This window comes from Euprymna scolopes, chromosome 46, assembly GCF_053919585.1.
Source record: "Euprymna scolopes isolate OS-2025 chromosome 46, ASM5391958v1, whole genome shotgun sequence".
Classification (NCBI taxonomy): Eukaryota; Metazoa; Mollusca; class Cephalopoda; order Sepiida; family Sepiolidae; genus Euprymna; species Euprymna scolopes.
In genome coordinates, this window is record NC_136527.1 from 159,677,278 (window position 1) to 159,821,456 (window position 144,179).

General features: G+C 31.4%; 1 protein-coding gene, 1 long non-coding RNA gene and 1 other non-coding gene across 3 annotated transcripts in view; 2 read left to right on the forward strand and 1 right to left on the reverse strand.

Moving 5' to 3' along the window:
- Nucleotides 1-74,373: 74,373 nt before the first annotated feature.
- LOC145271191 (uncharacterized) lies at nt 74,374-102,092 on the forward strand. The gene is made up of 2 exons (XR_013865743.1): nt 74,374-74,724; nt 101,233-102,092. It is a non-coding gene; the product is annotated as an uncharacterized LOC145271191 (long non-coding RNA).
- A 32,169-nt stretch (nt 102,093-134,261) lies between these two features.
- LOC145271526 (U1 spliceosomal RNA) lies at nt 134,262-134,424 on the forward strand. Its single transcript, XR_013865937.1, has one exon. It is a non-coding gene; the product is annotated as a U1 spliceosomal RNA (small nuclear RNA).
- Nucleotides 134,425-142,588: 8,164 nt separating this feature from the next.
- LOC145270964 (uncharacterized) overlaps nt 142,589-144,179 on the reverse strand; it is a 15,566-nt gene continuing 13,975 nt past the window's right edge. The window contains exon 2 of the mRNA XM_080126509.1: nt 142,589-144,179. This exon is cut by the window's right edge and continues 187 nt beyond it. Coding sequence (XP_079982635.1) covers nt 142,843-144,036 — 1,194 coding nt within the window. The 5' untranslated portion in view covers nt 144,037-144,179 and the 3' untranslated portion in view covers nt 142,589-142,842.

Here is a 144,179-nt window from a genome sequence, read left to right on the forward strand (position 1 = left end):
GAGAAAAATCCAGGTAGTCCTCGACGGTCGCACATCTAAACAATATGATATAAATGCGGGAGTGCCCCAGGGTTCTATCCTTGGACCTCTATTGTTCCTGATATTCATAAATGACCTCCCCGACAACATTGCCTCTGAGATGGGTATATATGCTGATGACACTACACTCTATGGCAGACACGACAGGAAGACGAATGAACACATTTCTAAAGAAATTGCAGAAACACTAGAGGAAGACCTCCAATCTGTAGTGGAATGGGGACAAAAGTGGTTGGTCGCGTTCAATGCTGCCAAGACTAAACTAGTTTCATTCAATAATTACAAGAAACCCTCTCTACCACCAATAGCAATGGCCAACGACTCTTTATCTGAGAGTCCATCTTTCAAACTCCTTGGCCTAACGTTCACAGGAAACATGAGTTGAAACAATTACATTGAAGGCATTGCCAGGGCAAGAAAGGTAGGCTCTCGCTACCGTGCTAGAAAACTACTAACACCCGAAAGTATCCTGTACCTCTATAAGGCCACCATTCGCCCATGTATGGAGTATTGCTGCCACATCTGGGATGGTGCATCTGCTACTAGTCTCTCGCTCCTTGACAAGGTTCAAAAGAGAGTCGCAAACCTGATAGGCCCTGAACTGGCATCTAAGCTTCAGCCTATGTCCCATCGACGAAATGTTGCATCCCTCTGCCTTTTCTACAAGTATTTTAGTGGTGAATGCTCTGATGAACTGCAATCACCTGTGCCCCCACGACGCGAGCACCCTCGACAAACCCGACAGGCTACTAGATCCCGCCCCCACACTGTAGAGGTCCCTAGATGTAAAAGATCTTTTTACTCCAATAGTTTCTTCCCCAGAACCGCAAGACTCTGGAATTCCATTCCAGGTCCCTGCTTCCCCAACAGTACTGACGTGCAGAAGTTCAAGTGTAACGTGAACCGACACCTTGCTGCCCAAATCCCTACATAGTACCCCAGTAGTTGTTGCCCCTGATAGTAGCCCCCTACACCAAAGTGGCAATTTGCCTTGTTTGGGGTGAAAATGTAATAAAAAAAAATCATATAACCCAGCCAAGAAACGAAAACTGTAACAAGAAATAGATAAAACCCGAAAGGAAACTGCCCAGATATCTGCATTCCTGTCGTGTGAAACCCCAGGTGAATAAGTTTAAAACTTACTATTCCTTCCAAAACCCAGCGCAGATGTCAGAAAATCAGGCTGACATAAAAGCCTTAGCTGCACAAAAAAAACCCAAAACTGTAAAGCAAAAAGTACAAATAGACTTTTGCCACAAACCCAAGAATTGTTTATAGGAACCTCGTTAGAGAAGAAATAAAGCTAAGCTTCCCATCAACTCCAGCAGATTTTGAAAACTTCTGGAGGCAACTCTATGGGGGACACTAAAGTACATAAAGAAAACAATTGGATAAATAATACTACTGCTAGTGCACTCATGTTGAAGTCCTCAACTGTCTTTTGGTGAATCTCTGCAAACCTGTGTTTTTGTACTGGTTACATTGTCAGATTATTCACTGATGTTATTTCATCCAACACTGGCTTACTTGTTGGTGCTGATGAAAGCATATCTGCTAATGAGATATCTTTATCTGGCTTATATTGGAGTATGTAATTGTATTTCTGTGTCCATAGTAGGAGGTTATGTAGCCGTTTTAGTGCTGTTGATCGTGGCTTTTTGCTGATTGAGACGAGGGGCTTGTGGTCAGTCAAAACTACCACTTCTATTTGTTGAGTATAGTGGCGGAATTTTTCTAGACCATATACAACTGCCAGCATATACTTCTCAATTTGTGCATATATGTGTGTTCGTCCACTGATATTGACCTACATTTAAACGCAACTGGTTTGTCAACTTGTGTTAGCGCTGCTCCTAACCATACTCACATGCATCATTCTCCAGCGTCACTTTCTTGTGGGGGTCGTAGTATGTAAGAATGGGTGAGTTCGTGATTGTTTGTCTTACAGTCTTGAAAGGTGCTTGTTGGGAATCTGACGATATCCATGAAACAGAGTGTAAACATGTAGAGTGGCTGAAATGAGCTCAAACTACAATCAAGGAATGCGACTAGATACAGCCCAGGTGATGAGGGTACGTAAAACCAGTTGAACGAAGGAACCAGTCCCCAAAAGAAAATGTCTTTTGTGGTTATACACACGCGCCAAAACACAGCAGAGGCCCAACCTATGGCAAACTGGGGCATGCATGCAGCAAGAAGGATGAGGAAAAAACAGGGACACAAAAACACACGAACAAATGAAAGCAAGAAGATCGTTGCACCTCAACCACGAGTACATCAATTAGACACATCATCATCAGAGAAGGATAAAGACTAAGTGAATACAATAAAACCGCCAAAGACAAAACAGTAAAATGAGGTCAAATGCCTTATGCTTTTGAATAAAAAAGTTGTTTTTTCAGATTGACACAAGGGCATTTATTAATACTTCCAATAAAAAGTTTTCAAAGAGGATGAAATCCTATAAAGAGGTTTCATCAATGTTGAACAAGTCGTTGATGAAACAACTCGTTGTAGATCATCAAGATATTGGCATGTTGAGCTCGATGATGCATCCACCTTTCAGAATGCTTTGACCAATACTGTTGGCGTCGGTTATATTTGACCTGAACTCCTCAGCAAACATATTCCACAGAAAGCTGAATGAACAATTACAACTCATGCAGGGAGTAGTTATTGTAGATGATCTAGTAATTTATTGGAAATTCGAAAAAAAACATGACAGGCAGCTCCCCAAATTACTCCAGAAATGGTAAACAACAGGAGTAAAACGTAACCCAGAAAAACTAGAGACCCGAATAAACGGGATCACTTTCATGGGCATCATATCACCAAAAATGGCATAGAATTCGACCTAGAAAAAGTGAGGCCTATCATGCACTTGTTTAACGTTGGCAAAAGTGTTGATTCTAATGGTTTTTATTTAAATCAATATTTGTTTTATTTAGCTCATCTGAGTTTAAACGTTTAAAACCGCAAAAACTTTCTTGTCGACCTAATAGTTTTCCCCACATTTAGAAGACTAGTGTGTAACTCGTACGAAGGCAAATAAAATTTATTTTATGCAATTTTCGCTTTTCTTTTTGTTTTTAATACTGCCTATAACACGATTCTTATTCTTTTCACAAAAAAGCAAAGAAAAGTTATTTGCTTGTTTTATTTTAACTCCAAACTCTCTTTTGCATTCATGGTTGGTATTTTTGGATTATTAAAAGTATCAATAAATTTAGTGTATTCGTATATAAAAACAACTATCAAGTTTAATCCGAAATTTTTATGGAAAAAAATTTTTCATTGTGTTCTTTTAAAACTATTGTGTTTCATTAAGCATACCCGTTTATGATACATCAAATTGCAATTAAACGAAATTATTACAATTTGTGTCATCCATAATTTTTGTTAAATTTATTCTATTTCAATAAGCATAACATTTTATGATACATCAAATTACAATTAAACGATTTTTTTTCATTCAACTTTCACCCCAAACAAGGCACAGTGCCACTTTGAAGCAGGGGCATACTATCAGGGACTTAATTAGCGGGGTCATTTTGAAGGGAGATGAGTAGAAAGATGTTTGTTAGCATTACACTTGCACTTCTGCATATCAGTGCAGTTGGGAAAGCAGAATCCCGGAAGGGAGTTCCAAAGACCCACAGTTCTGGGGAAGAAACTATTGGAGTAAAAGTCTTTCTTGCACCTAGGGATCTCTACTGTAAAGAGATGAGACTTAGTAGCTTGTCGGGTTTGTCGGGGTAGTTACGTCGGGGAGGTACAAGTGTTTGCAGTTTGTCAGAGACTTCACCATTAAAGTATTTGTAGAACACGCAGAGGGATGCAACATCTCGTCGATGGGACAGAGGCTGAATCCTAGATGACAGTTCAGGACCTATCAGGTTGGCGACTCTCTTTTGAACCCTTTCCAGGAGCGAGAAACAAGCAGCAGATGTACCTGCCCAGATGTGACAACAGTACTCTATACATGGGCGAATGGTTGCCTTATAGAGGTATAGGATACTGTTAGGCGTAAGTAGTTTTCTAGCACGGTAGAGGGAGCCAGCCTTCCTTGCAACAGCCTTGGCAATGTATCTATTCCAGTTCATATTCCCTGTAAACGTTAGGCCGAGGAGTTTAAAAGAAGTATTTTCAGGCAATGTGTTCTTTGCCATTGCTATTGGTGGTAGAGAAGGTTTCTTGTAGTTATTGAAGGAAACAAGCTTAGTCTTAGCAGCATTGAATGTGACCATCCATTTTTGTCCCGATTCCACTACAGATTGGAGGTCATCATCTAGTTTTTCTGCCATTTCCTTTTATATGTGTTCATTTGTTTTCCCCTCATATCTGTTATAGAGAGTGGTGTCATCGGCAAATATACCCATCTCCGAAACTATTTTATCAGGGAGGTTATTTATGAATATCAGGAATAATAGAGGTCCAAGGATAGACCCCTGAGGTACTCCCGCATTTATGTCATATTGTTTAGATGTACGACCGTCGAGGACAACTTTGATTTTTCTATTACTTAAGAAGAATTTAATTACATTATGAGTTCTTTCATTGATTCCATATGACCTAATTTTCCTTAGAAGACCATCGTGCCATACCTGTTAAAACCCTTAAATATATCAAGGGCTACTGCTCTACCCTCCCCTGTTTTGTCCAATGAACGGTATATACGTTCAGAAACTACAGTTAAGATATCTGCTGTTGAACGGGCTTACAATTCGTGTCATCCATCATTTTAGTGAAATTTATTCTATTTCAATAAGCATACCCTTTTATGATACATCAAATTGCAATTAAACAAAATTATGACAATTCGTGTCATCCATAAATTTTTTGAAAATTCTTCTATTTAAATAAGCATACCCTTTTATGATACATCAAATTGCAATTAAACGAAATAAAATTTTTCAATGCATTTTTGGTAATATGCCATATAAATGTCTTTTTTAATTTTTTTTTATTTTTATATAAACTTTTTTTTCGGTGATTGTACCTATACATGGGTTAGACAGAAGTATTTGGCTGTCTGAAATCTCAAACTAATATGTGACTGATGTTTGATATTTATTTTAATAAGAATAAAACATGCAATTTAGTATCAGTTCAAAGTCCAATCAGTTTTAAGATTATCATGAAAAACGTGTTCTAAGAGATTCGTAATATAATAAGATCACGGCAAACAAGTCACTACTGTAAATTATCATCTTCCTACGACAAACAGTACAATTATGTCTATTCATAGACTGCTACAATGTTAAACTGATATCAACATAAAAATGTATATTTACTGATTTTACAATGAAAATCTCATCAATTTTCTTATACAAACGAGAAATTTCTATTATTGATTTAGATAAACACTTAAAAATCGAACAGCATTAACAAAGTTATTATTCATCCGTAAAAGTCCAATCTCTTAAAAATATAGAAACAAAGTTATACAGTGATAAAATAATTTTATTTTCAAACTGTCCAAGTTATTCAACCGAGAAATAGTTATAAAAATGGAATTGAAAAATGCATACAAAAATTTACCAAACAATTGAAACATGACAATGAAATTAGAAAACCTGGGGATTTTACAATAATTGTAGAATAATATTGCGAGAATATCGATTGTATCAACCAGAACTATTAATATATGTGTGGTATTTGTTGGCATATAGTATGCTGTCGTTTTCTTCAATGTCAATGTATTTCTAGGGTTCGTGTTCTTCTAGATCTCTGATGTTATTGTTTTCATTTAGCTCCATATTCTCGGTATATATCTTTTTTCCAGATCTGAGCGTACACGTGGCACATTTATCTGGGCCAAACTTCATTTCGATGCCATTAGAGAAGGTATGTACTACCTAGCATACGCCTTAAGATCATCCATGAAATGCGGATGGTTAACTGTATTGCTTGGAAGTTAACGACGGTTCTGACTAAAGTTGTAATTTCTCAGACTGTTATTCAGTGCATCTATTGCTATGAATAAAAAATAAGAGACGTTTACATAAGAGATGATTGTCTTTCCTCTTTGTGACTTCGTAATATGGTTGTTTTCCACACCGGATGGATCTTGCATATTTCAAGGCACCAAAGTAATAATGACTGTCAAATGCCTCATTGTTATCGATCCATAAAATTCGAAGGTTTATTTGCCTCCTTGTAGGTGGTTGTATTTATCTGGGCGTTATGTCTCCTTCATCTCGGATATGAGGCTGGTGTCCCCCTCTGTCAGCAAGGGTTGTGATCATCTATCAACATTCTGCTGAAACAGTCGCTGTAGTTTCGGTTGAGAGCAGTAAAATGCATCAGCCACATACTTCACAAGTATGCAACGTTTAACCAGTGTGAGTTCACAAATATATCATCAACTTTTTTTTTGAGAACCACAAACTTTACAAAATGTGATGTTTCCCCTTTTGTTTATTCTCTTTCAGGGACACTTGAACTCTTAATATATTGACTCATGTTTACTATAGTGGCTCGAGATGCATGGTTGAATTCAGTGAGGCCTAAGCCCCCTTTTTTTCGTGGTAGGTATATCCTGTCTATGCATTGGTTTCGGTATGTTACCTTATGTAGGGATAGTTGTTTCCTGGTCTTGGTATCGAACCTGTTTATGTTATATTGAGGCCAGTCTATAATACCGAAACTGTACGTTGTATTTTGTTTTTCTCCCTTTTGTATTGTGCATTTAGCACATTTGTCAAATCCAAACTCCATGCAGATATTCTCTGGGAACGTTTTCACAATTTCCATCGGGGAGACAAGGTGTTTTTCTGTCTCTGCATAGAATTTCAGATCGCCCATGAAAAGTAAATGATCAACTCTTTTACTTTGATCTTTTTTTCTGCCTCTACCGAGATTGTACCCAGCATCACATTTTTTAGAAGCTTGCTGAGTGGATCGATTCCAAGGCAAAATAGTAGTGGTGAAAGGCTATCGCCTTGAAATATTCCTCGCTGGATGTTAATGTTTGAAGCCTGTATTGTCCCTTCAATGTGGTGTAGGGAAATAGATGTTTGCCACATTGTCATTTGTTTTTAATAAAGATCTTATATTCTCATGGACATTATACAGCTCATGACAGGGATGAGGCACACTATCAAATGCCTTTTCGTAATCAATCCAGGTCATTTGTCGCTTCCTACAGTCTTCCAGGATTGTTTTGTTCAAAAGAAGTTGATCTTTTGTCCCAAGCTTGTTTTTGTGTACCCTTTGTGCTCCTTCTCAAGGTATTCAGTCAAATGCTGATAAATTGCATCGGCAATTATTCCAGTAAGCCATTTGTATGTGGTTGAAAAGCAGCAGATAGACCGGTATTTATTTGGCAAATGTGTTTCCTGGCTCTTGGGTATAAGAGTTGTTTTGCCAATAGTGAGCCATTCTGGTGGTTTTTCTTTGCCACCAATAATTCGGTTGAATGCTAGGGCATAGTGTTGGTGTAGTGTCGTCAGCCTTTTTAGCCAGAAATTTGGAAGGTTATCAATTCCTGGGCTTTTGAAGTTGTTGTAGTGGATTATCTTTTTATTTACAGCTGCTTTGATAATTTCTAACGTTCGCATTTTTCCTTGCCCTTGACTGATCCTTTTATTGTGCCTATCCGCTCCATCTCCCGATGTTGTTTTGGGTCCTCATACAATGGCCTCCAGAATTTATCGATCTGTTCTTGTGTTGGTGGTGACGTTACTTTGATATTATCTCTCATGTGATTTCGGTACACTATCCTTGGGTTTCTGTCAAACAACCTGTTTATGGACCTGGACTCAATTTTTGTTGCTTATTTTTTATTTGTGCAGATAAGCCCTTCACTTTTGCCTGATTTTCTGCTATATGGACTCTTAGTTGGTTCGTGGTTTGAAGGGAGTATCGCGATTTTAAAGTTCTCACCTTTTTCTTTAAGTTTTGTCCAGGATTTTCGCTCCGCGAGAAATATCTGGGATATTTATTTTCTAAGACCATTTATCCTTTTTTGTAGTTTGGTTTTCCAGACTGCTTCATTTGGTTTAGACCTCCTGTGTGCTCCTTTTTCCTTTCTGGTGTTTGGGGAAGGAGTTTTGTTTGGATAAATCATGCGGCCCCATATGTTGCATAGTTAATTTCTGTTAACGAAGCATCTATTGTTATTAACTTAGAGAGGGCATCGTTCACTTTTACAGCGAGATTTTTGAAGGTCTCGGTCATCTTTATTTGGACCAGTCTGGGTCGGTCTTGTAGTTGTAGATGCCTAGTTCTTTCGATTTGATTGGTTCTCTAGCTCAATCTGTTTTGCATCTATCAATAGATGTTGAGTATTATTTTGGCTCTGTCGTCTCCTCAGAATCTGGTGGTCTTGTTTCTTTGACAGGTTATTCATTGATGAGGAGATTTCGGTGGGTGCTCCTTCTTTCGGTGGAGATTTCTCCATTGTGTCACGTGCCTGTGTCGCAGGGTTTGTTGCTGGGCTATATATATTGGCTGGCTGGTTAGGTTCCTGCATGGGGACGTGGTTGTCGATTGGGCACTCCCCGTTTGTCGCCATCTTTTCTTCCCGGCTCCACTGTGTTTCATGGTGTTCTCCCTGGTCTTTTTGGGAATTGAAGTCTGTTTCAGCCACTTTTATAGCTCTCTTCTTTATCTCATAAATCTCATGTGGATGTATATATTTATCAATTTGTGAGACTATAGAGAGTATTTTTTGGTTGTTGTTGCCTCCAGTTTTTCTCTTAGTAGATCCGTTTTTTATTTGGCCTTCGAATATTTTGTCCTTGCACCAACCCCATTTTTCAAATCTTGAGTATTTGAAGCAGTGAAGGATTTTTGTCTTTACCGCAATCGAATAATTCACTGTTTTATAATTACGTTTTCTTATGGTCTTTGCTTGGTTTTGCCGGAGTCCAGGACCAGAATTTGTCTGGTCAGGTGGATTCTCCAGCATAGTCTTGCTGCCTGTAGTAGTATTACTGGGAAAAGTTACACTGTTATTTTCCACGTATGGCCCAGTGCGTAGCCATGACGAGGGAACCTTTTTTATCCAGGGTGTCGTCATGATGATGATGGTGATGATGTCGTCATGATGATGGTGATGATGTCGTCATGATGATGGTGATGATGTCGTCATGATGATGGTGATGATGTCGTCATGATGATGGTGATGATGCCAGTGTTAACTTTTTATTATTTTCTTGTTCATATATATTTTTGGGAACATTTGGTTGGGGTTTACTTCCTGAAAGAACCATCCTCATATTTGTGTATCAATCCATGTACCTTTGCAGGGACACTCTAAGATACACTAATAAACCCCTTTACAGAGAGATCGAAGATACAGGAGGTTTGCATCTAGTAGGCTTTCCTATTCTCTCCTTCGCTTTTTATTTTGTTTTACTTATGTTAGTTTTAAGATATCACTTGATTCTATTATAATTTATATCCGAATAAGAATAGAATAGACACTGTTCCCTTTATGGCTGCTATCTTTATTTCCTTACAACTTGGTTTTCCAGGGATTGCTTCTAAGTATTTTTAAAGGTTCTTTTTTATTAGGCCAGTTGCTCCTGTCACAACTGTTTATTACTTGCAGAGACTATGTTGCTTTAGATCATTTTTAAGGTCCTGATATTTTGTTATCTTTTTCCCGTTCTGCTCTATTAAGACCAAAGTCGTTTGGAACTGTGACGTCGAACATGCGTGCAGTCCTTTCAGGCTTGTTCCATATTACTATATCTAGCTTGATGGCCTTGTCTTTTATGTATCTGCCTGCCTGTATGTCTCTGCCATTGTCGTAGAACGCTGTCACTTTTCCATTTGATGTTATCGGTGGTGGTTCATGTTCCCAGATGTTCCACGACCTATCTAGTTGCATCTCTCCACAGATCTTCCAATGTAAGTATCTACATACTTTGTTATGGCGAGCAATGTAAGGACCATCGGCTAGAAGGATCTTGCATCCAGACATTAGGTGGCTTGGGCTTTCAACAGTTGAGTGACAGAATCTGCATTGGTCGTTTTTTTGCAGACCGGCCATTTTCTTAAATTCATTTGTGAGCAAGCCTTGGTCTTGTGCAGCTATAATTAATCGTTCTTCATCAAATGGAAATTTTCACTTTTAAGCCATTGTAGTGAAGCCTCCTTGTCAATGTAGCTCTGGTTCAGTACTTCCATGAACCTGCCTGCTCTCTTATGTTGTTGCCATCCTTCTAGTCTTGTCTTCAGTTCCCTTTTAGTATACTCCATTCTCTTCTTTCGGGCGATTAGGGTTGATGGGTTATCATATTCTTCTACTGTGTTGTCCAGTGTGTTACCACTGAAATTTTCACCGAGCTTTGTAGTTGACGTCTGCTGGGGCAAACATTTGGTGTGATGTTCATTCACCATTTTTATTTTGGGGTCAGAAAAACATTTGATGTATTGGCCTATGCTTACCACTGAAGCTCGGTATGCGTAGTTTATTTCAGTGAGGCCTAAACCACCTTCTCTCCGTGGTAAGTACAGCCTGTCCATGCACTGATGTTTGTAAATGACTTTATGAAGGGCCAGCACTTTCCGAGTTTTTGCGCCAAGGCTATTGATACAGTTTTGTAGCCAATTAATTATGGCAAATCCATAAGAGACAACAGGTATTGCCAATTAATTGATGGCAGTAATTTTGTTTTTTGCTGATAGTTCTGATGAGAGAACTTTTTTAAGTCGCTTGAAGTATTCTCCCTGTACTTTTTCTCTCATCTTTCCGTGTTCAAGTGTCTCATTCTCCTCCACTCCTAGGTATTTATAGACAGCATCCTCTTCAAGGTCTTCAATAGAGCCATTGTCAAGATTAAGATGTTCTGGTGATGTCTTTCTTCCTTTCTTTATGGTGCACTTAGCGCATTTGTCGAATCCAAACTCCATGAAGATGTCCTCTGTATAAGTTTTAACAATGCCTATCAGAGAGACAAGTTGTTTCTCGAATTCTACATAGAGTGTCAAATCGTCCATAAAGAGTAGATGGTTTACTCTTTCATTTTCTTCCTTCTTTCTGCCCATGCTGCGATTGTATCCAGCATCGGATCGTTTAAGTATCTTACTTAATGGATGCATTGTGAGGCAGAATAGGAGCGGTGAGAGGCTGTCTCCCTGGAATATTCCTCGCTTGATCTTTGTTTGGGGTCTGTATCCTTCCTTCCGTGTGCTGTAATGTAATTGAGGTGCACCATCTGGCCATTTGTTTTTGAAGGAATTATGTAATATCAGTGTGCACATTGTACAACTCAAAACAGCGAAGTATCCAGGAATGAGGTATACTGTCAAAGGCCTTTTTGTAATCAATCCAGGCCATTGACAGATTTCTGTGTCGTCTCCTGCAGTCTTCTAATATGGTTCTGTTTACAAGGAGTTGGTCTTTTGTGCCTAGCTTTTTCCTCGTACACCCCTCTGCTCACTTTCAAGGTAATCACCAGCAATGAGATGGTCGTATGTTGCATCGGCGATTATCCCTGTTTGGAGCTTGTAGGTTGTTGTGAGGCAGCAGATTGGTCTACATATGCTAGCCATGTGGGTGTCCTAATTTTTGGGAATAAGTTATGTACTGCCTACAGTAAGCCACTCGGCGGCTCTTCATCTCAACTGATGATTCTATTGAATGCCTTGGCATAGTGATGATGAAGTGAGCTCAGTTTTTTCAACCAGAAATTTGGTATTTGGTCTATTCCTGGGGTCTTGAAGTTGCTGCATTGAGCTACCTTTCTGCAGACAGCCTCCTTGGTAATTTTTAGAGCTAGCATCTTTTCTTTCTCCTTGTTCTCCTCTTTGATAGTATTTATCCAGTTGTTTTCTGTATGTACTTTAGTGTCCTCATAGAGTGGCCGCCAGAAGTTTTCAACTTCTTCTTGTGTTGGTGGGGAGCTCACCTTTATTTCATCTTTAATGAGGCTCCTATAGACAATTCTTGGGTTTGTTGCAAAAAGTTTATTTATCCTTTTTGCTTCAAAGTTTTTGGTTTTGTTTTTTTATTTGTGCAGCTATGGCTTTTATCTGACGCTGATGTTCTGCCAACTTAGCTATTAGCTGTGCTTGGTCTTGGAGGGAATAATAAGTTTTCAACTTATTCACATTCTTACTAATTTTTTTGCCTGGGGTTTCACAGGATAGGAATGCATATATCTGTGCAGTCTATTTTCTGTTGGAGTTTACGTTTCCAGGCTGGGTTATATGATTTAGCCTTCATGTTTTCTCTTTTACTCTCCTGGTGTTTGGGTAAGAGTTTTAATTGAATAAACCATACTGCCCCGTATGTTGGATGATTTATTTCATTCAATGGTGCGTTAATCGGAGTGATTCTTTCCAGGGCATCGTTGACTTTTGAAACAAGCACCTTGAAGGCTTTATTCATACTAATTTTTACCAGTCTGGGCCGATTTTCAACAGCTAGACATCGTGCTATTTCTATCCTGTTTGCCAGCTCTTCTAGCTCCAACTGATAAGAGTCAGATCTCACATTTGAAGTGGGGCACACTGTTGGTATGTCTGCCTATGTTAAAATTGTGTTGGGTCTGTTGGGAGTGATTCCTGGGGAGATGCTGCATTGTTTGATGGAATAGCATGTCGGGTATATTTCCGGTTGGTTTTTGGTGGACATCTAAGACTTGGACTTGTTGGCATTGTCCCAGAGAGCTGAGAATTGTTGTAGTGTCTTCTATGTTTGGGTTGGCAGATCTTGGGTATAGGGAGGGGATTGCACATTGGGCAAATGTTTTTAGCAATTTCATGGACATTTTTTTAAATGGAATATTTGCTCACCAGAAAAGACATGGTTCCCCAGAAAATTAGATTTCTGGCGTGTTAAATTTTTCTTCTCAATCCCATTCTTGTTTGGGCAGTGGTGCTTAAAAATATTTTGATATTGCGTACAAATGTCTGTGAGTTTTTGGTATTTTATTTTTGCGTATTCCATTAACCAAATCAATGTCCATTTTTCCTCCCTATTCCACTGGGTTTGGGCGAATTCAGCAGTGTTAGATTTGGTAAAATCAATCGCTGCTTCACTAAAAGTTTTCTTCTTAATTGACTATATAACATCTTTTGGGAGGTATTTATGTACCTAAGATACAATTGAAAGCAAGTTCTTAGTTGTGGTCAGTGATGTTTTCTCTTTTTGTAAGGGTGAAGTTTTTATTTGAGTCTCGAATACTGTATTTTTCCTCCCCCATTTCTCATACCTGGAGTATGCAAAACAGTGAAGAATATTTTTTCTCCTCAAGAGACCACTTGACTTGGTTATAGTCTTTTCTTAGTGGTTCTTGTTTAGTCTGGCCAGATTCCAGGACTAGAATTTAACTGGTCTGGTTGAGTGTCCAGCTAAGTGTTTTCATTCGTGGAAACATCACAAGGAGACGGTGCACAATTATTTTCCTCATATGACCCAGTGCTTAGCCATGCTGAGTGGATCTTTTTATCCTGGGCGATATCCTGTCATTTTGATGATTTAAGTTTTATTTTTCATTTTCATTTAGATTCGAATATTTGGTCAGGGTTTACTTTAAATTAAACATACCAGTGTTCTCATATGTCTTTAATTTTATTTTACTTCAGTCCAAGTTCTCAGAAGTCAAGGGACCCACAATGCGGGGCTAACACTTGAACTCTGTATGGGATACATAGATATTCGAATGTTCCATTTAATTTTTCTATTTTTCAAACACTGAGTTAGAAATTGAGAACATAATTTTCCTCACCCGAATTAACCATTTTCATACGTTGTAGTATAGCTTTCATTTTGGTCTCTTTGTATTATTGGATTCCAGGGCAAGAGATTATTTAATCTGGTGGAGTATCCAGCTTCGTGCTATTACTTGAGGTAATATCACTTGGAGAAGGTGCACCATTCCTCGTAAAAGCTAATTTATGTAAGGCATCGTAAGGGGATGTCATTTGGGCAGTGAATACTATGTGATTTTGAATATTAAGTCAGGGTTTACTTCTATGGAAAAAGTATCTTCATGCCAGGTTTTTCTGACAAACCCCTGAATAGAGAGATCTTAGACACTCGCAGACAGTGTCTAGTAGACATTCAAGTCAGTGTGAGTTCTCATATGTGTTACTAATGCGGATTTTTGAGAAAAAGAATATCTACACACTTAACTAGAATGTGGATTCCCCCTAGTGTGAGTTTTCATATGTGTTACAAAACTTGATTTTTGAGAACAGGAATATCCACACACTTCACAAGAATGTGGCTTTTCCCCAGTGTGAGTTCGCATATGTATCACTAAGTTTGATTTTTTAGAACAAGAATATCCACACATTTCACAAGAATGTGGCTTTTCCCCAGTGTGAGATCGCACATGTCTCACTAATGTTGATTTTTGAGAACAGGAATATCCACACACTTCACAAGAATGTGGCTTTTCCCCAGTGTGAGTTCGCATATGTATCACTAAGTTTGATTTTTTAGAACAAGAATATCCACACACTTCACAAGACTGTGGCTTTTCCCCAGTGTGAGTTCTTATATGTCTCATTAATGTTGATTTTTGAGTACAGAAATATCCACACACTTCACAAGAATGTGGCTTTTCACCAGTGTGAGTTCGCATATGTATCACTAAGTTTGATTTTTTAGAACAAGAATATCCACACACTTCACAAGAATGTGGCTTTTCCCCAGTGTGAGTTCGTATATGTATCACTAATGTTGATTTTTGAGAACAAGAATATCCACATATTCTACAAGAATGTGGCTTTTCCCCAGTGTGACTTCTCATATGTTTCACTAAGGTTAATTTACTAGAAAAAGAATATCCGCAAACTTCACAAGAATGTGGCTTTTCACCAGTGTGAGTTCTTATATGTCTCAATAATGTTGATTTATAAGAACAGGAATACCCACACACTTCACAAGAATATGGTTTTTCCCCAGTGTGAGTTCTTATATGTCTCACTAATGTTGATTTTTGATAACAGGAATATCCACACACTTCACAAGAATGTGGCTTTTGCCCAGTGTGAGTTCGCATATGTATCACTAATGTTGATTTTTTAGAACAAAATATCCACACACTTCACAAGAATGTGGCTTTTCCCCAGTGTGAGTTCGCATATGTATCATTAAATTTAATTTCAGAGAACAAGAATATCCACATATTCTACAAGAATGTGGCTTTTCACCAGTGTGAGTTCTTATATGTCTCACCAATGTAGATTTATAAGAACAGGAATACCCACACACTTCACAAGAATGTGGCTTTTCTCCAGTGTGAGTTCTTATATGTCTCACTAATGTTGATTTTTTATAACAGGAATATCCACACACTTCACAAGAATGTGGCTTTTCCCCAGTCGAAGTTCGCATATGTATGACTAGTGTTGATTTTTTAAAACAAGAATATCCACACACTTCACAAGAATGTGGCTGTTCCCCAGTGTGAGTTCGCAAATGTATCACTAATGTTAATTTTTGAGAACAGGAATATGCACACACTTCACATTAGATTTTATGCTAAAGCAATTTCGTAGTGTAAAAGTTAAAATATTCTATTTTGTAAATTAGCAGATTTTTCGGAAATGTTAAATTCGATATCTCATGATTTATAAAAACATTAAACAAAAATTTCAAATTTAAGTATGATGTTCTTATTACTATTTGCTAAACAATCCGGATAAAATAACTCTTTATACATATATGTATAATAAAGTTTTGTGCGGTTGTTTTGTAGTATGCTACATAAGGAAATAATTGTGTATATAATACTGTTTAAGGAGAAGAATGATCCCTTAATATTCATTGAAAACATTCAAGCAGGAACATCTGCAAATAAAAAATAAATGAAATCTAGTATTTTTTGTATCATTGTTTATTTTAATCGTGTCAACAAAACAAGAAACATAAACACATTAATTCACATTCATATTTAATATCATTAATCGTGCCAACAAGAAACATAACTTTATAAAACATTTAAAAATCACAGAAATAAACACTTAATTCACATTCATATTGTTTAAATGTTTAATTTTATTCATAGTATTTTGTAATAGATAAAGGAATTATGCAATTAATAAAGTAAAATAAACAATAATATAGTAAGAATTTGTAGGAACATTAATACTATAATTAATAAAATATACTGCTACTAATATACATACAATTACCGTATTTGCAACTGAAATTAATAAAAAATATATTGCTAACAATAGAAATATAATAATTTTATAATACATGAAAATTTAATTTAAATACTCAGTAAATTAAATTTAATAATACAAATCAATATATAATCTAGTTACTTAGCAATGCATACTAATATGGTCTTTTAAAATAATTTTGTTTGTATTTCTGTGTTGAAATATAGCTGCTTATTTATGTGTTTGATATTTAACTGGATATTTTCCTTACATTACACATCTGTTAATACTAATAATAGCGAATTTAATGAAACAGAATAAGGTTTTTATTTTTTTTACTATTATTTTAATATAGTAAAAATTTGTAGGAACAATAAGCATACAACTACCATAGTTGCTAATGATAATAATAAAAATATATTGCTAACAATAGAAATATATTAAGTTTATTATACAGGAAAAATGAATTTAAATACTAAGTAAATAAAAGTTAATAATACAAATCAATATATAATCTAGCTTTCATTTTAAGTCATATGTGTGGACATATAACCGCTTATTTATAATGTGTTTGATATTAAACTTGATATTTTCCTAACATTACATATTTATTAATACTTATAATAATGCAACAGAATTAGATTTTTATATTTTTTACTTTTAGAAATTAACAGGTTTTTTTATTCAACCAATTATTTCATCGAACGTTTTTGAATGCATTATTATCATTCCCATATTTTATTATACAATTAATTTAAACAATTGTAATAATCGATTATCGCAATTTTATTTTTCGGAATTTACGTCTGGTAATGCCTACTTGTATACGAACATTTTTTATCAAAATATTGTTTTTTTTTTAAATTCAACAAATTATTTCATTCAACTTTTTTTTAGAGTCTTTTTCGTATATTTTTTAGTTTCTTTATGATTTTTATCCTAATTATTTTCACCTTATAATAGTATGAATTATTAAAATGTATTAATGCTTAAAACTTAGTATAAATTTAAATATGGTTTGTAAAATGAGCCTATTAAACTCATGGTCTATGAACTAAACTTCTTTTATTCGTCTGCATATTAATGTTGTGTCTATAACCGGTAGATATTTTATTGTCTGTTAAACACTTTTAATTCGCTTTTAAATTACGTTTCATTTATATTTTTACTGAATTCTGGATTTTTATGTCTTTTAAACTTTTTTTAATCACGTTTCCTTTTTAAATCAAGAAAAGTGAAGATTTAAATATGGTCTTTACAATCCAACTATTCAACTCATGGTCTACGAACTAAACTTCTGTCTTTTTTCTGCATATTAATGTTGTATCTATAACCAGTAGACATTTGACTGGTTTTTATGTCTTATAACCCATTTAAATTCGCTTTAACACGTTTCAAATCAACTTTAAAATTACGTTTCCTTTTTGAACCAAAAAAAAAGTGATATTCTTTGATGAACTGATGAAAAGTCTCATGATTTGATTGGTTTATGCAATGAAACGCGTGAAAATGCAAATCGTTTTTATTGATTTTAATAAACCGTTGCACTTTTAAAATATGGATATTGAATAAATACATTATAAACATATTCTGTTTTAAGGAAAACGCGTACATGCGTGCGTGTGTGTGTCTTTGAAAATAATAATGTAATATTTATCATTGTTATAATTTTCTATTTCTTATCGTGTATTTCTCAATGTGTCAATCATATTATTCCAAACTAATTACGAAAAACATCTGTTCATCTCTAATTCAGCTTAACATATTTTTTTAAACTTAATCACATGTAAGATCAGCACATTTAATAATAAATCCATAAAAATGGTTTTATATTTAAAAAGTTAATTCTTTTTTTCTATTTTTAAGGAATATAGTTTTTACAGATTATATAGTGAATTAAATATGGCTTCGTGCAACTATCAAGACCATATGTGTCTTCGACTTCAAAAAAAGTCTCAAGTATATACTCTGCACCAACATACTTACTCCCAACCAATCACACAAACATCAAAATCCAACCATTATCCTTTGTTTATGCTTGTAAGACTTTTACTGTTTAAGACGAAAATACTGAAAATTGGCGTTGGAATGTTTTATTTTAAAATATTTTTTCATTCTTAATTCATCTAAACGTTAAAATTATTTGTAATCATGGACGTGTAACTTATAAGCGAGTTTAATGTTTTATATTTAATATTAGTAAGACAAAATATTTAAATTATTATTAACATACAAAAAACATTAAACCTATATCATTTTGATTTTTAACTAAACATTTGATTACAATACAACTCCCACATATAGATTGATATTTTCTTTGCTTGGGACAATAACATTTTCTATTTCTTCTCGTGTATTTCTCAGTGTGTCAATCCTATTATTCCAAACCAATAAAGAAAAATATTTTTTCATCTCTAGTTCAGCTTAACATATTTTTTAAAACTTAATCACATGTAAGATCAGTACATTTAATAATAAATCTATAAAAATGGTTTTATATTTAGAAAGTTAATTCTCTTTTTCTATTTTTAAGGAATATAGTTTTTAGATATTTTATAGTGAATTGTTTTTACAGATTATATAGTGAATTAATAATATAGGTAATAAAAACAGACAGAATAGAGCTCTACGTTTACAACAAGTCAAACAAGTTAATCTTTGTTTCTGTATTTTGCCGATATTTAATGTGCATTATTTGTCGGCTGTTGTTTTGTGTAGACTGTCGTGAATTTGTCCTTACAACCAGCTTGTTAATGACTTTACAGTGTTTTCTCTTTTTACCGTCGACTGTTTTGAGGGTTTTTACACCTAATGTTTCCATACAATTATCATTATTATTGGGTTTGTTGTATGGAACAAAATATTTGTTGTTCGAACATGCTTTTTTTTCTCTCATACACATACCCACCCACACTTACGCACACACATACGCACACACACGCACGTATATACACATCCACGTACACACACACACACACACACACATGCACGCTCGCGTGCGCAAACATACACACATTGGTGACGTCACTTCCTTTTTAGTGAAATCCAGACATGCGCAGTCAGAACACTGATCCCGGTATAAAAGTCAACAACAACGTTCAACTTTCTCTTTCTTTCCTTTTGCCTTGGTTCGTCAACAAGACAAGTTCGGGTCCAAAGCTTGTGGCTTGAAGACACTTCCACGTGGTCGACTGCTACTGTAGACGCGCGGCTTTACATTAATATTATTGAGTTTTTATTGAATTAAATATTATTTAATATGATAGTCATTATTATTCCATATGATTATTATTATTATTGGCTTTTTATAGAATTTAATAGGATTTCATATGATTAGCATTATTATTGAGTTTTTATTGAATTTTATATTGTTTCATATGATTATAATTATTATTGAGTTTTTTAATTAAATATTATTTCATATGATTATAATTATTGAGTTTTTTTATTGAATTAATATTATTTAATATGATTATCATTGTGTTTTTTATTGAATTAAATATTATTTCATATGATTATCATCATTATTGTGTTTTTATTGAATTTAATATTATATCTTATGATTATCATTATTATTGAGTATTTTATTAATTAAATAATATTTCATATGGTTATCATTATTATTGACTTTGTTTTATTGAATTAAATATTATTTCATATGATTATCGTTATTACTGACTTTGTTTTTTTAATTAATTATTATTCCCTATGATTATCATTATTATTTAGTTTTTATTGAATTTAATATTATTTCATATGATTATTATTATTAAGTTTTTTGTTAAATATTATTTAATGTGATTATTATTAATGTTGAGTGTCTTATTGAATTAAATATTATTTCATCTGATTATCATTATTATTGAGTTTTTATTTGATTTAATATTATTTCATATGATTATCATTATTATTGAGTTTTTTAATAGATTTAAATATTCGACCACAATTTAAGGAATTTTTAACAGTTATTTTAAAAAAGTTTATGAAAAGTTTAAAACCAATATACTTTTGGAGTGAGTGAAAATATATGTTTGAAATTTTACAAACTTCTGCTTGACCTATGTTTTTTTTTAATTTCATATATACATGCGTATCTGCGTTTGTTTAAAATTTTTATCTTTTGTGACGTCGCTGAAACATTGATCTTTGAAACGAGAACAAAAAACATCATTTTTTAACTTTTCTAAGACTTGCGAACATGATTTTTCTATTCAATATAAAAATTATTCTAATTAAATCCTTCAATAAAATTAAATCTTTCAATAAAATTATCAGCTTTTCTGTTTGACCTAGCTTTATATTTTTCAGAAAATATTTGGAGCAAACTATTAAATCAAAGGTAACTTAACCCTCTGATGAGAAAAAGAACAGTCTTACTTAAATTTTGTAAATAGAAAACGGGGATCATAAGCTGCTTACCATGTAGCTAATATATATATATATATATATATATATATATATATATATATATATATATATATAAATTACCGCCCTTAGACTCGTAAATCAAATAATAAATAAAGCCAATAACACATGACAATTATCTCCCCTTAAAAACTTGCAAAATAAATATTCTCTCTCTATATATTAACTGTAGCGTCTTTAAATCAAAATATGCTTACGGAAACAATTTACTGCACGAGCGTCGCCCTTTTAAAATTCATCATTCAATAAAATAAAAAGCTATAGCAAACATCTAAATGACTACTTTAAACAAAGTTCCTGATTTCAAAAAAAGAAAAACTAAAAGGTAACTATCTCTATATATTTTTAAATCAAATTTATTATGTAAATATAAAAAAATATTTTTTTTCTACTCATTTCTATCTCTAATCTATACTAATTTTCTTATAAATTTTAAATCCAAACCTTTTATTTCAATTTTTCAGATTCATCTGTCTTACTTTTAATGCTAGGTTTATTTTTGGTGTCTTTTCAATTCAATAGAAATCCTCATAAATTTGCTGATGAGGAGACCGTGCTTACCAAAAAAAAACTATATATAATTGTTCTACGTGACTTCATGTATACCACAAATAAAAAGCACGGATTTCCGAAACGATCGTGTACAGATAATTGACTTTGTTGTTGTTCCTTCTTATGAAACTGATTTTTAATTTAATTAAAATTTGATTTTTAAATTTAGAAAATTTTTTTTAATTTTTAAATTATAAATCACATTACTTATATATATATATATATATATATATATATATATATATATATATATATATATATATATGGGAACTTAGCAGAGAAAACCACAAACAAATTGGGTCATAAATTAAAATATTAAACTAAATATTACCAAAGGCAAGATTAATTATTCTTTTATCTACCTGGATAAATGCTGTGTGGTTGAAAATATTTTAAAGCGTCTATTTAAGTCAAAACACGAGTTGGTTAGTTAGACCGACAAGATGGCTGATATTCAAACATTAAACTGGGAAGTCAAATCGCTGAAATCATGAAAACAAAGGAAAATACAGAGACGTTTATACTTGTCGGCCATTTTTTTAAACTGTCCATTACTTGTTAGTCGAACAAATTACAACTTTAAAATACGTTGAAATGCAAAGCTTAGTCCGTTGGGTTGAAGAGTATTTTGCTTTTTGTTAAATTTGTTATAATTTTTAGTTTTTATTATTTCTTTTCGTTTGTTGTCTTCTGTTAAATACCTTATATATTTTATAAACTTATAATTGTTTTTTATATAATAATTATTTTTTAATAATAATAACAATTACAAATACTTACTTCGAACCAAACTTTTTTTTTTACATATAACATTGTCTTGTACTTTAGATATTATGTTCAGGTTCAATTCACTTCTTATGGTCTATGTTGTTTATAAAATGCAAGATGTAACTACAGATTAGGGTTTTTTATGTTCCCGGTTACCATGTTAAGCATGGATTTCTAAATATTAACGTTAGTATTTCAGCACGGTCCGTGTTCTGCATAAGTATCAAAAAGTTAAATTGTAATTTGGGTATTTCGCAGAGAAGCCAACAACCAAGTGTACGAAAAGTATATATATACAAGAAATAAATGTCACCGTAGCCAATAAAAGTTAATTTTATAGCAATACCTGGCTCATTTGTTTTGATTGTAAGTAGTTTTTATTGCTCTTTATTTAATTTCAAAAATTCAGTTTTTTCGAGCGGATTTGAAAAAAAAAAAAAAAAAAATGGCCCCATCTTTTTTGGACCACGCAAGCCACGTTTTAAATCAACGTCTACAGGTGTTTGGAAATGTTTTTGGTATATATATATATATTTTTTTTTTTTACGAGAGTGCCCAGAAACACCTTAATCTCCCCATGTTAAGAACAGCTTTAGGAATAAACATACTCAACTTCGGAAGGAAACCTTAAGAGAAAAAAAAAAAATACCAGAAGAAAATTAAAAACGAGGCTTGGTCCAAAAAAAAAAAAAAAATGCGGCCACTTTTTTTCGAATCCGTTTGAAAAATAAAATGAATTTGAGATTAAATAAAGAGCAATACAAACTACTTGAAAACCAAAACAAATGAGCCAGGTAGCTATAACATTAACTTTTATTGGCTACGGTCACATTTATTTCTTGTATATATATATATATTTTTTTTTTCGTGTAGATTTTTTGTTGACTTCTCTGCTAAATCACCGTAATTCAATTTGAAAGATAAAAAGGTTTGTTAAATTATGTTTATTCGATTTCGGATCCATTTATTGCACAAACTGATTTTAATTTTCCCAATAAAATTGGAAACAAAAAGTAACATTTTATAGCAAATTGCATTCTATAAATTCATGTACATATTTGTAAAAGCGTCGATTCAAAATAGAGAACGTTGAATTGACTTCGCAGCCGTCAGCCATTTTAAATGGAAACTACACATTTTACCGTTTAAATTTCTTTAAGCAAAACTGTCATTCGGTAAAAGGAAAACCGAGATTTTCATAGGAATAAAATAAAAATACATTCATTTTAAATGCGTTCGAAATTAGGGAATAAAATAAAAATACATTCATTTCAAATGTGTTCAAAGTTAGGGAATAAAATAAAAATATATTCATTTAAAATGCGTTAAAATTTAGGGAATAAAATAAAATACATTCATTAAAAATGTGTTCAAAGTTAGGGAACAAAATAAAAATACATTTATTTTAAATGAATTGAATTGTTCAAAGTTAAGGAATAAAACCTTCTTATGCACTTACTGATGCGCGCTATTTTTTAAATCGTATTTCCAAGTTTACTTAAAGTTTTGTTTTTTATTCAATTGTAAGGTTAAAGTACAGCATAGACACAAAAAACGCTCCCCATGGTAAGAATGGCTTTTTAAATAATAACGTTATTATTTCAGCACGGATCAATAAGTGCATGATTACCGAATAAAATATCAAAAAATCTTACCTGTTATTGTATGCAATTCAATACGAAAAAAAAAGCAACAAAAAAATAGGATTTCTTTATTGATTGTTTTCAAAACTGGAAATTTGGTGAGTTTGTAAGAATTTATTCACTAAAGTGATACAATTTCGATGTCGTATGTCCAAGAAAAAACGAAGATTAAAAAGTTAAAGAATTAAAAAGTAAAAAAAAAAAAAACGATTAAAACGTGAATTTAAAAAAAAAATGATTGAACCAAAAATTAAAGGTTAAAATGAAAGTACCTATTTACTATGCCTCCCCACGGGACAGAGTTAGACACCAGGGTCGTTTTTTAACGTGGAGAAAAGGTACAAAAATAAAAATTGTCTCAGTCGTGAAGGATTTCTCCTCCACCAAAAATTGAAAATGATTAAAAGATTTAAAAAACGATAAAAGATTATAACGAAACGTTGTCAGTTCTTAGGTGTTCGTTAAAACGTTTTGTTTTCACGTTTAGAACGTATTGCCCATTCATAAGCCTAAAATAATTAAGGGCGAAAAAAACGAATAAAACTAAGATATCTTTGTTCTGCGTTAGTTATATGCTAACGGTCAACTTATTTATATATATATATATATATATATATATATATATATATATATATAGAGAGAGAGAGAGAGAGAGAGAGAGAGAGAGAGAGATGTGTGTGTATTATATATATATATATATATATATATATATATATGTGTGTGTGTGTGTGTGTATTATATATATATATGTGTGTGTGTGTATTATATATATATATATATGTGTGTGTGTGTGTGTCTGTCTGTATATATATATATATATGTGTGTGTGTGTGTCTGTCTGTATATATATATATATATGTGTGTGTGTGTGTGTCTGTCTGTATATATATATATATATATGTGTATATATATATATATATATATATATATATATACATATGTAAATATAGATATATGCATATATTTACATGTCTATATATCTGAAAAAGTGAGAATTTGTGTGTGTGTGTGTGTCTGTCTGTCTGTCTGTGTACATTTCCCTACACAATAACTCTGTCGATTTTTGTTCTACAGACTTGAGATTTTACATAAGGAGTATTGAGATTTGTAAAACCCTTTTTAATCGGGTTTCGGCCAGATATTTGGCTGTTAAGGGGTTAAAGTTCAACGATTTGACCTGTGAGAATGCTAACTCCTCCGCCAATTTTGAGTCTAAACACTTGAAAATTTAGATATACGTGACTTGGACATTACTCTTACTTTTTAATTTAATGTGAACATAAAAAATAAATGCTAAGGGGTCAAAATTAGGGTCAAATCTTCAGAAAATTGACCTCTGCGGTCTCTACCAAATTACTCAGCCAATTTTTTGTCTAAATATTTGAAATTTACATGAAGTGTATTCAGACATTGGACAAACTTTTAAACTTTTTAATCGGTTTTGGTGCAAATGGTTCGCTGCCAATAGATCAAGGTTAAAAGAGTTGACTTTTTTAGATTCTACTAAACTTCTTCTCGGTCAATTTTTTGTTAAATACTTGAACTTTCATATGAAGGTTACTGGAACAAACATTTTAATTTGATTTTAATCCAAAACAAAAAATGCTAAAACGTCAAAATTGGGGTCAAAGTTTAAAAAAAAAATTCGACCTCTGCGGTCCTTACCAACGTTTCTCTATGGTAATTAGTAAAGCCTATTATATAGAAAGGCATTACCGTGCATGTGCACACTTTTTAATATATACATATGCACATAAAGTTCTGAAGAGTATATAGGGTCCGAGCAATGCCGGGGTGATCTGCTAGTATTATATATATATATATATATATATATGTATATATATATATTTATATATATATATATATATATATACACACCAATCGGTACGGACCCGACTACAGAAGATCAGATAATAAATAAACGTGGATTTATAAGATCAAAGAATCCAACCTTGATCGCCGTTCGGGGCCGGTGGCGCAGTTGATAGAGACGTTTAATCTCTACAGTTCCAGATGAACATTGTCTGAAGATAACGGTTTCAATCCCACCCAAAGCGTGCCAAAATGTGGTGAGACGAGAACAACTACGGATGGCAGTGATGGCTGAGAATGCAGTTAGGAGATTCGAAGTTCCTATCCGTCGCGGTTACCACCTGACGAAGAATAGTTGGCCGAAACGTTGTGAATAAACAAAACCAATAAAAGATCAAAAACAATAACTTATAAAGATGAGATTAATAGTCCGAAATAAAAATAAATTGATTCGCCTTTATTTCTCTATTATTTTACCTGTTCATATTTGACATTTTATTGAAATATTCTAGTGTTATCAAGATCCGCAGCCTAAGAAACAGATCCAACAACAGTGTAATTGACGTGAACATTTATTTATTTCAATTAAAAGTCAAATATAAACAGGTAAAGTTATAGAGGAATAATAGGCGTATTAAATGAGGTATAGGCTGTTAAAACAGTTACATTAATATAGCGTAAATTTGCAGTTTTTTTAAATACAAGTGCGGACTTTCTTTTTGCTGACATATATATATATATATATATATATATATATATATATGTATATATATTGATCGTCTAGTTAAACAGAACATATAACAAAAAGGACAAAAAATCTCTGAAGTTTAAGATTATTTAATAATGAAGAAACAAAACTTATCTGTTTGAAAATCTGCAACTAAAGATTAGTACAACGTCGTTCCCTAATCTTTAGTTGCAGCTTTTCAAAGGATCCGTCAAGATCAAACAGATAAGTTGCAAAGTTTCACCATTGTTAAGCTGATTTTTACTTTCGACATTTTTCCACATATTCGCAGCCATTATGGTCAGTGGATCGTCCTTCCTCAACTGACTAACGACTGTCGAATCCTTTCTGACTACCAACTATTTACTAATTACTACATGTCTCTCAAACTATCTCGTTACATACTGTTTCGCTGTATCACAACTCATCAGTGCGGCTAGAGAAGCCCGGATTGAAACTCGACCGCCTAAACGACAGTCGGCGCTCTCCACGGTTACACTATTCTACTGCTGCTATGACGGCATGTGAATTAACAATGTTTAAACATTGTCCAAACGTCTAAGCTTTATTTATTTACACAAAAAGCATCGCTTAATACGTTAGTTGCAATTTGCTTACCACTTCTCAATATGCTCAACCTAAGACAGGGAGCGTTATAGTCATCCACATAAAGTATTGTTTCGCTGTATCACAGTTCATCAGTGCAGCTAGACAAGCAACTACCTCGGTGATTCTATGACGGGCAAGTGAATTAACAACGTTAAACATTGTCCAAACGCTTAAGCCCCATTCGTTTACACACAGATTGTATCTGTCTTCTGACTGTGTACTGAAGTTTGTTTTACAAAACTCTTCTGTCAATGTTTGGTAAACAGACTTTTATATTTTTATATACGTGATTTGAACCTGTGGAACAAATTCGATTTAGTATTTCACCGGTACAAATAATTGCTAAGGTGTTAAAATTAAAATAAAAAATTGACGATTCGCATGTCTTAGTCAAATTAAAGTGTCTTTTCATGCATGCGTAAATATACATTTAAACGTTAAAATCGTTTCATTTTTAAACATTTTTCTTTTTAATCCATTTCACGATATTTAGAATGATATCGACTGGAGTTGGACCGTTAAATGTTTGGTGTCTATTCAAGCTGATGGCACCCAAGTCATGTTTTTGTTAAATTTTGTAATCACTACTATATATCGGGTACAATATATTAATCAGCAGTATATTGGCTCTATAATATTAAATATGAAATCTGCGTGAACTAAAATATCATATGTAAGCGTAATTTATAGCCGGAACACGCCGGGTGGCATTACAATATATCATAATATAAAAATCACTATAGAATTGTCGTTATAAGAATAATGAATAATCTACATAAATTAATATATATTGAAACGTATATTACGACCGGGCAAGTTTGTATGATTAAGAAAAACAATTTGTAATTTAGAATTTTTATGAATTTTTTGTAAAACGTTTTCAACTTGCCTTTTTTTTTAATAATTTTTCTTGAAAAAGTTAGCTACAAACATTTATTAAAGTCCAGCAATCCTATTCACTGTTGCCATTTTTACATAAATTAAATAATCGTACCTGCCTATCTCATCTTTCGGTTTTGCCGACTTCCAGTGAAAAAGCAAATTTTGTGACAGTGTTATTGTTGTTGGTGGTGGTATAACTAAAGCAGAACAAAGATATGTTAGTTTTATTCGGGTTTTCACCTTTGATTATTGTAGTTTTATGAATGGACAATACGTTAAATTTAAAAGAAAACGTTTCCTCACACGTAATTAACGAACTTTTAAGAATTGACAAATTTTCATTGTAAATTTTCAGCATTTTTTTATCTTTTAATCTTTTTTAATCTCATATTTTTTTATTTTTTAATCTTTTTTAATCTCATATTTTTTATCTTTTAATCTTTTTTAATCTCATATTTTTTATTTTTTTATCTTTTTTAATCTCATATTTTTTATCTTTTAATCTTTTTTAATCTCATATTTTTTATCTTTTAATCTTTTTTAATCTCATATTTTTTATCTTTTAATCTTTTTTAATCTCATATTTTTTTTATCTTTTAATCTTTTTTAATCTCATATTTTTGATCTTTTAATCTTTTTTAATCTCATATTTTTTTATCTTTTAATCTTTTTTAATCTCATATTTTTTATCTTTTAATCTTTTTTAATCTCATATTTTTTATTTTTTTATCTTTTTTAATCTCATATTTTTTATCTTTTAATCTTTTTTAATCTCATATTTTTTATCTTTTAATCTTTTTTAATCTCATATTTTTTATCTTTTAATCTTTTTTAATCTCATATTTTTTATCTTTTAATCTTTTTTAATCTCATATTTTTTTATTTTCATTTTAATCTTTCTTTGTTCTTTTTGTCTTTTTATTCACGTTTCAATCGTGTTTTTGATTTAAAACATTTTAAAAAGATTTTTCTTAATGATTTGAACACACGGAATCGAACGTGTATGAATTTACTAAACAAATCCCAAGAAACCGACCAAATTTACAGTTTTGAACAGAAACAAAAAAGAAATTCAAGAATTTTCATGGCATTTTTTTCGTATTGAATCGCTTAGAAGTAAAGGTAAGTTTTTATTTTTTCGATATTTTATTTTCTAACTTTAACAATTTAATGCATATAAAATCATTGTATTTTTATTTTATTTCCTATCTATTAACAATTTAATGCATTTGAAATAAGATTTTTTTTTAATTATTCCAAATAAAAATCTCGATTTCCTCTTTCCCGGATGACAGTCTTGCCTAAAAAAATTTAAACAGTAAAGAAAATTAATTGGAGAATATGTGGTTTTCTACTCAAAATGGCTGCCACTTATACGTTTACTATTTTAAACCGGTGGCCCAAAATGATTCGCGCTATATTTAAATCGTATTTCCAAGTTTAATTAAAGTTTTATTATGTATTTTTTATTCAATTGTAAGGTTAAAGTATAGAATAGGTACAAAACAGCCTCCCCATGTTAAGAATGGCTTTTTATTTAATAATAACGTTATTATTTACGTCCGGATCACTCACTGCCCTAGTACCAGAAATTTAATTGGTAAATGTGTAATTTTCCACTCAAAATGGCTGCCGACTGTTAACGCCACGTTACACGTTTACTAATTTAAACCGGTCGCCCAACATTGTGTACATAAATTTATAGAAAGCAATTTACTATTAAGAATATTTTTTTTTATTTTCAATTTTAATGAAAAAATAAAAATCACTTCGTGTTATAAATTGATTCAAAATTGAACAAATATTAACAACCCTTTTACTCCTTACAAATTAAATTACAACTTTGGTACTGGTGAAGTGAGTGATCCGGACGTAAATAATAACGTTATTATTTAAAAAGCCATTCTTAACATGGGGAGGGGGGGTTTGTACCTATTCTATACGTTAACCTTACAATTGAATAAAAAAATACATAAAACTTTAATTAAACTTGGAAATACAATTTAAAAAATAGGGCGGATCACTCTCTGCACTAGTATCTTAAAGTTTTATGATGTATTTTTTTTTATTCAATTTTAAGGTTAAAAGTATAGAATAGGTAGAAAACACCCTCCCCTCCCCATGGTAAGAATGGCTTTTAAAAAAATAATGTTATTATTTACGTCCGGATCACTCTCTGCTTTAGACCCAACTTTCATTAAACTTGGAAATACGATTTAAAAAATAGCGCGGATCAGTTTCTGCACTAGTACCAAATTTCTTTCAACTTTTTCGAATCTATGTGTACAGTAATTCAAACCCAAATTTCTTTACCATTAAATTTTTTTAATGTTTGGTAAACGCAAGATCTGGAAAAAAGTAAATCAAACTTTTCATAGAAATAAAAAAAAAATCTTATTTTAAATGCATTAAATTTGTTAATTGTAAGGAAATAAAATAAAATAAAATTTTAAAAAATCTTATTTTAAATGCATTAAATTGTTAATTGTTAGGAAATAAAATAAAATAAAATTTTAAAAAATCTTATTTTAAATGCATTAAATTGTTAATTGTTAGGAAATAAAATAAAATAAAATTTTAAAAAATCTTATTTAAATGCATTAAATTTTTAATTGTTAGGAAATAAAATAAAATAAAATTTTAAAAAATCTTATTTAAATGCATTAAATTGTTAATATATCGAAAAATAAAAACTTACCTTTACTTCTAAGCAATTCAATACAAAAAAAAAAGGCCATGAAAATTGGATGATTTCTTTTTTGTTTAAGACTGTCAATTGTGTTCGGTACCTTAGGATTCTTTTGGTAAATTCATACAAATTCGATTCTGCGTGTCCAAATCATTAAGAAAAAGATTTTAGAAATGTGTAAATCAAAAACACGATTGAAACGTGGATTAAAAAAAAAATGACTGAACGAATATTGAAAAATGAAAATAAGATATAAAGATTAAAAAAGATTAAAAGAAAAAAAAACGAAAAACGATTATAATCAAACGTTGTAAATTCTTAAAAGTTCGTTAATTACGTGTGAATAAACGTTTTCCGATGATGTTTGCAACGTATTGTCCATTCAAAAGACGAAAATAATTAAAGGTAAAAAAACGAGTAAAATTAAGGTATTTTTGTTCTGCATTAGTTATATGCTAACGGTCAACACAACAACACTGTCACGAAATTTGCTTTTGCACTGGGACTCGCCACCATCGAAAGATAAGATGGGCAGGCACGATGGGCAATGTTATATTTATGTAAAAATGGCACCACTAAATATGGTTGCTGGAATTTAAGAAATGGCTGTAGCTAAATTTTTCATAAAGAAAAAAAAGCCAAGTTAAAAACGTTTAAAAATCAAGTAATAAAAATGCAAAATTGAAAAAATAAACGAATAAAATTAAGATATCTTTGTTCTGCGTTAGTTATATGTTAACGGTCGACAACAACAACAACACTGTCACGAAATTTGCCTTTGCACTGCAAGTCGGCACGACTAAAAGATGATATAGGCAGGTACGATTGGCAATGTTTAATTTATGTAAAAAAAAAAATGGCACCAGTGAATAGGATTGTTGGACTTTAATAAATGTTTGTAGCTAAATTTTTCAGGGGGTTGGGGAAGCTAAGTTAAAAACGTTTAAAAACACAAAGTCATAAAAATGCTACATTGAAAATTGTTTTTGTTAATCATGACTTGTCCGGTCATAAGATACGCTTAAATATATTTTAATTTATGCAGATTTCGTATTTGTGTTTGCCGATGTATTGGAAAGTTAAAAATGGCGGCTGACTCTCTATTTCACACGGTAAGTTTGGGGGGAGGGGTTAAAAATAAAAACTAGACAAAATACTGGTAGAAACTCACTCTAATCTGATAGGCCCTGAACTGGCATCTAATGTTGCATCCCTCTGCCTGTTCTACAAGTATTTTAGTGGAAAATGCTCTGACGAACTGCAAGCACTTGTGCCCCCACGACGTGAGAACCCTCGACAAACCCAACAGGCTGCTAAATCCCACCCCCACATTGTAGAGATCCCTAGATGTAAAAGATCTTTCTAATCAGTAGTTTCTTCCCCAGAACCGTTAGACTTTGGAATTCCATTCCAGGTCCCTGCTTCCCCAAATGTACTGACGTGCAGAAGTTCAAGTGTAACGTGAACCGAGATCTTGCTGCCCAAATCCCTACATAGTACCCCAGTAGTCGTTGCCCTTGATAGTAGCCCCCTACACCAAAGTGGCAATGTTCCTTGTTTGAGGTAAAAATGTAATTTAAAAAAAAAACCCAAACAATTCAACATTCTTATAACGACAATTTTAATAGTGATTTTTATATTATAATACATTTTAATGCCACCCGGCATGTCCAGGTCGTAAACTACGCGTAAATATGATATTTTAGTTCACGCAGATTTCATATTTAATATTATAGAGCCATTATCCTATTGATTAATATATTGTACCCGATATATAGTAGTGATTACAAAAGTTAACAAAAACAGCTTGAATAGAAAGCAAAACATCTAGCGCTCCAGCTCCATTTGAACTATCGTGAAATGGATAAGAAATAGTTAAACAATGAAATGATTTTAACGATTAAATGTATATTTACGCATGCGTGGAAAAACAATTTAATCTGCCTTATACATGCGAATTGTATATATTTCTTTTCGATTTTTACACCTCAACAATTATTTTTACTTTATAAATTTATTTGGTCGATAAAAATAATTGCTAAGATGTTAAAATTGAAAATAATTATTGACAATTCGCATGTATAAATCAAATTAAATTGTGTTTTTATGCATGCGTAAATATACATTTAAACGTTAAAGCCGTTTCATATTTTACTATTTCTTATCCATTTGACGATCGTTTGAATGATTTCGACTGGAGTTGGATCATGAAATGTTTTGCTTTCTATTCAAGCTGATGGTACCCATGTCATTTTTTATTATATTTTGAAATCAGTACTGTATACCGGGCCAGTATTATGGATTTGGTATACAATAATAATCACCATAAAAATGGCGCTGTTAGAATAATGGATATGAAATTTGCATAAATTAAAATATATTTAAGCGTATCTTACGACAGGACAAGTTAGTATGATTAAAAAAAAAATAATTTGGTATTTTTCTGGTTTTATTTCTTTTAATCGTTTTTAACTTGGACATTTTTCCTGAAAAATTTAGCTACAAACATTTATTAAAGTCCAGCAATCTTATTTACTGGTGCCATTTTTACATAAATTAAACATTGCCAATCGTACTTGCCTATCTTATCTTTCGGTTGTGCCGACTTCCAGTGCAAAAGCAAATTTCGTGACAGTGTTGTTGTTGTTGTTGTTGTTGGCGGTGGTGGTCATTAACATATAACTAACACAGAACAAAGATATCTTAGTTTTATTCGGGTTTTTTTTTTTTCACCTTTAATTATTTTAGTCATGTGAATGGAAAATACGTTGCAAACATCATCGGAAAACGTTTATTCACACGTAATTAACGAACGTTTAAGAATTGACAAATTTTCATTATAAATTTTTATCGTTTTTTAATTATCTTTTAATCTTTTTTCAATACTTTTTATTTACTTTTATATCATTTTATTTTTTAATCTTTTCTAATATCATACTTTTTCATTTTACTATTTTTTAATGTTTTTTAATCCCATATTTTTTAAAAACTTTTTTCATTTTATATTTCAATGTTCGTTCAGTTTTTTAATCCACATTTCAATCGTGTTTTTGGTTTAAACATTTTAAAAAATTTTCATCTTCATTTATTCTTGTGTTTCTTAATAAATTTGACACACGACATCGAACTTGTATGAGTTTACTAAAGAAATCCCAAGAAACCGACCAAATTTACATTTTTGAAGAGAAACAACAAAAAAAAATCATCCAATTTTCACGGCGTATTGTTGTATTGAATTGAAGTAAAGGTAAGTTTTTAGTTTTCGATATTTTATTTTATTTTTAACAATTAATAATTTAAATCAGATTATTTTTTATTTATTTCCATAGAAATCTCGATTTCTTCTTTGCCGAAATTTTAAAAGTTCTCTATTTAACCCGGTGCCTCAAAAATGTCTACATGAATGTTCAATTAAGCATTTTTCTGTTTTTATTCAAGCAATTTCCTTTTAAGAATATTCTTTTTTTTTATTTCAATTTAATTGGGAAAATAAAAATCGGTGCCAATGCACTTACTGATCCGCGCTATTTTTTAATCGTATTTCCACGTTTAATTAAAGTTTTATGATGTTTTTGTATTCAATTGTAAGGTTAAAGTACAGAATAGGTACAAAACACCCTCCCCTCCCCATGTAAAGAATGCCTTTTTAAATAATAACTTTATTTCAGCACGGATCACTCTCTGCACGAGTACCTCAAACTCAGTTACTGTTATGAATCGATCCGAAATTGAATTAATATTAAAAAATCCTTTTACTTCTTTCAAATTAAATTACCAATTAACTGTTTAGTATTTTTAACTAAATACGAAGCGTGCGAAAATAATTACGTAACTTAGAAACCTACGCTAACATAGGAAGCGGGGGGGGGGGCTTAAAAACTATTTTGTAGTTTAATCTATAATTAATTAAACAGATACCGTAAAATTGAATTTAACCTACTTATTCTATCTAAAAAATAACTCAAATTACTCCATAAAAAACCCTTATTATTATTATTATAGGCACCGCCAAAAATGGCCGCAAAATCAAGTTGTTGTTGTTTTTTTAAAACGAAATTACGTTTATTAAAATCCATTATTTCTGAGTAACTTTTTTTTTCCAGAAAGATAAAACCCTGAATTTTATCATATAGAAAACAGAATAATGTAAAACTTTTTCTACTATTTTTAATTCAATTTTAAATGTTAAATTTTCCCAAAAAGTTAACAATTGACATTTTTTGTCTTGCACAAAAAACGTACTTAAATATTTAAAAAAAAGGGTTTTTGAAATAATTAATTAATTTATTTATTGTCTAACTAAGATTTAGGATGATTTTCTAAGAGAATATGCAAAAATATTATAATATAAGTACCTGAATTTCAAATAATTCCACTTATTCATATAGGTAACCAGATATTCGCGTTGACGTAGAGTTCAGATCGACTCTGTTTACGTTTTCGTCTGATAAAAAGCAAATTATGGAAGACCAAACAGGCCAAAAAAAACTTATTTTTCAGTGACGAAAATTTCAATGTATTATTAAGCTGAGGCTGGCCAGTACCAGATGGGTGACCATTTGTATGCGTTTGGTTTTTAATGTGTATGTGTGTGGGGGCCGGACTCCCCAAAATGGGGGGGGGCAATTTAAAGCAGAATAAAAAAAAATTATTTCAACGCGTTTGGTCCACCATAGTCAAAGGCGGCAAACGTTTTCAAACGGGATCGAAAAAAAAGATGCTATTTTTAACACAAAGGGCACAATATTTATCGAATTTTTTTTTTTTGGTATCGATTATTCAAAGCATGCCCTGTTTAATAATGGTCATGCATTATTCGGCTCGCTAAAAAAAAATTGTTAATTTATTTATCAAAAATTTTAAAATAGCTTTTTTCGTATAAATATTAAAAAAAAATGTTTTTTGTTTTGCTTAACTTAAATTAATTATTTTACTTAACATATTCACCGAATTTCACACTTCAAAACTCAAAAGCGGGATAATTAAACACAATCGAAGTTCTGATATTCAGACGTCAAAATAAGGTATGCAAACAATTTTTTTTTTTTTTTTTTTTTTAATCTATAATTCTGTCCCTTACAACAAAATATGTTGATTTCAGTCTCAGATGATTATTTTAAGCATATTTGTTCCCACTTCAAAACAAGGGGGAGTTTTGTAAGCAAAAAAATATATATATATAAATATCGTTTATGAAAAATAAGTACACTGTTATAAAGTTCATTCTTCTCCTAATAATCACTGAAAATTTCGTATTGATCGGATAATTACCTGATTTTTGGTAGATTTTTAAAAAGACGGTCCGTCAAAAAGTACTGACCTGCCCCCCCCCAGTTTTGGCGGTGCCTATATTATTATTATTATTATTAATAATAATAATAAACAATTGTTATTTGTCGTTTTTGTAAAAAAAATGTTTTTTTCTGCCAGTAAATCAGATAATAATCGATAATAACAATTGTCTAACGCAATTCTACTGCAACAACACAACGTTGTGAACCACAAATCAAATGTTGCACATTCCGATCATTCCACACTTCATACAAACTTCATAGAAGGAAATTTGAGTTCATGTCATCTGTACGATATGAATCAACTACGATGTGAATCAACTACGATGTGAATCAACTACGATGTGAATCAAATACTATGTTAATCAAATACTATGTTAATCAAATACTATGTGAATCAAATACCCACTAAAAATACTCAGAATTGTTATGGTGCCTTCATATATCCATATTCATTTACGAATATACCTCACATGGAGTGTTAAAAAAAATAATTATGAAATTTAAGCTGAAAAAAAATGTTCATAAAATGGTTTTAGAAGAGAAGCGAATAAATGAAAAATAATTTTTTTTATTAAAAATAAATAATTATTACCAAATACAAGATAAGTTACTATTCTACGTATCTGGATAAGTTTTCTATTTTAAACGTATTTAAAAAAAAAAAAGTAGTGCTAAGTTGCAGAGTTAAAAAGAAAATATGATCAATAAGAACATGCCGTGTTTTTTAGTGTCATTACTGGCTTATAACCCGACGAACAAACTATATACTGAAGTGTCGGTAATCATGCAGAGAGTGATCCGTGCTGAAATAACCTTATTATTTAAAATGCCATTCTTAACATGGAGAGGGGAGGGTGTTTTGTACCTATTCTGTACTTTAACCTTACAATTGAATTAAAAAAAACATATCATAAAACTTTAATTACACGTGGAAATACGATTTAAAAAATAGCGCGGATCACTCTCTGCATTAGCACCGAAGTGTCATTACTGGCTTATAACCCGACAAATAAACTAAATACTGGAAGTTATTGATCCAATGTCACCGTGACATTTATTGGATATATTTCTATCAGTATTTTGATTTCAGGATTTTGTTTTCATGATTTAAGCGATTATCGAGACTTGCTAGTTAACTGTTTGTATGTTGGCCATCTCGTTCTAACTTATCAAATCGGCACGACTTGAGTTTCAGATTAAATAGACGCCTTAAAATATGTTCAATCACGCGAAACTTATTCAGGGAGATAGCAATGATTTATCTTGCCTTTGGTAATATTTGTTTGTTATATAGTTGTTGTTTTTGTTTTTGTTTTTGGCAAGGTAAGTTACTTTTCTACCAACCTGGATATATTTTCGTGTTTTTATTAAATGTAACATGTTTATTCAGCTCGAAAAACATAGTGTTTACCGATGTATTGGAAAATTCAAGATTTTGTGTTTTTATTCAATGTAACATGTTTATTACGCACGAAAAACCTGCAGTGTTTACCGCTGTATTGAAAAATTTAAAATGGCGACCGACTCTCTCTTTAACACTGTAAGTTTGGGAAAAGGTGTTATAAATAACAAAAAAAAAAACTAGACACAATACTATTAAAAACCCACCGAATATATGTCAACCTATGTCATGGTAACATATATTGAGCGAGTTTCTAACAGTATTTTGTCTAGTTTTTTTTATATTTATTACACCTTGTTAAAGAGAGAGTCGGGCGCCATTTTGAATTTTCCAATACATCGGTAAAAACTGTATATTTTTCGAGCTGAATAAACATCTTACATTGAATAAAAACACAAAACATATATCCAGTTTGGTAGAAAAGGAGCTTATCTTGCCTTTGATGACATTTACTAGCAGTGTCAGAAATTTCGTGAAAATAGTGAATAATTCCATCCCATCTTTCCAAGCTTATAACTCCTCGAAAAATGTAATTCAAGCCCTAATTTTTTTTCAATTAAAGGAGCAAGGACCAAGGTTTTATTAAAAAAAAAAAAAAAAAAAAAAAACAATGTGTTTTTTTTTAAAAAAAAGGTGTTAAACTTCGGACTTTACAGGTAAATTTCTAAAAAAGCGATTTTTTTTTTTGCTTTAAATGTGAATATATTATTTATTGACCTTTTCTCTTCAATTTGTGATATATAAAAATCCCCGACATAATTAATTATTTACTTTTTAATAGACATTTCAAAATGAGAGGCGTAAATTATTCGACCCCCTGTCTTTCCAAGCTTATAACTCCTCGAAAAATGTAATTCAAGCCCTAATTATTTTTTCAATTAAAAGAGCAAGGACCAAGGTTTCATTAAAAAAAAAGACAAAAAAAAAACAATGTGTTCTTATAAAATAAGGTTTTAAACTTCGGACTTTACAGGTAAATTTCTAAAAAAGCGATTTTTTTGGTTTTAAATTTGAATATATTATTTATTGACCTTTTCTCTTCAATTTGTGATATATAAAAATCCCCGACATAATTAATTATTTACTTTTTAATAGACATTTCAAAATGAGAGGCGTAAATTATTCGACCCCCTGTCTTTCCAAGCTTATAACTCCTCGAAAAATGTAATTCAAGCCCTAATTATTTTTTCAATTAAAAGAGCAAGGACCAAGGTTTCATTAAAAAAAAAAGACAAAAAAAAAACAATGTGTTCTTATAAAATAAGGTTTTAAACTTCGGACTTTACAGGTAAATTTCTAAAAAAGCGATTTTTTTGGTTTTAAATTTGAATATATTATTTATTGACCTTTTCTCTTCAATTTGTGATATATAAAAATCCCCGACATAAATTAATTATTTACTTTTTAATAGACATTTCAAAATGGGTGACACTTGGGATGGGGCGTGAATTAAAAAAAAAACGTTTGTCTAAAATATTATATTCGGTTTATTGGAAAGCACATAAAATTTCACATTGACCCTGAAGATATCGTAAAAATAGAATCAATAGAAAAATTTTGATAGAATTTTAAAGTTTAAAAAAAAAATATTGAGTTCGGAAAATTCATTACTATTTAAAAAAATATTTCTATTACTTTTAAAACAACTGTAATAGTTTATTTTGGAAGTATAATCCATAAAGAAAATAAATAACCCACTTTTAACAGAGAAATTACGAGATTTTTATATTGTATTCGCAGTTTCGTGTAAGGGGTGTCAAAAATTCCTACAAAAATTCTGATACGCATCCGTTATGGAATGAAGTTCTTCGAAAAAAAAAATAACTTTATTACATCAAGCAGTTTTTATATTTATTTTTTTTTTTACAGCAAAAAAAAAAAAAAACAGTTTACGATACCGAGCGAAAGGTTCGATTTGTAGGAAGAAAAGCTAGTATTAAAAATGGGGAGGGAGTGTTGGCGGTTTAATTTGAAAAAAAAAATCACTTTATTACATCAAGTAGTTTTTATTTTATTTATTTTTTCTACGGTGAAAAACAAAAACAGTTTATGATACCGAGCAAAAGATTCTATTTTTAGGAAGAGAAGCTAGTATTAAAGATGGGGAAAAAGTGTTGGCGCTTTAATTTGAGTTATCTCCCCGTGGCGTCTTCAAAAACAATTCCAAGATGACTACCTTCAACGCGCTGTCATGAAAATGTGTTTTTTCGCTGTAGTAAAAAAAAAAAAAAAAAAAAAAAAAAACTACTCAATCAAATTAAGTGATTTTTTCCGAGATTTTCTGTCGAAAACGGATACGCATAATACAACCTTTTTTTTAATATTTTCATTTTTAATGTCTTCATTAAACTGTACAAGTGCGAAAAAAAAAAAAAAAATGAGGCTAAATTTGAAATATCCTTTTCTTGTATTTCGAGCCCAATTAAAAAAACCTTGCAATTTCCCGTTTATATCTCTGTGCTTGTGTAAATTAATTATCTTTCATAATAACGCGTTTCAGATGAAAACAGGAATACGTACTTACTTGTCATGTCAAAATACTTCAAGAATTAAAAAAAAAATGATCCAGTAAAAAAAAAAAAATAACAAAGCAGAATAGAAATTAAAACTTGTTGAAAGCAAAAATATGTTTCTCTGTTGTTTTAAAAATGAAATAGAAATTAAAATTTCGTTTTACTCTTTATTTATTTGTTTATTTATTTAAAAGTGTTCTTTTTTACATAGGCGTCACCACTTATCAAGGCCAAGAGGAAACTCGAGAATAAGGGTTAAAGAGTGGACAGTAGAAATTGGACAATATAGTAATCGTTAGTAATGGAAATTCGGTAAATTTGCTAACAAGTGGAACGGCTAATCAAGAACTTGTTTATGTTAGACTTGAAGACAACCATATTATAGTCAACTGTAAAACAGGAAAACGGAAGACAATTCCACAGGCGTGCAGTTCTAAGAAAGAAGCTTTGTTCATGGAATCTACGTTTAGGTTTAGGCACAGATAAAGAGTGGGGGGACTTATTGATAGTGTTTTCAGCTAGACGAGTGTTTCTTGTGAAAGTTTGGCGAGGGCGGACCATAGATTGAAGCTCAATCGAACACTTTCCATGAAATAACGATGCAGTAGAGACAAACTCGCAACATATCTTCTGTGAGATAGGGGTTGCAGGGAAGAGAAAAAGTTCCTTAAGAAAGGGTTGACCAACAAAATATACGTTTCCAGTAAATAATTTTAGATTTCTCAGAAAATATACGCTTCTTTTCACCGAAACAGCATCTTGTCCTATTTTTTTCTTTTTTTTTGTACGTTGGACATTAAAACATAGCTTTTGTTTTGTACGTTGGACATTAAAACAGCTTTTTTTTGTACGTTGGACATTAAAGCATAGCTTTTTTTTACGTTGGACATTAAAGCATAGCTTTTTTTTACGTTGGACATTAAAACATAGCTTTTTTGTACGTTGGACATAAAAACATAGCTTTTTTTGTACGTTGGACATTAAAACATAGCTTTTTTTGTACGTTGGACATTAAAACATAGCATGATTTTGTACGTTGGACATCAAAACATAGCTTTTTTGTACGTTGGACATTAAAAAATAGCTTTTTTGTACGTTGGACATTAAAACATAGCTTTTTTTGTACGTTGGACATGAAAACATAGCTTTTTTTTGTACGTTGGACATTAAAACATAGCTTTTTTTTGTACGTTGGACATTAAAACATAGCTTTTTTTTGTACGTTGGACATTAAAACATAGCTTTTTTTGTACGTTGGACATTAAAACATAGCTTTTTTTGTACGTTGGACATTAAAACATAGCATTATTTTGTACGTTGGACATCAAAACATAGCTTTTTTTGTACGTTGGACATTAAAACATAGCTTTTTTGTACGTTGGACATTAAAACATAGCTTTTTTTGTACGTTGGACATTAAAACATAGCTTTTTTGTATGTTGGACATAAAAACATAGTTTTTTTGTACGTTGGACATTAAAACATAGCTTTTTTTTGTACGTTGGACATTAAAACATAGCTTTTTTTGTACGTTGGACATTAAAACATAGCTTTTTTTGTACGTTGGACATTAAAACATAGCTTTGTTTTGTACGTTGGACATGAAAACATAGCTTTTTTTGTACGTTGGACATTAAAACATAGCTTTGTTTTGTACGTTGGACATGAAAACATAGCTTTTTTTGTACGTTGGACATTAAAACATAGCTTTTTTTGTACGTTGGACATTAAAACATAGTTTTTTTTGTATGTTGGACATTAAAACATAGTTTTTTTGTACGTTGGACATTAAAACATTGCTTGCGCAACACCACATTCGAATTATGGTGTTTCTACACTATTTGAACGAACTCTCGGAAATCATAAAACTGAATTTCACATGAACTTAATAGTATCTACGTATTCATCGTATTTTTAGATGATTATATCCAATAATTACGAAAATCGATAAGGTAGAAAATTATATTATAAAAAATTAATTTGGATAAAAACGGTCATAAAACACAGGAGAGCTCAAAAGGGGATGATTTTCCGTTTTCATTTAAACAAGATGGTGGCAATGTTGCACTTGTTAACACGATTAAAGTTGTTTTGTTTAATAATGTTTAATAATGGAGAGTAGCGAGGATGGGGGAGGATTTCATAACCACACGCACGTTCTTCTGATCTGGCGACATGCGAGTTGTGGACCGGAGCGTTGTCTTGCAGGAGGAGGGTACGTTTGCTGATCTTGCCCCGCCTCTTGATTTTGATAGCTTCCCTTAATTTCCTCAAAAGTGGAGCATAATAGGCGTCTGTAACTGTGGTACCCTTTGCCAGGAAATTTGTAATCACTACTCCGTCCTGGTCCCAGAAACTGTGAGCATGACCTTGCCAGTGGAGGGCTGCACCCTTGCCTTCTTTGGAGGTGGTGAGTCAAGTTTTTCTCCTGCATTGACTAGGCTTAGATCATAATGATGACCCCGGGTTTCATCCTATGTAATCCGTCGTTTGAAAAACGTTGACTCATCTTGGCACATCTCCAAATTCATCCTCGAGCACTCGACACGTTCTCGCTTCTGGAATGGTGTGAGCAACCTGGGAATTAAAGTTGTTTTGTTTAATAATGCAGTAATATTCAAGTAATTTCGACTGCATTATTTAAAAGCCATCATTGTAATTTATTAGAACTGACATTAAAAAAATCAGTAATCAGTATGCCCTGTATTTAAGAATTCAGGTGATCGCTCATCCCCCTCTCAGTACAGGCCAATAAGTCTCCTGTGCGTCATGAGTAAGTTGCTAGAATCTGTGTTAAATACAGAAGTAATCAAACATCTCAACAAAAATAACCTTCTTAGTGACACTCAATATGGTTTCCGTTCTGCTAGATCTACAGCAGATGTCCTTACAGTTATATCGCATAGGAATAGCAAATCTCTCAACGGTGGCAATCTTTCTAGGGCAATTGCTCTTGACATATCTAAAGCCTTTGATAGGGTATGGCATAAAGGTTTACTTCATAAGATCGCTAGCTATGGTATAGCTGGAAAAGTCTTCTCAATTATTAAATCATTTCTTTCTGATAGGTTCATAAGAGTAGTAGTTGAGGGGCAAAAATCAGAAGCTCACAGTATTAATGCCGGTGTCCCTCAGGGATCCATCCTGGGCCCAACTCTTTTCCTGATCTGCATTAATGATCGTCCAAATCATATCCTTACATCATTTGTAGACATTTATGCTGACGACACTACCATTTATGGTACCACATCTAAGACAGTAAACGACCAAGTTCTCTCCAATTCTCTCTCCTCTGATCTTGAGCACGTAGTACAATGGGGAAAGGAGTGGCTGGTTACTTTTAATGCATCTAAAACCAAGCTTCTCTCTTTACACCATCAACATTCTAATTCACATTTGTCATCAATTGAAATGAATGGCTCTCGTCTTCAGGAGGCCTCAAGTTTTGACAAGCTTCTGGGCTTGACCATTACTCCTGATCTTAAATGGAACACGTATATCAAATCTGTTGCCAAGGCCGCTGGAAAAATGGTGGGATCTTTCTATCGATCCAGTAGATATCTCACTGCTGATGCTATTCTCTACCTATATAAGAGCCAGGTACGTCCAAGGATGGAATACTGTTGCCACATCTGGGCAGGAGCTGCTAGAAAGGACTTGTCCTGCCTTGATAGAGTTCAAAATAGACTTCGTAGCCTCGTAGGAGATGTCCTTTTCTCCTCCTTGCAACCTCTATCTCACAGAAGAGATGTTGCGAGTTTGTCTCTGATGTATCGTTATTTTCATGGAAAGTGTTCGACTGAGCTTCAATCTATGGTCCCCCCTCGCCAAACTTTCACAAGAAACACTCGTCTAGCTGTAAACACTATCAATAATTTCCCCCACTCTTTATCTGTGCCTAAACCTAAACGTAGATTCCATGAACAAAGCTTCTTTCTTAGAACTGCACGCCTATGGAATTGTCTTCCGTTTTCCTGCTTTCCGGATGACTACAATATGGTTGTGTTCAAGTCTAAAGTAAATAAGTTCTTGATGAGCTGTTCCATATAAGTTATTAAATTTACCAAATTTTCATTACTAATGATTACTATATTGATCAATTTCTACTGTACACTCTTTAACCCTTATCCTTGAGTGGCCTCTGGGCCTTGATAATGTGGTGATGCCTTTGTAAAAAAAAAAAATAAATAAATAAAATAAAATATATTCATCGTAGTTATGATTGTATCAATATAAAATATATTCATCGTAGTTATGATTGTATCAATATAAAAGATATTCATCGTAGTTATGATTGTATCAATATAAAAGATATTCATCGTAGTTATGATTGTATCAATATAAAAGATATTCATCGTAGTTATGATTGTATCAATATAAAAGATATTCATCACATTTATGATAGTATCAATATAAAGGATATTCACCATAGTTATGATTGTATCAATATAAAAAACATCATAGTTATGATTGTATCAATATAAAAAACATCATAGTTATGAATGTATCAATATAAAAGATATTCACCATAGTTATGATTGTATCAATATAAAAACATCATAGTTATGATTGTATCAATATAAAAACATCATAGTTATGATTGTATCAATATCAAAAACATCATAGTTATGATTGTATCAATATAAAAGATATTCACCATAGTTATGATTGTATCAATATAAAAACATCATAGTTATGATTGTATCAATATAAAAGATATTCACCATAGTTATGATTGTATCAATATAAAAAACATCATAGTTATGATTGTATCAATAAAAAAACATCATAGTTATGATTGTATCAATATAAAAGATATTCATCATAGTTATGATTGTATCAATATAAAAAACACCATAGTTATGAGTGTATCAATATAAAAAACATCATAGTCATGATTGTATCAATATAAAAACATCATAGTTATGATTGTATCAATATAAAAGATATTCAATATAGAAGAAAAATCTTCAAGTGATCCTTGTTAAAAAGCATTCGAATTTCGTAACGTGAAAATTAAAAAATATATATTTGAGATAAATCCCTTAAACAATATTGACAATTTATTTTTTCCTTTGCAGATGGTCCTGCTTGAACGCTTGTCTCTGATATGAACGAGCTATTATTTCATCTCATACTGGCTTAAGAGAAAATAATATTATGGAGGAGAAAATTTAAACTGTTTCAAAAATATCTCAATTTCTAATATTGATCAAATCTTCAGAAAAAATCTGAATACTCTGTAATAAACATCTTGTAAAGCATCTACAAAAAATGAAAAAATATCTCAGATTCTAATATTTCAGAAAAAAATCTGTATAATCGTTCATAATTATCTTGCTATTCTTGTTTCACAAAATCATAATTACTTAAACGTACAAGTATACGTTAAATATAAACCATATTTTTGTTCAGTGTGTGAATATACATCTACTCAAAAAGACATTTAGTGCGACATATTATGAGTCGTACAAGAGAAAACCCTTCTTGTAGAATATCTGGATTAGTTTTTACTAAGAAAACAATTCTAATGCGACATATGATATGCCACACTGAGGAAACATCGTATTCTTGTGAATTGTGTGGCTTTGTTTGTCATGATAAACAAAAGTTAGCAAGACATATGAAGACACACTCTGGCGAAAGGCCATATTCTTGTGAACAATGTAAACTTTCTTTTTCTCAAAAATCAAATTTAGTTAAACATATGAGAACACACTCTGGCGAAAGGTCATATTCTTGTGAACAATGTAAACATTCTTTTTCTCAAAAATCAAGTTTAGTTAAACATATGAGAACACACTCTGGCGAAAGGCCATATTCTTGTGAACAATGTAAACATTCTTTTTCTCAAAAATCAAGTTTAGTTACACATATGAGAACACACTCTGGCGAAAGGCCATATTCTTGTGAACAATGTAAACATTCTTTTTCTCAAAAATCAAGTTTAGTTACACATATGAGAACACACTCTGGCGAAAGGCCATATTCTTGTGAACAATGTAAACATTCTTTTTCTCGAAAATCAAGTTTAGTTAAACATATGAGAACACACTCTGGCGAAAGGCCATATTCTTGTGAACAATGTAAACATTCTTTTTCTCAAAAATCAAGTTTAGTTAAACATATGAGAACACACTCTGGCGAAAGGCCATATTCTTGTGAACAATGTAAACATTCTTTTTCTCAAAAATCAAGTTTAGTTACACATATGAGAACACACTCTGGCGAAAGGTCATATTCTTGTGAACAATGTAAACATTCTTTTTCTCAAAAATCAAGTTTAGTTACACATATGAGAACACACTCTGGCGAAAGGCCATATTCTTGTGAACAATGTAAACATTCTTTTTCTCGAAAATCAAGTTTAGTTAAACATATGAGAACACACTCTGGCGAAAGGCCATATTCTTGTGAACAATGTAAACATTCTTTTTCTCAAAAATCAAGTTTAGTTAAACATATGAGAACACACTCTGGCGAAAGGCCATATTCTTGTGAACAATGTAAACATTCTTTTTCTCAAAGATCAAGTTTAGTTACACATATGAGAACACACTCTGGCGAAAGGCCATATTCTTGTGAACAATGTAAATATTCTTTTTCTCAAAAATCAAGTTTACTTAAACATATGAGAACACACTCTGGCGAAAGGCCATATTCTTGTGAACAATGTAAACATTCTTTTTCTCAAAGATCAAGTTTAGTTACACATATGAGAACACATTCTGGCGAAAGGCCATATTCTTGTGAACAATGTAAACATTCTTTTTCTCAAAAATCAAGTTTACTTAAACATATGAGAACACACTCTGGCGAAAGGCCATATTCTTGTGAACAATGTAAATATTCTTTTTCTCAAAAATCAAGTTTAGTTACACATATGAGAACACACTCTGGCGAAAGAAATATAATATCTTAAAAGAACGGGTGTTTAATGAGGAAGAACTAAAATACATGAAAGATGAAATAACAGTCCTAATAAGCACACAGGCTAACCCACTAGAGAAACCCATTCTGTATCCCACCAAATTTGATGAGACCACAAATGTGAGCCTGCAACACCACCACCTTTGATCAGTGCAACAGTTGTCGGTAGTTACCCAACAGATAACCCTTGCAGCACAAAGTCCAACAGAAGTGCATCACTCTATATCAGGAACTCAAATGCCTACAGGATCCTCTACACCAGCTCACTCTCACTATAAAGCAGGTAACACATCTGCATTTCCATCACCGTGTGAAATAACTCCTTCACCAGGAAAAACTCCACCTTGTGTTTTGCTTACAGAACCAGATGATGAGCAATTGGAAATAGAAGAGGAACTCTGTAACACAATAGAAAACGCCAACAATATGAGCATAGAAGAAAGGCCTAGGTTACCTAAAATACAAGCCTCAAGATTCTTTAAGTCATTGATCATCAAAGTCAATATTGCTCTTATAAGGCTTGTTCCAGGATAAATAGACGTTAGGCAGCTAAATAACGTCACATATGCAGCTGGGCTGTACATTAGCAAGAAAATACTTCCTCTGAATAAACACCAAAATAGAAATAAAACACCTACTGTAACCAAAGCAACACTAAAATGGAAAGCCAAGCTGATAAAAAAATAAACACCTGTAGAAAGGAACTTAGCCAATTAAAGCAGTTCATGAATAATCCCACAGTGGAAGGTAGACTCAGAAACATCGTCAAAAGAATCTGTGCGAAATTTAAAACAAATTGTAAAAATATCAGAAGCATAGTGAAGGAACTGTAAGGCAAAATACCAGCCATTGCTCAAAGAATTAAACATCGCATGGCAAAGATTCATGCAAAGACACAGAATAAGCTTTTTGCAAACAATCCCAGAACTTTCTACAGGAATATAATAAGAGAGGAAATTAAAATCCAAGATCCCCCATGTAAACAGGAATTAGACGATTACTGGAGACCTTTATTTGAAAAAGAGGAAGTACATAACGAAGAGGCCCAGTGGATCGGGGATATTATCAATGAAAACAAAAATAAAAGAGAAATGCCAGAGCCAGAAATAACGCCAGATAAGATAAGATCAAAGCTGGCACGAGCTTCAAATCACAAGAAACCTGGCATCGACAACATATCTAACTTCTGGTTAAAACAGCTAACAGCATTGCATGATCATTATAGCAGATGTTTCACCAGAATGTTGAAAGCTTATGAAGCGACACCATCATGGCTATAAAAAGGCGATACAAGCTTAATAGTTAAAAGCACAGAAACCAAAAACCCTAGCAAATATCGCCCAATATGCTGCCTAACCACGACTTACAAGCTGTTCACTGGATTAATAGCTGACAGCATATATGACCATCTTTCATCCGGTGATTATCTTGAGGAGGAACAAACAGGATGTAGGAAAAACTGCCTGGGCACCAAAGATCAATTGCTCATTAATAAGACCATTTTGGAAGATTGCAGGAAAAGAAAAAGAAATCTAAATATGGCATGGATAGATTATCAGAAAGCATTTGATAGTGTACCCCATTCGTGGATACTAAAATGCCTTGAATTATATAAAATCCACCCGACCATACGAGAAATTTTAGCTGCCCAAATGAAGGAGTGACAAACATCCATTACCTTAAACCATAACGGGGGAAGGATATCCATCCCAAATATAAGAATAAAAAAAGGTATCTTCCAAGGAGACAGTTTATCTCCTCTACTATTTTGCCCGTCAAAGTAAGCTTCTAAAGAACTACCAAATGAACTTTTAACTCGAAATGACCCCTTTAAACTTTTAACTCGAAATGACCCCTAATGTACTAATATATAACATAAGACACAGAAAAGAAACATTTATAATGCGTACACAACTTTATTTTCTCATATAATCACCATTCGTTATCAATGGATTTTACCTGCATGTTATATGTAATTTCATTCTAAAATGGATAAGTATCGAAAATTTTACGAAAATCTAACCATTAGTTGATTTTTGCTAGATTTATTAAATACGGGCATGTTTTCACGTTCGGGATGTCTGCTACATGGGAACGTTGTTTTAAAGCGCCAATTATGTAAACACGATTTTGGTCTCGCAATTTCATTATTTTCGTTAGATGAAATTTTTTTTTTAATTATCACTGGTTTATTTTGTCTATCTTTTAAATGGTACAAAAGTTATACTGATAATATTAATTTATAATAAAGTTACATCGTGTTACATATAGGGTGATTTTGTGGTGAATTTTTGCAGTCCCTATCGGTCTTGGTTGTGGTAACTGATTTTGAGACCTCTTTTTAATATTTGGATTGTGTAGATGGACTAGAAAAACGTACCATTAACATCGTAACACCGGCTATAATTGCCGACTTAAATGATTTATGGAATAACCGTGATGATACTCTTCGTTGATCTGGTCCCTATATGCAAGAGAACTGCTAATAATTTTATACAATATACAAAAATAATGTAAATGCAAAACAAAAATCGTTCCTGTGTATTGATGTTTTTGAAGCCATAGACATGCACATTTTTAAGAAATCTAAAAAAAAAAATTCATGCATCCTCTACATTTGTTATGCATTTTGGTACCGGATTATTTGTAAATAGTGTTTTCAGGTAAAATTCAAGTTTCACCCTATTTTTTTAATACTAACCCCCCCCCCCTTCGAAAGGTTTAAATCGCATTGGAAATAAAAAACAATATTATTTCAACACGGTACCAAAAATACATATGTACCCAAAATTGTATTCTGCATTGTTCAACCTTTTTAACATAAAAAAGAACATGTATTCATTGTAAAACTTCGGATCTTCTTCAGTTTTAAGTCGGTTTTTCTGTGATTCTCGGTAGGCAACGTCCGGGGAACGATGGAAACCGGCAGATTATACAGACTGCGCAAAGAGAAACGAGTACGAGCCAACAAGCGATAAAAATAGTAAGAAAAATGTAAAGGAATGATTTTAATAAGAAAATATATATATATATATATATATATATATATATATATATATATATATATATATATATATATATATTAAAAACGGCTTACGGAGTAAACACCACCAACCTCAGAAGCCGCTCTTAACACATGGAGGTTGGACTGTGTTCCTTTCGAAAGCCGTTCTTTACATGGAGAGGTTGGATGTGTTTATACTACGTAAGAAAAAATCGAAATAACTTTGCATACACAAGCAAAACAAAAGAATATTTATTGCGGACTTATTCTCATCTTTATTGGTTGTTGTTTCACGACGTTTCGCCCAACTATTCCTCTGGCCTTCGTCAGGTGGTAACCGCGACGAATAGAAACGTTGAATCTCCTAACTGCATTCTCAGCAATCCCTGCCATCTGTAGTTGTTGTCGTCTCACCACGTTTTGGCCAAGTAAGCATCTGGCGGGCTTTGGGTAGGATTGAAACCGCTATCTTCAGACAATGCTCATCTGGAACCGTAGTCTCTATCAACTGCGCCACTTGGCCAAAACGTGACTTAAAATTTAAAATGCAAAATCAAGTATTATGCTTCACTTGTGATTTAAATAGAATCATTCATTTCGAACACGCCGCAGTCACGTCAAAGAACGACTGTTGATTTTATGCGCGGGACCTTTCTGCTTGGGTGGTGATAATGGCTTGAATTTAAGTTTAATATACAAAAGACAAGTATCTTGGTTCATTTTTGCTCTGAACAGAAACATTCATTTTGTCATTTTTTGTCATATCAAAGAACCGCCTGGTGTTTTTATATGTCGAGCCTTTCTGCTTGTGCGTAAATTAAACTTGCCACATCTCAATAATGAATTCAAATTAAAATAATATATAAAAATAAAAATTGTAATACTGACAAAACACCCTCCCTTTCCGAAGGTTAAAATATCTTTGTAAATAAAACAAATATTATTTCAACACCAAAAATACATAAGTACCCAAAATTGTACTTTGTATTATTCAACGCATTTAATATTAAAAAAATAACATGTACTCATTTTCAAACTTCGGTACTCCTGCAGATTTAAGTAGGATCTTTTTTTCCGGGATTCTCTTTGGGCAATGCCCAGCAAACGACAAAAACCGCCGAATTATATTAAATTATATCGATAGATCATAAAATAAACGCGAACGAACAGACGTTAAAAAAAAATAAATAAAAAGTAAAAGAATGATTTTAATAGGAAAAATAAAAGAAACGACAGAGTATCATTAAGTCCATGTATTACTAAAACTGAGCCTCCCTATGTTAAGAATGGCTGTCAAAATAAACACCTCCCAACCTGAGAAGCCGTTCTTAACACAAGGAGGTCGGGCTGTTTATTTCGTAAGCCGTTCTAAACATGGAGTGGTTAAATGTATTTATACTTCGGTCGGACAAGTCGTAAGAAAAATCCACAAATAATTTTGCATACAAAAATAAAAAGAAATAAATGGAATGAAGTTAATTGTTACAAAAATTTGTCACAATAGTAAACGTGTTTTTTCCTGTATATTTTTTTATGTTTAATCGATAGACAAATGTATAAACATTCTTGTAAAAATAAACTATCCCCGTTGCATGTGATTTTGTAAAAAATACCCAACGTTTTTTTTCAATATATTTTTATTCGCTTTACAAATGTATAAATAGTCTTTTAATAATAAAGTTTAATAAATTTTATTATTTAGGGGAGGAAAAATCAACGGTATGGCAAACAATTTTATCAATGCAAAGTCAGTTTCGTTTACGAAAAAAAGCCAACTCCATTCTCGTTGGATAATTTGGAATTTTAATGCTAGTTAAATGTGTAAACATTCTTGTAAAAATAAACATTATTCAATTTCAATCCTTATAAAATACAATGCACCAGTACGACAGGCAGAGCTTTATCACACAATTATTATTTTTGATTTACAAGCGTAAACATTGACGTCAGCTCCGTTAAAAATAAAAACGGCTTATTTCACACCGTATCTCTCACTCCCACTCTATCTATCTATCTGTAACTGTCTCTCACTCCGAGTGTATATAAACAGGACTTGTATCGCGTAGCTGGTCAGCATTTATGTTTTGGGACTGTAATATTTTCACAAGTAAATAATAGAAGATCAGAGTGTAAAAGCGGAACAAATCCATGAATAATAAATAAAACTAAGATTATTGTGCACGTACCGAAAAATGGCGGCGTGTTTAATAATTGATAAGTGTTCGTTTATTTGGTGGAATAACCGAATGTTGGTATTGTAGAATGAATAGTTCTCATCCAATCAGCCGGATATTTAACAGGGAGAAATCATTATTTTGTCGGATTTAAGGGGTAAGAATATGCGTATGTGTAAGAAATGTGTAGTCGTGAAAAGTATGTAAAAGTATAAAAGTACTCGGTGTAGAATGGTATCGTAAGAGTTGTCGGTAAAGTGAGGGTGACATTTTAGCTACTTTCTCTTTAGGTTAGGATGATGATGGTCATGGCGCTCCTAGGACTTAATGTAATTTTTATTATAACGAACTAATGTGTATGTAATTGCGGTCTATAGTTAGATAACGTAATGGCTAATAATGTAAACGTGGTAAGTTTTTATGTGCCATCTGTTGTCAATCTAATGTAGTTTCATCAAGATAGGGAAAATTGCGTCTCTTATATTATTTATATACAAGATAATGAGATAATGTAGGTTCTCTTCTGTAGCCGCCTCAGCGCTGTAAGAGGCGATAAATTGTTTTAGCTGCAACAATTTCTTTTCTGCAAAAATTCAGCCGATTCTGGAGCCTCCGTTATAAATATGTGGTCTCGTTTTTTGTTTGTTTGTTTTGTTTTTGTTTGTTGTTTTTTTGCTCAGGACGGCCTTTGTTCTTTTTTTTTAATTGCGAGACTCATAATTTAGAGTCCTGCAGCTTAAGATATCTGATTAAGCTCCAGATGAAGTGTGTTGTATGTTACAATTTTGAATAGCAGCAGTAACTCTTTATTTCTATCCTTGTAATCTCGTAGTTTGATAACCGAGCGCTTCTCTACATTCCTATACTCTGGCCATCGACAATCGGGTTTCGCAATTTCTAAGGTTACTGCCCAGTTGTTTGCAATTGCATTGCTATTAGAAGTAGCGAGGATGAACCAGTGAGCGATCGTTTGGGAGTTTTTCATAATTAACTGTTGATGATAAGGAACGTATAGGGAGTCAATTCACAAATAATATCATGGCTGTAAGTGATAAGATGCCATGGTCAAAACTGTTCAAATGAATCAACCAATGAATGGTAGTGTAGTTTAAAATGTGTTTCTGGTACATGAAGCCAATTGTGATTCTCTTTTTTAATTATGAGAGCTGGTATTTGTGTTTTAATTAAAAACCAATGTTTGTAAATGGATCGAGAATGAGGGAGGTATGTTAAATCATTTTTAGACACGTTGTTTGCAATAGCTTTGCCACTGATGGTAACAAGTGACGGCTTGATAGTTTTGCATTATTGGCTGTTGATGATAAGGGACGTATAGGGGAGTCAATCAGCAAATAAAATCATGGTTGTAAGTGATGAGATGTCATGATCAAAACTGTTAGAATGAATCAACAAATGAATGGTGGTGTAGTTTAACATGTGTTTCTGGTGCATTGTTGAATGAAACCAATTGTGATTCTCTTTTTTTAATTATGAGAAATGATATTTTTGTTTCATTAAAAACAAAGAGACTTCTATCGCTGACAGTTTATTTTTAGGTCGGACCAGTTTATTGTTTGTCTTTTCAATGACGTCACTTTCTTTAAATATTCTCAACCAGGATTTTATTTTATTTGCTACAAAGTTGGATTAGTGACAGCAAAACATTTTGTTTTGATAAAAAAAATCCATGGGTTTTATGAGTTCTTAATTCTCTATTCTTTGTTGCTACAAATGATGGAAACACATGGATCTGCATAGATTTTATCAAGACTTTATATCTGAAATCGTCTCATTTCTGTCCTTCATCTTGGGTGCCGGCATTTGTTTGCATTTTTTCATATTATTTTTTCATATGATTAGCTTATGATTTACAACTTTTTGATTAATAGCTACTTTATAATGAGAAGTATCCGCATTGCATGCCCCAAAAAAACCTATAAAGAAAGCCTGAAGACATCCGAGGATGATGTTAAGTAAGAATTTCAGTTATTTTCAGTAAGCATTTATTTTTTCAGAGTAAATTTTTACGTTTCAATAAAGATGATGTAAACAATAAGTTTATTTTTGTTCTTTTACAAGTTTACCGAGTGTGAGTTCTGAAATGTTTCGCAAGATATTGTTTACGGGAATTTTAATATTAACATTGTTCACATGAATTTGGTTTTCACATTTTATGGTGTTTCCTATGTTTCGTCAGATCTGTTCTACTAAAACATGAATATACACATATTTTACAAGAATATGGGTTTCCCCTAACGTGAAATTTCATGTGGTTCGCTAGACTATGTTTGTATGCACATGAATAATCACATAGTTTACAAGAATATGTTTTTTCTCCAGAGTGAGTTATTTTGTGTCTCTTTAGCTCTGATTTATTTGAACATGAATATTTACACACTTCACAAGAATATGGCTTTTCCCCAGAGTGAGTTCTTTTGTGTCTCGTTAGATTATGCTTATATGAAGATGAATATTGACATTGTTTACAAGAATATTTCTTTTTACCAGTGTTAGTTCTCATATTCATCTCTGGATTTGGTTTCTTAGAAAATGCATTTTCCCTTTGTTCCCAAGAATATGGGTTTTCTCCAGGGTGAGTACTCATATGCATCTCTGGATTTGGTTTCTCTGAACTTGAATATCGATATTGTTCACGAGAATATGGATTTTCTCCAGGGTTACTACTCATATTCATTGCTAGATGTGGTTTCTCAGAAAAGACATTTTCCCATAGTTCCCATGAATATGGGTTTTCTACAGTGTAAGTACTCATATGCGTCGCTAGATTTGGTTTCTCTGGACTTGAATATTGACAAATATGAGATTGTTTTGCCACAGATGACAGTTTATATCTTCAAACACGAATATGATTTTCTCTGTAGGAAATATTAAAGAAAATATAGACTCGTTCAGATTCAACACAAGCGTTCAAGCAGGAACATCTGCAAAGAAAAAATAAATATAATTTTATTAATTGTTGCCAATATCATTTTAAGTGATTTGTATTAAAATATTTGAAATTTTCATCGTTACGGAATTTGTTTGACTGTTTAAGAACAATTATTTAGAGATTTCGCTTTTATATTAATACAATCATATCTGTGATTAATGTCTTTTATATTGATACAATCATAACTATGATGAATATCTTTTATATTGATACAATCATAACTACGATGAATATCTTATGTATATGTTTATTCAATTTTCACCCCAAACAAGGCAGAGTGCACCTTTTTAGTAAGGGTTACTATCGGGCACATAAGTTTCAGGGGTATTATGAAGAGAGATGAGTGGTAAGATGTCTGTTTACATGACACTTGAACTTCTGCATGCCAGTATAGTTGTGAAAGCAGAAACTCGGGAGCGAGTTTCAAAGTCTAGCAGTCCTGGGGAAGAAACTATTGGAGTAGAAGGCTTTTTTACACCTAGTGATCTCTACTTTGAAGGGATGACATTTAGGTGCTTGCCGCATTTGTCGGGGGTGCTCACGTCGAGGCGTACAAGTGCTTGTAGTTCGTCAGAGCATTCATCATTAAAGTAGTTTTAGAACATGCAGAGCGATGCAACATTTCGTCTATGTGACATAGGTTCTGAACTGTCATCTAAGCTTCGGCATATCAGGTTTGCGACTCTTTTGAACCCTGTCAAGAAGTAAGAGCCAAATAGCAGATGCACCAGCCCAACTGTGAAAACAGTACTCCATACATGGACGAATGGTGGCCTCATAGAGGTATAGGATACTTTAAGGCATAAGTAGTTTTCTAGCACGGTACAGAGAGCCCACTTTTTGGCACCAGCCTTGGAAAAGCTCACAATGTATCTATTCCAGTTCATGTTCCCTGTAAATGTTAGGCTGAGAAGTTTAAAGGAAGTACTTTAGGGTGATGTTTTTTAAACATTGCTGTTGGTGGTAGAGAAGGTTTCTTGTAGTTATTGAAGGTAACAAGCTTAGTCTTGGCAGCATTGAATGTGGCCCTCCATTTTTGTCCCTAATTCACTACAGATTGGAGGTCATCCTCTGGTGTTCCTGACATTTCCTTAGATATGTGTTCATTTGTTTCCCCCTGTTTTTTTATATAATATTGAACAATAATTAACAAAAAAAATTAATTTAAAAATAGGAACATAGAAAAATAATTAAATTAAAAAATGCAAAAATTAATACAAACGTTCAGAGAAGGAATGTACGGATGCGCGACTGGGGTAAGCTTCCTCCCTTTTAATTACATGACGCCATTTTCACAGTCTTTCAACTGGCTGAAATTTTGGGCCTTCATAATTTTCGTGTTCACAAAATTTTAGTTTTTTGCGTCTTGCAAACACCAGAATCATTCGGTTTGGAACTAATTAATGTATGTCTTGTACAAACAAGGTGTTTTTTTTAATTCAATTCAATATCTTAGGACTTTACTAATTATCCTATAAATAGACCCTGAAAACTAACATTTATCTTTTAAAGAATTTTTTTTTACAATATATGTGTTCATTTGTTTTCCCCTCGTGCCTGGTATAGAATGTGGTGTCATCAGCAAATATACCCATCTCCGAAACAATTTTATCAGAGAGGTCATTCATGAATATCAAGAAAAATAAAGGTCCAAGGATAGACCCATGAGGTACTCCCGCATTTATATCATACTAGCAAAAGTACCCGTCGTTGACTGGGTTCAAAAACAGCCTACAGAAAACGAACTCTCATTTATTAAAGTACTAGCGGGGGTACCCAGCGTTGGCCGGGTGTTTGTAGGTGTGTGTGGTGTTTAATAAAAAGAAACCGGGGGGTAGGATCGAACCCGAAGCCCTGAGGGGAAGTTTGAAAATAAAATCGGCCAGCCAGAATGAGTTAGTGAAAGATGTTTGAATTTATTTAAGTAAGAACCAAATTGACAGGTGCGCGCCAGGAAGTCGTCGAGCGTTATGACGACGAGAGAAGGTTTGTTTGTTATAAGTAAAAAAAGAAAACGTTTTAATTAAGCAGGGGGGTAATCAAAACCTCGGAAAAAAACAAAAAAAACTAACGTAAGGCAAACGAACGATTAAAACAGAAAAACGAACACGTGAATAATGGCTTAAATAAGCCTGTTTCGATATTAAAATTTAAAAAATCGGTGGGTACCCGAGTGTTTTGAGGTGTGTGGTCGGCGCTGGATAATCGAAGTTAAAAAATATCAGAAAAACGAACGTTACGTGAAAAATGGCTTAAATAACTCTGGTTCAATATTTAAATTTAAAAAAATCGAGAAAAAAAGACATCTCACACCACGATTCGAACCCAAAAGGTTTAAATAATGAGCCAACGTTCTAATCGATGGACCTAACGTGACGTACATGAAATTTGTTCAGTTTTTCAACTATTTAAAGTAAATCAGGTCATGACGTCATCAGGCGCATGCGTAAACCCGCTCGTCGTCACGAGAAGACCGTTTTTGTTGACCCTTCCCTGTCGAAAATTATCGATTTCAGGGTGAAAAATGAACGTTTTTGGCAATTTTTTCAATATTTTTCGAGCGAAGGATGATGCTTCGATATGATACCGTGCTTGTGAATTTTCGTCATGTCTGTCGAAAGTTTTTAGCAGACACACAAACATACACACATACATACATTTTCGCTTTTATATATATAGATTTCAGTTACGACCGTCAAGGACAACCAAGATTTTTCTGTTATCTAAGAAGGATTTAATTACTTTATGTATTCTTCCAGTGATACCATATAATCTAATTTTCCTTTAAAAATCTGTTTTTAATAAAAACAAAAATCCACCCCCCAAAAAACGCGTTCTATTCTGCATCTAGTCTGACGACTTTGTAGCATTTTTCTCGGCTAATGAACAGTTGTGGTATATATATATATATATATATATATATATATATATATATATATATATAAGATCCACTAAATGCTACATGTACATTTCTTTGAAAATAAGAAAATCAAATTTTATGAGTATCCGAGAACTGCTGCATTTTTTTTTCACCAGATACCACGTTTTTAATTATGTATTAACAGGTAATCGCTTAAAAAAGTAAAATCCCAGCTTACCAAGTGATTTAAACGTTGGACATTATAATGTTTTACATTTTTATGCCATATTTATCTGTGCTATTTTTTTCCCTAAATTTATATTTGATGTTATTAAAATGTATAAGAAAACTAACTTTTGTTTATTGATTAAATCATAAAGTAAAATTTAATGATTATTACGGACATGATCCAACGGGGATTGCGAAACCCAGAAATCGACGGAATTTGATGATTTTAAGCAGATTTTAAAGAACAAAATTATTAAATCTGTATCGAAATATTGATTAAAAACAAACAAGAAATGCTAATTCTTTGGAAAGGACAGTATCAGTCTCAGAAAAGCGGATTTTTCGCGGACCTGTACGAGAATGCTCATCCCCTAAAAAAGTCGCGTTTTCACTATTTTTTAAAAGTTTTTTGGTACTTGTACAGTTTAGTCAACACATTAAAAAATAAAAATATCGAAAAAGTTTAAATTGTACGTATCTGTTATGGAATGAAGTTCCCCGAAAAAACAATTCACTTAATTTAATCAAGTAGTTTTTATTTTACAACGAAAAAATAATTTTATGATACCGAGCAAAAGGTTCCATTTTTAGGAAGAAAAGCTAGTAATAAATATGGGGAGGGAGTATCGGCGCTTTACATGGAGTTATCTCCCGTGGAGTGTTAAAAAATACATTTTTTTTTAAATCCAAGCCTTCAACGTGCTCTCATAAAAACGTGTTTTTCCGCTGTAAAAAAAAAAAAAGAAAAAAACCTACTCGATGAAATCAAGTGAATTTTTTTTCGGAGATCTTCAGTCAGAAGCGGATACGTACAATATAACGTTTTTTCGATATTTTCATTTTTAATGTATTGATTAAACTGTACAAATACCGTGTGTTTTTTCTAACGACGATTAGCATAAAGTAAATTTAAGTATCAAATTAACAAAAAACAATTGAAAAATAAAATAATTTAATGACTTTTAAGAAGGGATGCTAATTACATGACAGGTCGGTAAAAGATAACTACGGACAAAATGAATGCCGATGCTCAAAATGTATAAACATTTTGACCCCATCCTTTACTTAAAAAAAAATCAGGAAATTAACCAATTTTAATGAAATGTTCAGTATTTAGCAAATAATGATCACGGAATATAATGAACTAATTATTTTCATTTAAATCTGAGTGAAAATATATTATTTTGTTTAAACAAAAAATACCTTTACTAAAGTTATAGTTTTCAGTAGTAAATAAAAAAAACGCAAGTCTTTATTTTTGCTTTTTTATGAAAATAAAGCACCGTAATTTTTAACAATAGAAATAAAATAATTTTCATAGAAACATTACGAAAAAAGCCCCTAAATCCGTATTAATTAATTCTATATATAGAATTCATTAATACGGATTTATAATTGTAAAAAATATTTCTACTTTTTTTTAATTTCAAGTTTCGCATAATTTTTATATGCAAGACTTTAATTATTTCCTGGCTCGGAAGAATGTGAAACTTCCGGCGTAACATTTTTTTTTTAAATTAATTTAACTATAGGAACATGGAGAAATAATTAAATTAAAAAATGCAAAAATTAATACAAACGTTCAGAAAAGGAATGTACGGATGCGCGATTGGGGGGGGGGAGAACTTCCTCCCTTTTAATTACATGACGTCATTTTCAGTTTTTCAACTGCCTGAAATTTTGGGCCTTCGTAATTTTCGTGTTCAAAGTTTTAGTTTGTTGCGTTTTGCGAACAATAAAGAATACAATGCATAATACTGTTTTTTTTATATCTCGATAACTGTCTTTCCAAAATTTCAATGCGATTTTCGTGTTCAGCATTGTCGAAAACCTATGTAAGTTGTCATCTTAAAGAACATTGTGGAGGTGGACCTAATGTAAAAATTTACCCTTTATTTTTTTTTTGTTACACCTCATTGTAATGATGTATTCCATATGATAGATTCCTGAATAAATCGTTTTTTTTTTCTGTAAAAAATATTCCCTTTTTCTTCAGTATATGCAAAATATGAACCGTTCTTGGTTTAGTCAGGATTTTCAAGTTTTTGCTGTATTTTTTGTTTATTGTTAGAGAACAGTAAAAAACTCATCCCCCTTCTGTTAGGGTTGCCATTTTTTTTTTTGACTAATGAGAATATATTTTACATAATGTTATGTTTATTAAATATTATTTATATACTTAAATTGGTGTCACTTCTACACTATTGGGACGATATTCTGTAGTCGATAAATGAAGTTGTCAGATAATAAACAATGGTTTCAACTGATATTTTCTCAATTCTAAGAAATTACAAGGATAGCTTCCAAATTATGCAGTCGAAATTACCCGAATGTTACCGAATTAATAAAAAAAAACTTTAACCGTGGTAACAGTTGGAAAATTGCCGCCATCTTGTTTATATCGAAATTTTCTACCTTATCGATTTTCGTAATTTTTTATATAATCATCGTAAAAATACGGTGAATACGTTGATACACTTGCTTTCATGTGGAATTCACTTTTAGAATTTCCGAACCTTCGTCCCTATAATGCAGAAGCGCTAAATTAAACAAACAAAAACAGTATTTTTAAAGTTAAATATTTATAATTTCCTACTTTTGACACCATGTTATTTTCCTGTCCCATAAAACACATTACTATTTTTAGATATATAGTAAATATGTCGTATCTCACATAATCTATTCCTAAATTATTTTTTCTACAAACATCAATAAAATTATTTTATAATAATGACTTATCCCATATAGAATATTTTAAAATATTTTTATATAAAAAGAAATAAAATGATTTTGAAATAATGTATCTCTTATTTTAGAATATGCCTTAAAGAATGTTTAATATAAATAATATATTTTTAGATATATTATTTAATATTCCTTGACATTTGAATATTAACATAAATTTTTAAAAACAAGTACCCCATATAGTTTATTCGTGAAATTATTTCTTTAATTAAAATGCGTACATATTCATTTTTAAATATATTTTAGAATTTAGCAGAGAACCCCGCAAACAAAAATTAAAAACATATGAGTGAAAAAATTAAAATGTATGGCAGCTACATATGACCAAAGGGAATATAAATTATTGTTTTAACTACCTGGCTAAGTTTTGTCTGGTCGCACATTTTAAAGCGTCTATTTAATTCCAAACACAAGTAGTGACGAGTTGGAGAGTTAGAACGACAAGATGGTTGACATTCAACTGCGAAGTCTCGATAATCGCTTAAAGCAAACTAGAAACACGGTACTAGTGCACTTGTTGATCCGTGGTGAAATATTAACGTTATTATTTAAAATAACATTTTTAACATGGGAGGGGGTGTTTTGTATTCTATACTTTAACTTTACACTTGAATAAACATTTTTTAAAAAAATTAAACTTGGAAATACGATTTTAAAAATAGCGCCGATCAGTAACTGCACTAGTACCTAGAAACTTTTACTTGTCGGCCATATTTTCTTTATAACTTTGCAATTCGGCATTATTTGTTTTTTTTTAATAAAAAGGTGCAGTGCACTTACTGATCCGCGCTATTTTTAAAGCGTATTTTCAAGTTTAATTAAAGTTTTGTTTTAATTGTAAGGTTAAAGTATAGAATAGGTACAAAAAGCCTCCCTGCCCCATGTTAAGAATGACTTTTTAAATAATAACGTTATTATTTCAGCACGGATCAATAAGTGCACTAGTACAAAAAAAAGATAAAAAAAAACACCAAAACGTATCCCGCTCGGAAGAAAATAACTTTGATTTATTTTTTATATATTAAGAATTTTACCTTTTTTTGTTCGTTTTGCCTTTGCTAAATATTTATATTTATTTTTTAAACTTTCATAATTGTTTTGTTTAAATAATAATTAGAAAAACTTATAATCGGACATTTTTTGTTCTGATTATACAGGGTGTTTCAAAAGTCTTGGGAACATTACAACTATAATAAATAGCTTATGTTACCAAGACTTTTGGAACACCCTGCATTGCCTTTTTCTTTCGATTGGATGTTGAGGTTAACTTCAATTATTATGGCTTCGGTTGTTCATTCAATTTTCGATGAAACTACAGATTAAGCTTTTATGCACTCGATATCACCATGTTAAGCATGGGTTTCTAAATAATAGCGTTAGTATTTCAGCACGGTCCGTGTTTTGTATAAGTAAGAAAAAGGGTACTCACGCAGAGAGTAATAACGTTATTATTTAAAAAGCCATTCTTAACATGCATGCGGACGGGAGGGTGTTTTGTACCTCTTTTGTACTTTCGCCTGACCATTGATTAAAAAAAAAAAAAAAACATAAAACTTTAATTTAACTTGGAAATAGGATTTAAAAAATAGCGCGGATCACTCTCTGCATTAGCACCACAAAAAGAAAATTGCAATTTCATTTTAAAGAAAAGGGTTTATTAAATTAATGTTTGTTCAATTTCGGATTCATTTATAAATCAAACTGATTTTTATTTTGAATTAAAAATAAAATGAACATTAAAAGCAAATTGCTTTCTAAAAATCCATGTAAACAATGTTGGAGAAACCGATTTAAAATATCAAACGTTGAACTGACTTCACAGTTGACAGCCATTTTGAGTGGAAAACTATACATTTTACCATTGAATTTTTTAAGTATAAAAGTTTTTTTTTATATATAGAGAATAGAGTTCTATATACTCGATCACCATGTTAAGAGTGGGTTTCTAAATAATAGCGTTAATATTTCAGCACGAAAGCACAGTACGAAAAAGTAAACTGGGTACTTGTACAGTTTAACCAAGACATTAAAAAAAAATGAACATATCGAGAGAAAAAAAAAGTTATATGGTGCGTTTTGAACTGAAGATCTCCGAAAAAAAAAATAAATAAAAAATAAAAGCCGCTTAATTTGATCGAGTAGTTTTTTTTTTTTTTTTTTTTTTTTTTTTTTACAGCAGAAAAACACGTTTTTTTATGAAAGCGCGTCGCTTCGAAGACGACATCTTGAGTTTGTTTTAAATTTTTGTTTGCTTTTTTAGAAACGACACGGGGGATAACCCCATGTAAAGCGCCGACACTCCCTCCCCATCTTTATTTATTAGCTTTTCTTCTTAAAAATCGAACCTTTTGCTCGACATCATAACAAATTGTTTTTTTCGCGGTAAAATAAAAAAAAAAACTTGATTAAATTAAGTGACATTTTTTTCGGAGAACTTCATTCCATAACAGATACGTACAATTTAAACTTTTGTTTTCGATATTTTCATTTTTTAATGTCTTGACTAAACTGTACAAGTACCGTAAATTGTAATTTAATTTTAAAGAAAAAAGTTTGTAAAATTAATGTTTGTTCAATTACGGATCCATTTATAACAAAAACTGAATTTTATTTCCAATAAAATTGAGAATAAGGAACATTTTTAGGTACTAGTACAGAGAGTGCCGGACGTTAATAATAACGTTATTATTTAAAAACGCCATTCTTAACATGGGGAGAGGAGGGTGTTTTGTACCTATTCTATACTTCAACCTTACAATTGAATAAAAAACATATCATAAAACTTTAAACTTGGAAATTCGATTTAAAAAAAATAGCGAAGATCAGTAAGTGCACTAGTACCTTTTTTTAATAGAAAATTTATTTCTATAAATTCATAAACACGTTTTTTTTGGGGGGGGGCTGGTTTAAAATAGCGAACGTTGAAGCCATTTTGAGTGGAAAACTACACATTCACCATTGAAACATTTTTACCGTTATAATTTCTTTAAGTAAGCCTGTTATCGAACAAATGGAATATCAAGATTTTCATAGGAATTAAATACAATGATTTAAAATGCATTAAATTTGTTAAAAATTAAGGAAATAAAATACAATGATTTAAATTGATCCATTTATAACACAAATTGATTGTTTATTTCCAATAAAATTAAGTATGAGGAATATATATATATATATATTTTTTTTTTTTTTTTTTTTAGGTACTAGTGCAGAGAGTGATATCCGGGCGTTAATAATAACGATATTATTTAAAAACGCCATTCTTAACATGGGGAGAGGAGGGAGTTGTGTACATATTCTATACTTCAACCTTACAATTGAATAAAAAACATCATAAAACTTTAAACTTGGAAATACGATAAAAAAAAAAAATAGCGCGGATCAGTAAGTGCACTGCAGCAGTGCAGCAACTGCAGCACTGCACTGCACTACCACCTTTTTTTTTTTTTTTTTTTTTTTAAATAGAAAATTTATTTTTAGAAATTCATAAACACGTTTTTGGGGGGAACTGGTTTAAAATAGCGAACGTTGAAGTGATTTCATAGTCGGCAGCCATTTTGAGTGGAAACCTACACATTCACCATTGAAACGTTTTACCGTTTTAATTTCTTTAAGTAACCCTGTTATCGAACAAATGGAATATAAATATTTTCATAGGAATTAAATACAATGATTTAAAATGCATTAAATTTGTTAAAAGTTAAATAAAAAATAGAAAAATCCTTACCTTTCATTTTAGGCAATTCAATACGAAATAAAAAAATAATGGGATGATTTTTTTTTGATTTTTTTTTGCTCGTGGTCAAAATTGAAAATTTGGTCGGTTTGTAGGGATTTCTTTAGTAAATGGATACAATTTCGATTTCGTGTGTCCAGTACATTAAGAAATACGAGAATGAAGATTTAAAAAAATGTAAAAAAGAAATAAAAACTCAAAACATGAAACGTGCATAAAAAATGACTGAACAAAGAATGAAAGATTTAAATGTGAAAATTGTCAAAAATAAAAACGAAAATAAAAATGAAACGTAAATTTGTAAAAACTCGTTAATTACGTGTGAAGAAACGTTTAGAACATATTTTGTCCATTTAAAACCGAAAATAATGAAAGGTAAGATAACCGAATAAAACTAAGATATCTTTCTTACGCGTTAGCTATATGTTTTATATAACGGCTTTATATATATATATATATATATATATATATATATATATATATATATATATATATATGTGTGTGTGTGTGTGAGAGAGTGAATGTATGTATGTATGTATATATACGTGTGTGTGTGTGTGTGTATGTATGTATATATATATATATATATATATATATATATTTAAATATGTGTATGCATATATATACATATACTTACATATATATATATATATATATATATATGTATATATTTAAATATATATACTTATGTAAATATATATGTAATTCAATTAGTTATATTTATATATATATATATATATATATATATATATATAGAGAGAGAGAGAGAGAGAGAATATCTATATATAGAAATTTAAATATATATATATATATATATATATATATATATATATAAATTGAACGTGTCTGTGTGTCTGTGTATATACATTTTCCTACCCAATAACTCTGTCAGGTTTAAGTCTACAGACTCGAAATTAGATATACAGGGTACAGAAATTTAGGAAAATCTTTCGGATCCGTTTTCAGCCAGAGATCCGATTGTTAAGGGGTCAAAGTTCAACGATTTTATCTTTGAGCCCTCCACTAAACTCCTCCGAAAATATTGGATTTAAACACGTGAAATTTTAAACAGATTCCTTGGACATGGATCCAACTTTATAACTTGATTTTAACCCAAAAAAACAAGAAATGTTAAAGGATCATAATAGGGTTCAAAGTTTTAAAATATCAAATGTTGAACTGCCTTCACAGTTAGCAGCCATTTTGAGTGGAAAACTATACATTTGACCATTAAATTTATTTTTATATTTTAAGTATTAAAAGTTTTATTTTTCTATATAGAATAGAGTTCTATACTCTATCACCATGTTAAGAATGGATTTCTAAATAATAGCGTTAATATTTCAGCACGGTCCGTGTTTTGAATAAGTACCAAAAAGTAAGTTGGGTACTTGTACAGTTTAACCAAGACATTAAAAAAAATGAAAATATCGAAAAAAGTTATATTGTGCGTCCGAAAAAAAATCATTTAATTTGATCGAGTAGTTTTGTTTTTACAGCGGAAAGACACGTCTTTTATTAGAGCGCGTTGAAGGCGACATCTTGGATTTGTTTTAAATTTTTGTTTGATTTTTTTTTAAACGACACGGGAAATAACTCCATGTAAAGCGCCGACACTCCCTCCCCATCTTTATCAACTAGCTTTTCTTAAAAATCGAACCTTTTGCTCGGCATCATAACAAATTGTTTTTTTTTCGCGGTAAAAAAAAAAAAAAACCCTGATTAAATAAAGTGACTTTTTTTTCAGAGAACTTCATTCCATATCAGATACGTACAATTTAAACTTTTATTTTCGATATTTTCATTTTTTAATGTCTTGACTAAACTGTACAAGTACCGTAAATTGTAATTTAATTTTAAAGAAAAAAGTTTGTAAAATTAATGTTTGTTCAATTACGGATCCATTTATAACACAAACTGATTTTTATTTCCCCAATAAAATTGAGAATAAGGAAGAACATATGTTTTAAAATAGAAAAATTGTTTTTAGAAATTCATGGACACGGTTTTTTGTTGGGGGGGGGAACTGGTTTAAAATAGCGAACGTTGAAGTGACTTCATAATCGGCAGCCATTTTGATTGGAAAACTACACATTCACCATTGAAACGTTTTTACAGTTTTAATTTCTTTAAGTAATCCTGTTATCGAACAAATGGAATATAAATATTTTCATAGGAATTAAATACAATGATTTAAAATGCATTAAATTTGTTAAAAGTTAAATAAAAAATAGAAAAATCCTTACCTTTCATTTTAGGCAATTCAATACGAAATAAAAAAATAATGGGATGATTTTTTTTTGATTTTTTTTTGCTCGTGGTCAAAATTGAAAATTTGGTCGGTTTGTAGGGATTTCTTTAGTAAATGGATACAATTTCGATTTCGTGTGTCCAGTACATTAAGAAATACGAGAATGAAGATTTAAAAATGTAAAAAAGAAATAAAAACTCAAAACATGAAACGTGCATAAAAAATGACTGAACAAAGAATGAAAGATTAAAATGTAAATAAAAAAATGTGAAAATTGTCAAAGATAAGAACGAAAATAAAAATGAAACGTAAATTTGTAAAAACTCGTTAATTACGTGTGAAGAAACGTTTTGAACATATTTTGTCCATTTAAAAAGCGAAAATAATGAGAGGTGAAAAAACTAATAAAACTAAGATATCTTTCTTCCGCGTTAGCTAAGTCATATATATATATATATATATATATATATATATATATATATATATATATATATATATATATATATATATTTTTTATATAACAGTTTTAGTTATATATATATATATATATATATATATATATATATATATATTTATTTAAATATATATAAATATATATATATATATATATATATATATATTTATTTAAATATATATAAATATATATATATATATATATATATATATATATATATATATTTATATATATATATATATATATATATATATATAAATATGTATGTATGTATGCATATATTTATATTTAAATATATATGTATATATTTAAATGTATATACTTATGTAAATATATATGTATTTCAATTAGATATTTTTATATATATCTAAATATACATATATAGAATATCTATATATAAAAATTAAAATATATATATATATATATATATATATATATATATATATATATATATATATATAAGTTAACGTATCTGTATGTGTGTACATTTTCCTACGCAATAACTCTGCCAATTGTTAGTCTACACTTGAAATTTGATATACAGGCTACTGAAATTTGGGAAAATCTTTCGGATCCGTTATCGGCCAGAGATTTGGCTGTTAAGGGGTCAAAGTTCAACGATTTTGGCTTCGAGAACTCTACCAAACTCCTCCGACAATTTTGGGTCTAAACACGTGAAATTTTAGAAATAGGTCTCTTGGACATGGATCTAACTTAATAACTGGATTTGAGCCCAAAACAATAAATGTTAAGGGTCATAATAGGGGTCAAAGTTTAAAAAATTGACCGCTTTTTTTATCAACACACACCTCCAAACACCCGGGCAACGCTTGGCTGAAATGCTAATACATATATATATATATATATATATATATATATATATATATACAGTGTGGGTAGGAAAAGTATTTGGTACATTGAATTCTTTCCGTATTTCTCAAAAATAATTAATTCATATTAATTAAATATACACTATATCTCTCAAGAGATATTATCTATCTAAAAATAAAAAGGATATTAATATATATTTAGTTGACAAATCTTTAACGAAAAATCAAATTACCCCATAGTCAAAAATTACCCCTAATCAAAAGCATTTAACACATTTACTAATATTTAGTTGTATATCTTCTGGTACAACATCTGTTTTACTTTACAGCCTCCAAAAGCTTTTCAAAACTGCTTGCTAGTTTCTTACAAATTCTTGCTGGTAGTTTCATCAATTCTTCTTCGCAACCTTCTTTAATTCCTTGATATTCTTGGGATCTCTTGCATGCAGCCGTAACCTCAAAGTTTTCCACTGATTTTCGATGGGATTTAGGTTAGCTAACGGCCTAGGTCACTGCAGAACACTTATCCTATTATCCTTAAACTATTTCCTTGTACTTGGGATAATTGTCTTGCTGGAAGATCAAAATCACGGCCCAATCATTAATCTGCGGCATTCTTGCGTTGACAAAATCTTTGTGGATTTTTCTGCATTAATTTTCCCTTCTATGTTTGCAATTCTTCTAACTCAATTTGCAGAAAAGCAGTCCAATTCATCACACTTCCAACTCCAAATTTTCCCATGGGTATAGTATTAGATTGTTTAATTCTATGCCCTTTTTCCTTCATACACAGGTGCGCATGTTTCTTCCGAAAATCTCAATTTTAGTTTCATCTGACGAAATAACTTTGTTCCAGAAGTCATCCGATTCATATTGATATTTATAAACAAATCTCAAATCATCTTTCATGTGTCTAGGACTCAACAAGGGAGTCTTTCTCGGTGATCCAGAAACAGGCCTGTACGATTCCATGAGTCAGAAATGGTTCTTCTTCACGTTACGAGCAATGTAACGAGCAGTAACCAGTTACTCTACGTGGCTGACCCATTCTAAAGAGATTTTTAATATTACCATCCATTGTTTTCCAATTTATCACGACAATCCCAACTGTACTCATCATGAAATTTAGTTCTGAAGCAATTTTCCTGTACTGCTTTCTATCTTTATGCTTTGTTATAATTTCCTGTCGCATTTTATCATTAGACAATTCCTTTGTTTTAACATTTTAAAACAGTAATGAAAGAGACAACCTGCGCAGTGGCTGAGAGCTGTTATCAACTGACATATAAGGAGCCAACACTCTAGGGTGCCTTCTGGTTATGTGAGAATTTGTTGCAATAGGAAATGACTGCTTAAGAATGAAATTTAACAGTGTGTTAAATACTTTTGCATGTGTGTAATATAATTTTTTGTTAATAAATATTTGTCAACTTAGTATAATTTTCTTTTTGTCTTATTTTTAAATAGTTAATATCTGTTCAAAGTTTGAGTGTAAATTTCATTTAAAGTAACTTCATTTTTTTGTGGAAATACGAGAAAAAAGAAACAATGTACAAATTATTTTGCTACATAATGTATATATATATATATATATATATATATATATATATATTTATATTATCTATTAATTATACATATATTTATAATTAAAAGTATATATATTATAATATATATATGCATATATATTATAATATATATATTACAATATATATTAATATTATCTATTAATTATATATATATGTATATTTATAATTAAAGTATATATATATATTATAATATATACATGCATATATATTATGATATATATATATATATATTACAATATATATTCATATTATCTATTAATTATATATATATTTATAATTAAAGTATATATATATATATATATATATATATATATGAGCAAACAGTTAATAAAATATGTTAAAAAAACACTTTGAAATGAGTTAAAAACATATTTAATCTGAAAAAGAAACACTAGATAAATGGATAGGCCTTAATCCGCGGAGTTTCAAAGAAATACTTTCCTTCTCATCAGAGGGTAGGAATTAGCAAAATGCGGGATCGAATTTTGCATGCAGAAATATTTGATGAAACAACAAGTAAGTCAAAGATCTTACTTGATAACAAAAAAGTTAAGCTAAGGGAATATGGTAAAGAAAAAGGTGATTACACACGAATGGATAGTCTGGTGGAAGATAAAAAATCCAGTGACGGTGAAATCCAAATGTAAAACTTCAAGAAAGTTAAAAGAATTTCTATTTCTACAAGTAAAATCCAAGGAAATCCCGTAATTAGAAGAAGATGGTCCATAATAATCCAAAGGCAGAAATCCATGGAATAATTCACAAAAAGGTGTACAAGGAAAAAAAAGAAAAGATTCCAATAATATTAATAAAAGGAAAAGAAAATAATTCGAACTCATGTTCCCCGTGAATGTTAAGCCGAGCAGTTTTAACGAACTACTATCAGCTAATGTATCAGTTGCCAAGGTTTCTTGTAGTTATTAAAGGAAAGGAGCTTAGTCTTGGAAGCACTGAATGTGACCATCAATTTTTGTCGCCATTCCACCACAGATTGGCTTAGATACGTGTACATTCGTTTTCCTCTTGTGCCTGTTAAAGAGCGTGGTGTCGTCAGCAAATATACCCATCTCAGAGACAATTTTTTTCAGGGAGGTCATTTATGAATACCAGGGATAATAAAGGTCCTAGGATTGACCCCTGAGGTAATTTCGCATTGATATATTGTTTTGACGTAAGTTCATCGAGGACAACCTTGATTCATTTCTTAAGAAGGATTTAACTATATTAAGTATTCGTCTAGTAATACAATATGATATTTTGATGGTTTTGTTTGTAAAAAAAAAGAGACAGAAAAGAAGAGAAAAAAAGGGCAAAACTTTAAAAGAACCTTGCAACCTGCATGTTTTTCTTTTCAAAAAAAAAAGAGAAAATAACTTTTTGTTGAGAAACTGAATTTAAAGACTTGAAAAAGAATATTTTTTTTAATTTTGTATGTGCTTTTCATTTCAGCCTTTCTTTCAAGTAAGAATTGTGTTTTATATTGTTTTTTTTTAATTTTTATTTCATATGTTACCTTACATGTTTTGAAAACCTGAGCTTAGGAAAATATAAGCAACCGTAATATTTTTTTTTTAATAAATTCGTATCATTTTAAATTCATTTCGGGTCGTTATTTCATTTGTTAATTGTTCTTTTCTTTGCTTGTTAATTTCCCCGTTTTCCCCGTTAATGTGTTACCTTTAAAAGCAGATTTTGGTGACGACCCCCAAAATTCCGTCACCATGTCAGAATGTCCCATCAGTTAAAATGTCTTTTCAACATTAAATGATTTTGTGATTCATTTTTGTATGATTTGTAATTAATAAAAACGATAAATTATTTTTTTTTACTTTTACATTTTTACAGTCAATAAATTTTTATGTAAAAAAATAATTTCATATTTTATTTTGAAAATTGTTTATTTGTCGAGATTTGTACACGTTTTCATGAAATATGAATCCGCATGCATTACAATAAAATGTCGACACCCCAATGCTTAAACTAAACCTAGCTACGCACACCACCATAACTACGAACGATACAATTTTTGGCAATGTAAATATAGTTTCTAACGGATTGATGGTTGTTCCATACTGAGATACAAAATCAATCTTTGATTACAAACATTCCTTTAACAACAAAAGTGACGATATATTGCGTTTTCTTTTTTTATTACATAGACGTCACCACTTATCAAGGCCGGAAGGCCACTTAAGGATAAGGGATAAAGAGTGTACAGTAATCAAAAGGACAATATAGTAATCGATAGTGATGGAAGTTCGGTAAATTTGTTAACTTAAGTGGAACGGCTCATCAGAAACTTGTTCACGTTGGACTTGAAGACAACCATATTATAGACAGCTGGAACGCAGGAAAACGGAAGACAATTCCACAGGCGTGCAGTTCTGAGAAAGAAGCTTTGATAATGGAATCTACGTTTAGGTTTAGGCACAGATAAAGAGTGGGGGAATTATTGATAGTGTTTTCAGATAGACGGTGTTTCTTGTAAAAGTTTGGCGAGGGGGGACCATAGATTGAAGCTCAGTCGAAAACTTTCCATGAAAATAACGATAAAGCAGAGACAAACTCGCAACATCTCTTCTGTGAGATAGAGGTTGCAGCGAAGAGAATAGGACATCTCCCACGAGGCCACAAAGTCTATTTTGAACCCTATCAAGTCAAGCAAGTCCTTTCTAGCAGCTCCTGCCCAGATGTGGCAACAGTATTCCATGCTTGGACGTACCTGGCTCTTATATAGATAGAGAATTGCATCAGCGGTGAGTTATCTACTGGATCGATAGAAGGATCCGACCATTTTTCCAGCGGCCTTGGCAACAGATTTGATGTACGCATTCCATTTAAGATCAGGAGTAAAGGTCAAGCCCAGAAGCTTACAAAGATGTTGTTTCAACCTCATTCTTACAACCAATCAGCCAATTCCCTCCTTCAATTATGACAGACAACACATCAAATCGATCATGGTCATTTGCATGTCATTGCTTTTCAGAGAATCTTCGGCTGCTGCTGCTGCTGCTACAGTTATAATCAAAGCAAAGGCAAAAGTGGACATAACATGTTTAGCCTTTATCTACAAGGAGCTTATATAGACTGGATAAAACTTCAGTTCGAAAAGGGGATGGATGTTTCTGAGGGCAAAGATGTGATTCTGAATGAAGGTGACTGCGAACTAAACAAACGGTCTACACGTGGCCATTTTAACGTTCACCAACTGACCAAACATATGTATAAAATATGTTCCTGTTCCCCTGGCACGTGTTTCGTCTTCTCCGACTCATCAGAGTGGCTGAATCTAGCGTGACTCGAAATCGGGGCCCCATGAAATAAGCCTAAACCTCTATCAACGGACCAAGACTGTTGGATAATCGCGTTTTTTTTTCTGTAGATGCTGTTTATTTGTTTTTGTTTGCGATCATTTTTTAATAAATTCAAACAAAAACAAATAAACAACATCTACGTTTAAAAAACGCGATGGTAGAGGTTTACGCTTCTTATAATGATTTCGAATCACGTTACATTCAGCCACTCTGATGACTGATAGACGACCAAACACGTGTCAGTGGATAATTATATTAAAAAAAAACAATACATATTCTTCCAACTCGCAATTTTAGTAAAAATACAATTTCGTATAAATAATTTTAATACCCATGATGTCCCACAGTTCCCGAAAAATCACGTCTCACACGTGATCTTGAGGTGCGCTATGTCACCCTAAAAGCAGGTTGCTGAGTTGAGGGGCAGAAGCGTTCAGACCTGTGTGGAGTAAATATCGTCAAATTTTTCCAAACTTGTTTACATTTGATATTGCGGTCAGCAGAACAGTGTTCCATAGGCGAGTAGTTCTAAGAAAGAAGCGTTCAGAACTGTGTAGAGTGAACAACGTCAGACTTCTTCGAACTTGTTTATATTGAACTTTAAGGCATCGATATTGTAGTCGGTCGAGAAGCAAACCAGCAGAACAGTGTTCCATAGGCGGGCAGTTCTAAGAAAGAAGCGTTCAGACCTCTATAGAGTGAACAACGTCAGACTTGTTCGAACTTGTTTATATTGGACTTGAAGGCATCGATATGGCCAAGCCAGTAGAACAATGTAAAGTGAACATCGTCAAGCGACTCGTTAGATTTTTCTGATTCAAACGTAAAAGAAAGCATCCGATTTTTTTATTGAATTGCTTACAAAGAAAGGTAATATTTTTTCAATATTTTATTTGCTAACTTTTAACAATTCAATACATCAGTTTAATTTTATATGTCTATCTTGATTTACCGTTGCCCGTAGCCAGTATTGCTTAAAGAAATTTAAACGGTAAAATGTGTAGTTTTCCACTCAAAATGGCTGCCGACTGTGAAGTCACTTTAACGTTTTTTTTTAATTTAAAATCAGTGACTCCAAAAATCTTTACATGAATTTATAGAAATCAATTTGCTAAAAAAATATATGTTCCTTTTTATTTTAATTTTATTAGGAAAATAAAAATAATTGTGTCTTATAAATGGATCTGAAGTTGAACAAACATTAATTTAACAAACTTTTTTCTTCTTTCAAATTAAATTACAATTTAACTTTTAAGTACTTATACAAAACACGGACCGTACTGAAATAGTAACGTTATTATTTAGAAACACATGCTTAACATGGTGGGAGGGAAGATAAAAAAATATTCTGTAGTTTCATCTAAAATTATATAAACAAAAACCATAAGAATGTAATTTAACCTGAACATCATATCTATCATGGAAAAATTAAAGTGAAATGTAAACAGACAACTTGTTGCTCAACTCTTTACATAGTATCCTTTCAATTATCTCCCAGCTCTCCACGTCAAAGTGACACTGTGCGTTGTTTTGGGAGAAAACGCAATAAAATTTGTTTTTTCAATTATATAAATATATTTTAAATATATGTATATGTATGCATATTTATAAATATATACCTTATAATGTATCTGAATATATAAATAAATATGTTTTTAACACAAACATACACACCCATATATATGTATATTAAAATATATATAAATATATCTATACATATTTAATCGAAATACATATATTTACATATTTAAACACACACACATTATATATATATATATATATATATATATATATATATATATATATATATATATATATATATATATATATATATATATATATATATATATATATGTTAACCGTTAGCATATTACGAACGCAAGACAGATGCCTTAGACGTATTCGATTCATCACTTTTATTCATCATAGTTTTATGATTGGGCATTACGTTCTAAGCTTGATATGAAAACGTTTCCGCACACGTAATTAACGACTTTTAAAAAATTGACAAAGTTTTATTCTAATATTTTTTTTGTTATCTTTTAATCTGTTTTAATTGTCATATTTTTATATATTTTCATTGGATCCTTACGTTCCTCGTTCAGTTATTTTTTTAAATAGACGTTTGAATCAATTTAGTAAAGAAATACAAATCGCCCAAAGTTCATGTTTTGAACACAAACTAAAAAGAAATCATCCGATTTTTTATTGTTTCATTTTTAACTTAAAGGTAAGATTTTTTTTTTTTCGATATTTTATTTCTTAACTTTTAATAATCCAATGCCTTTTAAATTATTGTATTTTACCCATAATATTTAACTTTTAATGCCTTTTAAATTATTGTATTTTACCCATAATATTTAACTTTTAATGTTTTTTAAATTATTGTATTTTTCCATAATATTTAACTTTTAATGCCTTTTAAATTATTGTATTTTTCCATAATATTTAACTTTTAATGCCTTTTAAATTATTGTATTTTTCCATAATATTTAACTTTTAATGCCTTTTAAATTATTGTATTTTTCCATAATATTTAACGGCTCAGTGTTTACATTTTATTTTATTCCTATGAAAATCTTGGTTTTTCCCTTTTATCGAATGGCAGTCTTTAATTTAAACTTCAGTTTAAGATTTAAACAAAGAAATGTACGTGCTAATGCAGAGAGTGATCCGCGCGATTTTTTTTAAAAATCATATTTCCACGTTTAATTAAAGGTTTATATGTTTTTATTCAATTGTAAGGTTAAAGTACATAAGTACAAAACACCCTCCCCTCCTCATGTTAAGAATAGCTTTTTAAATAATAATAACGTTATTATTTCAGCACGGATCACTCTCTGCATGAGTACCAAATTTAAATGGTCAAATAAAATGACTGTCGACTGTAAAGTCAATTCAACATTCGCTATTTTTCTTCCAAAAATGTGTACATGGATTTATAGAAAGAAATTTGATTTTCAATTTTATTCGGAAAATAAAAATCTTTTTTTTTTTTTATAAATGTATCCGAAATTGAACAAACGTTATTTTTATAACCCTTTTTCTTCTTTCAATTAAATTATATTTTAACTTTCTTGTACTTATACAAAACACGGACCGTGCTGAAATACTAATGTTCCTATTTAGAAACCCTAGCTTAACATGAGCATGAACAAAAACTGCTCGATATTTTATTTTCCAACTTTTAACGATCCAATGCCTTTTAACTCATTGTATTATTTTCCCCATAACTTTTAACGATCCAATGCCTTTTAACTCATTGTATTATTTTCCCCATAACTTTTAACGATCCAATGCCTTTTAACTCATTGTATTATTTTCCCCATAACTTTTAACGATCCAATGCCTTTTAACTCATTGTATTATTTTCCCCATAACTTTTAACGATCCAATGCCTTTTAACTCATTGTATTATTTTCCCCATGACTTTTAACGAACCAATGCCTTTTAACTCATTGTATTATTTTCCCCATAACTTTTAACGAACCAATGCCTTTTAACTCATTGTATTATTTTCCCCATAACTTTTAACGATCCAATGCCTTTTAACTCATTGTATTATTTTCCCCATGACTTTTAACGAACCAATGCCTTTTAACTCATTGTATTATTTTCCCCATAACTTTTAACGAACCAATGCATTTCAAATAAGTGTTTTCTTTTATTCCCACGAAAATCCCGATTTTCCCCTGTATCGAATGTCAGTCTTGCTTAAAGAAATTTTAACAATAAATACGTAGTTTTGCACTCCAAATTTTAAACCTGTTCCTTCAAAAATGTGTACATGGATTTATAGAAATCAATTTGCTATTTTAAAAATGTTCCTTTCTATTTACAATTTCTTTGGAAAATAAAAAGCCATTTTGTTTATAAATATATGCGAAATTTAATAAACATTAATTTTACAGACCTTTTTCTTTCTTTCAAATTAAATTACAATTTAACTTTTTTGTACTTATACAAAATACGGACCGTGCGGAAATACTAACGTCCTTATTTAGAAACCCATGTTTAACATTGTGAGCGGGAACAAAAAAACCCCTCCTATTCTGTCATTTCATCTTAAATTTAATCAACAACAGAAACCATAAGAATTGAATTTAACTTTAACATCTAAAGTAAAAGAATATAGTCTATAAAATATTCTAGTTTCATCTAAAAATGGTTCGATTCTGACTAAGTGTTTCTAATTATAATTAAAATAAAACAATCGTAAAAGTTTATAAGAATATAAAGATATTTAGCAGAGAAGAAAACAAAGTAAAAAAAAAAATAACAATAACAAATATAAGAAAAGACAAGACAGTTACTCTACTACATTGATTGGTTGGTTGTTTTTGTTTTACGGCATATCAACCCTTTTCGGGTTATTTAATGCCGCATCCAGTGATTTTGAAGAAATATTTTTTAATAGAATATATGTTTTCATGTCGGTTTCTATTTAACCCATATTTGGGACCCCAACAGGTACTAGCACTCCGGGTCAGAGTGGACCGGGAAGCAATGCCAATTAAAGGGTGGCTCCACACTCCCCAAAGCCATCAAGCTTGGCCTCACCACTGGATATAGTTTAGGGTCATGACCAGAACCTCTACTACATAGAGGAATAAATTTTGTATTTTAACGTATTTTCATGTTTTATTTGGTTTGAAAAAAAGTTAAGAAGAAAATCACATGTCCGGCAAGTATACATTTCTATCTGTTTTGTTTTCATGATTTTAATGATTAGCAATTGAAGGTTTGAATGTCGGCCATTTTGTCGTTCTAACTTACCAATTTCTTATGTTTTGAATTGGACGTTTTAAAATATGTTCAACAACACAAAACTTATGCAGATAGGTAAAAGAATAATTTATCTTGTATTTGGTCATATTTAATTGTCATACCAACTATATATTTTTTATATGATTAAAATTAAAGAAAGTTTATTCAAATTAAATAAAAAATTCACAAACATGCTGTATGAGTATAGTGTTTAAGAATATTGATTATTAAAATGGCAAGCAATAAGAAATATATTTAAAAAAAAATAATCATTTTATTTATATTAAAAATATTTAAGAATATCCTATGTGGGATATGTCATCCTTATTCCAAAAATAATTGTATTGATGTTTATATCAAAATATCTAAAAATAGATAATGTGAGATATAGCAATATTATTAAAATTTATATAAAAATATTAATATGCTATATGCGGAAGGGAAATAATATGAGGTGTTAAAAGCAGTAAATTATAAATTAATTTCACTTGAAATATATTGTTTTTAAAAATCAGATTTTATTATTTAAATACGAAGGTTTTTATTATTCAATAAAAACATTTAAAATATAATTTCATTATTTACACTAAAAGTAAAAATCCCCTTCCCCCCCCCAAAAAAAAAAATGACCACCCTAACAAAACATACGGTAAAAATTGGATTTAACTTGAAAATCCTGAGGAAAATAATGCAGTCCGTATTCTGCATATACTGTTTTCAGTATATGCAGAATACGAACTGCATTATTAGTAGTATTTTTACAAAAATTATTGGCGGTGTCGTATGAAAAATACGGCATTACTATGAAGTGTAAAAAAAAAAAAAAAAAAAAAAAAAACTGGGTTTGTTTTACTGTACACATAGATTTGAAAAAGTCGTAAAAAAACAAATATATAACAAATAAATGTTATCAAAGGCAAAATAAGTTACTTTTCTACCTAACTGTATATATCTTTTGTGTTTTTATTCAATGTAACATGTTTATTCAGCTCGAAAAACATAGTGTTTATCGATGTATTCGAAAATTCAAAATGGCGGTCGACTCTCTCTCTCGGATACTGTAAGTTTGGGAAAACGAGTTATAAATAAAAAAACAGTCAAAATACTGTAAAAAAAAACAGCCGAATATATGTCGGTCTATGTGACGGTAACATATATTGAGCGAGTTTCTAACAGTATTTTGTCTGTTTTTTTGTTTATAACTCCATTTCCTAAACTACCGCGTTAAAGAGAGTCGGCTGCCATTTTTAATTTTCCAATACATCGGTAAAAAAAGTAACTTTTCTTGCCTTTGATAACATTTATTTGTTATGTTTGTTTTGTGACAACTTTTTCGAATCTGTTTACAGTAATACAAACGCAAAAAATTTAATCCGGAAAAAATGCTGTTTATGAAAAGATAGACTGAATAATTTTACCCTTGTATAATTTAAAAAAAAAAACTAAGAAACAATTTGTTAAATTGAAAAAGTAACGTTATTATTTTATAAAGTTAACATAAGATGACGGGGGCTGTATTTGACTATTTTATACTTTCACCTTACAATACATACTATAAATTTGAATGCAACCTGTAACATCTCAGAAATACCATGGTTCGGGAACTCTAGAGGTCCCGAAGGAAAAGTTTAAGTTTTCTTTATTTTTCATCTAAAAATCGAAACCTTGAATTTTCAGTAAAAACAATGGTATCTACTTTGTTATGTCGCAGTAATAACCATATCCAAAAATTACGAAAAACGATGAGGTAGAAAATTACTGCTTAACTAGCGGATCCTGTGGCATTGTGGCAATTCCACAGGGGACCCATTCATATGTAATGTATTGATGTTGGCATTCTGTAGATGTTCAGTGTAAATGGAGACGCTCTGATATTATTGTAGCTCTTTTGTTAAAACTGCAAAAGTATTTATCTAAGCCAACTGGGACGAATTATAGAGTTAATGTTCTATCGATTTTTATATAATGTAAACGTGCGATTTAAAAAATAATATATATATATATATATATATATATATATATATATATCCACGTGATTTTGGTGCATTAACTTGAAACGAAACCAAAACTTATATGTATAACTTTAGTTCATTCAGCTCAAACTAAAACTTATGAAGAATTCCTGGTGAAATAATTTATTACAAGAAATGGAAGTCCATAACAATTAAACGACAGTCACTCTGATGTAATCGTGACACACAAATTAAATAGCACACTATCCTATTAATATATAAATGAATACAGATTTCGAAGTGAAAATTAAGGCCGGAAAAATGTCTTAAGATTTCGTTCGTTTTCTTCATTAAATCTCAATGTTCGTTAATTGTAATCGAAACATGATTTCATTAATACTTTATTTTGTAACATATTTTTTTCACAATTGTTGATATGTGCATTACTGTGATATGTGCATTACTGTGATATGTGCATTACTGTGATATGTTCATTACTGTGGCCTGATAATAAAGTGAACATACCATTGGTTATATTTAAAACAAATTATATTTTGAATTTAGACCTTATGAAAAAGACACCCTGGATATGACCTTAAACTATATCCGATGATGAGGTCCCAGCTTGCGGGCTTTGGGGAGTGGCATTGCTCCCAGGTCCACTCTGACCCGGAGTGGTAGTACCTGTTAAGGTCCCAACTATGGGTTAAATAGAAACCGACTCGAAAAAGAATACATACTCTATTAAAAAATTGTTCTGCAAAATCACTAGATTCAGCATTAAATAATCTGAAAAGGGTTGATATGCCGTAAAACAAAAACAACCAACTTATATTTTATTTTTTAACATGCAAAATATTGTTTATAAAAACCCAGATTTTATAAGTTTACAATTTCGAGAAATATATTCTTTGATTTTGAAAAAAAAATTAATTAAAAATATGTTTAAATGAAAGTTTCTCTAATAATTGTTTTCCATAATCCATAATAGATATGGAGGGGGCACAAGGGTTAAAAATATCATAACATTAATTTGTCACATTCGGCAGCCATTTTTAATAAAACATTTCAATTTACCGTTTATGTTTCTGGTATAAAAATGGTTCTTACGATTTAGCTTGTATTAAAAAAGAAACATTGGTTCGTGTGTAGATTAGTGATCTTTTAAATTAACGTATTTCAGATGTAAACAGAATGACGTACTTACTTGGCATGTCAAAATAATTATAAATTCCAAAAAATACGAAAAATTAATCGAGTAAAAAATAGTTTCAAGTAAAATAGAAGTTATCGAATTATTGCGTTTTATTGTATCTTTTAACGCGGAAGAGTTATGAGACCAATTCAGTATGAAAAACTGGTTTATCTTGACTTTCATTGACTGAAATTAAGGGTCCGTCCTTTTTACAAAGAACGTTATTGTGGATTTTTTTTGCTGTTTTTTAATACATCTAGCACATCTATTGGATCATTATGTGTAAATTTAAGAACTTATGCTAATTTCGACATGACTTATAAGTATATAATGTTTTCATCTGAAATGCGTTGATTTTAAACGATCACCAATTTTCACAAACTGGTATTTATTTTATTTTATTATTTGTTGTAATTATTTGTAGGTTTCCGACTACATTTTAATTGTATTTGAAAGATTAAGGACTAAACTTAATTTCCCAAAGGAAAAAAAATATTTGTACACGTGGAAAAAAAAAGTTATAAAAAAGTTTTCCCGGGGAGCTAATTAATTCAGCTAAATTTTTAAGTTAAATAAATTCATTGTAAAAATCCTTTAAAAGATAATTATTAGTTTTCTGGGTCTATACTTATTTTTTTTCATAGTTTTTGGAATTTATTTTAATTTCGACATGATCCGTAGATACGTAGTCTTTTCATTGAAATGCGTTGATTAAAAAATCTTGCCAATTTACACAAGCTCCAAAGAATCTGATATACATGGTCATAACGAAACAAAAATATCTTTTAAAACATATAAATTGATAAAGTAGTTATATTTTTATAGATAACACTATTTTAAGCGATTAATTGGAATTCGCAGGCATTACACCGTACATCTAATAAGTACGAATTATTGTTGAGTTATCTTTCATTTGCTGATTTTTTTTTTCTTTAATGGGAGACATGAGATCATTTCTCCGAAACAGATAAAAAGTTATTTTCTTACTTACAAATAAAACTACTTGAACAATTTACGTGATTTTTGGAACATGATATATCCTATCAAATGAAACAAATAATAGTTGAACTTCAGTTTTTATTTAAAAAGAAATTGGTTCGAAAAAAAATGAGAAATTTGTAAACACTTTTTTTTTTTAAATTTTTTTACTTTGTTTTAAAAAAGTAATACTTGATTTTGTTTTCTTCAAGCTTTGCATTTGCAAAGATTCTGTGAGCCTGTTAAAGATGACAGTGTTTAGGGGAAATTAGTCCAATTGAAAGTTTATTCTGACCGGCTTTTTTGGAAATGAGATTTTTTTCCCCCGATGTTTGAAGTCAAACGTCAATGTTAAATGAGGTGTTCTTTTATTTATAGGTGCAGGCAAAAATGAGCGGGCAAAAATGAGCGGGCAAAAATGGGGGATCTAGTTTTGAAAGCTAATTTATAATTTTTTTGTAGGTTCCCGACTACCTTTTGATTGTATTTGAAAGAATACGGATTAAACTTTATTTCCAAAAGGAAATAAATATTTGTACACGTGAAAAAAAAAGTTATGAAAAATGTTTTCACGGCGAGCTAACCAATTCAGCTAAATTTTGAAGTAAAATAAATTCATTGCAAAAATACTTAAAAGATAAATATTAGTTTCGGGATCTATTTTGGAGTAAAGTCCTAAAATAGTGAATTAAATAATAAAAAACACCTTTTTGTAAAAACCTAAATTAATTAGCCCCAAACCCAAGTGATTCTGCTGTTTGCAAAACGCAACAAACTAAAATTTTGTAAACACGACTATACGAAAGCCGAAAATTTCAAGCAGTCGAAGAACTGTGAAAATGAATCCATGTAATTACAAGGGAGGAAGGAGTGTGATAGTTTTCTTTTTTTCACCCAGACAGGCACTATGCAGCCATACATTCCTATTCTGAACGTTTGTATAAATTCTTCCATTTTTTAATTTAATTATTTTTCTATGTTCCTGTTTTAAATTATTTTCTTAATTATTCAATATTTTAAAAAATGTTACGCCGAAAATTTCACATTCTTGCGAGCAAGGAAATTATTAAAATCTTGCTTATAAAAATTATACGAAATCTGTAATTTAAAAAAGTAGAAGTATTTTTTGCAATTATAATTTTTCTTTCGTGTGTGTGTGTGTGTGTGTGTGAAAATATTAAATAAATAATGCTTAATTCAATGGTAATATCGGTAGTTCGAGAAATTCATTTTTCTTCGAGTTGTATCGAATTCATTAATACGAACTTTAGTGGATTTTTCGTAATGTTCCTGCAAAAAATTTTTTTATTTTATTGTTACAAATTTAGATGCTTTATTTATATAAAGAAGCAAAAATAAATTCTTGCGTTTTTTTTATTTACTCCTGAAAACCATAACTTTAGGAAAGGTATTTTTTTGTTTAAATAAAATAATACATTTCCACTAAGATTTAAATAAGATTAATTAGTTATATTCTGCGATCATTATTTGAGAAATACTGAAAATTTCATTAAAATTGGTTAATTTCCTGATTTTTGATATTTTTTTTTGTTTTATTTTTAATAAAGGGAGGTGTCAAAATGTTTAAACATTTTTAGCATCGGCATTCATATTTCCCGTACCTATGTATTTACATTACAAACTTTATTATGCATATGGACAGAACATATTTTCTAATATTTAAACAATAGAAAAACACCTAATACTTACTTTAAAAAAATATATGCATTCGTGTTTCTGTCTGTTTGTTCACAATTTAATTGATATACAAAAGATCCATTACTTGATTATTTCATTAATTCCTATATATTGGATGATTATTTCATTAATTCCTATATATTGGATGATTATTTCATTAATTCCTATATATTGGATGATCATTTCATTAATTCCTATATATTGGATGATTATTTCATTAATTCCTATATATTGGATGATTATTTAATTAATTCCTATATATTGGATGATTATTTAATTAATTCCTATATATTGGATGATTATTTAATTAATTCCTATATATCGGATGATTATTTCATTAATTCCTATATATTGGATGATTATTTAATTAATTCCTATATATTGGATGATTATTTCATTAATTCCTATATATCGGATGATTATTTCATTAATTCCTATATATCGGATGATTATTTCATTAATTCCTATATATCGGATGATTATTTCATTAATTCCTATATATCGGATGATTATTTCATTAATTCCTATATATTGGATGATTATTTCATTAATTCCTATATATCGGATGATTATTTCATTAATTCCTATATATTGGATGATTATTTCATTAATTCCTATATATTGGATGATTATTTCATTAATTCCTATATATTGGATGATTATTTCATTAATTCCTATATATTGGATGATTATTTCATTAATTCCTATATATTGGATGATTATTTCATTAATTCCTATATATCGGATGATTATTTCATCAATTCCTATGTATCGGATGATTATTTCATTAATTCCTATATATTGGATGATTATTTCATTAATTCCTATATATCGGATGATTATTTCATTAATTCCTATATATCGGATGATTATTTCATTAATTCCTATATATTGGATGATTATTTCATTAATTCCTATATATTGGATGATTATTTCATTAATTCCTATATATTGGATGATTATTTCATTAATTCCTATATATTGGATGATTATTTCATTAATTCCTATGTATCGGATGATTATTTCATTAATTCCTATATATTGGATGATTATTTCATTAATTCCTATATATTGGATGATTATTTCATTAATTCCTATATATCGGATGATTATTTCATTAATTCCTATATATTGGATGATTATTTCATTAATTCCTATATATTGGATGATTATTTCATTAATTCCTATATATTGGATGATTATTTCATTAATTCCTATATATTGGATGATTATTTCATTAATTCCTATATATTGGATGATTATTTAATTAATTCCTATATATTGGATGATTATTTCATTAATTCCTATATATTGGATGATTATTTCATTAATTCCTATATATCGGATGATTATTTCATTAATTCCTATATATCGGATGATTATTTCATTAATTCCTATATATTGGATGATTATTTCATTAATTCCTATATATTGGATGATTATTTCATTAATTCCTATATATTGGATGATTATTTCATTAATTCCTATATATTGGATGATTATTTCATTAATTCCTATATATTGGATGATTATTTCATTAATTCCTATATATCGGATGATTATTTCATTAATTCCTATATATCGGATGATTATTTCATTAATTCCTATATATTGGATGATTATTTCATTAATTCCTATATATCGGATGATTATTTCATTAATTCCTATATATCGGATGATTATTTCATTAATTCCTATATATTGGATGATTATTTCATTAATTCCTATATATTGGATGATTATTTCATTAATTCCTATATATTGGATGATTATTTCATTAATTCCTATATATTGGATGATTATTTCATTAATTCCTATGTATCGGATGATTATTTCATTAATTCCTATATATTGGATGATTATTTCATTAATTCCTATATATTGGATGATTATTTCATTAATTCCTATATATTGGATGATTATTTCATTAATTCCTATATATTGGATGATTATTTCATTAATTCCTATATATTGGATGATTATCTCATTAATTCCTATATATTGGATGATTATTTCATTAATTCCTATATATTGGATGATTATTTCATTAATTCCTATATATTGGATGATTATTTCATTAATTCCTATATATTGGATGATTATTTCATTAATTCCTATATATTGGATGATTATTTCATTAATTCCTATATATTGGATGATTATTTCATTAATTCCTATATATTGGATGATCATTTCATTAATTCCTATATATTGGATGATCATTTCATTAATTCCTATATATTGGATGATCATTTCATTAATTCCTATATATTGGATGATTATTTCATTAATTCCTATATATTGGATGATTATTTCATTAATTCCTATATATTGGATGATTATTTCATTAATTCCTATATATTGGATGATTATTTCATTAATTCCTATATATTGGATGATTATTTCATTAATTCCTATATATTGGATGGTTATTTCAAATTATACGATTAAGAGGTGACCTCATTGCATTAATGAAAATCAATTTTATTAGATAGCGGTATGTTTTTGGTTTTTTTTACACAGTGATCACCACTTATCAAGGCCCGGAAGCCACTCGGGGATAAGGGATATTGCAAGTATATTACGTTAGTGTGGAGATTTGATGAATTGTTTACTTAAGAGAGCGGTTCATTTGGAATTTGTTAACGTTGGACTTGAACACATCCAAGTTGTAGTCCGGTGGGAAGCAGGCAGACGGAACAGAGTTCCACAGGCGTGCAGTTCTAAGAAAGAAGCTTTGTTCATGGAATCCGCGTTTTGATTAAGGCACATATATAGAGTGGGGGAAATTTTTCACTGTGGCTTCAGCTAGACGGGTGTTTTTCGTGAAAGATTGGCGAGGGGGGACCAGAGATTGGAGTTCAGACGAGCACCTGCCATGGAAATAACGATAAAACAAGGATAGGCTCGCAACGTCTCTTCTGTAGGAGAGAGGTTGCAGGGTAGAGAAAAGGGCATCTCCAACTAAGCCACGAAGTCTATTTTGTACTCTGTCAAGGCAGGATAGGCTGTTTTTAGCAGCTCCTGCCAAGATATGGCAACAGTATTCCATCCTTGGACGTACTTGGCTTTTATATAGATAGAGAATTGCATTAGTAGTGAGATATCTTCTGGAGCGGTAGAAGGATCCCACCATCTTTCCAGCGACCTTGGCAACAGACTTAATGTACGTGTTCCATTTCAGATCAGGAGTAAAGGTCAAACCCAGAAGCTTGTCAAAACACGGGGCGTAACCCAGACGAGAGCCATCCATCACAATTGATGCCAGATGGGGATCAGAGCGTTGCTGATGTAAGGATAGGAGTTTGGTTTTGGATGCATTAAAGGTAACCAGCCACATCTTCCCCCACTGAACCACGCGCTCGAGATCAGAGGAGAGATAATCCGAGAGAACTTTGTCATTTACAGCCTTTGATGTGTTGCCGTAGATGGTCGTGCCATCAGCATAGATGTCAACAAAGGATGTAAGTATGTGTTAAGGGAGGTCATTGATGTAGATCAGGAAGAAAGTTGGGACCAGGATTGACCCCTGTTAGTTATTGTTTATAGTGAGGGGATTGTTTTCTATTTAAGTTTTTCAAGCATAATTTTTGGAATTAATTTCAATAAAATAATTTCCAACGTGATTTCACAATTAACGTTGTGGTCCAGTGGATTTTTATTTTAAAAATAAACAAACAATCCACTTCAACTACGATTCTTAATTTAAAACAAAAACAACATTTTTACCAGTTTTTTTCCTCACATTTTTTTGATATCGTAACTATTTTTCCTTCACATTTTTTTGAAATTGTAACTATTTTTTTCTTTACATACTTTGACATCGTAACTATTTTTTTCTTCACATTTTTTTGACATCGTAACTATATTTTCATTCACATTTTTTTTGACATCGTAACTATTTTTTCTTCAAATTTTTTGACATCGTAACTATTTTTTCTTCACATTTTTTTGACATCGTAACTATTTTTTTCTTCTCATATTTTGACATCGTAACTTTTTTCATCACATTTTTTGACATCGTAACTATTATTTCCTCCACATTTTTTGACATCGTAACTATTTTTTCTTCACATTTTTTTTACATCGTAACTTTTTTTCTTCACATTTTGTTGGATATCATAACTATATTTTTCTGTAAATTTTTTGGACATCATAACTATTTTTTTCTGTAAATTTTTTGGACATCGTAACTATTTTTTCTTCACATTTTTTTTACATCGTAACTGTTTTTTCTTCACATTTTTTTTACAACATAACTATTTTTTCTTCACATTTTTTGACATCGTAACTATTTTTTCTTCACATTTTTTGACATCGTAACTATTTTTTCTTCACATTTTTTGACATCGTAACTATTTTTTTTTAATTTTTTGACATTGTAACTCTTTTTTCTTCACATTTTTTGACATCGTAACTATTTTTTTTCTTTATAGTTTTTTGACATCGTAACTATTTTTTTCCTATACATTTTTGGACATCGTAACTATTTTTTTCCTCACATTTTTGACATCGTAACTATTTTGTTCTTAACATTTTTGACATCGTAACTATTTTATTACATTGTTACTATTTTTTTCCTTACATATTTTTTGACATCGTAACTATTTTTTCTTCACATTTTTTGACATAATAACTATTTTTTCTTCACATTTTTTTACATCGTAACTATTTTTTCTCCACATTTTTTGACATCGTAACTATTTTTCTTTCTTTACATTTTTTCACATAACTATTTTTTCTTCACATTTTTTGACATCGTAACTATTTTTTCTTCACATTTTTTGACATCGTAACTATTTTGTTCTTAAAATATTTTGACATCGTAACTATTTTTTCTTCACATTTTTTGACATCGTAACTTTTTTTCTTCACATTTTTTGACATCGTAACTATTTTTTCTTCACATTTTTGACATCGTAACTTTTTTTTCTTCACATGTTTTTACATCGTAACTATTTTTTTCTTTATATTTTTTACATTGTAACTATTTTTTTTGTCTTTACATATTTTTACATTGTAACTATTTTTTTTCTTCACATTTTTTGACATCGTAACTATTTTTTCTTCACATTTTTTTGACACCGTAACTATTTTTTCTTCTCATATTTTGACATCGAAACTTTTTTCTTCACATTTATTTGACATCGTAACTATTATTTCCTCCACATTTTTTTACATCGTAACTTTTTTTCTTCACATTTTGTTGGACATCATAACTATATTTTTCTTCACATTTTGTTAGACATCATAACTATATTTTTCTGTAAATTTTTTGGACACCATAAATTTTTTTTTTCTGTAAATTTTTTGGACATCGTAACTATTTTTTCTTCACATTTTTTGACATCGTAACTATTTTTTTCTTCACAATTTTTTACAACGTAACTATTTTTTCTTCACATTTTTTTACATCGTAACTATTTTTTCAAATTTTTGGACATCGTAACTATTTTTTTCTGCACATTTTTTGACATCGTAACTATTTTTCCTTCACATTTTTTGACATCGTACCTATTTTTTCTTCACATTTTTTGACATCGTAACTATTTTTTTTTTTAAATTTTTGACATTGTAACTCTTTTTTCTTCACATTTTTTGACATCGTAACTATTTTTTTCTTTATAGTTTTTTGACATCGTAACTATTTTTTTCCTTCACATTTTTGGACATCGTAACTATTTGTTTCTTCACATTTTTGACATCGTAACTATTTTATTACATTGTAACTATTTTTTTCCTTACATATTTTTTGACATAGTAACTATTTTTTCTTCGTATTTTTTTACATCGTAACTATTTTTTCTCCACATTTTTTACATCGTAACTATTTTTCTTTCTTTACATTTTTTTTACATAAGTATTTTTTCTTCAAATTTTTTGACATAGTAATTATTTTTTTTTCACATTTTTTTTACATCGTAACTATTTTTTCTTCACATTTTTTGACATCGTGACTTTTTTTTTCCTCACATTTTTGACATCGTAACTATTTTTTCTTCACATTTTTTGACATCGTAACTATTTTTTTTCTTTACAGTTTTTTGACATCGTAACTATTTTTTTCCTTTACATTTTTCGACATCGTAACTATTTTTTTCTTCACATTTTTGACATCGTAACTATTTTTTTCTTCACATTTTTAGACATCGTAACTATTTTATTACATTGTTACTATTTTTTCCTTGCATATTTTTTGACATCGTAACTATTTTTTTTTATTTTTTTGACATCGTAACTATTTTTTCTTCACATTTTTTGACATCGTAACTATTTTTTCTTCACATTTTTTGACATCGTAACTATTTTTTCTTCACATTTTTTGACATCGAACCTATTCTTTATAGTTCTTTATAGTTTCTTGACATCGTAACTATTTTTTTCCTTCAAATTTTTGGACATCGTAACTATTTTTTTCTTCACATTTTTGACATCGTACCTATTTTATTACATTGTAACAATTTTTTTCCTTACATATATTTTGACATCGTAACTATTTTTTCTTCACATTTTTTGACATAGTAACTATTTTTTCTTCACATTTTTTTTACATCGTAACTATTTTTTCTTCACATTTTTTTACATCGTTACTAATTTTTTCTTCACATTTTTGACATCGTAACTATTTTTTTTCACATTTTTTGACATCGTAACTTATTTTTCTTTACATTTTTTACATCGTAACTATTTTTTTCTTCACATTTTTTTACATCGTAACTATTTTTTCTTCACATTATTTGACATCGTAACTATTTTTTTCTTCACATTTTTTGACATCGTAACTATTTTTTTCTTTACATTTTTTTATATCGTAACTATTTTTTTCTTTACATTTTTTTACATCGAAACCATTTTTTTCTTCACATTTTTTTACATCGTAACTATTTGTTCTTTTTATTTTTTGACATCGTAACTATTTTTTTCTTCACATTTTTTGACATCATAACTATTTTTTTCTTCACATTTTTGACATCGTAACTATTTTTTTCTTTACATTTTTTGATATCGTAACTTTTTTTTCTTTACACATTTTTTACATTGTAACTATTTTTTTCTTTACCTATTTTTACATTGTAACTATTTTTTTCTTCACATTTATTTGACATCGTAACTATTTTTTCTTCATATTTTTTTGACATTGTAACTATTTTTTTCTTCACATTTATTTGACATCGTAACTATATTTTTCTTCACATTTTTTTACATCGTAATTATTTTTTGTTTACAGTTTTTTGACATCGTAACTATTTTTTTCTTCACATGTTTTGACATCTAACTATTTTTTCTTTACATTTTTTGACATCGTAACTATTTTTTCTTCAGATTCTTTTGACATCGTAACTATTTTTGTCTTCACATTTATTTGACATCGTAACTATGTTTTTCTTCATATTTTTTTGACATTGTAACTATTTTTTTCTAAACATTTATTTCATATCGTAACTATTTTTTTCTTCACAGTTTTTGACATCGTAACTATTTTTTTTCACATTTTTTGACATCGTAACTATTGTTTCTTCACATGTTTTTGACATCGTAACTATTTTTTTGTTTACATTTTTTTGACATCGTAACTATTTTTTTCTTCACATTTTCTTGACATCGTAACTATATTTTCCTTCACATTTTTTTGACATTGTAACTATTTTGTCTTCACATTTTTTTGACACCGTAACTATTTTTCTTCTCATATTTTGACATCGTAACTTTTTTCTTCACATTTATTTGACATCGTAACTATTATTTCCTCCACATTTTTTTACATCGTAACTATTTTTTCTTCACATTTTTTTACATCGTAACTTTTTTTCTTCACATTTTGTTGGACATCATAACTATATTTTTCTGTAAAATTTTTGACATCATAACTATTTTTTTCTGTAAATTCTTTGGACATCGTAACTATTTTTTCTTCACATTTTTTACATCGTAACTGTTTTTTCTTCACATTTTTTGACATAGCAACTATTTTTTCTTCACATTTTTTGACATCGTAACTATTTTTTCTTCACATTTTTTGACATCGTAACTATTTTTTCTTCAAATTTTTTGACATCGTAACTATTTTTTCTTCACATTTTTTGACGTCGTAACTATTTTTTTTTTAATTTTTTGACATTGTAACTCTTTTATCTTCACATTTTTTGATATCGTAACTATTTTTTTTCTTTATAGTTTTTTGACATCGTAACTATTTTTTTCCTTTACCTTTTTGGACATCGTAACTATTTTTTTCTCCACATTTTTGACATCGTAACTATTTTTTCTTCACATTTTTGACATTGTAACTATTTTATTACATTGTTACTTTTTTTTACTTGCATATTTTTTGACATCGTAACTTTTTTTTTTTTTTTTACATCGTAACTATTTTTTCTTCACATTTTTTTGACATCGTAACTATTTTTTCTTCACATTTTTTTACAACGTAACTATTTTTTCTTCACATTTTTGGACATCGTAACTATTTTTTCTTGAAATTTTTGGACATCGTAACTATTTTTTCTTCACATTTTTTGACATCGTAACTATTTTTTCTTCAAATTTTTTGACATCGTAACTATTTTTTCTACACAGTTTTTGGCATCGTAACTATTTTTTTTTTTAATTTTTTGACATTGTAACTCTTTTTTCTTCACATTTTTTACATCGTAACTATTTTTTTCTTTATAGTTTTTTGACATCGTAACTATTTTTTTCTTCACATTTTTGGACATCGTAACTATTTTTTTCTTCACATTTTTGACATCGAAACTATTTTATTACATTGTAACTATTTTTTTCCTTACATATTTTTTGACATCGTAACTATTTTTTTTCACATTTTTTGACATCGTAACTATTTTTTCTTCACATTTTTTTTACATTGTAACTATTTTTTCTCCACATTTTTGGACATCGTAACTATTTTTCTTTCTTTACATTTTTTTTACATAACTATTTTTTCTTCACATTTTTTGACATGGTAACTATTTTTTCTTCACATTTTTTTTTACATCGTAACTATTTTTTCTTCACATTTTTTGACATCGTCACTAATTTTTTCTTCACATTTTTGACATCGTTACTATTTTCACATTTTTTGAAATCGTAACTTTTTTTCTTCACATTTTTTACATCGTAACTATTTTTTTCTTCACATTTTTTTACATCGTAACTATTTTTTCTTCACATTATTTGACATCGTAACTATTTTTTCTTCACATTTTTTGACATCGTAACTATTTTTTTCTTTACATTTTTTGATATCGTAACGATTTTTTTCTTTACATTTTTTGACATCGCTACTATTTTTTTCTTTACATTTTTTGACATCGCTACTATTTTTTTCTTCACATTTTTGGACATCGTAACTATTTTTTCTTTATATTTTTTGACATCGTAACTATTTTTTTCTTCACATTTTTTGACATCGTAACTATTTTTTCTTCACATGTTTTGACATCGTAACTATTTTGTTCTTCACATTTTTTGACATCGTAACTATTTTTTCTTCACATTTTTTGACATCGTAACTATTTTTTCTTCACATTTTTTGACATCGTAACTATTTTTTCTTTACATATTTTGACATCGTAACTATTTTTTTCTTTACATTTTTTGGTATCGTAACTTTTTTTCTTTACACATTTTTTACATTGTAACTATTTTTTTTCTTTACATATTTTGACATTGTAACTATTTTTTTCTTCACATTTATTTGACATCGTAACTATTTTTTTCTTCATTTTTTTTTGACATTGTAACTATTTTTTTCTTCACATTTATTTGACATCGTAATTTTTTTTTCTTCACATTTTTTTGAAATCGTAACTATATTTTTCTTCACATTTTTTGACATCGTAACTATTTTTTTCTTCACATTTTTTGACATCGTAACTATTTTTTCTTCACATTTTTTGACATCGTAACTATTGTTTTCTGCAGATTTTTTTGACATCGTAACTATTTTTTTCTTCACATTTATTTTACATCGTAACTATTTTTTTCTTCATATTTTTTGACATCGTAACTATTTTTTTCTTCATATTTTTTTGACATCGTAACTATTTTTTTTCTTCACATTTATTTGACATCGTAATTTTTTTTTCTTCACATTTTTTTTACATCGTAACTATATTTTTCTTCACATTTTTTTGACATTGTAACTATTTTGTCTTCACATTTTTTTGACCCCGTAACTATTTTTTCTTCTCATATTTTGACATCGTAACTTTTTTCTTCACATTTATTTGACATCGTAACTATTATTTCCTCCACATTTTTTTACATCGTAACTATTTTTTCTTCACATTTTTTTACATCGTAACTTTTTTTCTTCACATTTTGTTGGACATCATAACTATATTTTTCTGTAAAATTTTTGGACATCATAACTATTTTTTTCTGTAAATTTTTTGGACATCGTAACTATTTTTTCTTCACATTTTTTTACATCGTAACTGTTTTTTCCTCACATTTTTTTACAACGTAATTTTTTTTTCTTTACATGTTTTGACATCGTAACTATTTTGTTAACATTTTTTGACATCGTAATTTTTTTTCTTCACATTTTTTGACATCGTAACTATTTTTTCTTCACATTTTTTGACATCGTAACTATGTTTTAAAAATTTTTTTTGACATTGTAACTCTTTTTTCTTCACATTTTTTGACATCGTAACTATTTTTTTTTCTTTATAGTTTTTTGACATCGTAACTATTTTTTTCCTTTACATTTTTGGACATCGTAACTATTTTTTTCTGCACATATTTGACATCGTAACTATTTTATTACATTGTTATTATTTTTGCCTTACATATTTTTTGACATCGTAACTATTTTTTTTTAATTTTTCGACATCGTAACTATGTTTTCTTCACATTTTTTGACATCGTAACTATTTTTTCTTCACATTTTTTGACATCGTAACTATTTTTTCTTCAAATTTTTGGACATCGTAACTATTTTTTCTTCAAATTTTTGGACATCGTAACTATTTTTTCTTCACATTTTTTGCCATCGTAACTATTTTTTCTTCACATTTTTGACATCGTAACTATTTTTTTCTTCACATTTTTTGACATCGTAACTATTTTTTTTTTAAATTTTTTGACATTGTAACTCTTTTTCCTTCACATTTTTTGACATCGTAACTATTTTTTTCTTTACATTTTTGACATCGTAACTATTTTATTTCATTGTAACTATTTTTTTCCTTACATATTTTTTGACATCGTAACTATTTTTTCTTCACATTTTTTGACATAGTAACTATTTTTTCTTCACATTTTTTTACATCGTAACTATTTTTTCTCCACATTTTTTGACATCGTAACTATTTTACTTTCTTTACATTTTTTTTACATGACTATTGTTTCTTCAAATTTTTTGACATAGTAACTATTTTTTCTTCACATTTTTTGACATCGTTACTAATTTTTTCTTCACATTTTTGACATCGTAACTATTTTTTCTTCACATTTTTTACATCGTAACTATTTTTTTCTTCACATTTTTTTACATCGTAACTATTTTTTCTTCACATTTTTGACATCGTAACTATTTTTTTCTTCACATTTTTTGACATCGTAACTATTTTTTTTTTTTAATTTTTTGACATTGTAACTCTTTTTCCTTCACATTTTTTGACATCGTAACTATTTTTTTCTTTACATTTTTGACATCGTAACTATTTTATTTCATTGTAACTATTTTTTTCCTTACATATTTTTTGACATCGTAACTATTTTTTCTTCACATTTTTTGACATAGTAACTATTTTTTCTTCACATTTTTTTACATCGTAACTATTTTTTCTCTTCACATTTTTTGACATCGTAACTATTTTACTTTCTTTACATTTTTTTTACATGACTATTGTTTCTTCAAATTTTTTGACATAGTAACTATTTTTTCTTCACATTTTTTGACATCGTTACTAATTTTTTCTTCACATTTTTGACATCGTAACTATTTTTTCTTCACATTTTTTACATCGTAACTATTTTTTTCTTCACATTTTTTTACATCGTAACTATTTTTTCTTCACATTTTTTTACATCGTAACTATTTTGTTCTTCACATTTATTTGACATCTTAACTATTTTTTTCTTTACATTTTTTGACATCGTAACTATTTTTTTCTTTACATTTTTTGACATCGCAACTATTTTTTTCTTCACATTTTTTGACATCGTAACTATTTTTTCTTTATATTTTTGGACATCGTAACTATTTTTTTCTTCACATTTTTTGACATCGTAACTATTTTTGTCTTCACATTTTGGACATCATAACTATTTTTTTCTTTACATTTTTTGATATCGTAACTTTTTTTTCTTTACAAATTTTTTACATTGTAACTATTTTTTTTTCTTTACATATTTTTACATTGTAACTATTTTTTCTTCACATTTATTTGACATTGTAACTATTTTTTTCTTCATATGTTTTTGACATTGTAACTATTTTTTTTCTTCACATTTATTTGACATCGTAATTTTTTTTTCTTCACATTTTTTTGACATCGTAACTATATTTTTTTTCACATTTTTTTACATCGTAACTATTTTTTGTTTACAGTTTTTTGACATCGTAACTATTTTTTTATTCACATTTTTTTGACATCGTAACTATTTTTTCTTCACATTTTTTGACATCGTAACTATATTTTTCTTCAGATTTGTTTGACATCGTAATTATTTTTTTTTCACATTTATTTGACATCGTAACTATTTTTTTTCTTCACATTTTTTTACATTGTAACTATTTTCTTTACATTGTAACTATTTTTTTGGTTTACATTTGTTTTGACGTCGTAGCTAATTTTTCTTCACATTTTTGGACATTGTAACTATTTTTTCTTCACATTTTTTTTACATCGTAACTATTTTTTCTTCACATTTTTTTGACATCGTAACTATTTTTTTCTTCAGATTTTGTTGACATCGGAACTATTTTTTCTTTTTATAACACAATAAGTCATAACTCATAATTTTATAGCATAAACACGTGTATTCCAGTATTTCTAAAACTGTTTGTTTTCGTTGCAACACACCGTAAAGAAATCTTTCTAGACTGATGTAGCATAAAAGAAATTTGCTTAAACTGGAATATAGTCATAAAAGGGTGCTCAATATCCTAAGAATAGCTTCTCTTCGTATTCCTTCGGCCGAAATATCTGGTGGAGAGTTTGTCACGTACTTCTTTTTGGGGCCAATTACATTTTCGTGTTTTCATCCGTTTTTTTTTTTAAATTTTTGTTGGAGTGTGTCCAAACCGAACATCATGTAAACCCTGGCAACGCTGGCTATCCATGCTAGTACTTCATAAAATCCCAACCGACTTTTCGAGGAATGAGATCTTGTTAAATGTGTAGTTTAGCGGTATAAATTATTGGACAGACAAAAATTATAGAAAGTTTTATCTTCTATATCTTATCTATCTATCTTCTATCTTCTATCTATATCTATATAAATAAAATGAACTCATTTTTCCCCTCCGACTTTGACCTTTATAGGAATGCACCTGTATACATTTGGTGCAGCCGTATCATTCGCAAACTGAATAACATCTGCCGTATGTTATAGGGTTATTACATATCCAGTACCTCGCTGATTAGAGTTTCCTATATTCTGTCTGGTGAGAGTCCACTGTAAAACTTGGTTACATTTAATGGAGGTAGTAAAGTAAACTCTCTCTAACACATTCATCCTACCACCGCCACTCACTTACACCGTTCCAGACCGTTCATAGGAGACATTTAAAACCGACCACCGGTTAGAATTTATCTAAAAACTGGACTGGACTTACGCTGAAACGAACCACGCTTACTTTGCCATTGGTTAGCATAAAACATAAACACAATTTATAAACCATTTATTATAATAAAATTAGATTCAAACAGAACACAATCCGTTACCTGGAATTGAATTCACAATTACATTACTTCGATTTCGTTATAACCCGCGTGGTTAGAATTTAATGAAAACCTGAATTGCCATTTACGTGAAACGCACCTAACTTACTTACACATACACAACTTCCGTTTTGCTCTTTCCTTGCGTGCTTTTTTTTTCTTTTTTTCTTTCTTTCTTTCTTTCTTTCTTTCACTTACACTCTATCAGTATCACTCTACGACTCTTACTTGTGTATCCAACTCTATTTGTGCCACGTTCCTTTACTTTTTCACCGTACCACTTACCAGACGACATTCAGTTACATTTATATGCGGCGATTACAGTGTTTACCGATGTATTGGAACATTCAAGATGGCGTCTGATTCTCTCTTTAACACGGTAAGTGTGGGAAAAGATGTTATAAATAAAAAACCGGATAAAACACTGTTAAAAACTCGCTCAATATATGTTACCGTGACATAGGTGGACATATATTCGGCGGGTTTTTATTAGTATTTTGTATAGTTTTTTATTTATAACACTTTTTTCTATACTTACGGCGTTAAAGAGGGTGTGAGACGCCATCTTGAATTTCCGCATACATCGGTAAACACTGTATGGTTTTCGAGCTGAATAAATATGTTACATTGAATAAAAACACGAAATATATATATATATCCAGTTTGGCAGAAAAGTAACTTATCTTGGCTTTGATAACATTTATTTGTTATATATTTGTTTTTGTTTTTTTTACAACTTTTTCGAATATATGTGTACAGTAATTCAAACACCCATTTTGTGTTTTATATACATAAAGTACAATTGTTGAATGTTACTGTTTTGATTATATTCGTTGGGGGGGGCAATTAAAAAATTAAGAAAGATTAAAATGAAGCGAAATTTAAGTTTCCGATCCATTTTTACAACAACCGTAAAACAGTGCATACTCAGCAAGTTTTATCGTAATTTATAAGCATATTGAAACACTAAATCAACATTTTATTTATTTTTTGCATAATTAATGATGGAAGTATTTTTCTGTTTATAAAAAAAATAAATGATTTGTACATTCTCTTGGAATAAAGAATCAAACTTTTCTCTACTTTCACATGTGTTCCATTTTAACAAACCGAGCCACAGCAACGCGTGACCGGGTACAGCTAGTTTTTATATAAAACATTAATAGACCCTAAGGTTGAAATAAAACCTGAAAAAATTTCATTTTTCTTTTTCTTTTTTTTAGATTAAATGTACGATATTCGAAGTCGCAATATTGCTTGTAAATTTGACCGTTTTAAGATTTGACAGATTGGCCTTTTTAAGGCCAAAGTTGACTTTTTTTAAAATCTCTTTAATAGAACCATGTTTTTGGCATAATATTTTTTGGTAATTGAAGAGCCTAAAAAAGGCCAGATTTGGCCTCAAAAAGGCCACATTTTCAAAGCAATACCGTGGTCTTGAATGTCGTACATTTACTCAAATAAAAAAATTATGAATATATAATAAAATGATTTTTTTGTCTTGTTTATTTTCAGCTTTTGGATCTAATAATGTGTTTTATATTAAAAATGTTTTTAGAATTTTTTTATCACATAATGTACACCGCTAAACTACACATTTACCTAGATTTTTTAGACTTTAAATAACATTTTCTCTTTTGGACGTGCACGGTTTAGAGACTATTTTGCAACCTAAGATACACATCTGTCAAAATCTCATTTCCAAACAAAAACTGGTTAGAATAAACGTCCCATTCAACTAATTTCTTCTCATCACTTTCTTCTTTAGAAACGATGCAAGTGTAAAGCTTGAGAAACCCCCGTTTAAATTTAGTATCAATATTTAATAAATATATTACTGTATTAAATATTGTCGGAATCTGTTTTTTATCGACGTATTTTCTTTTAATTCGGAAAGATGCTGTTTATGAAAACATAAAAACATGGATTTAATAAATATTAATTTTATTGTTTTATAAATTAAGAAAAACATAAACTTAATAATGTTACTGTTATATAAATTAAGAAAAACACAGGCTTAATAATGTTACTGTTATATAAATTAAGAAAAACATAGATTTAATAATGTTACTGTTATATAAATTAAGAAAAACATAGATTTAATAATGTTACTGTTATATAAATAAAGGAAAACATAGATTTAATAATGTCACTGTTATATAAATTAAGAAAAACATAGATTTAATAATGTTACTGTTATATATATTAAGAAAAACATATATTTAATAATGTTACTGTTATATAAATTAAGACAAACATGCTTAATAATGTTACTTTTATATAAATTAAGAAAAACATAGACTTAATAATGTTACTGTTATATAAATTAAGAAAAACATAGACTTAATAATGTTACTGTTATATAAATTAAGAAAAACATAGGCTTAATAATGTTACTGTTATATAAATTAAGAAAAACATAGACTTAATCAAAATTTTACTGTCATATAAATTAATAAAATATAGATTTAATAATAATTTTACTGTTATATTAATTTATAAAACACTACAAAATAATTTGTTAAATTTTAAATTGAAGTAATAAATTGAAATAATGAGATTATTATTTAAAAAGCCAAACAGAATAGAACGGGAACTTCCTTTTACTATTTTGTACTTTCACATAACAATAAAATAAATATAACTACTATAAGTTTGAATTAAGCCTACAACTATTATCTAAATAATAAAACCGGGTTCGTAAACTGCAGAACTTCTTAAGGAAAGTTTTGCTAATTATTTAAAATCTGATATATATAAAAAATCTTGATATTGAAAATATTCAAATTTTCAAAAACCATTATAAATCAGATGGAAGGTAAAGAAAACCTTCAATATTCGACAAGGCGTACAAATAATTAGAAAATCGTAATATTGAATTATAAGTAAAACCAATAATAATATCTACTTTGTTTTCATGTCGAAAACAAAAAATATATTGAAAATTAAGTTCTGCAAAATTGCTTAAGATTTCCAAAGATTTCAGAGAAAATGCCTCCCTTGTTACGACTTGAACTCTTCGGTTTCTTTTATTTACAAAATCTCAATTTTCATTAATTGCACTCGAAACATACTTCCAATACTATTTAATTATATACCTTATCATTTTTCGTAATTGTTGAATATGTTCATTACTGTGACATGACCATAAAGTAGATACACTTGGTTTTACTTGAAAGCCTGCATTTTGACCAAATTTGTGTTAATTTAGAATATTCATATATCAATTATATGAATGTGTTTGTAGAAGACAAAAACGTGCCATACATTTATTGTAATTTAATCTCCTTCTTGGCCCTCGGGACAAGATCAAAGTGTAGTATCTGTTCTTCAGATGCTGCACTTCTATTTCTTGTTCTCTTTCGGTGAAGGAGAAATCCTTCACGACTGAGACAATTTTTATTTTTGTACCTTTTCTCCACGTTAAAAAACGACCCTGGTGTCTAACTCTGTCCCGTGGGGAGGCATAGTAAATAGGTACATTGTATAGTGTTACTAATATTAAAACATTAAACATGAAAACGAAGATAGTTAATGAAGTTTCAATGCATATGCTTATACGAGCTTTGTAAACGTCTAGGATATTTCCAGTTCAAAGTAATTTTCTAGCAGTGTTGAGAAAATCCACCTTTTTAAATACGTCTTGGAAATGTTTCAAATTATTTGGAAATGAATTTGCTAATTATTTTATTTTCGTTTACATATTTTAAGATAGTTGAAACATTAGCTTAAGTTTGTTAAATGAATAAACGTATGTTTACTCATACAAACCTGTGGAAGACTAATAGCATTGCTAAATTGAAAAATATATTAGAAAAAAACATAAAAATAAGTAAAAAAAATGAAGCACAAAAATAAAACTAACTTTTTTCTACCAAATTAAACATTAAACTGATTTTATGTTCAGATAAATTATAGTTTTGATAGACTTGTTGTAATTTACTTTCATTGTTACATATATATATATATATATATATATTTATATCCTCACACTATGAAAACAAAACGGTGGGTATAATTTCAACTATATACTTTAAGCAACATCTGTATCGACATACTCTTTGTCAAGTTGGAAACTATTCAATCATTTTTCATGTATCTTATATGATGTTGAAGTTAAATTGATTTAGACGTTTTGAGTTCAATCAAAAATACACAATACTAATAAAAACATTGACAACAACAACAATAGAATATTAATATGTGAATGTAAATACTAAAAATAATGAACTTTATTTTTTTTACAGATGTTCCTGATTGAACGCTATTATTCAATTTTAATGGAGTATCCTCATCTTTAATAATTCAGCAGTTATTACTTTATTTTGTGAGAAAAGTTTTTATACTAGACATTACTATTTAGTGTATTATACTGAACATTAGTATTAAATAAATTTTGTGAGACGTTGGTGAACAGAAAACACATTCCGAGGAGAATCTATGTTTGAAAAAAAAAGGTGTGTAAAATTGAAATCCTAAATAATATCAGATCACAAATAAAGGAAAAGCATGTGATATGTGAAAAGATAATATCTCTTTTATATAACTAAATAATATCTTGGAGAGAAATAACACAAAATAAAGGCTATATGTTTGTCAAATTGCATTTTAGAAAAAAAATCTGATAAAATATACGAAATAGTGAGTAGATGCTAGACATCTGTAGAGTGCACCTATGCTCAGCTTTAAATTGTAAGTAAAAAGAACATGTGTGAAAGCAATCGCTTTGCTAAATTTTTTTCTTAAAAGGATTGTGTAACACATAAATAATCACATTGAAACAAAAAACGATATCTTATTATTGTAAACTATAGCTCATAAATACTCACATGGAAAGCAAACCACGTTCTCGTAAAGTGTGTGGATATACTTTTCTCGAATAACATTTACTGATTCATATGAGAACAGACTGCCAAAAAGCCACATTCTTGTCAATTTTGTGACGTGTGTGGATATTCCTTTTCTCAGAAAGCAGTGTTAGTGGCATATGTGAACGCACACTGTAAAGTGTGTCGACTTTTTGGTTCATGAAATTCAGATTTTAGTGACAGGTGAGCATGCATACTAGAGAAAAATCACATTCTTGTGAGGTGTGTGGATATTCTTTTTTTCGAAAATCACATTTAGTAATACATATAAGAACGCACACTGGTGAAAAGCCATATTCTTGTGAAGTATGTGGATATTCTTGTTCTACAAAATCAAATTTAGTGACACATATGAGCACTCATACTGGGGAAAAGCCATATTCTTGTGAAGTCTGTGGATATTCTTTTTCCCGAAAATTACATTTAGTAACACATATAAGAACGCACACTGGGGAAAAGCCATATTCTTGTGAAGTGTGTGGATATTCTTGTTCTACAAAATCAAATTTAGTAAAACATATGAGAACTCATACTGGCGAAAAGCAATATTCTTGTCGTGTTTGTGGATATTCTGCCTCTCAAAAACAACGTTTAGTGGAACATATAAGAAGTCACACTGGAGAAAAACCATATTCTTGTAAAGTGTGTGGATATTCTTTTTCTCAAAGATCACATTTAGTAAACCATATAAGAACGCACACTGGTGAAAAGCCATATTCTTGTGAAGTATGTGGATATTCTTTTTCCCAGAAACAAAATTTAGTAAGACATATGAGAACGCATACTGGTGAAAAGCCATATTCTTGTGAAGTATGTGGATATGCTTTTTCCCAGAAACAACATTTAGTAAAACATATGAGAACGCACACTGGATGACCTCAAGCTGTATGCCAGTTCTGATGCCGACTTAAATGAACTCTTGCAAGTCGTACATAACTTCTCCAGAGATATTAGCATGAAATTTGGACTGGACAAATGTGCCAAGTGCTCCATCAAATCTGGGAAGAAGATCGAAACTGAAAATATACAGCTTGATGAATATACCACCATCAAGGACCTAGAAGGGCAGGAAGGATACAAATACCTTGGCATAGAAGAGAATGATACCATCCAGCATGACAAGATGAGAAACAAAATTGGAAGTGAGTACATACGCCGAGTCAAGAAGATATGCAAAACAGAACTCACAGCCAGAAACAAAATAACTGCCATTAACCAACTAACCATGCCAGTGGTAACATACAGTTTTGCTATTGTCGACTGGCCACAAAAAGACATAAATAGACTAGACACTAAGACACGTAAAATGCTGACAATGTATAAAGTAATATACAGAAACCAGTGTCTATCTAGAATGTATCTGCCCAGATGGAAAGGAGGTATATGGTTCTCGGAGATTGACCATCAACATCGTGCAACTATTGTGAGCACCGGACAATATCTGATGAACTCTAAAAACCCAACTCTCAAGATGGTACACCAACATCAGGAATCAAGAGCCAGTAGAACAACATCCATCACAAAACTGGCCAAACATTTTGGGGAAGACTCTCTTACAAGTGAGACAGAAACAGAAAAGATACCTGCGACTGAAATAGCCAGAAAAAGTCGCCAGAAATACACTAAAGCTTTCCATGACAAGAAAGTTGAAGAATGGGCCAACCAACAACGGGCCAAGTATTTTCTGGACGAATATAACCAAGACTATATTGATAAGGAAGGGTCTATAAGCTGGCTAAAGGATGGATCGCTCGACTATGACCAGGAGAAGTTTATAATAGCTGCCCAAGATCAAGGCTTGATGACCAATGCGTTTAAAAAAATGAGTGGTCTCAGCAAAGACAACAAATGCAGGTTCTGCCACACAGAAGTAGAGAGTGTGAGCCACCTGATTTCTAGCTGTAAGGTTCTGCTAGGGGACGGCTACTATACAATGCGACACAATGAAGTATGCAAATATCTCCACTGGACGATCTGCAATAAGTTAAATATCGAATGCAGTAAGAAGTCATGGGAACATATACCCGAAAGAACAGTCGGAAACAAGTCATATACCATCCACTATGACTATGCAATCCCTACAGCCACATACCTAGAAAACGGAGCTATAAAACCCGACATTGTAATATGGGACAAGAAGGAGAAGGAAGCAACCTTGGTGGAAGTTAGTGTCCCGAATGATGCTGGGTTAAACAGAGCTGAGAGGGAAAAGATTACTAAATACCAGGGTCTTATGTATGACATGAAAAGAAACTGGAACCTTAAGATCTCTATCATTCCAGTAATTATAGGAGCAACCAGACTTATGAAAAAGAATTTTACAAACTATCTTACAAATATACCAGGTAAACCAAGTGCAAAGGAGATTCAAACAATTGCACTTAAAGGGACGGTTAGAATCTTAAAAAGATCTCTCGGTTGGAGTGTCTAAAATAGCAGGTGTATGTTTGGCATCTGATAGGATGCCCCATCCCTGGCTTAAACAAAATGATAAGAAAAATGAAAAATAGAGTGAAAAGCCTCATTTTTCTGAAGTGTGTGGATATTCTTGTTCTAGAAAATCAGGCTTAGTGAGTCATATGAGAACTCGTACTGAGAGAACTTGAATGCCTACTGGAGAGAACTTGAATGCCTACTAGACACTATCCTCGAGTATCTAAGGTCTCTCTGTACAGGGGTTTGTCAGAACAATCTGATATGAGGATACTTTTTCCATAGAAGTAAACCCTGACCAAATATTCAAAATCACATAGTATTCGCAGCCCAAATAAGATCTCCTCACTATGGCTAACTCACATTAGCGTTTACGAGGAATGGTGCACCTTCTCCAAGTGATATTATCTCAAGTAATAGCACGAAGCTGGATACTCCACCAGATTAGATAAATTCTTGTCCTGGAATCCAGTAAGACCATGAGACACCATGAAAGATATACTACAACATATAAAAATGGTTAATTGGGGAGAGGAAAATTATGGTCTCAATTTCTTTACTAACTCAGTGCTTGAGATATAAAGAACTTTAATGGAACATTCGAATATCTATGTATCTCATATAGACTTCAAGTGTTAGCCCCAGGTCGTGGGCCCCTTGATTTCTGAGAACTTCGACTGAAGTTAAATAAAACAAAAAAAGCAAAAATACATATTCTTTTCACATCGATAATGTCCAAAACTTTTGGCTGGAGCAATTGACTGCACTCCACCACCACTACAGTGATTGCTTCAGCAGGATTCTAAGAGATGAACAAGCAGCACCGCCCTGGCTGACAGAGGGGGGTCACCAGCCTCATAACTAAGACCAAGGAGACACAACGGCCAAATAAATACAGGCCAATATGCTGCCTTACAACTACCTACAAGCTTTTCACTGGTCTGATAGCCGATGGTATATATGACCATATTATCTTCATCATTATCACACTCATGGCTACTTTGGTGCCGTGAGTTATACAAAGACCACTGCTCTTTGGCTGCTCACCTTCAGATGTGAAAAACTACAATATCATTAAATCACAATGGAGGAAAAACCATCATCCCTGAAGTAAAAATCAAAAGGGGAATATTCCAAGGTGATAGCTTATCTCTCTTACTCTTCTGTATGGCAATAGACACACTAAGCAAGTTCCTGAATAAAAAATCCGAGCGCCTACCATTTGAGCCAGGGACGCTATCGAGATCCAAGCACGTAAATAAACCATCTGTTCTTCATGGATGATCTTAAGCTGTATGCTAGCTCTGACACCGATCTGCACCACCTTCTGCAGGTAGTACACACATTCTCCAGTGATATCGGAATGAAGTTTGACCTGGATAAATGTGCCAAATGTACACTCAGAGCTGGGAAGAAGACCCACACAGAAAATATGCAGCTTAATGAAAACATCGACATCACGGATCTAGAAGAGCATGAGCCTTACAAGTACCTTGGCATTGAGGAAAACGAAAATATACAACAGGTAAAGATGAGGGAGAAGATTAGTAAAGAATATGTACACCGGGTGAGGAAAATATGCAAAACCCAGCTCACCAATAAAAATAAAATTACTGCCATAAACCAGCTTGCTATGCCAGTAATAACATACAGCGTTGGTATCATTGACTGGCCACAAAAATACATCAACCGGCTAGATGTAAAGACACTGAAGCTACTAACGCTTCATAAAGTAAGATACAGAAATCAGTGTCTACCAAGGCTGTATTTGCCCAGGGGAGAAGGAGGTCTGGGACTCTCAGAAATTAATCATCAACATAGGGCAACTATTGTGAGATCCGGTCAGTATCTGAGAAGCTCCCAGAATGACACACTCTCAATAGTATATGAATATCAAGAGACAAGAGCCAGCAGAACAACATCAGTCACCCAGCTGGCCAAGCATTTTGGTCAGAGTTGTCTCTCAGATGAGGACGAAACACCAAACAAGTTTGCCACAGAAATAGCAAGAAAGAGCCGGCAGAAATATATCGAGACCTTTCAACAGATGCACCTTAAAGAATGGGAACAACATCAGCGTGCAAAGTATTTCTGGGGGAACTTTCTCAGGAATACATAGATAAAGAAGGTTCTTTGGACTGGCTCAAAAGAGGATCCCTTCACCACGATAAGGAAAGGGTCATAATGGCTACCCAAGACCAGGGATTGATGACCAATGCATTCAAGAAGATGTCAGGAATCAGTAATGAAAATAATTGCAGGTTTTGCCATACAGAATTAGAAAGTGTTGGTCATCTGATATCAAGTTGCAAAGTTCTTCTAGGGGACGGCTACTATACAGCGAGATATGATGGAGTATGCAAGTACCTCCACTGGACCATCTGTAAAAAATTAAACATCCAGTGTAGCAGCAAGTCATGGGAACATCAACCTGAAAGAACAGTGGGAAATGACTTATATACCATACATTACGACCATGTAATCCCTACAGCCACCTACCTTGAAAATGCTGCTGTAAAACTTGACATAGTTATATGGAATAAGTCAGAGAGAGTTGAGACCTTGATTGAAGTGAGTGTTCCTTATGATGGAAGTCTTAACAGAGCTGAAAGAGAGAAACAGACCAAATACCAAGGTCTCATGTACGATATGAAAAGAAACTAGAACCTAAAGGGGATATCGATCATACCAGTTATCATAGGTGCCACAGGACTTATGAAGAAGAACCTGAAGTCCTGCCTAACTAATATTCCTGGTGAACCAAGTGCAAAAGAGATTCAGACAATTGCAGATAAGGGAACAGCGAGGATACTAAAAGAGCTCTCGGTTGGTTTCAATAAAAAAGCGGGGCAATGTTGGCAGCTGGTTTAGCTGCCCCATACCCAGCATTACAATCTTCAAAGGAAGAACAATAAAAAAAATAAAAAAGAGAAAAGCCACATTCTTGTGAAGTGTGTGGATATTCTTTTTACCAGAAACAAAATTTTATAACACATATAAGAACGCACACTGGGGAAAAGCCACATTCTTGTGAAATGTGTGGATATTCTTGTTCTAGAAAATCAGATTTAGTGAGGCATAGGAGAACTCATACATAACTTGTACCGAGTTATTTATCGAAACCAGTTTGTACCTACCCAGGCGGGAAGGAGGCATGGGACTCTCGGAAGTCTATCATCAACACAGAGCTATAATCGTCAGCATAGGTCAGTACATAAGTTCCTGTAATCCAAGGCTAATGAAAATTAAAGATATTAATATTGGTTGCACAAGACCAGGCTCTCATGACGAACGCCTTCAAAAGATGAGTGGTCTAAGCAACAATAATAAATGCAGGTACTGTAGCACTGAGGTTGAGGGTGTGGGCCACCTGATTTCCAGTTGCAATGTCCTACTTGGAGATGATTATTATACAGATCGCCATAACGGAGTTTGCAAATACCTTCACTGGAAGATATGTAAGAAACTCAACATGCAGTGTAGTAAAAAATCCTGGGAACATATACCCGAACGAACGGTTGGGAATGATAACTACACAATTCACTATGACTACATAATCCCGATTGGTACATATCTTGACAACGCAGCTGTTAAACCAGATATAGTGATTTGGGAGAGAGCAAATAAAAAAGCGACCATAATAGAGGTCAGTGTACCCAATGATATAGGGCCTAACAGAGCTGAGAGGGAAAAGATAACAAAGTATCAAGGACTTATGTATGATATGAAACGAAATTGGAAAATAAAAGATATTTCAATTATACCAGTCATTATATGGGCAACTGGGATTATGAAAAAGAACTTTAAAAAGTACATAGCAAGCTTACCCGGTGATCCAAGTGCAAGTGAAATACAAACGATTGCACTGAAAGGGACGGCTAGAATCCTGAAAAGATCTCTTGGTTGGACTCACTAAAATAGGGGTAAATGTCATGCATCTGGTTGGATGTCCCACCCCCTAGAAGAAAAATGTTAATACAAATGAAAAAAAAAGGGAAAATATGCAAAACTAAAGCATCAAGGCAAAATGGCAGAACAGCAATCTGGAGGAAGAATTGTTTTTCATTTTTATTTTCGAAAAGCCTACATTCCACCAGGTAGGATAACAACATAGCGATTTAACAGCCTAAAATTGTTCACCTCACGAGGACTAGACTACATGACTGCAAAAGTAACAGCTTTTTTGCTGAGTAACAGATGTCTGCTGGAAAACCCAATCAAAATTCCTACAATAGACATACTCCAACAACAGCCACTAACTTCACTATCAGAACCACGACATAGCACGTTTGTTCAAAATCAAAGCAGCTGAAAAAAAACACAGACTGTTGGAGACAAAGTTAACATCATTCTCAAAAGGCTAATACCAACAACAGTAACGCTCACAAACTCAACCACATCACATATGTAGATGGGCTCTACATCGACCGAAACATTAACCCCCGAATATTGTATCACAATCATCGAATATACACACATCTCACTGTATTAGGCAAAAGTTTGAAAACTGGAAGACCAAGTTGCAAAAACAAATAAACTTCTGCAGGAACTAAGCCAAATAAAACTATTGGAGGCCTCTATTTGAAACAGAACGCAAATACAATAAAGTAGTCCAGTAAATTGAAGATATTATTAGGGTTAACGAAACCAAGCCTCAGATGCCAGAACCGGTTATAACACCTGTAACAGTAACCAGAAAACTGGCAAAATTATCCAACCACCAAGCATTTGGCATCGACAATCTACAAAACGACCCTGGCATCGACAGTGTCCATAATTTTGGCCAAAACAATTGACTGCACTTCATCACCACTACAGTGATTGCTTCAGCAGGACGGTAAGAGGTGAAAAAGCAACACAACCCTTGCTGACAGATGGGGGACACCAGCCTCGTACTTAAGACCAAAGAGATACATAGCCCAAATAAATACAGGTCGACATGCCGTATAACTACCTAAGCTTTTCACTGGTCTGATAGACGACGATATATATGACCACCTTTTTTTCTGTGGCCTATCTTGAAAAAGAGCAGACAGGGCGCAGAAGAAAATGTTTCGGTACAAAAAGCAGCTATTAATCTACGAAATTATCTTAGAAGACTGTATGTAGAGGCAAAGCACCTGAGCATTGTATGGATCGATTACAGAAGGCATTTGACAGCCACAGTCATGGTTACTTCGGTGCTTTTAGTCATGCAAGATCAACCCGATAATAAGACAAACACTGGCTGCTTACTTTAACATGTGGAAAACTACAATATCATTAAGTCATAATAGAGGAAAGACCATGATTCCTGAAGTAAAAATTACGAGAGGTATATTCGAAGGTGACAGATTGTAACCCTTACTCTTCTGTATGGCAATAGTCCCACTCAACAAACTCCTGAATAACAATCCGAGCGCCTACAATTTGCTCTTCGTGGATAATCTAAAACTGTATGTAAGATCTTACACGGATTTGCACCAGCTTCTGCGGGTAGTACACAACTTTTCCAATGATATCGGAATGGAGTTTGGCCTGGATAAATGTGCCAAGTGTACACTCAGAGCTTGAAAGAAGACCCACACAGAAAATATGCAGCTTAATCAAGACATCGACAACAGGGATCTAGAAGAGAACGAGCCTTATAATGACTTGAGTAAAACGGGAACACACAGCATGCCAAAATGAGGGAGAATATTAGTAAAGGATTTGTACGCCGTGTGAGGAAAATATGCTTAAAATAAAAATAAAACATACAACTTTTGTATCATTGACTGGCCTCAAAAACACATCAACCGGCTATATGTGTAAGACAAGTAAGCTACTAACACTGTATAAAATAATATATAAAAATCAGTGTTTACCAAGGCTGTATTTGCCCCTGGGGATAAGGAGCATTGGGGCTCTCGGAGATCCACTGTAAACATAAACCAACTATTGTGAGCACAGGCCAGTAACCGTGAAGCTCCCAGAACCACACCCTCTCAATAGTAGGCGAACATCAAGAGATGAGGATGAAGCATCAAGAAACCTGCCACAGAAATAGCAAGAAAGAGTCGGCAGAAATATACCGAAAACTTTCCAAAGGATGAACCTTGCAGAATGGGGTCAACATCAGCCTGCAAATGTATTTTTGGAAGTACTCTCTCAGAGATACATAGACAAAAAAGGTTCCTTGGACTGGCTCAAGAGGGGAACACTCCACCACGATCAGGGAAGGAATATAATGGCAAATTCAAGACCAGGGAGTAATGACAATAAATGCATATTTTGCCATACAGAATTAGAGAGTGTGAGCCACCTGATATCGAATCGTATGTTTTTGAGGGGACGGCTACTATACATCGAGACATGAAGTATGTAAGTACCTCCACCAGACCATCTGTAAAAAATTAAACATCCCGTGTAGCAACAAGTCCTGGGAACATAAACCTGACAGAACAGTTGGAAATGACTTATATACCATACATTACGACCATGTAATCCTTACAGCCACCTACTTGAAAATGCTGTCAAACCTGACACAGTTATATGGAATATGTCAGAGAGTGGCAACAATTATTATAGGTGCCACAGGGCTTATGAAGAAAAACCTGAAGTCATACTTAACAAATATTCCTGGTGAACCATGTGCAAATAAGATCCAAACAATTGCATTTAAGGGAACAACAAGGATACTAAAAAGAACTCTCGGTTGGTTTCAATAAAAATCAAGGCAATGTTGGCAACTGGTCTGGCTACCCTATACCTAGCATTACAATCTTCAAAGAAAGAAAATGAAAAAAAAACCCGGAAAAACCACATTCTTTTCAACTGTGTGGATATTCTGCCTCCCGAAAATCATGTTTACTAAGACATATGATAAACATTATACTGTATGTGATATGAGCAACTGTCCTAGTGAAACTGAACCTTACCAAATACTTGGATCCAATCCCTGGAAGACCAAGCTGTAATAGAAATACAGATTGAAGCCATAAAGGGAACATCTATTCTGGAAAGAGCCCTCGGATATAAACTCAAATCGTAATTTAATCAAGCTCCGGAAAGATGCCCCTTGGTCTCGAAAGTAAAATAAAAAGGGAAAGCCCACTGGATATTGTTTTCCTAGAAAATCATCTAGTGGAGAAAAGCCACATTTTTGTACAAGTAAGTGGATATTCTTGTTCTCAAATTTAGTGATGTATAAGTGAACTCCATGAGCGGAAGACCTCAACTTGTTGGAGAAAGACTCAGGACCTTCTCACAATTGGAAATGGCCAATGCAGGTTCTGACACTCGACGATTGAGAGCCCTACCCACCTAATATATGCATGCATAAACTTATGAGCAGAGGCCTTTACATTGCCCGTCACAACAAAGTATGTAAATACCTCCATTGGAAAATCTGTGAAGAGATGTAACTTGACGGATCTACAAACATCTGGGAACAAGTGTGGTACAATGGTGTAGCCCCTTTTGAGGGAGCTGGGGGATTCTACATTAATAATCCTTCTGCCTAAATTGGCCTGCACTTATGTGGAAGCAGACCCACACACATTTTAGTGCGGACACATTTCTTTAAAGGTTAAAACTGTCGGAACACGAAGATTGGCAGGTGTCTATGATTTCAGTGCACAAGAAAAGTTAAACTATGTTGACATTATAAATTGATAAAAAACATTGCGAATAACGCATATTTCTCTCTCGTTCTTTCTCTGTTTCTCTCTTTAACTCCCATTCTTTCTCTTTCAATGAAGAAAGAGAGAATTAAAATATGATTGTATTGTAAAAACACTTGAAACTTGCACCCCATACGCGGAGGATATAGTACTTTGGTGTACACGCTATAGGTCGACTAAATATGCTTCTTACTTGTTAACTGTTAATTAAATTATATATTTTTTAAATAAAAATGCATTTGTTCGCTACTTTTGTACAAGCGTTTGATTTCAGCCTGCAGTTCTTCCCATTAAAGCTGACTGTAACAACGCAATGAACACGCAAGAAGCGACCTATGCCAGACAGTTATAACCGACGACATATCGACCCGTTTTTGTTGATGTTTCCAACATCTGCCTATCGTTAGATATTCTTGAATATAGTTTATTCCCCGGGGAGCTCGTTGCGTTCCCAGGACATTCCTTAACCAAATAACTTTCCCCAGAGAGGCGCTAGGATTTTAAAGGAACCACCACCAATAACATCAAACGGAAAAGTGACCGTGTTCTATAACAGACATACAGACAGGCAGATACATAGAGAAAAGATCATCAAACCACACATTGTAATATGGAACAAGTCCGAAAGAACTGTATTACTTATCGGTGTCACTATCCTAAATGGTTTTGGTTTTAATAGATCTGAACGAGAAAAGATAATAAAATATCAGGATTTAAAAATTGCCTAAAAATGAAAGAAATAAACAAAGCTGCTGTGATGGAAGCAATTGACCTAATAAAAAAATTAGCTTCAGAATTGAAGTAAATAAAAAAATCAAAAACCATTTGGCAAATATATCTGGTGAATCAAGTTCCATATATATTCAACCAATTGCATTTAAAAGGAACCGTTGAAATGTCTAAGTTGTATGAGATAAGAGGTTAATGCTTGGTATCTGCTAGGTTGTCTCATCCCAGCTAAACAAATATATATTCAACCAATTGCATTTAAAAGGAACCGTTGAAATGTATAAGTTGTATGAGATAAGAGGTTAATGCTTGGTATCTGCTAGGTTGTCTCATCCCAGCTAGACAAAGATATAAGACCCAAGAATAACACCTTACATGACAAAATACCTGCGTAGAATTTCTCATAGATTTTTTTATTTACGAAGCTAGCATCATTCTATAACTCTGTTCTGTCTGCCTGTTTCCCAGCTTACTACAACCTGGATGTCTTCAAGTCCAACGTAAACAAATTCCTGGTGAACCACGCCCTTAAGTAGACACTTCATTAAATCTCAACACTAACGTCCTGTACATACAATAACCCTTATCCTTGAATGGCTTACGGGCCTTGCTAAATGGTGACCACCTTGTAAAAATAGCGTTTTCCTCATCATTTTGTTGATTCGTAAGATACACTAACATGGCTAATTTTTGGTGACACAAATTCATCTATGACAGTGAGAGACGATTGCGTAACAAATACAAACTAATATTCTGTCTTACTACAATAAAAACGCTTTTTACTCAGTGGTTGCATACAACTTCTGTACAATATTATTGTCTGAAGTATATCAGAAAAACTATCAGGATATTTTTTTTTGCAATAAGAATCAATTGTTGATCGAGAAATGTAGCGGAACTGAACAACACTCCGGTGGATCTATGTAGAAATATTATTTTCCACTTTCTGTCTTTCCTTCTCCCTCCCTCCCCTTCTTTACCTCCCCCTTTTCTTGGTGTATCTCGTGCTGCTACTGCTTGTTATATGACGTGTTGAATGCTTGCCTTTTGATTGATAAAAGATGTGTGCGCCATTTTGTGGGAAGTTTTAAACTCGAGAAAGAAGTCGGCTCGCTATCCCGCGTCAAGAGAAAAGACGTTAAAAATCCCAAGTTTAAATAGGAGACACCAGTGGTTTATTTTCTTTTTCTTCAATCGGGATTCGTCAAGGAATACGACACAGAATTAGTCAGAAAAGACTGTTTAGAAATTCAGTTGTAAGCGAAATTACAGCGACGTATTCACCGAGGAAGAAAGAACTATTTTAAGGCCTAGAATTGGTCTTGAATACTAACTCCAGAGAGGCGTGAAAATCACGTCAAAAGGAAGCAAGAAATATTCTCTAGAAATACGTTACACCACAGAAGATTTGGATTATTTTCTTGGATTACAGAACCAAGAGGATTGAACTTTTCTCGAATGAATATTTAAGTTAATGGCGAAAGTGTTAACGTGTTTTATTTAAGTTCTTTGACACGCAGTAAGCCGTGGCTACACATATATTCTTACACCTACTATCCCTGACAATATTGTTAATGGAATTCTTTGAGAACCGCCATAGGGACTAAAGTGGCAGACACTGGTGTTGGTGAACATAAAACTGAATATACCTTTATTTCCCTATTTACCCTCTATTTATTAACAAGTTTATCGTGGTGTTCTTTCGTTTTTTTTTCTTGTTGTGCAATGAGATAACCTTCATTGGGCGTAATGATAAAATCCCCGTTATCTACTGAGGTGTGCAAGAATCACCGTCATTCGAAACTGAAATCCGTGAAGTACAAAGATGAAAGAGATATGTAAATTGTGGTAGTGTTGTGATTAAATGTCTGAATATGACGGTGGATTTTCCTTTTTTTTATTTGCGGGAGCGACGGAACGTAATTGTGATTTTGTGAAGAAGATAGGAGAAGATTACTTTGCTCACTCGGACTTATTGGAACCTCCGTTACTCGTCCCAATGTTAAATATCAAAGACATCATTTTGCTTTTTCTTTTTCCTGCATTCGTGCAGACACGTGGGCGCTTTTTCACAGGTCATAGGCCATGTGTATGTCCGTTTCTATTTCCCCCACACTTATTCTGTGTATGCGTCAGTGGGAAGAAAAAGAACGACGAATTTTTTGTGCACAAAACAATATTCGCCAATTGAAAACATCAAGTTTTACTTTACAAAAAGATAAACACTGAGGATTTTAGAAAGCGGTAGATAATTCTAATCTTTGCTTGAACTGCTTACCAATGAGAATTCACAGAAAGGAAAATATTCCATAAACAAGAGATAAAGAAGATATTGAATATATCTCAATGTGACGAAAGCAAGGTTGGAATGCTTGTGACACGAATAACTCCTGAAAATTTAACGTTGGATTTCAAGTATTGTTGCAAATTCAATGCATAGACAATTTACCGAATTTCTGGTTGAAGAAGCTTGCATCATCACTCCATAGCAACTACTGTTGTTGTTTCACTATTTATTTGAATTGAAAGAAAGAGGCTTTAAAAACATGATTAATAAAAATCGATACAACCCTCATATGCCCATAAGTCAGACACTGTGTCCTAACAAATACAAACAAATTTAAAAGCTTTTCTTGATTACATACAACATCGATGAACAATTATTGTCACATGTTTAGTTTAAAAAGAATAAGTTGAATGCAGGCACCGACGGTTAAACAAAGCTGCAGAAAAGTCTAATCTTGGGCTCGATTGATTACCAACGAGAATTCCCACTAAGCAGAAATAATTAAAAGTTTTAATGGATCTTAGACATAAGTCTAATTTATGAAAACAATCTTAAAATGACAGAGCCAATAATAACGTTGGAATGTAAAAGTTGGATGGATACTAGTATTGCTAAATTAATACGACATAGACTAACTATCAATATTCTGGCTGAAGAAACGCATATCACTCTAAATCAAGAACGAGATCCAACAATACAGGTGAATATGATGTTGTGGTTAAATATAATGACCCCACAACTCAATCTTCACTCTTCAATCCTGCAGTCCAATGCACTTCTGACAGCAATTGCTTCTGCCAAACAAAAAATACACCCTCTCTCCCAAATACAGGCTTTTTATAGGACAAAACCGTCCAAAGTTATTTGCATACTCTTCCCATGATCTCTAGTCTATAAATAGACGCAGTGGCCATTCTCTTCTTCTTTCTTCTTTCACTCTCTGAAGCGGGCGTTGCCAGTGGAAAAAGGTTTGCACGATTTTATTTTACTACAGATGTCTTATTACGAAACATTGCTTCATATTGTGACTTCAAACATTGTTTTAATTGTGAGTTGAGATTTAGTTCAGAAAAATAAATAAAATATGTATGAATGCAAGTTAATCAACATAAAATTGTGAGAAATAATTTTTAAAATAATGGGAATAAAATACAGATTACAACAAACAATAAGACTGGTGGTGTAATAGAATGAATAAACGAGTTATCATATCGTCTCCTAATCAGAGTAAATCAGTCAGAGTTGGCGGAGGCAGAGTGTGGATTGGCCAGCAGCCCTCGATGGAGATTTTGCCTTTGAATATCCTGAAAGCAGATGAAAACACTAGAAAAAATATAGAATATAAAAAAATCGCGTGCAACTCCGCGAGAAGTAACAGAAATAAAATAAAGTTATATAAAAATATATCTTGGTGTTATACTGTTTTATTTTGGAGGAAGATTTATTCTTTTTTAACGTAAAAAATGTCTATCCGTCATGTTAAACTGTCGTGCATACATCATTTGTCGTGGTTGTTAATATACATCCGCATACAAAAACAGCCGTCACTGTACACTACCAAAACACTATATACTATCAAAACAAGAAAAGAAACCATTATACATACATTCAGAGACACATTCATGAGAACACAGTTACATAGACGAAATAAAACGTTACAAATACAGGCGGCTAAAAGAACGTACGCACTTGTAATTTTTTTTTAAACTGCAAATTTAAGGTAACAAACTATACCTCATTTGAGTGGCCTTTTATTCTTCTATAACTTTACCTGTTCATATTTGACTTTGAATCGAAATATTCTAGTGTTCACGTCAATTAAAAAAATAACTTCAATTGAGGAGGCAAAAAGAAAGTCCGCACAATGAAAAATTGTTATTTAAATGTAACTTTAGGACACTAATGCAACAAAAATACAACAGGAACACAATGAACTAGTTAATATTTTGTAGCATAGCCCTTCTGCAATTTGAGAGTCTGCAATCTTTTGGGAATTCCTTGAATTAGACTGCAGCAATACTCCAAGGAAAGGGCATCCCACATTTCTTTAATTTTTGTCCAAAGTTCTTCCAAATTTGAAATTTTATCATTACGTAGCTGTTGCTTGATGTAATGCCATATTTTTTCGATATGATTGAGGTCTGGAGATTGTGCAGGCCAATCCAAACACGGAATATCATGCTCTCCCAGTAACATCTTGACATTGTCAGCTGTGTGAATGGGAGCATCATCCTGCATGAAGATGGGATTATCATCCAAATCTCGACCAAAGAAGGGTAAAAAATGCTCAATCAACATATTAATGTACTTGATGGAATCAATTCGACCTTGCTAGCGAACTATAGGCCCTGGAACATTGGTACTGCTAATGCCCCACACAAAAACTGAACCCCCGCCACCTTGCAGCGTTAAAACCGATCACCTAGGATTAAATTCTTCATTTTCCCTCTGACGGACGTACTACCTACCATCATAGCCTATTGAACTTGCTTTCGTCGCACTGTTGTTAGATTTAGGGAGCCGTTTAAAATCTGTTTCTTAGGCTGCGGACCTTGATAGCATTGTCTCCCATGTTGGAACTAACTCTAGTACGACTAGATTTACAGACACCACGAACACTACTGGTGTTTTGGTTCTTTTGTACCGTTTTCTCAATCTGCGGCCGATTTCTCGATTGGATAAACCAGAAAGGTGGAGATTAATGGGCTCTTGACGATCACTAAGAGAAAGTCGTGGCATCTGAACTAAATGTTACGTTTTAAAATTTGGAACAACAACAATTATGATTAGAGATACTTTGTTGCCTGTTGGTAGATATTTTAAAATGATTTTGGCGCGATAATTTAAGCTCGTTTTAAGCGAATTTGTTGCTGCGGACTTTCTTTTTGCCTCCTCAATTTGAAGTTAAATTTTAAATTAACGTGGACAGTAGAATATTTCAATCAAAAGTCAAACATGAACAGGTAAAATTATAGAGGAATAAAAACCGAACCAGATGAGGTATAGGTTGTTTAAACAGTTACATTGAATTTAACTTGAATTTGCAGTTTTTGAAAAAATAGAAGTGCGGACTTCCTTTTTGGCGACACTGTATATTTGCCCGTTACATATATATGTATACGCTCAGGTATACTACAACATGTTTTCCCCAAGATCGGGTGTATGCATGTAGTGTTGTAAATGAATGAAGACGTAAAAAAACTCTTTCCAAGGTTTTTATTGAACAAAATTCACTAAATTTACTAAATCAAGAGAAAAAGAACTCAGTCTTTTACAGAAAAAGGAACGCGTGACAAATCATGTGGCAAGAAACTGAATTTGCAAATCTATTGTTTTTTAAATAGTAAGAACAATAAATAAAAATAAAAATATATAAAATGAAAATATAACAGTAAGTCATCTTATTTTCCCATACTCTGAACACACTGACTATCTCGTTAATTTCTAAGATCATTTTCAGTTGCTTGGAGTAGCGAGTGACGATTGGCGAGTTTAACATTACTAACTAGTGAGTGATAATAGACCTCTATGGTAATTGATTCAAAAGTCGAAAGTGGATCCATGTTGAAGTAGTCATCCCTTAAAAGAACCTTGCAACTTGATACTAGATGACTCACACTTTCCAATTCCGTGTGGCAGAATCTGCATTTGCTATGATTAGTGAGACCTTCAATCTTCTTGAATGCATTGGTCATCAATTCCTGGTCTTGAGCAGCCATTATAACCCTTTCCTTATCGTGGTGGAGGGCTCCCCTCTTGAGCCAGTCCAAGGAACCTTTTTTGTCTATGTATTCCTGGGAAGGTTCTCCCAGAAAATACGCTGATGTTGGTCCCATTTTTTAAGGTCTCTCTTTTGGAAGGTCTCGGTATATATCTGCTGGCTCTTTCTTGCTATTTCTGTGGCAAATTTGTTTGGTGCTTCGCCCTCATCTGAGAGACAGCCCTGACCAAAATGCTTGGCCAGCTGGGTGACTGATGTTGTTCTGCTGGCTATTGTTTGTTGATGTTCCTATACCATTCAGAGGGTGTGGTTCTGGGTGCTTCTCAGATACTCGTCTGTACTCACTATTGTTGCCCTATATTGGTGGTTGATCTCTGAGAGCCCTAGTCCTCCTTCTTCCCTTGGCAGTGTCTTGGAAGACACTGACTTCTATATATTATTTTATGAAGCGATAGTAGCTTCCGTGTCTTTACATCTAGCCAGTTGATGTATTTTTGTGGCTATTCAATGATACAAAAACAATATAATATTACTGGCATTGCAAGTAATTTATTTTTATTTGAGTTTCCCTATGTTGATGATTGATCTTGAAGGGGTCCCAGACCTCCTTCTCCCCTGGGCAAATACAGTTTTGGTAGACACTGATGTCTATATTATTTTATGAAGCGGTAGTAGCTTCCGTGTCGTTAAATGTAGCCGGTTAATATATTTTTGTGGCCAGGCAATGAAACCAAAACTATATGTGATTACTGGCATAGCAAGTTGGTTGATATATTTTTGTGGCCAGTCAATGATACCAAAACTATATGTGATTACTGACATAGCTAGTTGATATATTTTTGTGGCCAGTCAATGATGCCAAAACTATATGTGATTACTGACATAGCAAGTTGGTTGATATATTTTTGTGGCCAGTCAATGAAACCAAAACTATATGTGATTACTTACATAGCAAGTTGGTTGATATATTGTTGTGGCCAGTCAATGAAACCAAAACTATATGTGATTACTGGCATAGCAAGTTGGTTGATATATTTTTGTGGCCAGTCAATGATACCAAAACTATATGTGATTACTGACATAGCAAGTTGGTTGATATATTTTTGTGGCCAGTCAATGATACCAAAACTATATGTGATTACTGGCATAGCAAGTTGGTTGATATATTTTTGTGGCCAGTCAATGGTACCAAAACTATATGTGATTACTGACATAGCAAGTTGGTTGATATATTTTTGTGGCCAGTCAATGAAACCAAAACTATATGTGATTACTGGCATAGCAATTTGGTTAACGTCAGTAATTTATTTTTATTTGAAAGCTTTATTTTGCAGATCTTCCTCATACGACTCTTTTCCTATCTTCTCCCTCATCTTGGCATATTGTATGTTATCATTTTCTTCAATGTCTTACACATCTAGCCGGTTGATATATTTTCGTGGCCAGTCAATGATACGATAACTCCATGTTATTAAAAACCAAAGCTGTATGTTATTACTGGTTGATTGCAGTTATTTTAATTTTATTTGTAAGCTATGTTTAGCATACCTTCCTCACACAGTGTATTAATCCTTTACTAATCTTCTCCCTCATCTTGGCGTGCTGTATGTTCCAGTTTTCCTCAATGCCAAGGTAATTATAAGGCTCGTGCTTTTCTAGATCCCTGTTGTGGATGTTTTCATTAAGCTGCATATTTTCTGTGTGGGTCTTCTTCCTAGCTCTGTGTGTACACCTAGCATTTTTATCCGATATCATTGGAGAAGGTGTGTACTAACCCGACTACCTGCAGAAACTAGCGCAGATCAGAGCTGGTGAGTTTATAAAAGAATATCCACACACTTCACAAGAACGTGGCTTTTCCCTTTTTTATTTTATTTTACTTCAGTCGAAATCAAGGGGACCACAACCTTAGGCTAACACTTGACGTCTATATGAGATACATAGATATTCTACTGTTCCATTTAAGGTATGTATTTCTCAAACACTGAGTTAGTAAAGAAATTGAGAACAAAATTTTCCTCTCCTCAATTCATTATTTTTATACGTTGTAGTATATCTTTCATTTTGGTCTCATGGTCTTACTAGTAACATCACTAGGAGAATATGTACCATTCCTTGTAAAAGCTAATGTGGGTTAGCCATAGTTAGGAGTTCTTATTTGGGCAGCGAATACTATTATTTTGAATATTTGGTCAGTATCCTCATGCCAGGTTATTCTGAGAAACCCCTGTACAGAGAGATCTTGGACACTCGAGAATAGTGTCTAGTAGGCATTCAAGCTCTATCCCCAGTGTGAGTTTTCATATGCCTCACTAATGTTGATTTGCAATAAAAGAATATCCACATACTTCACAAGAATGTGGCTTTTTCCTTGTTTTTTTTGTTTTCATTTCAGTCGAAATTTTTCTTGGTGTGAGTTCTCATATGTGCTACTAAAGTTGATTTTTGAGAAAAGGAATATCCACACACTTCACAACCATGTGGCTTTTCCCCAGTGTGAGTTCTCATATGTATCACTAAGTTTGATGTATTAGAACAAGAATATCCACACACTTCACAAGAATGTGGCTTTTCCCCAGTGTGAGTTCTCATATGTATATCCAAATTTGATTTTGTAGAACAAAAATATCCACACACTTTACAAGAATGTGGCTTCTCCCCGGTGTGAGTTCTCATATGTGTCATCAAATTTGATTTTGTAGAACAAGAATATGCACACACTTCACAAGAATGTGGCTTTTCTCCAGTATGAGTTCTCATATGCATCGGTAACGAACATTTTTCAGTACAAGAATATCCACACACTTCGCAAGAATGTGGCTTTTCCCCAGTGTGAGTTCTCATATGTCTCACTAAATTCGATTTTTGAGAACAAGAAAAACCACACACTTTACAAGTATGTGGCTTTTCCCCAGTGTGAGTTTTCATATGTCTCACTAATGTTGATTTTTGAGAACAAGAGTATCCACACATTTCACAGGAATGTGACTTTTCCCCAGTGTGCGTCCTCATATGCTTCACTAAATATGATTCTTTAAAACAAGAAAAATTACACACTTCACAAGAATATAGCTTTTCTCTTATGTGTATATTCATATTTAAAGTAAATTGCTCTTGGTGTAAGATTATCACTACCACGTTATAAACAATATAATATTTTATCCTGACTTTCTCAGTTTTAATCTAGGGTTGTTGCTGCAAGTTAAATTTTATCCTTAAATAATTTCAATTGTGTATTCCTTTTCATTTGTTAAATAAGTGATATTTTGTAGTATAAAAGTTAAAATATTTTCATTTGTAAATTAGAAGATTTTCCTGAAATTTTAAATTCGATATCTTATGATTCATAAAAACATTAAACAAAAATTTCACAAATTTAAATATGTATAATGTTCTTATCACTATTTGCTAAACAATCAGATAACTCTTCACGCATATATGTCTAATAAAGTTGTGTGCGGACGTTTTTGTTGTCTGCCACGTAAGGAAATAATTGTGTATAGAATACTGTTTAAGGAGAAGGGTGGTCTCTTAATAGTCATTAAAACATTCAAGCAGGAACATCTGCAAATAAAAAAAGAAATAAAATTTAATATTTTAATATCATTGTTTATTTTAATCGTGCCAACAAAACAAGCAACATAACTTTATAAAACATTTAAAAATCACAAAAATAAACACTTAATTCACATTCATATTGTTTTAATGTTTAATACTATTAATAGTATTTTTAATAGATATTTTTGTAATAAATAAAGTAAAATAAACAATAATATAGTATTAATTTGTAGGAATATACAACTACCATAGTTTCTACCGATAATAATATAAAATATATTGCTAAAAGTAGAAATATAATACAGGAAAGTGAATTTAAATACTCAGTAAATAAAAGTTAATAATACAAATCAATATATAATTTAGTTTATTAGTGTACTTATTTTTCATTTATATATATATATATATATATATATATATATATATATATATATATATATATATATATTTGCTTACAAAACCCCCTTGTTTTGAAGTGGGAACAAATATGCTTAAAACAATCATCTGAACCTGAACATAACATATTGTGTTGTTGTAAGGGACAGAATTATAAAATAAAAAAATATATATATATTGTTTGCATACCTTATTTTGATATCTGAATATAAGAACTTCGATTGTGTTTAATTATCCCGCTTTTGAGTTTTGAAGTGTGAAATTTGGTGAATATGTTAAGTAAAATAATTAATTTAAGTTAAGCAAAACAAAAAAAAATTAATATTTATACGAAAAAAGCCATTTTAAAATCTTTGATAAATAAATTAACAATTTTTTTTAGCGAGCCGAATAATGCATGACCATTATTAAACAGGGCATGCTTTGAAGAATCGATACAAAAAAAAATTCGATAAATATTGTGCCCTTTGTGTTAAAAATAGCATCATTTTTTCGATCCCGTTTGAAAACGTTTGCCGCCTTTCGACTACGGTGGACCAAACACGCAGAAATATTTTTTTTTATTCTGCTTTAAATTGCCCCCTATTTTGGGGAGCCTGGCCCCCACACACACATTAAAAACCAAACTCATACAAATGGTCACCCATGTGGTACTGGCCAGCCTCAGCTTAATAATACATTGAAATTTTCGTCACTGAAAAATAATTTTTGTTGGCCTGTTTGGTCTTCCATAGTTTGCTTCTTATCAAATGCAAACAGTGTCGATCTAGACTCTAGATCGACGCGAAATAACTGGTTACCTATATGAATAAGTGGAATTATTTGAAATCCAGGTACTTATATTATAATATTTTTGCATATTCTCTTAGAAAATCATCCTAAATCTTAGTTAGACAATAAATAAATAAATTAATTATTTCAAAAACTCTTTTTTTTTAAATATTTATGTACGTTTTTTGTGCAAAACAAAAAATGTCAATTGTTAACTTTTTGGGAAAATTTAACATTTAAAATTTAATTAAAAATAGTAGAAAAAGTTTTACATTATTCTGTTTTTATATGATAAAATTCAGGGTTTTATTTTTCTGGAAAAAAAAAGTTACTCAGAAATAATGGATTTTAATAAATGTAATTTCGTTTTAAAAAACAACTTGATTTTGCGGCGATTTTTGGCGGTGCCTAGTTTTTAGAGATGTCATAGTGAATTGTTGTAGGCAATGAAAACAGTCGAAATAGAACTGCACAAATCTACAACTTTGAATAGAAAGGTACAGAAATATGATTATGTATTATAACAGAACACTGAATGAATGAAGAGCAACATTAACCTGTAAAACGAGTTAAAACTTTGTTTTTGTCTCCTTGTCGATAATTAATGTGCATCAGTTGTAAGCTGTAATTTGTGTAGACAGATCGGCAGGCACTGCTGAGTGTGTTGAAATTGTCTTTACATCGTTTTAACGACTTAAACGTCGACGGTTCTGAGGGTTGGTACACCTAATGATTTATCTGCTTAATCAATTTATTGTAGTAGAGGGGGGGTTTGTATCGGTCTTTGTTGAGGGAGAATAAGAGCCAAGTGTCCTTCACTATTCTATAATTTCATGTAAAAATTTAATAAACAAAAGATACTGAAAAAGTATCCCTATTGGCGTTCAAAAACAACACACATTGAAACTGAAACATAATGAGATACTATGGATTATGGGCCATATCAGCAGATGCATTCCCTGAGACTTGTGATGTGATATGTCTGTTTACATCACATTTAAGTTTAGCATGTCTATATAGTCATTGTTAAGTCACAATTGAAAGTAAGAGACAAACAAAAACCTTATACATCTACAGCTTTGAATAGAAAGGTACTGGAATAGGATGATGTATTATAACGAGATACCTGAACAGTGAATTGATGTAACACTAGATCAACAAGTCAAACGAGCACAAAATCTTTGTTTTTGTATCTTGCTGATATTTAATGTGCAGTAATTGTCGGCCATGGTTTGAGTAGACAGAATGGCAAACACTGCTGACTGAAGTGAATTTGCACTTACAACCAGCTTGTTAACTACTTTAAAGGGTTGTCCCTTTACCGTCAAGTATTTTGAAGGTTGTTACACCTAATGTTTCATCTGCTGCAATCAATTTTGCATGTCGTTTATATAGTGTTGAGATGATATTAAGTAATCAAATTAGCAGAGCATAAATAAGTGCCATATTAAAAGATATATAAATTCAATAGATCCTGAGTTTCCATATAGCATGTAATTATCCTCTTTACTGTTTATATAGCAAATTTTACGGCCATTAAATTGAGGTTATGTAAATAAGAACTGCCTTTAAACTTGAATCACAAATGTTAAGAATATTAAAAAGTTATGTTTTACAGAGTATTAAAGAATTGTGAAAATTGAAAAGAAGTTATATATGAGGGACCATACGTCGGTTGCAATAAAATTAGCTTTTGTGCATATTGGCCAGGCTTTGTTTAATTTTTCAGCTACCACGATCCATTTCGCACGTGGTTTATGATGTTCAGGCCAGATGCTATGACGTCATAAAATTTGTAATGATGTAAGAATTGTTTAGAAAATAGACCAATAGTATCTTGGATAATTTTGCATGTAGTTTATGATGTTCAGGCTATAAACGTCATAAAATTAGTTATGAGGTTTTAAGAGATCTTTTACCGAATAATAAAAAAATTTGTGCAAATTGAAAAGAAGTTATAAATTGATATATTCTTACATATAAAATACCAGACGTTTGTGACGATAACGTTAACTAATGCGCAGGTCGACAAAGTCTAGTTCTCATTTTTAGCTGCCAGCTACTATTCGCCCTTGTATGGCGTATTGTTGTGACATTTTGGCTGGTGCATCTGCTACTAGTCCCTTGCTCCTGGGCCGGGTTCAAAACAGAGTCGCCAACCTGATATATACTCAACTGTCATCTAATCTTCAGCTGCTGTCCCATCAACAAAATATTACATCCCTCTGCTTTTTTTTGTTTTACAAGTATTTTAATGGTGGATGTTCTGATGAACTACAAGATCTTGTACTCCCTCAATGAAAATACCTTGGAAGTGCGAATGAACGGGAAATCCGGGCCATCAAAAAAAGTCGGTTTATGGGTCAGACGTTGAATGGAGCAAAGTTCGGATGAACTTAAACCCTGACCGACAAAAATTAAACCCGGGAATAAGATGATGTCATTCGGCCACACGTAAGACCAAATGCAAGCATCAACAGGGTCAGAATGTGGGTCGATTACGTAAATTGGTTAACGGGAAAATTCATAAAAAGCAATGATAAACAAGTCAAGAGTCAGTCAGAGAGTGACAGCAGAAGGGAAGGAGAGACGATGCTCAACTGCCTGTCACGGTCGCAACCACACCCTCTCTGGCTCACTATCTCCTCCACCGCCGTATTACGTGTATATGTTTGTTATTAAATAAATCAAGTTGTTTTATAACAAAGCGTCTCGTTATTCATAGATTAATGAACATTCACTAGACGAGTTACAACAACATATATGCATAAATGTCAAACGAACTATTTCTCTATCTATCGAGATATTCAAAAATCTCGGGTTGTTAGAATATAGATGGTGCTAACAAAATAGACGTCACGGCCATACCACCCAGTATATAACAACCTGACAAGCAGCAAAATCCCACCCCAACACAGTAGAGATCCCTAGATGTATGAAAGCCTTCTATTCTAATAGTCTCTTCCCCAGAACTGCCAGACTCTTTCTAGCTTCCTGCTTCCCCAACTGTACAGACATGCAAAAATTAAAATGTAATGTAAACAGATATTTTGCTGCTTAACTCCCTACATAGTACCCCTGCAACTTAGTTCCCAGATAATAGCCCCCTACATCAAGAGGCAAAAAAACTGGTAAAACCAAACAGGACATCCATGTAAAAAAGTAAATTTATAATAATAGATAGTTGTGGACAGAAAACTACTTCTAAATGTAACCCCCCCCCCAAAAAAAAAACAATGAAAAACAAAAAAATATGCTGGTTTCGATTGTAAACATTTAAAAAAAATTAAAATATTAAAAAAAAACATTTTGTGCTCAGTTGTCTAACAATTCGACAAATTTGGATCAACTTATTTTGTTCATGGTAAACATTATTTTCTAAAAAAAAAAACGAAAGTAAATAAACACATTTTTGATAAAAATCTAAATATCAGATTGAATAATCGATTATTAGGAAGATTAGGAAGGGGTGGGTGCTCATTTTAAGTTTAATTTATAAAACAAAGTCTTAAATATTTAAATTTTGTGTTTTTCACATCCTATTTTTCGTAATATTTTTAATGGCTTCCAGGCGTAATTGTAAACAAAAAAGTACATTTTTTTAGCAGTAAAACTACGTTGGATGCGATTGTAAACATTTACCAATTATTTTTTTATTTATTAAGTTTCTGTTAAGTGATCATTTAACAAAAGAATCATTTTATGTAAACGTAATAGAAGAATCATTATTCCATTATTCAAAAACCTAAAACATTTTTGGGTTTGTTTTACTGTAAACATAGATTCGACAAAGTTGTCACAAAACAAATATAGAACAAATAAACATAATCAAAGCCAAGATAAGTTCCTTTTCTACCTAACTGGATATGTTTTTAGTATTTATATTTAATGTAACCTGTTTATTCAGCTCGACAAATATATAGTGTTTACCGATGTATTGGAAAATGTAAAATGGCGGCCAACTCTCTGTTTGACACGGTAAGTTTGAGAAAAGGAGTTAAAAATAAAAAGAACCTAGACAAAATGCTGTTAGAAACTCGCTCAATATATGTTACCGTGACATAAACTGACATATATTCGGCGGGTTTTTAACAGTGTTTTGTCTGTTTTTTTTTAAATTTATTTATCACTCATTTTCTCAAACTCAAACTTGCCTTTGATATCATTTATTTGTTCTATATTTGTTTGTGACAACTTTTTCGAATCTATGTGTACAGTAAAACAAACCAAAAGAATCCGTAATAGAAGAATCCTTATTCCATTATTCCAGAACCTAAAACATTGAATAAAATATAAAAATTCAAACGGAATTCTGTAGCGACATATTAGGTAAATTAGGACAGAAAATTATTTCTAAACACACACACACACACACACACACACACATATATATATATATATTTATGGTGCTAGTGCACTTACTGATCCGCGCTATTTTTTTAAATCGTCTTTCCACGTTTAATTAAAGTTTTATGATGTTTTTTTATTCAATTGTAAGGTTAAAGTACAAAATAGGTACAAAACAACCTCCTTTCCACACGTTTAGAATGGCTTTTTAAATAATAACGTTATTATTTCAGCACGGTTCAATAAGTGCACTAGTACCAAATAAAACAATTAAATACCGAAAACACAGTTTTTGTGTTCAGTTGTTTAACAATTCAACTTCGAATCAAATTATTGTGTTTATGGTAAACATTAGGATTTTCGCAGAAATCACGTAAATTTTACTGAAATAAACACATTTTTATACACGAAACCAATATTTTTTATTGGATTGCAATAAAAGTAAACGTTTTTTACGTTTAACATTATTTTAAGAAACAATAATTTTGAGAGAGATTGCAGAAAAAAAAAAAAAACTTTTTCAGATTAATTTAAAAGTTATTGAATGGAATTTTTTTAAAGCGTAAAAAATAACTTGCCTTTAATATTGGATTGCAATAAAAAATAAACTTATTTTAATATTTAAGATTATTTTAAAGTTGTTCAATAATATTGTGGTAAAGTGAAAAAAACAAAAACAAAAAAAAACTTACGTTCCATTCCAGGAATTTAATACGAAAAAAAATCGTTTTTCTCTTGTGTCCAACGCAGAAAATTTGTTTGTTTGTTAGGATTTCTTAATATAATCTTTAGTAAATTGATACAAATTTTGTTTTGTGTGTCCAATTCATTAAGCAATTAAATATATGAAAATATAAAAGAATCAAAATTAAAAGATGAAAAAAAAAAAAAAACGATTTAAACGTGAAATTATTGTAAGAAGAAAAATCAACTGCTTCAGAACAAAGAACTTATGTTCATCGTAAAACGGTGTAATCATTATTTTGTTCCTCGTGTAAAAGATTGAACATTTCATTATTATTTGGATTAGTCGAACTACTGTTTACATCCAAGATGAGAACAGTAATCCAAATAATCCAAATATAAAAAAAATGCAAAACTGAATATTTCACATAAACAATTCAAAAATGAAGGAATTGAACAAATAGCGAAGTCAATCAAATAACAAAAACTAGATTTGAACCAACAAGAAACAAAACAATAATCACATGATTACATTATGAAAATTGCGACTTATTTTTATCAGATTCGATTCAGTTAACTTTACGATGACCTGAACTTATTATTCCGGATCTGATGTTTTACATGCAATCAGCGTCAAAGGATTAACAATGGAAGTGTAGTACCTGTTTCTAGTTTGTTTGCACATTTCAGCCATGTGTCGCGTTATCATCATTCTGGCTTTACTTGTGATGTTTTACGCCCTTCCATGTATTACCTCTTCCTTTGATAAAGAAGTAACGCAATGTTGTAAAATGTCCTGACTCGCAGCACTCTTCAGCCGATACTCATCTCTTTTATAACCAGAAGTAGAAGCATATATATATATATATATATATATATATATATATATATATATATATATATATATATATATATATATAAAATTATTTTTTTACTATAATAATTAAATACCTACAGACACTAGTGTTTCATCCTTTCGGGATTCTTCAGTGCAGGGTGTCACGATTACTACCAGTCGAACGATTCGAACCCCGGGGCACGAGACATCTCTGGCTCGATTAGCGGAGGGCGTATCCATTCGGCTACCATTAACCGTGTGAAATAGCGTTGAATTTTAAACATTTTAATTTAAATGTTCATTACATCAGACAGACAGTGATCAAATCGTTATACGATGATCTACACATCAGAGCTAAATTGACCGACTTTTAATTCAACTGAAAGTGCTCAACGATAAGAAACGAATTTCTTAAAGGGGCTGTCATAATTATTTTTTACTATAATAATTAAATACCTACAGACACTAGTGTTTCATCCTTTCGGGATTCTTCAGTGCAGGGTGTCACGATTACTACCAGTCGAACGATTCGAACCCTGCGACACGAGACATCTCTGGCTCGATTAGCGGAGGCCGTATCCATTCGGCTACCATTAACCGTGTGAAATAGCGTTGAATTTTAAACATTTTAGTTTAAATGCTCATTACGTCAGACAGACAGTGATCAAATCGTTATACGATGATCTATGCATAAGAGCTAAATTAGGCACCGCCAAAACTGGGGGGGGGGCAGGTCAGTACTTTTTGACGGACCGTCTTTTTAAAAATCTACCAAAAATCAGGTAATTATCCGATCAATACGAAATTTTCAGCGATTATTAGGAGAAGAATGAACTTTATAACAGTGTACTTACTTTTCATAAACGATATTTATATATATATATATATATATTTTTGCTTACAACCCCCCCTTATTTCGAAGTGGGAACAAATATGCTTAAAATAATCATCTGAAACTGAACATAAGATATTGTGTTGTTATAAGGGACAGAATTATAGATTAAAAAAAAAATTGTTTGTATACCTTATTTTGACGTCTGAATATCAGAACTTCGATTGTGTTTAATTATCCCGCTTTTGAGTTTTGAAGTGTGAAATTCGGTGAATATGTTAAGTAAAATAATTAATTTAAGTTAAGCAAAACAAACAAAAAATTTTTTTAATATTTATACGAAAAAAGCCATTTTAAAATTTTTGATAAATAAATTAACAATTTTTTTTAGCGAGCCGAATAATGCATGACCATTATTAAACAGGGTATGCTTTGAATAATCGATAAAAAAAAAATTCGATAAATATTGTGCCCTTTGTGTTAAAAATAGCATCATTTTTTTCGATCCCGTTTGAAAACGTTTGCCGCCTTTCGACTACGGTGGACCAAACGCGCTGATATAATTTTTTTTTATTCTGCTTTAAATTGCCCCCCCCCCATTTTGGGGAGCCTGGCCCCACCACACACATACACATTAAAAACCAAACTCATACAAATGGTCACCCATCTCGTACTGGCCAGCCTCAGCTTGATAATACATTGAAATTTTCGTCACTGAAAAATAAGTTTTTTTGGCCTGTTTGGTCTTCCATAGTTTTCTTCTTTTAAAACGCAAACGTAAATAGTGTCGATATAGACTCTAGATTTACGCGAAATATCTGGTTACCTATATGTATAAGTGGAATTATTTGAAATTCAGGTACTTATATTATAATATTTTTGCATATTCTCTTAGAAAATCATCCTACATCTTAGTTAGACAATAAATAAATTAATTAATTATTTAAAAAACCTTTTTTTTTAATATTTATGTACGTTTTTTGTGCAAGACAAAAAATGTCAATTGTTAACTTTTGGGGAAAATTTAACATTTAAAATTTAATTAAAAATAGTAGAAAAAGTGTTACATTATTCTGTTTACTATATGATAAAATTCAGGATTTTATCTTTCTAGAAAAAAAAGTTACTCAGAAGTAATGGATTTTAGTAAATATAATTTCGTTTTAAAAAAAGACAACAACTTTATTTTGCGGCCATTTTTGGCGGTGCCTAAGCTAAATTGACCGACTTTTAATTCAACTGAAAGTTCTCAACGATAAGAAACGAATTTCTTAAAGGGGCTGTCATAATTATTTTTTTACTATAATAATTAAATACCTACAGACACTAGTGTTTCATTCTTTCGGGATTCTTCAGTGCAGGGTGTCACGATTACTACCAGTCGATATATATATATATATATATATATATATATATATATATATATATATATATATATATATATATATTACGAGTTCACATTTAACTCTCGTTTTGTAAAGTACCTCCCCCACATATTTATCAGATGGTGCGATTTTAAATTAAATTATAAGTCGAATTTATTTCTTTTTAAATACCTTTTAAAAGGTAAACCGGACGCCAGAGGGAGATAACTCAAATCACCGCTTAAAGATTGTCAAATCTTGAGAAGATTTATTTGAAACATGAGAATAAAAACTACTTAGATAATTTTTTCATTTATTTTATAAAGTTTTTGTCTCCTTTTTTTTCATCCGTTTTTCATTTTGTCCTTTGTTAATTATTTTTTCGTTTAAAGCCACCATCTACTTGTGTCCCTTAATAGCCAAATGGCGATGATGGATCGGTTACATTAAATTGTGATTTTCGTTTGTAAAAAAAAAATTACTTGATCAAATTAAGTTACTTTTTTCGGAGAACTTCATTCCATAACGGATACGTATAATATAACTCTTTTTTTTTTTCACTATTTTCATTTTTTTAATGTCTTGAGTAACTGTAGATTTAGAAGTGTAAGCCATGTTTAGTTTCATAAAAGTTTCAGATGGTTCGTTGTTTTAAACAAGTCTTGAGAGGTGACTGGTTTGCAGTAGACAGTTCCACAGAGCAAAATATTCCTACCGTGTCGAGACGGAACGAAAACAATATGTGTAATTGCTCCAGAAAAAGTTTAATGTTTATGAAGCAATTCTGGTTTCTGATTGGTTTATGAAGCAATTCTGGTTTGGTAGCAGAACGTGAATTAATTCGATTAGTCAGTTCCTAGCAGCATCGTTTATAAATAGAATCGTTCGACTGTGTGGGATCATACCCCATTATAGCCCTGTATGATGGGATGTGTCTCCTAGCGGCTTCGGCTGCAGGGAGACAGGGTAGTACCAGTCAAGTATTCGTCACTTAACACTCAGCCCAACAGGTGAGGGGCCGCGAACCGGCCCAGCACCTGTTGGACTGTGAGGCAAGTTTATTGCTTGCTGCCTGAGGCGCCCCGACCGGGGAATGCCGACGGGGTTACTCGGGCAATTTTTTAAATTGCAGGAGTGCCCCTCCTTTAGGGGAGCCTGCGGGTGTCCCACTTTCCAGGCCTTGTGCCAAATAATGCTGATGTGGGCAGCATTTAAATAAATACCCCATTATACCCCTGTATGATGGGATGTGTCTCCTAGCGGATTCGGCTGCAGGGAGACAGGGTAGTACCAGTCAAGTATTCGTCACTTAATACTCAGCCCAACAGGTGAGGGGCCGGGAACCAGCCCAGCACCTGTTGGACTGAGGTACACCGCCTGGGTAATACCTAGGAGGTCCACCCTCCCAGGCCTTGCCACCGGGCTTTCCGGTGGGGCAAGTTTATTGCTTGCTGCCTGAGGCGCCCCGACCGGGGAATGCCGACGGGGTTACTCAGGCAATTTTTAAAATTGCAGGAGTGCCCCTTCTGTAAAGTTTGAAGTTTAAAACCTTTTTTTTTAACCACGTTATTTGTTTTTTTTTCTTTTTTTTATGGAACGTTGGTCCTTGCTCCTTTAATTGAAAAAAATTAGGGCTGGAATTACATTTTTCGAGGACTTATAAGCTTGGAAAGACAGAGGGTCGAATAATTCACGCCTCCCAATTTGTAAATATCTATTAAAAAGTAAATAATTAATTTATATACCAAAGTCTTATATATCATAAATTAAAGAGAAAAGGTCAATAAATAATATATTCAAATTTAAAACAAAAAAAAGAACTGTTTTTTAGAAATTTACCTGTAAAGGCCGAAGTTTCAAACCTTAAAAAAATACACGTCCTTACTCCTTTAATTGAAAAAAAAATTAGGGCTCGAATTACATTTTTCGAGGAGTTATAAGCTTGGAAAGCTGGGGTGGAATTATTCACTATTTTCACGAAATTTCTGACACACCTAGTGCACAAGAAATATTCAAGTTGGGGGAAAAAAACTCAAAAATCAACAAATTTTTTTATAAAAAGGACGATTACTAATCACCTGGAAAGTTCGTTGATTTAAGATAGACAACATCCCCACACCATAGGAACACCTAAACTTCTCAAAAATGTTAGGGAAAAATCAGACGAAATCCAAAAAGGTCCATGAGACAAATAGCAAACAAAGCACAAAAATCACCAAGGACGATGTGAAGGATATGTCGAAGTGACCTACTAATGTCATCTTATAAGCTCCAAAAGCGACAGTTCTCTCTGCACCCACAATTGCAAAGAAACTCATCAGAAATCGACTCTTGTTAAACCTTATTATCAGACAAGGCACGCTCAATAACATCATCTTCACAGATCAAAACTTATTCTCACTTCAACATCCCACAAGCATCAAAATGAAAAAGTCCTTGTGAGAATACCTGATAATGCAGAAAAGATTTTCAAAATGAAGAAATCATCACCAGTTATGGTCTGAGCAGCCATTTCTGAAAGAGGTAAATCTCCATCATTTTTTTAAAAAATACCAATAGACTATTGACATTGAATATTATAGTAAAATGTAAGTTCCGTTAAGAATTGAGGTACTTTGTGAAAATATTGGTACGTTTAAATGATAGTAAATTATTTGTTATGAATTGTTGTTATTAGTGAATGAAATGTTGTGATATACTGATATTGGTGAAAATTATGTGGGCGTATTTTATTTTTTTATTGGTGTTTGATCGTGGTTAGTATAGAAATGTGATATAAAAACAGTGGTGGGCACATAAAAAATTATACTTACCTTACGTGGGGGTAACGGTGATCATTACGGTCGTTCCCCCAGAGCGAGGCCCATCCATTGCACTGCGGTTGGGTTGACCTTTGCGATCGTCCCAAATGTGGACGACTCGGGCGTGCTATTTCTAAGTGTGGGGTCTGCGTTCGCGCTCACCCCGATAATACAATCAAAATCAGAAATCCTTTCCTACTTCTTCCAAGTACCTCTCACTCGTAGGTCTGTACTCCCTCCGCTTAATCACCCTTAATCTCTGTAATACCAAGAAATAGGCAATTTCTCTCGACCAGTTTATAATCCACTTCAATTCCAACGTTCTGATTGTATCTAATTTGCATGTAAATGTAATCAACGTTTAATCGTGAGGAATTCGTCTAGCTGTCGGCTACAGCTACTGAAAGTGTCTTCTTTCGATATACAGTGTGGACATAAGCCCTGTTACAAAATTTCTGAACTATTTCTTATGATAATATTAAAATAAATTTAATATTTAATTGTCATTATATGATAATGTAATGTATGATTTCTAATTTTTTTTTAGAAACAAAAGATGTTAATTTTTAAACAATGTCTGTTGAATTGGAGAGAAGATTAACCATAGATCAACATGAGAATGACGTACGTGCACAAGAAATATTCAAGTTGGGGGAAAAACCTCAAAATCAACAAAATGTTTAAAAAAATGGACGATTTATCATTACGTGGAAAGTTCATTGTTCAAAGATAAACAACGTCCCCACACCTTAAGAACACCTAAACTTATAACAAAAATTAGGGAAAAAACAGACAATATCCAAAAAGATGCATGGGACAAATGGAAAACAAAGCACAAACATCACCAAGAACGATGTGAAGGATATGTCGAAGTGACCTATTAATGTCATCTTATAAGCTCCAAAGGCGACAGTTCTCTCTGCACCCACAATTGCAAAGAAACTCATCAGAAATCGACTCTTATTAAGCCTTATTATCAGACAAGGCACGCTCAATAACATCATCTTCACAGATGAAAAGTTATTCTCACTTCAACATCCCACAAGCATCAAAATGAAAAAGTCCTTGTGAGAATACCTGATAATGCAGAAAAGATTTTCAAAATGAAGAAATCATCATCAGTGATGGTCTGAGCAGCCATTTCTGAAAGAGGGGAATCTCCATCATTTTTTTTTAAATGCCAAAAGACTATTTTTTTCTTGTTCTTAACAAAGAACGTTACATTGAGGACATTTTAAAATGTGCACTAACCTGATGGTATAATTCTGTATTTGTTGATTGCAAGATGGTGCGACAAGCCAAACCGCTCAAGTAACACAGACAACTTTAGTCCTGGATCAGCAAACAAGAATGGCCTCCCTAATCACGTGATCTTAACGTTCTTGATTATTCTTTGTGGTCAATCATGGAGACTTAATCCTTCTTTACTTCTTGTAACAATATTAAAGTTCTTAAAATAAAATTGAACAAATGATGAGATAAAATGACATTAGATGTTATTCATGCTGGTATAGATAATTTCACCTAAAAGATTTTGCCCCTATTTTTCTCAATATCTATTTTCCTACTACCCCTCTCTCTCTCTCTCTCTCTCTCTCTCTATATATATATATATATATATATATATATATATATATATATATATATCCCATATTCGTATTGTTTAATGCCAAGAAAAATAAACTTCTTAAAAATTAATTATTTTTTAAAAGATTAAAACGATTAAAATTCCATTATTTCAAAATGTTCCGTTACTTTCGTGTTATGACTCTTAGGCTGTGATCATAGCGTAATATGGTGACGTAAGAGAACACGTGATATAGTTAGTTTTGGAGAGATTCAGAGAGTTGAGGATTGACCACCAGAGCAGACAGACGTCTAGACAAGGGTGGACAGACAGCCTGGAGGGGGCTGTATGAACAGAAAATGTAGAAACTGCAGATCCTGTGAAAACCATTTGAGACAACTGTAATAAATTTATATTATAAAAATATAAAAAGTTGTTTTAATGGTTTCACAAATAATAATAGTTGTCTCAATTATATGATGCTGATCGCTTCATGGTTGTCACGGAGCAGCGGGAAGATACAGAAGAACTCTTGAAGAAAAAAGTATGAAGCATATATTATTTTTCTTACATATGAACTGTAAAAATATCCCATGTGATAAGTCTAATACAACATGATTCAGTTTACACGTCAATATCATGTCCTCCTAGCTAAACAACATACATACGATTTATACGTTTATTACTTATTTAAAAGAACAATATCTTACATCCACTAGATAACGCATGACACGTTTTAAAATATCATCTCCTCCAATATAAACAAATATACAACATTATAACATATATTTTTTAATTAACTGTGTTTAAACATTTTTTAAAATATTAAGTTTTAATGTAAACATGATTCTTTTCAACTATTTTATCGCCAGATTAAAAACAATTTGAAAATATTATTGCACATTAAGCATTTCGTAGCCCCCTCATATTTTCTAGTCTCTTTTTACCGAAGAAAATATGGAACCCCGTAGGTAACCAAACCGTAGGTAACAGTAAAACCGTATTTCATATTTAATATACAAATGTTTATAATATTATTAATCGTTAAACTGTGTAAATCTTAAAACCTAACAAAATTATAACAAAGATTAATTAGTAATTGAAGTTTGAAGAAGATAAACAAAGGTTTTAAAAATTAATTCGCTTCTGCTTTTCCATAGTTCGTATAGTTAACACAAATCTGACGTCACGGACACATGAGGTCCAATCTTCACAATCATTTGGCAGTCCCTAGATATCAGATACATACATCTCTATGGTATAATAATGACCATAAAACAGTATTTTTTTTAATTTACGGACCAATCGGCATTCATCCTTAAATTGTCGACTTTTAACAGTTCTGGGTACGCCGAGAACGAATATCGCATGTATTTATTGCGTAAACGAGTACTTATTCATATTTGAAGACATTCTTTATCCAACGTAATCACTACAGCTTGGCAAGCAAGATGGCCGCCCGTCGTGCATTAGGGTAAGAACACCAAAAAGTGTCAAATGAGCCAAAAAAAAAAAAAAAAAAAATGACCACACCCCTCCTTTCACTTTCTTAATTTCATCAATTTGGATATATCACACAGTTCTCATGATTGGACAAATAATTATTTTTATATTATTTTTATAATTATTTTCGCTTCTTGACACAAACCGATTTTTTTTCTGACACCAAATCTGGCCCTCTTGCACTTTAGGTAGACACCGCCAAAACTGGAGGGGGGGCAGCCAAGTACTTTTTGATGAACCGTCTTTTAAAAAATCTACTAAAAATCAAGTAATTATCCAATCAATACGAAATCTTCAGCGATTATTTAAAGAATGAACTTTATAACAGTGTACTTATTTTTCATAAACAATATTTATATATCTATATTTTTTTGCTTACAACCCCCCTTGTTTTGAGGGGGTATCAAATATGCTTAAAATAATCATCTGAAATCGAACAAAACATTGTGTTGTTGTAAGAGACGGGATTATAGATTTAAAAAAAAAACTTGTTTGCATACCTTATTTTGATGTCTGAATATGAAAATTTCGATTGTGTTTAATTATCCCACTTTTGAGTTTTGAAGTGTGAAATTCGGTGAATATGTTAAGTAAAATAATTCATTAAAGTTAAGCAAAACAAAAGATGTTTTAATATTTATTCGAAAAAAGCCATTTAAAAATCTTTGATAAATAAATTAACAATTTCTTTTAAGCGATGCGAATAATATATGACCATTATTAAATAGGGCATGCTTTGAAGAATCAATACAAAAAAACAAATCGATAAATATTGTGCCCTTTGTGTTAAAAATATCATCATTTTTTCGATCCAGTGTGGAAAGGTTTGCCGCCTTTAGACTACGGTGGACCAAACGCGCTGAAATATTTTTTTTTATTATGCTTTAAATTGCCCCCCTTCCTCCACATGTTGGAGCGACTGGCCCCCCACACACATACACATTAAAAACCAAACTCATACAAATGGTAACCCATCTGGTATTCTCCAGCCTTAGCGTTAATAATACATTGAAATTTTCGTCACTGAAAAATAAGATTTTTTCTTTTGCTTTTTGGTCTTCCGTAGTTTGCTTTTTATCAAGTACAAATGTAAACAGAGTAATCAAATCGACTCGAAGTAATTGGTTGCCTATATGAATAAGTGGAATTATTTGAAATCCAGGTACTTATATTAAAATAAGTATGCACATTCTGGAAAATCGCCCTAAATCTTAGTTAGACAAAAAATAAACACATTAATTCGTTCAAAAAACTTTTCTTTTTTTTTTTTTTTTAACTATTTATATACGTTTTTTTGTGCAAAACAAAAACGCCAATTGTTAACTTTTGGGGAAAATTTAACATTTAAAATGTAATTAAAAATAGTAGAAAAAGTTTTACATTATTCTGCTTCCTATATGATAAAATTCAGGGTTTTATCTTTTTGGAAAAAAAGTTACTCAGAAATAATTTTTTTTTTTCTGATATAACAGAAACATTTCTATGAAAGTATATTAAATGAAAAAAGAATATAAATAGATTTCTATGAGTCGTTCTGTTTATTATAATTGATTATTTTGGAAACACCTTTTTTGTTTACAGTTACTGATTTATAAGCTGTTCAAATTGACAGTATTTGAAAACAATTTTTTTAATAAATAAATACATGCATGATAAGAAAGTACTTTTTTTATTTAAAAGTTTTTTTAAGCAACCAAAGATAATTATAACTGATATTGTTCTCTGATACATATTGTACGCGGTAATATTTAATTTAATATAAAATATAGTTTAAAATAAAAGTAAAATAGTTCACTATAAGTCAGCGATTAAATTGTTACTTAAATGACTAACTTTTAAAAATGCTTCTACATTAATTATTTTTATACTATTATTAAATGCTTATTAAATTCTTTTACAATAATTTCAATTCTTAAATTCTATCTTAACTTTAAAAAAAATTAATTCTAAAAATACTATTAATTATTAAATACTTAGTTATTAAATTATTTTCCAATTCTTTTTCAACAATTTTAATTTTTATCAATATTTCATAGTAATGGCGTCATAATTTCTCTATCCAATCAAATTGCATTCTTTCAACCGGTGTCAGACGACTGCTGTTCCTTTCCTATCTTCCTAATTTCAATTTGCCTAAACTGAAAGAGGGCCGATTTTTTAAAATCGAAGATTCATATATTTTTTTCATGTTTGTTATAAAGCATGGTTGAATCAATATTGTTTATTGTATTGCAATAAAAATAAAATGTTTAAATGGATTTAATGGGATTAATTTCATACGTTTAAAAAAATACCTACTTTTCACTCCAGGAATTCAATACAAAATGAAAAAAAATCGGGATGAATTCGTGTTTTCTTTTGTGTTAAAAACAGAAGAATTCGTTTTGTTTGTTTTGACTTCTTTAGTAAATGGATACAACTTTTTTTCGTGTGTATTAAATTTATTAAAAAATAAAATATATGAAAATATAAAAGAACCAAAATTAAAATATGAAAATCACGATTTAAACGTGCAATTATTTAAAGAAAAAAATCAACAATGAATTTAGATCACCGCAACACGGTGTAATCGTTATTTCGTCCCTAGTGTAAACATGTCTGGGAATTAGTAAAGTGTACCGAATTGTTTTCCTATCAAGTTCAGATTATATTTGTCAATGATGAAAAATTGTTGCGATTTCTCCTGTAATGTTCTCTTTTGTGTGTCGAATTCATTAAAAACTAAAATATATGAAAACAGGAAATTCATCATATTATTAAAGACTGAACATTTCATTATTATTTGATTAGTCGAAGCTGAAACCAGTAATCAGAATAATCAAAATAAATATATAAAAATGTGGTTAAATACATTTGTATTAAGAAAATCCGGAGGAATTGTATTTCACTGACCCATAGATCGGGCATTTTCAAAAGTGCACAAAAAACAAGAACACCGACCGACCGATGTATAGGAAAAAATACTTCTTTAAATAAGTGTTTTAATAATTTGTTTGTTTTATTTCCGAAATATATCGTTTTTAGTCAATTGAAAAATATCTTTAAAAAAAAAACAATGCAAAAAAGATTTATTTGTGAAATAATTTTTTTATTCGTCGAAAAAATATCTTTAAAAATCATTGAAAAAAAAAAAGGATTTTTTTGTGAAATATTTTTTTATTCATTGAAAAAATATCGTTAAAAGTAAAAAAAAAAAAAGGAAATGGATTCATTTCTAAAAACATTTTTTTTACTTCATTGAAAAAATATTTTTAAAAGAGTAATTGAAAAAGGAATTAATTTGTAAAACATTTTCTTTTAGTTCATTGAAAAAATATCTTTAAAAAATGGCAGCGTTTTAATAGATGATCAGTGTTCGTTTATTTGGTGTTATAACCGAATGTCGGAATTGTAGAATGAATAGTTCTCATCCAATCAGCGGCGACGGATATTTAACAGGTAGACATCATTTTTGTCCGATTAAAGAGGTAGGATTATGCGTACGTTTTAGAAATGTGCAGTAAGTTAATGACGGTTAATACCCAGGAAAAGCATGTAAAAGTATAAAAGTACTTGGTGTAAAATGGTGTCGTAAAAGTAGTCGGTAAAGTGAGGGTGACATTTTATCTACTTACTCTTTAAATTAGAACGATGAGGGTCATGGCGCTCCTCGGACTAAATGTAATTTTTTAATATAACGAAATAATGTGTATGTAATTGCAGTCGTTAGTTATATTGTGAAGGGGTCCTGTCAAAGGTCACCAAGGTAACGTAATGGCTAAGGACGTAAACATAGTAAGTTTTTATGTGCCATCTCTTGTTGTCCAGAGAGGGGAATTGAGTCTCTTATTATATACAAGAAGATAATGAGTCTGCAGGTTATGTTCTCCAGCAGTCGCAGCACTGTAAGAGGCGATAAATTGTTTTATCTGTAACAACTTTTCTGCAAAAAATCGGTCGATTCTAGAGCTTCAGTTTTCAACACGTGGTCTTGTTTTGTGCTCAGGACGCCCTGAGCACAAAACTTATTATTAAAACTTATTATTGCAATTGAGAGACTCCTAATTTAGAGTTATGAAGCTTAAGATATCTGGTTAATCTCCAGACAGAGGGTGTTGTATGTTACAATGTTGAATAGCAGCAGAAACTCTTTATTTCGGTCGTTGTAATTCTCGTAGTTTGACATTTGACAACTGAGCTCTTCTCTACATTTCCATACTCTGCACTTATTGACCATCTGCTTCCGCATTTCTAAGGTTATTGTCCAGTAGGTTTGCCATTGATAGTAACGAGAAAGAACCAGTGAGTGACGGTGTGATAATAACGAAAAAGATAAAGTGAGTCTTTGCCATTGATGGAAACGAGTGACGGTTTGAGAGTTTTACGTTATTAGCTGTTGATGATAAGGGACGTATAGGGGAGATATCTGGTTAAGCTATTAGCTGTTGATGAGAAGTAACGTATATGGGAGTCAATTCACAAATAATATCATGGTTGTAAGTGATGAGATGGCATGGTTAAAACTGTTCAAATGAATTAACAAATGAATGGAAGTGTAGTTTAAGATGTGTTTCTGATGCATCGTTGAATGAAGCCAATTGTGATTCTCTTTTTTAATTATGAGAGTTGATATTTGTGTTTTTATTGAAAACAAAGAGACTTTCGTCGCCGACAGTTTATTTTGGGGTCGAACCAGTGAATTATTTTCCTTTGCAGTGACATCGCTTTCTTTTCTTTAATTTTCTCAGCCAGGATTTTATTTTATTTGCTACAAATTTGGAGTAGTGATAGCAAAAAACTTTCTTTTGATAAAAAAATCCATGGGTTCTATGAGTTCTTAATTCTCTATTCTTTGTTGCTACAAATGATAGAAATACATGGATCTGCACAGATTTTATATAGACTTTATATCTAAAACGCATTTCTGTCTTTTATCTTGGGTGCAGCATTTGTTTGTATTTTTTCATGTTATTTTTATACATGATGTTTTTTATTAATAAGTGTGAGAATTATCTACATTGCAGGCTCCGACAATAAGCAATTTCTTTTGATAAAAATCCATGGGTTTTATGAGTTATAAATTCTCCATTCTTTGTTGCTACAAATCATAGAAATACACGGATCTGCATAGATTTTATCAAGACTTTATATTTGAAATCGTCTCATTTCTGTCTTTTATCTTCGGTGCCGGCATTATTTTGTATTTTTTCATATTATTTTATATGGATATCTTATGGTTTACGACGTTTTGATCAATAGCTGACTTTATAATGAGCATTATCCGCATTGAAAATCCCCACAGAAACCTATAAAGAAATTCTGAATACGTCCGAGGACAATGTTAAGTTAGCATTTAAGTTATTTCAAGTAAGCATTTATTTTTTCAGAAAAATTTTTTTTGTTTCAATAAATATGATATATAAGAACAATAATAGACTCATTGTTTACAAGATTATCAAGTGTGAGTTCTGAAATGTGTAGAAAGATTTTGTTTACGAGAATTTTTATATTAACATTGTTCACATGAATCTAACTTTCACATTTTATGGTGTCTCATATGTTTTGTTAGACCTCGTTTAGTAAAACATGAATATACACATTTATTACAAGAATATGGGTTTCCCCTAATGTGTAATTTCATGTGCCTCGTAAGTTGTTGTTTCTGTGCACATGAATAATCACATAGTCCACAAGAATATGGTTTTTCTCCAGTGTGAGTTATAATATGTTTATCTAGATTTGCTTTTTGTGAAAATGAATAATCACATATTTCACAAGAATATGGCTTTTCTCCAGTGTGAGTTCTTACGTGTATCACTAGATTTGATTGAGTTGAAAATGAATATTGACATTGTCCACAAGAATATGGTCTTTCTCCAGTGTGAGTTCTTACGTGACTCACTAGATTTGATTTAGTTGAAAATGAACATTGACATTGTCCACAAGAAAATGGTCTTTCTCCAGTGTGAGTTCTTACGTGTATCTCTAGTTTTGATGGAGTTAAACATGAATATGTACATTGATTACAAGAATATGGCTTTTCTCCAGTGTTAGTTCTGATATGCTTCGCTAGATTTGGTTTCTCAAGACGAGAATATTCCAATTGTTCCCAGGAATATAGCTTTTCTTCAGTGTGTGTACTCATATGCCTCGCTGGATTTGGTTTCTCAGAACGTGAATATTCCCATTTTTCCCAAGGAGATGGCTTTTCCTCAGTGTGAGTACTCATATGGATCGGTAGATTTGGTTTCTCAGAACAGACATATTCCCCTTGTTCCCAAGAATACGACTTTTCCTCAGTGTGAGTACTCATATGCATCGGTTGATTTGAATGATCAGAACGTGGATATGTATATTGTTCCCGGGAATATGGATTTTCTCCAGTCTGAGTACTCATATGCATCGGTAGATTTGGTTTCTGTGAACTTGAATATTGGTATTGTTCACGAGAATATGGCTTTTCTCTAGCGTAAGTATTCATATGCATTACTAGATTTGGTTTCTCAGAACGTGAATATTGATGTTGTTCACGAGAAATCGGCTTTTCCCCAGTGTGAGTACTCATATGCATCGCTAGATTTGGGTTCTCAGAACAGACATATTCCCCTTGTTCCCAAGAATACAATTTTTCCTTAGTGTCAGTCATATGCATAGGTAGATTTTGTTTATTAGAACGTTTATATTGACACTGTTCCCAAGAATATAGCTTTTCTCCAGTGTTAGTACTCATATGTATCGCTACATTTCGTTCCTTAGATTTGGTTTCTCCAGAAAGAGTTCTTACAGGCTTCTCTAGATTTGATAATCGAGAACAAACAATTTAACAACAATCCTTATGTTTTACTGAATTTGATTCATCAGAATAAAACATTT